General features: G+C 38.9%; 2 protein-coding genes and 2 long non-coding RNA genes across 5 annotated transcripts in view; 3 read left to right on the forward strand and 1 right to left on the reverse strand.

The window, feature by feature from the left end:
- Positions 1–10,382, forward strand: part of KCNE3 (potassium voltage-gated channel subfamily E regulatory subunit 3) — an 11,213-nt gene extending 831 nt beyond the window's left edge. Inside the window, exons 2-3 of the mRNA XM_005612043.4 lie at positions 552–634; positions 8,448–10,382. Of these exons, the coding sequence (XP_005612100.1) occupies positions 8,488–8,787 (300 nt within the window). The 5' untranslated portion in view covers positions 552–634; positions 8,448–8,487 and the 3' untranslated portion in view covers positions 8,788–10,382. The remainder of the gene's footprint in view (positions 1–551; positions 635–8,447) is intronic.
- An 11,849-nt stretch (positions 10,383–22,231) lies between these two features.
- Positions 22,232–51,242, forward strand: LOC138925180 (uncharacterized). The gene is made up of 3 exons (XR_011441050.1): positions 22,232–22,735; positions 30,198–30,358; positions 49,457–51,242. It is a non-coding gene; the product is annotated as an uncharacterized lncRNA (long non-coding RNA).
- A 1,799-nt stretch (positions 51,243–53,041) lies between these two features.
- On the reverse strand, positions 53,042–56,679 carry LOC111774339 (uncharacterized). Its single transcript, XR_011441051.1, has 3 exons — positions 56,425–56,679; positions 54,974–55,440; positions 53,042–54,862 (listed from the first exon to the last, which is right to left on the reverse strand). It is a non-coding gene; the product is annotated as an uncharacterized lncRNA (long non-coding RNA).
- PGM2L1 (phosphoglucomutase 2 like 1) lies at positions 55,817–121,666 on the forward strand. Of its 2 annotated transcripts, XM_001498196.5 has the most exons (14): positions 55,817–56,267; positions 84,652–84,819; positions 87,047–87,153; positions 87,875–87,959; positions 91,221–91,304; positions 102,862–103,055; positions 103,911–104,100; positions 104,418–104,515; positions 105,407–105,587; positions 107,338–107,431; positions 107,750–107,879; positions 108,095–108,284; positions 111,134–111,267; positions 118,927–121,666. In XM_001498196.5, the coding sequence occupies exons 1-14, from the start codon at positions 56,157–56,159 to the stop codon at positions 119,027–119,029; spliced, it is 1,869 nt and encodes a 622-aa protein (XP_001498246.1). In that variant the 5' UTR covers positions 55,817–56,156; the 3' UTR covers positions 119,030–121,666. The 2 variants fall into 2 exon arrangements, with proteins under 2 accessions (XP_001498246.1, XP_005612101.1); XM_005612044.4 differs by lacking the exon at positions 111,134–111,267 and having other exon boundaries at positions 118,927–119,959.
- The last annotated feature ends 4,046 nt before the right edge of the window (positions 121,667–125,712 follow it).

Consider the following 125,712-nt stretch of genomic DNA (forward strand, 5'->3'; position numbering starts at 1 on the left):
GTGAGGACCTATGGAGCATATCTCCTCCCATCCCCCTTCCCTATTCCTCACCAATTTGTAGAGGGGGACCCTGAGGCCCAGGGAGGTGATGGCTTGTCACACGAGGGACCAGACAGAAGTAGAATCCAAGTCTCTCACTCCTAGCCCAGGGTGCTCTCCACTTCACCTACAAAGGTGCATTGTAAATGTGTGAGCTCCCCATTATCTCCTGGCATCCAGCCATGCTATCGGCTCCAAATGGAGAAGTCTCATGCTGGAAGCATGGAGACTGATTTCAGATTTCCTTGACGCCTTGAGATGATAACCAACAACCTTCTTCATCCCTCACTCACTCCACACTTCCCAAAACACGTGTCTATCCCTAAACTGAATGGGTGGATGCTCAAAATACCTACTAAGGGGGAGGCAAAACAAAAAAACCCATCTTACTGATGGGGAAAATGAGGACCAGAGTGGAGAACCGACTTAACCAAGACACACGGTTAGATATGTCAGCAAAATAGAGACAGGTCTCTTGATTCCAACTCTGGCGTGTTCTCCATCAACTACAGGACTACAGAATGGTACCCCTAAATGGCAAGAGACTACAGGGCTGATCAGAGAGGACTGGAAACAAGAAAGGCTCCTGAAGGAGGTAAGTGTGTCTGAGAATCACAAAGAGTAAGAAGAATCTCCTGGCTTCTTCTGAGGGTAGGAGAACCAAGGGTGGGGAGAGGGGACATGGGGATGGCTGTTCTTGGTAATATTGGGTGAGGGGGCTAGGGAAATAGAAAAGGAAACAAGGTGACTAGCCTGCCCGATAATTACCTCATGTTTATATAATTCTTTGCAATTTCTAAAATACCTTCCCATCTGTTGTCTCCCCCAGTTCCCATGTGAGGTGAGCAGGACAGGGGTGATTATCTCACCTCAGAGATGAGTTCCAGACAAAATAAATACAGTGCTCAAGGTCACACAGCCAAGCATACAGCCAAGATCGGAACCATGAAAGGCACACTTGAAAGGCAGAGCACAGGCTGCGCAACTGGGAGTTGGACTGTGTGTGTGCAGTGGGTCGGGGGGTGGCCACACCCTGGGTAGGTACACAGGAAAGAGGATTGCAAAGCCACTGCCGGTGTTTTGGGGCCAAGAATGTTTGCCCTTTGGATTGAATGGGGTTCAGGTGCAGGGAAACTCTGGGCTTCCAAAGGAGGCTTAGAATTCCTCCTCCTCTGACTCACCTCCCCACCTGGCTTGTCTTTGAGCCTCCCCTTCCTCGCACCAAATGGAACCTGTTTTGGCCAGCCCTTGAAGTTGCTTTTTTAAAGTACTGTAAGCTGTTTTCATGAATGTGTATGTGTGTGCTGAAAGGGGGATGGTCTAATAAGAAGAGACATTGATTCATCTATTCTTTTTTTTTATTCTTTTTTTTTTTTTTTTTGGGAAGATTAGCCCTAAGCTAACTGCTGCCAATCCTCCTCTTTTTGCTGAGGCAGATTGACCCTGAGCTAGCATCCGTGCCCATCTTTCTCTACTTTATATGCGGGACGCCTACCGCAGCATGGCTTGCCAAGTGGTGCCATGTCTGCACCCGGGATCCGAACCGGCGAACCCCGGTTTGCCGAGAAGGGGAACGTGCGCACTTAACTGCTGCGCCACCGGGCCGGCCCGATTCATTTATGAGTGCTTGCTATGTGCTCAGGCCCAGGGAATAAAGAAAGGTATGAGGCACACAGCTCCTTGCCCTCACACCTCACAGCGCACAGTTTAGCATTTATGTCTATCAATGTCTATATAGATACACACAATTTCAGTACACCATAGCGCTCTAATAGGGTTTTATGCAAAGCACTTTAGGAACAGACAAGAAGGAGAGACTGATTGGCTAGGGAGTGGAGAGGGGGTGTCTCAAGAGAGGGTGTACAGAGGTGACATTGGAGCTGAGTCTTGAAGGATGAGTAGGAGTTCACCAGGCAGATAAGAAGAGGAAGGGCATTCCTGCCTAAGAAAACAGCATAAACAAAGGCAAGAGGTGTGCAGGTGCAGGAAATGTTTGGAGAATGGCCTATAGCTCAGTGTCATGGGGCACACAGCACTGAGGAGAGCTGTGGTGAGATGGGGCAGAGGCAGGATCACATCCAAAGGAGCTTGAACAATAATCAGAGGAGGTTAGATTGTCCTACAGGCAACAGGGATCTTACAGTGGAAATATCTGTGGACAGGATACCTGTCTCCAGTCCCAGTTCCACTCCTCCTCGCTGTGAGAACTTTAGCAAGTAATTTCCTCTCTGGGGGGCCCTCTGTTGTCCCACTGGTTGAATGAGGGAGTTGCACGAACGACATGATTATTAAGATCCCTCCCAGGTCAGATTCTATTCCTGTATCTCCTTCCTACTATATGATAAGGTCCATTGCTTCAACTCCTCTCTCACTCCACCGGCCCCCAGTCCATGGTGGTGATAAGACCACCAGAGGGACTCGTAGCAAAATTGTGTGGTCCCAGGAGGTGTCTTTGCATCCCCTACCTGCTTTATGTGACTTTTTCTCCGGCTTTCTCTGCTACATTTCCAGGCACATAAGACACTCATTCTCAAAGAGTAGCTGAAACAGAGCAATGGGGAAACCAGAAGAACCACTGGTGGAGTTTCCCTTTTCCCCAGAAAAACCTGAAAGAAAATCTCACTAAGATACGCAGCTCATCCTTCAGATCACAGCTTTACACCTCCACCCCCTAGTTAGAGGTCCGATGAGTTCAAGTCAAGAACATATAGGGAGAACCTGTTAATGTGCAGGGAAAAGTAGCAACAGAATGTGGAGGACGAGAGTGCACCTGGCTTGTTTGGGGGATGAGGAGCAGGTCTGGAGCAGAAAGGGCCGTGGGAGATGAGAATATAAAGGTTATCTCCTCCTCCAAAACTTACCGACTTCCCCCTTTACCAGATCCTCAATTAAGATTGGCGAGAATCTGTTGTGCAGGGAAAAGCAGTAGTAATGGAGTTAGAGGAGATGATGCCCCAGGACATGAGGAGGCTGTGTTTGGTGTGATATGCAGCTCCGATGCCAGGGAATGTTGCCATCTGTAGTGGAAAGAGCACCCGAACAGCATCCCCAAAGACCCGAGTTTTCACCCGAGCTCTGCCATTTACTAGCCATGTCATTCTGGATGAGTCACTTTCCCACCCTGAGCTTCAGTTCCCCCGTCTACAAAGTGAAGGGGTTGGCCTAGAATTTAGATTCTAAATGATCTTCAAAATCTCTTTCAGCTTGGTCAGTCACTGTTCACCTTCCTTCCTAGCTGGTCAACCTCCTGTTTCAAGTCAAGGACTCTCCAGGGCAGAAGCTTTGTCTCTCCCATCCAAAGAGCTTCATAGTCAGTGACCTTCCTGGAGAGGGAAGTCAAGGAGCTCAGAAAGAGGAGCAAAATTCCCAATGTTGCCAACTGCCAATCCCTGGCTTGGGACCCAGAGGCAGGTCATAGAGAACCACCCTGACCCTTTATCAGCTCTCTGCCTCTCCTGACCCAATAGGATGCCCTTGCACCCAGGCCCTCACTGCCACCCCAACCCAGCACCTAAAGATATGTAACTATGGCTTCTTTGCTCCCCACATGAACCACAAACATCCAGGTCTATCCAGAGAAGCCCCAGAAGGAGAATCTGGGGAAGAACAGTTTCATGAATCCTTATTTCCCTCACTGAACTCTGCTTCAGAGCCCCCACCGTCCCCCTACCCCCACTTTCTACACGGAGTCTGTCTCCTCCTCAGGCTAGATCACCCTGGCAGATGAGCTGTTATGAGGAAAAAGGAAGTCAACTGTTTTGGCTCTCAGCTAACCAGATAAACTTATCTAGGCTGGACTATGAGGTACAACTCTGTCCCAGGGCTCGGAAGCATCTTAACCTGTGAGGGAAAAATCTGCAACCTTCTCTATCTTGTGATTTGAGGGGCTCTAAAAAGCCCCCCAAATGCCTCCCCTACCAGCCTCTCCAATCTCCCATAATCTCACAGTACGGCTTTGGGATTCGTACCTTCATGGGATGTTAGAGCTGACTGGGACCTTACAAGATTACATAGTAGAACCTCTTCATTTTACAGATGGAGACAGAAGCTGGAGCCCAGAAAAGGGAAGTCACATGCCCAAAGTCACACAAGTAGCAGCTGAACCAAAACAGCTCCTTGGGTTTCCATTTCCTTCACTGTAACATGAGGGAAGTTAGACTACATGGACTCTGAAGGCCCTGCCAGCTTCTGCTCTACAAAAATAAAACCACTACCACGTCTGTGGAGTGCTTGGTGGCACGCACTGTATAATTTTCTCCTTGATTTTTATAGTGAGCTATGCTATATACAATGTTGATGCTGTAACCACATTTGTACCCTGTCTATCCAAATAGATTGACTGGGAACAGCATTGTTCCTATGTAAAATATCAGCCCCACTGCCAACTGCCATTCTGCTACTTGCATCATTCCCTTGGGTCTCAGGCCCTTTCAGCCTTTTAGAGGCTCCTAATAAGATACCAGTACACTTGGGAAAGGGAATGCGTTAGGCTGCACTATGAGCTGGTCCCTGAGCAGGAGTCCACATGTTAAACTGAGATTTCTCATGAAGTCAGCCAATGGAGACACTGCGGGCCTGGAGTCAGGGATAGCAGTCAGATGTCCCTTGGCCACTGCACAGTTCCTGTAACTGCAACCCTAGGCTAGCCTGACCCAGATGCTGCAGGAAGGGGAAGGGAAGCGGGAGGGGGTCAGGGCCCACAGCAAGGCTATTGCACAACCCTTGGGGCCCAGCCTTGGGTGATCCACCCTGGTTCTGAAGTTTTTCCTGTGTGTCTGGTTCCTTCCTTTCTGCCCCCTCCTCTGCTTTCCAGCACTGGGCCTTCCCAGCTTCTGAAGTCCACACTGAGCCCCTGGATGTGTCCAGAGGCATCCTGAAGAGGCTGAGGGGCTGAGAAGCCTAAGGCACCCACAGGGAGATTCCTGAAGCTGACTTAGAGCCAGCGGAATGGCCTGCTGTTGGGGGGGTCTTCCGGATTGAGTTTGCCCCCCTTCTGCCTGTCAGATAAAACCCTCTTGTAAGGATATCTAAGAAAACTGCCAACAGTGACTGTCCCCAGAAAAAGCCCTGGGCCATTTGAACAGAGAAACTTCATCTTCATTCATGCTTCAAATTTATTATCATTATTATTTTTTACTGTGTAGACATAGTTACCTCTCAAAAATGAAAAATAGATTTTCATTTTAATAAAAAACATGTTTTTCATTAAAATATATTTTAAAAATCCTCTTCACCATAATAAAAGTGCATGGTCAAGTGAGCCTGGAGGGAGGCAGGGCAGGGAGGATAATCTGTTTTTTCTTTTAAATTGTGGTAAAAAAACGGATAAAATAAACTTTACCATCTTAACCATTTTTAAGAATACAGCTCAATAGTGTTAACTATATTCACATTGTTGTGAAACAGATCTCTAGAACTTTTTTTATTTTTTAAATATTGGCACCTGAGCTAACAACTGTTGCCAATCTTTTTTTTGCTTTTTCTCCCCAAATCCCCCCAGTACATAGTGGTATATTTTCATTGTGGGTCCTTCTAGTTGTGGCATGTGGGACACCACCTCAGCATGGCCTGATGAGTGGTGCCACGTCCACGCCCAGGATCCGAACCAGCAAAACCCTGGGCCGCTGAAGCGGAGTGCGCCAACTTAACCACTCGGCCACGGGCCAGCCCCTCTAGAACTTTTTTATCTTTCAAAACTGAAACTCTATACCCATTGAACAACAACTACTGGTGATAATCTTTTTTGGTAGATGATGGAACTGAAGCTCCGACAAGGCAAGAAACTCATTTACCTCAAAGGGGGCTCCTCCAACACTTAAGCTATCTGCCTGTCACCATCTGTCTGTCGTCTATCTGTAAAACTGTCTGAGGCCCCTTCCTCCCTCAATCCTCGCATTAGCCCTTCCCTCCCCAAAATGCCTGTCACATTTCACATCTCTTCCCGCCCCACCTTGTCATCCCCTCAGCCCCAGCTCAGGACTCAGCATCTTGCACCTGAAATATTTCAAGACCCTTGTCACTGGGCTCCTTCCTCAATTCTTGCCCCCTCCAGTCCACACAGCGGCCAGAGTGTTCTTTCCAAGCACAGATCTGATAATTTTACCCCTTTTTAAATGCCGTTCCATGCCTCTTCCCCAACTTCAGGATGAAGTTCCAACTCTGCAGCTTGGCACTCAAGACTCTGCATGATCTGGCTCCTGCCAGTCTCTCTATCCCACATCCTATCTTGTCCTTCCATGCAACTCCTTTATACTACTTTCCATTCTTTTAAATGTTTTATGTGCTTCCTTGTTGTCATGGCTTTGTTATCTCTTTTCTTCCCTTGCCTTCTCTACTTCCTAAAAACCATTCAACGTCCAAATCAAATACCTCATCACTATGAACACTCTCTGAGCCCTGATCAGAATTCATTACTTCTTCCTTTAAGTCCCAGTAGCTCCTGGCTTGTTCTTTGCATTATGTGAGAGCTGGCAATGTACCCCTGAGTGCAGGGACTGGGGCGAGCCTCCCCAAGCTCCCAGCATGAGGTCTGGCCAAGAGTGGGCCTCCGGAAATGATGACTGGCTGAATGATTCATTGAGCCATTAATTTCATTGTGCTGCTGCTGCTTTCCATTGGACATTGGATCGTGAGGAAAGAAGAAGGCACAAATTTCTTGCCTGACAAGTTAGGTATTAGATGAGAACCTCCACCTCCTAGACCAACTCAGTGAGCTCTTGTTCTCTTCCCCTCCTCCATTCAGACAAGGTAGCCCAAGTACTAGATGGCAGGGGGCCCAAAGGCTTTGCATGATGTCGGCTAGTCCTGGGTGACCTCTGTATTATTTCGATTCTTCCCTCTAACTTCTGCATTCATAGAGCCATTCATGAATATTTATCACAGTCATAACTAACCGTCATCTTTTCCAGGGAAGAGACTTTATGGTTAATAGTCATGTTTATCAACTCTGGTTGGTTGACACCTCTACCTAGATAAAGGAGGGCTTTGGAACCAGTCAGTGAACTCTGAGTGCTTGGCCTATGGAGAAGTTCTTGAAGTGGCCATCTTTACTGGAGACCATTGAGGGAAGGAGAACACCCAGCCAGTCTCAGGGTAGACACCTGAGGAAGAGAACACCCAGCAAGTCTCAGGGTAGACCCTAGGGGAAGGAGAACACTCAGCCAGTCTCAAGGTAGTCTGCTAGACTTGGGGGACGCAGCCTTACTGACCAGGAGCATGTAATCTGCTGATACCTTTATCAATAACAGGAGGACAGCCACACATTGCCTCTATGTAAGTGCTGGGGGAAAGGGAAGGCTGTGAAGATAAAGCTTGTGGAGTATGGTTAAGGGGTGGGGAGCACTTAATGAGGCTTCCTGAAGGCAGTGAGTGTGGAGACTTGTTTAAAGGGAATGACCTATGGTTTTTCAGAGACTGGGATACAAGGTTGTCTTTGGCTGTTTTTCAATATTGTAGACTAAGGATTTCTGAGAGGAAGGAAAAGGAACATTTCTTATCACCTATTATATACCAGGTACATAGTGGCTTTGTGTGGCAAGGCAGGAGAGTTGAGGTGCCTGTGTCTTCTCTCTCTGGGGCAGGTAAAACCCCAAACCAGACTGAGTGCTCCTTTCACGCCCCTGTCCTCAGGCCCAACCCTGTTCTTCTCTTCTCCAATGCCTGCAGTGGTTATCAGCCTCTCTCTGCTTCCCCAGCCACCTCCTTTCCAACAGTGTTTCCCCCAAATAGCTAGGAATACCTAGAGTGACTGGGACATAGGATGCTTGAGAGGTCAAGTGACCCAGCCTCTGGCCTCCAGGTAGGGTGAAATCTAAGCCATCCACAAACATCTTCTAAAGGTGTCTGTGGAGTATTAAAAAGAACTGCGCTGAAGGAGAGTTCTGAGGGATGTCTTCTAATGGTGCCACTCAGTCCTGCTGAGAGCTGGCATGGAAGCTGAAGGGGCTCTGAGCCGGCCATCAAAGAGAGGGGCTCTGTCTTGGCTCTACACCTAATATTCTCTGGGATCACAGACAAGCCATTTATTCTCTCTGGATCTCAGTTTCCCTGTGTGTAAAATGGAAGGAGTTAGATTAAATAATCCCTAAGGTCCTTCTAGCCTAAAACTCAGTCATTTATAGAATCCAAAGAAAGGAGAGATCAGCATAGTTTGCGATGGTCAAGGAAGGCTTTATTCCACAAGTACTAAGCACCTACTCAGGGCTGTCAAAAGTGCTCGTATATAGCACTGAGTAAAACAGACATAGTGCCTCCTTCACTGAGTTTGCAATCTAGTGAAGAAGACAGAGAAGTTAACAAGTAGTTAGAATAAACTGCGATGCTGGGACTTTAGCTGGGGTCTGAAGGAATGGGGAGGCCATTCAAGCTACAGGTAACCAAAACCATCCCCTCTCTTTTGTCACCACCAGAGCATTCTTCCATTCTTCCCTCACCTCAATCCCTGTTGCTATGGAGACTACCAATGGGACGGAGACCTGGTATGAGAGCCTGCACACTGTGCTGAAGGCTCTAAATGCCACTCTTCACAGCAACTTGCTCTGTCGGCCGGGGCCAGACAACCTGACCAAGGAGCTGCAGGCCAGGCTACCTGGCCGTGATGACAACTCCTACATGTATATTCTCTTTGTCATGTTCCTATTTGCTGTTACTGTCGGCAGCCTTGTCCTGGGATATACTCGCTCCCGCAAAGTGGACAAGCGCAGCGACCCCTATCACGTGTACATCAAGAACCGTGTGTCTATGATCTGATGCTGGGGGGCCCAGGCAGCTGAAGATCAAGACACCTGAAGATTGTCTTCTGGAGCCTCCAGAACTCATCCATGGACCACATTAGGCCTCAGTATGCCTGTCTGTAAGATTAACAAGAAACAGTGCTAAAGGAGATCATCATTGGGCTGGGAGGACAGGGGCAGACCTGGGTATAAGGATTGTTTTTCGCAAAGGTCGACTTTATAGACAGTGAGAGCCTCATGAATAAATATATACAAGTAGCAAAGGATAATAACCAATGATTGGTCCTGTGGCTGGCGTATGGGTGCTGGGGGCTGGGGCTGGAGGAAGGAGAAGTTGTAGCAGAGGGACATGGAACAGGAAGATGCACTGAGAACACATTTTTTTATGTGTTATCTTTAATGACCATGAAAAGCAGTGATGATTATCCCATATCACAGATGGAAATCTGAGTAATGTTACTTATTTATATTTGTTCATACTTTATGTTTTTCAACCCATTTAACATTTGGGATTTTACCCCATTAGGGAAGCAGGGCGAGTGCTGTTCTGCCCATTTGGGCCAGAGTGGGGCCATGACTGGAACCCAGGAACTATGTTCTCCTTGCCTAGTGCTTTTCAAAACTCTGTGCCACACAGGAGTGGGTCCAGGCCTGAAACTTACACAATTCTGGGGGCCCTCCTTAAGAAAAAGAGTTAAAAAATATCTTACTTGTGCAAATATTACAAAAACATATTACCACATTAATACATTGCTAGGGCCCCTCCTAAGACCCTAAGAAGGGGCCATGCAAGCGCAGGGCCCTGAATGTTAAGCCTCCGTATGTCTACGGTTCAAGTGCCTCTCCAGTCATGTCACAGGGCCCTTCCCAGCCACATCTCCAGTCATGGGGACTTCACTACCTCTAACTCAGCCTCTTCCGATTTGAGTACTGTGAGAAATTTTCTGATACCAAGTTGAAATTTGCTTCTAGAAGATTTTATCACACTTAGAAGATTATCTTAAGAGAAGCAGAGTGTGAAAGGCAGGTACCTGATTCAGTGGAAAGAGGATGAGCCCTGATTCTACCACTAATGTGGTACATGAACTGGCCAGTCACTTCTCTCTCTGATCCTTTTCCCTCTTCAGCACAACAAAATAGCCTTGAAAGTCTCTAAGAGCTCTACCAGTTCTGACATTCAGGGCTTCACATACATTAGGCTGAACCATATAACACTGCTGTGCTTGTAGGACAAAAGCAGATGAACATCAATAGTTTCATATGGTTCAATCTAATACATGCAATATGGCAGGTGAATACTTTACAAGCTACAAATCCCAGTTTGGGACCTCCTACTGTTCTGTTTGATTCCTGTTCACAGGGTCTCCATGGGGTCTCCAGAAGGCCCTGTTGAAACTTACATATCTGTGTATAGCAAAAACTCTGAAAAATATTTTGATAGCAGTTATCTCTGAGGAGGATTATGGGTGATTTTCCCTTTCTACTTTAAAAATTTATGTAATATTTGATTTATTTGACCATAAGTATGTTACTTGTATAATAAGGGGGAAAAAGGGGAAAAGCTACTTCCAATTTGAAAAAATAAAAATGAATGCCTATGTGTTTCCTGAATGGAGGATCACAGACCACATTTGCTCCCGTGAGCGGTTAGTTATGTTGACTCCCTGCAAATCTGTGCTGAGCCCCGTGTCTGCTCAAGCCTTTGCTCATCTTTTCTTGAGGGAGAAGGTGGAGACCTGCTTAAGGAGATGTGACATATGGAAAGACAACAGATTTAGAAGTCGACAGCTGGATGCGACTTTAGAGACCACCCAGCCCAAACTTCCAAATAAAATATGAAATGCAATCAAGTGTAATAACAAATGGTCAGGTGACGGATGGTATCAGGGTTTTGAGAAACAAGATTGAGTAGATCTAGAGGAGTCAGGGAGGTAGAACTTGAACTAGGCTCTGAAAGATAGGACAGATCTCAGCGGGCAGAGTGAAAGAAGGGAACGAGACAAGGAAATCTTGGAGGCAGAAATGTGGAGAGCCGTTGGCTGGGGGACGGAGCAGCAAGCAGGCCCAGTGTGGCTTCTCTGGGACTTCAGTGTCCCTATCCATGTAGGCAGCTCCCTTCATACAGTCCTCATACTCAGAGGGCTTAATAATGAAATAATACAAATTTCTTTTGTTTGCAAGTTGCAGAAACCCAACGTATATCAGCATAAACACAAAAGGGGATTTACTGAGGAAAGTATGGGGTAGTCGCAAGTTCAAAAGAAGAGCTGTAGATACCAGGGCAACTCCAGGGATCTCAGGGCTTGGGGCTACTTATTTGTCTGCTTATTTTAATTCACAAAGTAGGCGCTTGGTATACCTCATTACATACACCTAGGGTTGGACTAAATAAAATTCTAGGATGTTAAGGTGGTATAATTTAAACATCCTAATGTTCTATGACGTAGGTACTCCTCTCAGGCCTCCCCCCAGCTCTACCCGACCCCAGCTGTCTGGGAATTAGTTCTATCCCCCTATGGCCCTCAGCCCACAGGATCTTCTGTCTGTGCTGGTTCTGCCCTCTGGTGGCCAGACCCCACCACATCACCTTGAGCCCTCAAAGCAAAACTTCAACAAGCACTCATTCAACAGATACTTATTGAGGGCCTAATATGTGCCAAGCACTCATTTAGGCACACTTGGAAAACATAAGTAAACAAACAAACAAAAAATCAAACAAATCCTTGCTCTCATACTTAAGAGATTTATTACATGTTAGGCAGTAGTCTAAGCATTTTACACATATTAACTCCTTTAGCTTTTACCACCCTCATAGCCACCGTCATTAGTGGGTATTCCTTACAGTTACTTCAGTAGAGCCCACTTGTTCTTCATCTAGCCCTGCAGCACCCTCGATCCAACTTTGGCACCACGGTACACCCAGCCCAGAGTGGACTGAGCAGTCCCTAGAAATGAATGGGAAAGTGATTTGGAAAAATGATGGCCGAGTATTGAGACTAATCGATTGAAGTTGGGTTCCCTAGAAGCAGAGCCTGAGACAGGCATTTACTGAGGGAGCACTCTTCAGGGAAAACCTGAAAGGGAGAGAGTGAAGTAGATAGCAAAGGGGAAGAGCCAAACAAGGTGTGTCTCAGGTCATGTCTAGCCCTGGCCTGATCCACAGGCAACTGTCACACACAGCTGGGCATAAACCACATGGCAGGATTACACCCCGTTGAGGCAAGGGGACTGGCCATTTATGTCCCCATATCAGTGAGTCATTGGTTGTGAGCCACCCTGGTGAAAAGGGCGGACAAAAGTAGGGTTAGAAGGAGGATCTCACAGGTTGAGATCAATTCTCTGGAGAAGGGTGGCACCTGTGAGCTACTGCAGGCCAGAGCAGTGGAAGAAAGCTAAGCAAGGAAGTTGTCTTGGTTGGAGATCACCAAGAGCCTGGATCCTCAGGAATGTTCTGAAGCTCAATTTTCATCATAGAATTGGCCCCACCTTTTGTGGCTATCCTTTTCTATCCCATGTCAGTCATCATTGGCTGCTGGCTGCTAGCAGCGGCATTTAACCTTCCAGGGGTGCCTCTATCTGGCTGAGGCCAAATCCAGAGAAGGAAGCAGCTCCAAGCTGATGGCAGCCAACACTCCACAGCAGCTGGGGCAGGGGGCCTACCTGGGGCTCCGTCAGCATCCACTACAGCTGTGCTGTTGGGGAAATGGGAGCAGAAGCAGAGCATCACGTCTTGGGAGCTCCTTCTAGTTTAAGAGAGAAAAAACACCCACCAAATAAAGAGCAAAACAAGATAACACCAAATAGAACCAAGTAGGAGACAATATAGTTAAGTACCAGAAAATGTGGGGAACAGATACTAATGTGATCGTCGAGAAGGGAGAGGGAAGTTTTCATGGACGTTTCCTGGAGATTTGAGGAAGGATATGAAGAACTGATAGGATTTGATTAGGAGGGCCAACGTAGTATGATCCAAAGCAGCATCCCAAGTAGGTGGATGGCTCTGCTCTCCTCAGTCATTCAGAGACCTGGAATAATGGCTGCCATCCTCAGCATGTAGCTTCCAAGTTCACTCTAGTCAAAGCACTTCTAGTTAGTGAGGAGAGAGAAAGAACAGAAGTCCAGGGCTAGAGATTTACTCTTAAGCAAGGCAAAAGCGGCATACATCCCTTCTGTTCATATCCATTGGCAAGGGCTTAGTAACATGGCGAAAACTGGCTGCAAGGGGAGCTGGCAAATGAGGTTCCTATCTGGGCAGTCCTGCCCCAGCCAGATCTCTATCACTATGGAAGGAAAGAATGTATTTTGGTGGACAGCTAGTGGTCTTCACCCCACCCTCCTCACTCTTCCTCCACGACTGGTCACGATCAAAATATGTATAGCCCTGGGCCGGCCCCGTGGCCGAGTGGTTAAGTTTGCATGCTCCACTTCTGTGGCCCGGGGTTTCACAGGTTCGGATCCTCGGTGCGGACACCGCTCATCAGGCCACATTGAAGCGGCATCTCAATGCCACAACTAGAACGACCACAACTACAATATACAACTATGTACTGGGGAGCTTTGGAGAGAAGAGGAAGAGGAAGAGGAAGAAGAGGAGGAAGAAGAGGAGGAAGAAGAAGAAGAGGAAGAAGAGGAGGAAGAAGAAGAAGAGGAGGAAGAGGAAGAGGAAGAAGAAGAGGAAGAAGAAGAAGAAGAAGAAGAAGAAGAAGAAGAAGAAGATTGGCAACAGATGTTAGCTTAGGTGCCAGTCATTAAAAAAAAAAAAAGTACAGCCCTGATAAGATCGTGTTTTTTGGGGGTGTGGGGGTGGGAGCCTTGTTGGTCAAACTAATCCTGTCCTTGGGAGTGTGACTTTTGCTCATTTTTTTTCTAGCACTGGTGAGTCTGGTTTCTTCTCTCATTGGAATGGTAATATCCAAGATACTGGTTTAGGCATAGGGGAAATAGACAAAGCAAGGCTTTCAGCCAACCTTGTGTAGCAAAAAGAATCCTGTTTCAGTGCCACTAAGAAACCGAGAACATGATCTGCCTGATGAAATCAGAGAACCTACCTGTGGCAGTGGTTAAACTGTGACAGAGAATGAGCTCCTGGGAGCAGGAGAGCCAGAAATTAGTGAACAGGAAACAAAAAGGGAAGAAAAACTAATATTTGTTGAGCAACCAATCTCTGCCAGGCAGTGTGCTGGGAATTTGCATGTTACCTTATTTTACCCTTTCAAAACCTCTTGAGATAAATTGGGGTGGGGGAGCAATGCTGGGGACGAAGACTGGCCCTGAGCTAACATCTGTTGTCAATCTTCCTCATTTTGCTTGAGGAAGATTCTCGCTCAGCAAACATCTGTGCCAATCCTCATCTACTTTGTATGTTGGACCCTGCCAAAGTATGGCTTGATGAGCAGCATGTAGGTCTGTGCCCGGGATGCAAACCCACGAACCCCAAGCAACTGAAGCAGAGTGCACGACTTAACCACTATACCACTGGGCTGGCCCCTGAGACAATGTTTTTTTTTTTTGAGGAAGATTAGCCCTGAGCTAACATTTGCACCCATCTTCCTCTACTTTATGTGTGGGATGCCTGCCACAGTATGGCTTGACAAGCGGTGCATAGGTCTGCACCCCGAGATCTCAACTGGTGAACCCCAGGCTGCCAAAGTGGGATGTGCGGACTTAACTGCTGTGCCACCAGGCTGGCCCCAATAATTTTTTTTAATCCTATTTTATAGATGAGGAAACAGAAGCTCAGAGGTGAAATACTTGTTTAACCTTCACTCGATTAATATGTGGAGTTGTCTAGATTTTAACACAGACTTGCCTGATTTTCAAAGCCCCTGTTTTCCCTACTGTAGCTGGTTCCTTTGATAGTCCTTAGAATTCCTCTCTGTTCTACTTTAGAGATCGGGTAAAGTAGTCACAATCTCGTCCTTGTCCATGTCCCCTACCCCCAGTCAAGATGCCTCAAAGAGAAGATGAGGCACTGTCACAGTGCTTACAGGAATAATAAACCAATTGGGACAGCTCTCAGGTGAGGGTCCCTGAATGCCTACAGCACTGACTCTCAACACCGGGGACAAGGGTAACAGAGAGGCCAGCCACAGAATCTGCTGGGAGATTAGAAAGATTTAATCTCAAGAAAGAATCTAATGTGAATCACTGGGGCATCTCCCTCAGCTGGAGAGAGGATGGGATTATTTAAATACATCTCAATAGAGCTCTGTGGGACAGCTACAGGCTTACGGCTCTGCTCTTGGTTAATCATTCACTCAACAAATATTTATCAAGTACCTAGATGTCAGGCAACGTGTTTGGTACTAAGAATACAGCAGCAAACAAGACAGGCACAATCCCGGCCTTCATGCGGCAAGGATTACCTCACCCGCTTCCATTTTCCTAGAAATCTCCATTTCTATGAAGCTTTACTTTGAACCTCTCTCTGCCCCTCCTCTGCATAGGTTGAGGCTTCATTCACTCATCTTACTGTCCTGCTTATAATTCTATAATAATTTTTATCACATTGGACTCTCTTTGCATGTCTTTTCCCTCCTAGAAACAATGCAAAGGTGCAGGCAGGGACCATATCTAATGCATCTCTATACCCCCATAAGGCTTGCCACAAAATGGATGCTCAATAAATATTGGCAGAATGAATCGATATTATTATGAGTATTGTGCTACATAATCTCTCACCTGTATACGGTGCTTCCAACCTTTCAAAATATTTGTCTCCATTATCTCATTTGGTTTAGAGAGTTTGGTCCAGTGGATTCAATTAAAAGTGGATGTGAGAGCACTTTGTAAAATATAAATGATGAAAAACTGTTATTGAACTCTCTTGCTAGTGCTGAGGCCAGATAATTTAGGTGACATACTTAAGGTCATGCAGCAGGAGTCTGTGGTAGAATCTATGTCTCCTGACTTCCACTTCTGGACTTTTCCTCCCTACATCAAAAGGAAACTGACAAAAGAGAGATACAAAGTGCTCAGGGAGTCCATGAACATTACTGCAAACTCCCAGGAGTGGACAGAGTGGTGCTCTGCTGAGATCTTTGGGACCAGCGCACCCATTGCCCAGCTGCTGGGAAAGCACACAGCTACATCCCTCGCTGTCTGTTGCCCTGGGCCACAGGGAACTATTTTGCCTCAAGGCTATACCCCCTCCTGGGGGTGGCTCACAACCAATGACAGACTAATGCAGAGATACCGAGGTCTGCTTCCATCACATCAATTTGGGATAACTCTGAGGGGCCATCTCAGCTCCAGAACTCCCTGTGAGATCAGCTGAGGCTGCAGTTGCAGACACATTGTTTGTTAGCTTCTCCATCCACCCACTCCCACTTTCTCACTTCCTTACTGGTGTATCACTCCCCCAAAAAACCTGCACGCTACTCTGCATCTTGGGTCTGTTTCCAGGGGAACCAATCTTTCCCTCAGGAACTGTGTCCTGACACTGAGCCTGTTCCAAAGTAGCTGTCAGTAATGAGAGAGGAATGGGATAATAGAATATAGATGGAGGCAGTTAGTGGTTCTAGCAAAACCAAAAAGAAAACAAGGCAGTGATGGAGACTGGCAGTGTAGAAAACAGCCAGTTACTTGCACTAAATAAGAACCGGCCACTAGAGGGCCCAGTACGACAGGTCTATAGATCTGCTGCTATTTTTTTTTTTTTTTCTTTTTTTTGGGAAAAGAAATGTAGCTTTATTTTGTAAGATTAATCTGCAAAGAGACAGGGGGCACGTGCCCTCAGATCTGTCCCCTCCATCCAGGGCTTGGCGTACAATTTATGGGATGAAGAGCAGTGTGGTCTAAAGGGTGGAGATAGAAGACTGCAGGTGAGGCGAGGTGAGGTGACTGATGATCTGTGCACGCACAGTCAAGCTGCACGCTTCTTCAGAGGATGCATGTTCACAAAACGGAGTCGTACCACGATCTAAGGGTGGAGTTTTCAGCTCCTTGATGTCAAAAAGGTCACTTATCGAGCATTTGTGCAGGCCCAGTTGATGGATTGGTGGTCTCACCTGGCCTGAACTGGACAAGGGGCCTTAGTTCCTGAAAGACAACTCTTAATTACTCTGTTGATAAGATGGGGTCAGTCGAAATGGTCTTGGAGAGCCCACGTTACACTTTCCTCACTCCTTTAAGGTGTTCCAAGAGCACGCCTCAAGAAACTCCTGCCCCCATCTCCACCTCGGAGTCTGTTTCCAGGGAGCCTAACCTAAGCGGCCTGACATAAAATAGTCTCCTTGAGGTGTGTAGCTCCATTCCAAATTATATTCCAAATCTGTCCATTTCTCTCCATCTCTGCTGCTACCGTTCTCATCCAAACCACCATTTGTCTGTCTTGGTCTTCTCTGTCTGCTGTCACTGTTACTGCTCTTCACCCCTCCCTGTCACCCCCCCCATCACATTCCAGGCTCTACACAGCAGCCCCAAGGAGCTCTAACAGTCCTGGATCCTTTGTTTCTTGGCTGTCTATTCCCTCTCTTAGCATGTAAGCTTGAGAAGGTCAGGGACTGTTTTTTTTGTTTGTTTGTTTGTTTTTATTAATGTTATGATAGATTACAACCTTGTGAGATTTCAGTTGTACATTTTTGTTAGTCATGTTGTGGGTACACCACTTCCCCCTTTGTGCCCTCCCCCCACCCCCCCTTTTCCCTGGTAACCACCGATCTGATCTCCTTATCAATATACTAACTTCCACCTATGAGTGGAGTCATATAGAGTTCGTCTTTCTCTGACTGGCTTATTTCGCTTAACATAATACCCTCGAGGTCCATCCACGTTGTTGTGAATGGGCCAATTATGTCCTTTTTTATGGCTGAGTAGTATTCCATTGTGTATATATACCACATCTTCTTTATCCAATCATCAGTTTCTGGGCATGTAGGCTGGTTCCACGTCTTGGCTATTGTAAATAATGCTGCGATGAACATAGGGGTGCAACGGACTCTTGAGATTTCTGATATCAGGTTCTTAGGATAGATACCCAGTAATGGGATGGCTGGGTCATAGGGTATTTCTATTTTTAACTTTTTGAGAAATCTCCATACTGTTTTCCATAGTGACTGTACCAGTTTGCATTCCCACCAACAGTGTATGAGGGTTCCTTTTTCTCCACAACCTCTCCAACATTTGTCGCTCTTGGTTTTGGATGTTTTTGCCAATCTAACGGGTGTAAGGTGATATCTTAGTGTAGTTTTGATTTGCATTTCCCTGATGATTAGCGATGATGAACATCTTTTCATGTGTCTATTGGCCATATTCATATCTTCTTTTGAGAAATGTCTGTTCATGTCCTCTGCCCATTTTTTGATCGGGTTGTTTGTTTTTTTGTTGTTAAGCCGTGTGAGTTCTTTGTATATTATGGAGATTAACCCTTTGTCGTATAAGTGGCTTGTCAATATTTTTTCCCAATTAGTGAGCTGTTTTTTTGTTTCAATCCTGTTTTCCCTTGCCTTGAAGAAGCTCTTTAGTCTGATGAAGAGATCTGCTGCTATTGTAGAGCAAGATTCTAATTTTGCCCTTCACCTAGTAGAGACCCAGCATAATTGCCTGCACTAGGGGAAAGAAATTATTGGCCCAACGCTTTCTTTCTTTACCTAATCCACGGAAATCAGTGTCCTAGCCTTTTCCAATATTGTGTCAAGAAGCCCTCTGGGCCATTACATATAAATGTATTCCCATAAATCAAGGCTTCCTAAGCCTGTGTTTTTTCCACCCACTGCTCTCATTGTTCCCAGGAAGTTCAGAAGATCAGAAATGTGGAATTCCAAACAGTTGGTTGTGACAATTCTCACCTAGAAATGGAGAGAATCAGCAACATAATCTGGGGGCTGGCCCGATGGCATAGCGGTTAAGTTCTCATGCTCCATGGCGGTGGCCCGGAGTTCGCAGGTTCAGATCCCCAGCATGGACCTACACACTGCTCATTAAGCCATGCTGTGGAGGAATCCCATATACAAAATAGAGGTAGATTGGCACAGATGTTAGCTCAGCAACAATCATCCTCAAGCAAAAGGGGAAGATTGGCAACAGATGTTAACTCAGGGCCAATCTTCCTCATAAAAAAAAAAAAAGCAACATAATCTGTCTAGTCCTGTCACTTTCTCCACCCCCTCCACTCCCCCTGTTTGCAGTAAAGATAAGACATATAGGCTTAGATGTGAGATATAGTGGCCAAGGGAGAAAAGGGTTATGGGAGTCTTCGCAGAAGATGAAAAGGTTTGAGAACATTGTGTAATTGAATGAATTAAATCAATTAATTTTTTTCTGCTGGGGACTTCATAAAAAGACTTAAGGAAAGTTCTCCTCTGTACCCTCTTTGGAAGGACAGTTAGTCCTTTGTAGGTGGGGTGGCTTTCTTTATCTGAGGGGGAAAACATTTAGAGGTCTCTGTTTCCAACAAATACATTCTTGAAGGGACAGAGCTGGATTGTTTGAAAGAGGGAAACTCTAAAGACTAAAGAGGAACAGAGTTGGATTCTACAAAGCAGGAGAATGGAGGGGTAGTCGGACCTGCACTTGGTTCTCTCCCATTATCTCTGGCAGTGATGACTACAGGGACACCCAGGGAATGAACACCAAGGTATGGCTTTGGGAGCCATATAGGAATTCTTGGTGGCTAGATTTAGAACGGAAGGAGTAAATGCCTTGAGCAACTGGCCCAGGATACATCCGACTGGAACACACCTGCTTGGACAATGAGCCACAACTACAATGGACTCAAGACAGTTCCCTAGGTTTCCTAGACTGGGTAAGCCCTAGGGTTTCTGCATCCCCACAAAAGTTCTGAAATTGGATGTCCCACCAACCTGGCAGGTGGGGGTGAAGCTAAATTTAACTTGATCTGAATTAGAAAAATAGTAAATAAATCTAATGTTTTTGCCCTTGTTATTGAACAAATCAAATAGTTCCAGTACTTGAAGCTCTGATATCACAATAGCAAATCTAGCCTGGCCAGATTAATGAAAGAATGGTAATAATCTTTCAAGGGGTTATCATGTGTTAGGCAATGCATTATTTCATTTAATTCTCACAACACACCTATGAGGTAGACGGAGACGGAGAAGTCAAGTGGATTGCCCCAGGTGACACGGCTAGTAAATGGCAGAACCAGGTTTGTTGGACTCTATGCCTGTCTAACTTCTATAGCCATTCATTCACTGACATCTAGTCCATCCCTCACTAATTCATTTAGCCAAATATTCACTCAGACAGTGAATGGGATTAATACAGTTATTCTGTTACTTGAACAGTGAGATAAATCTAGCAGTAGTTTGAAAAACAAAAGAATCTTAGAATCACAGACTGTTTGCACTTGCAGCTGGTCCAGTAGAGAAGAGCAAAAGCTTTAGAGCCAAATGGACTAGACTGGAATCCTGGCTCTGCTATTCATTCCCTATGTGACCTTGAGCAAGTTATTTAACCTCTTTCATTCTCAAGTTCCATATGTGTGTGTCACAAATAATAATACACATAAATTCTCAATAGACTGAGGGAAGACTAGAGATAATATCTATCTACCTGTCTATTTATACACATCAGTTACATAATTTGCAGGACCCAGTGCAAAATGAAAATGCAGGCCTCCTTGTTTAAAGAGGATCTCAAGAAGGTGAAAGCAGAGGATTAAGACAAGCATGGGGCCCTTTTAAAAACGGAGCCCAGATGTGCCATCGGTGCATGGCACAGAGTAAGTGTGCAATAAACAGCAGTCTTTTTTTCTCTCTAGGTCATTGATTCTAACCCTCTCCTTTTGCAGATGTGGAAAATGAAATCCAAAGAAACGCGAAAAATGCAAGTTAGTGGCAGAGCCAGGATCACGACCCAGACTCCTCCATTCCCAGTCAATAGACTTTACCTCAGCATTTCCCAAGTGTGCTCTGTATTATGATAATAGATTTTCCATTAAAAAAAGTTTCCACCAACAAGCAAGTTTGCAAAACATTGGATTAAAGTTAAATAGACATCTTTTGCACGGCTCTTCAGAGACTTCTCTATGAATCTCCAAGACAAGGATATAATATTCCCCCAAAGTATTGATGTGGAATCCTTTCTCAGGAGCATATTAAGTATCTTTTAGAACTCTCTCTGAAATGCTGCTCGATACACTGCTGCAGGGCACTGGAAGTTTCCATGGGTTTTGATCTGTGGGGTGTGGTTGTTCTTATTCTAAATTAGAAGCAAACATATTCCTTCCATTAGGCCTTTCTGTCAGCATCTCTGCCCCGGCTGACTTGTGAGCCTGAGGATATAAAAATAATGAAAACCAGGCTCCAGGAAGAGCATACTTGTTTAGAGCCACCCAGTTCCATCCAAAAGGCAGACGCAATCTGCCCCTCTCCCAGGAGTAGGAATATAGAGACAAAACGTACACTATGACCCCCAAATTCTTTCCATTCTGAGTAATTTGCTCACAGCCATCACATTACAAAAGAAACAGCAAAAGTCCCATATAAAGGCACCCAAGGAGCCAGGAAATCATGATTCTCATCTTAGCTCCTCCAATTAGCCACTTGACATAGACTGGTTAATTCATCTACTCATCCCCTAACTTTTATTGAAAACTCTCTTACGTCAAATTAACCTCTTGCTTATTTGAACTATCATACATTTATATTTCATCTGTAACACTCCATCCCCCAGGCTCTTGAGAATCTCTATGGAACATAGTTTGAGAACCAGCAGCCTAGATGATCTCTATAGTTCCTTTCAGTTCTGATAGTCTGTGATCCAAATTTGCATTTAGTTTCGCAAGCTCTTGTCTCCATCTGTTAACAAAGGACCCTAGCTCCTTGAGAAATGCTCTTTTTGATTTCTGGGAGGCCCAGAGAGTGATTCTCACTGCTTTGTGGTTGACATGCAGGTGACACTGACCTTCCTGTGGTCCCCGGTACACAGAACCATCCGATGAATTGTGCAGAGGGAAGAATACCTTTTCCCCCTCATCATGCTATACTTCACAGGAGCTTCCAATAGGTATTATTTATACCCTTTGACTCAAAGTTTTTGTTAAGGCAGCTCCTTTATTTTGCTGATTCCTCCTCATCCCCATTCCTTTCCACATTACTAAGCACGAGCCAATGGTGAGGGTAGGGGGAGGGCTGTAGCAACCCCAGGAAACAAACCTGCGTGATAAACCTCATGTTGAACTGAGACTCACTCTTCTTTGATTCTGAAGATTCTGTTACTGGACCCACATTGCCTATCTCCTCACTTTCCTTAGGATGAGTTCCCTCCCAGGAGAGACCTAACGCCCTCAGGAAAAAGAGACTTTTGTGAGTTGGGCCTACTAGGTTGGAAGCATCTGTTTGGATCCTCCAGGAAGCAGATGCCAAGATGCAGTAAGAAGTGTGAGAGGTTTACTGGGGGAAACACCTGTGAAGTATAAAGGGGAGAGGGAACAGGAGTAGGGGAGAGGGAACAGGAGTAGGTGAGAGGGCCTCAGATTGTGATGCGGTTCTGACATCAATGAGAGGCGGAAGGAAGGAGTGGGCAGGAGATGGCTCAGACTTCACTACAGCTCTGAGAAAGTCTCAGCTGGGCTAATGGGGAGCTGCAGAGCAAAGATTACCCATTAGAGGAGTCTTGCATTGGGCAGGAAAGGCCTGGCTCTAGCACGTCTGCAGTGCTCAGTGATTGACAGGGAGAACGACAGGGAGAGCATGACCATGGTATAAACACTGATTCTGAAGGTGCTGCAGCCAGAGGCGGTCAGCTAACTACACTCCTGCCAGCAGGCTCCCTGTGTGGGAGACCTGAGCAGCATACTTCCTCCCTACACCTGCCATGCTGGACATGCCCACACCTGTGTGAATTCAAAAAGTGAACAGAATTTAAGCTTAAACTGAGGCCTATTTTGCATATTTATTACAAATATCTGTTGAGCCTACAAAAGGTCCTGCACTCGGTGCTACAGTAGCCCTGCCCTCTCCAGCAGACTGACTGAGTCCCGGAAGGTTTCAGGTAGTCAGGTGAGTTTTTATTACCATTATCATCAACAACAGGCATGTTTTAATAGCCTCTATTGTCTATTAATACTGTGTCAAGCTTAGTACAATCTTTAGGGAGTTCAAGGTAGGTTTGCAATAAATGTCCCTCACCCTTCAGAAGCTCAGAGGAGACTACTGAAGACTTTCCTCATGCCAGTCATTGGATGCTCCAAGGAGGAAGGAGTCTCTTACTAGAATTGGCCTTGGAGGTTACCAGAGAGACCTTGAAACTGATCTGGCAGCCAACCGGGTGGCACAAGGGCACGCTCCACCCCCAGAACCCTGCCAGCCAAGATTCATGATTTGCTAAGAGGCAGGCCCGACAGCTGTTGTGGCTCCTGGATCAGAGTCAAAATTTGAGAGGGAGAAAGGAGGGAAGAGGAAAGAACTAGGAAAGAGGGATTTGTCGCTGGAGAGATAAGACAGCAGGCTTTTCAGAAGCATGCCAAAATTCATTCCAACCTAATCACCTGGCAAACGAGAGAGTGTCCGCAGTGGAAAGAACGCTTTGACACGACACCTAAGCTCTGCCTCTAACTTTTGGGCTGACCTTTGTCACTCAATTCCCCTCTGGGCCTGTGCTCCTTGGCTGTAATCTGCAGAGCTAGGCTAGACATTCTAAAGTTCCTCCATTTGAACAGTCTAAGATTCTAACAGCTTCCCGAAAATAATCTCGGAAGAGCCTGCCGAGAGGCATGAAAGAGAGGAGGTGCAGGATGAAAAGAATTTCCAGGAATAATATAATATAACGTTGGAATAATATTTCCAGGAATATAAATTTCCAGGAATAATATAATATACGCAACACAACATAATGTAACATGACACAACATAACAAGCATTATATTAGGCGGGAGAGTGTAGGAATGGGGACCTATAACATCTCTAAAGTGGAGTTAATTTCACGATCAAGATATTCAGGGCATCGAAATGTGACTCTATTCTATCTTTATATAGAGTTGCAGATGATCCAGGAAGGAAAATAGTTCTACCTGTCAGCTGGTTCTAAAAGATCTGAGATTCATATACATTCCATCAACATAGAAAACCCCAAGTAGTTACCAAAGCAAAGAGGATGGAGTTGTCCCTGTCTTTTACTGAAGCCTCTTCCAGTATTCTCTTGTAAAAACAAACCATTTCTACTCCCCTTTAAGTTTGCATTTGCTGTTTCTTTTTACCTAGGTAAGAATTCTGGGAGGGGAAAGCACACCGTGGGATTTTTCCCAGGCCTAATATTTTAGGATTATAAGAACAGGGTTTCACGCTCCCTTCTCATTTATTTCTCCTATTGAGCTAAGTAAACACCAGTGAAAAAACAAAAACAAAAACTGCAGTCAAGGGAATGGCATAATTAGCAGCCAATCAGGTGAAGCCTCTACAACTCAGGCCTTCAGACATGGTACCTTCCAGACTAGCCCCTCCCAGAGAGGATCGGGTTTTCCCTTGGGGTTTCTTCCTGTTTGAATTAAGCACCACTGAGGGCTATGGTCCAGAAACATAAACTCTTAACCTAGCCTCTGGTAGACAAACAGATCTAGGGCGATTACATGACCTGCAGGGAGAGAGGACTCTGGGCTTCCTGGGAGACGGGCTGCAGTGAAGGGAAAAGGGTGGGGCACCCATGAGGACACAAGAGCAGCCACAGGAGGGCTGTGCTGCCTAAATAAATAATGGCACGTTTGGCAGCAGACTAAATTCTTGGACATGCCTGGGGCCTACCAGTAGGGTGTCTACTAACTTACTTTCTCCCTTTAGATCTCAGCCTAAATGTTATTTCCTCTGGGAAGCAGGGTGCCACACATAGTTGTGCAGGGTGCACACTGCACACACCAAGGGTGTGCCAATTGCAGCATAGATATTACAGATTTATATATTTTATGACAACTTTCCAGCAGTTGGTAGTTAAGTATTTTGAAGAAAGAGCATCTTTTTTCTGATTCACAAAACGGTGCCAGATGGCAGTGACCCTGCTGAGAAGGCTTTCCTAACTCAGGTCAAGTTTAGTGCCCTCTTCTCTGCTTCAGAAGGACCCTGTACTCCCCCCACCATCACATTTGCCACACTTTATTCTAATTGCCAGTTTACCGGTCTATATTCACACTGGATTATCAGCTTCATGAGGGCAGACACTGTGTCTTGTTCCACACTCTATCCTGGGCCTGAGAATGGTGCTCGGCCCTAGCACAGGCTCAATGGTATTTGTTGAACAAATGAGCAACATATTCTGAGCCAGTCCAATGCTTTTTCCTAAGTGGACAGAGAGCCTGGCATAATGGAAAGAGTACCAGGCACATCCTGGGTTCAAGACCTTGCTCTACCTCTCACAGACTAGGTGACTTTGGGCAAGTCACTTCACCCCAGTATCCTTGATGCAAAATAGGGGTAACCTTGCCCTGTCCACCACAAATGGTCATTGTAAGGAGCGATTTAAAACTACCACTTGGTAAACTGTAAAAATACTAAACGCGTGGGAAGTGAGGGGCTGTTTCAGGGAACCTGGAACTATGAGGGGCCCAGGACCCAGAGAAGCCTTATATCTTAACAGAGTAAGAAGTCACCTCCAACAGAAAACTAAGGACTTCTAGGTCAGGCAATACTTTTTTGGTTACTAGGGACAGAAACCCAAAAATGTCAAAAGGAAAATTTATTGCTTCATATGACAAGAGGAAAGTTGCAGCTGGGCCTCCAGTACAACTGGAAATAGGCACAATAATGCTACAAGATAGACTGCATTCTTATTCTCCTCAATCTTCTCACTGCCCCCATGCCTAGCCTTCCTCTCTTGTCAGTCTACAGACTACAGACTGGCTTCCTCCACACAGCAAGGGACATGGCTACCAATAGCTTCTGACTCCATCTCACAGCTTTGCCATCTGAGAGGGCCTGAGCCCCTTCTCTTAATTCCAATTTGCAAAATCTCCCTTTGCCCTGGCTTGAGTGACATCCACCTCTGTGCCAAGGTGGAGGGATACTATGATCTCTAGCCCTTACTGGAACCACAGGATTAGAGTTGGGGAATCAGTGTTCAAACAGAAGGGAGGTTACTGTTCCAGGAAAGGATGGGTGCCAGGCAGACAAAACAATAGATGTCCACCAGTCTTCTAAAGATCATTCCAACACTGAGACCTGAAGTGCCGCCATTTGCAATCACTTAGCTGTGGTTTGGGTTCTGCTCCTCGAGGCTCATTTTTTCACCTCCTTCTCTATAACAGAAGGAGAAGAGCAGAAGTATGACAAAAGTAGGGAGAGAGACAGGCAGCTAAGTAGAAATCACAGTCCACTTCCCTCTGCAAACCTTCAATAAATAAGCAGAGAGGCGAGCCACAAATCTAGAAAGGTTGGTTCCCTTTCTAGAACTGGTAGCTAGTGACTTCACCTGCTCAACATCAGATCCTAAGTCCTATGTGCTTTGGCCAGGTCATGGCTCAAGTGACAATGTTACTTGTCATGGAAATGGAATACTATTCCCCTAGTCTGACCACTTTCACTTTCTGTTCCGTAGCATTCCTTTCTTGTCTCCTTTCAAATAGTCTGACCCACACTGCTTACAGACAGAGCAACCAGTCTCAGAAAGGGAAAATTTCTTATCCAACATCACATACTAAAAGGGAGTTTATGGCCAAATCAAGATCAGACTCTATGTCATCCGACACTCCTTTTTCCCATTGTACCATCCTTTGTTTTTCTGCACATTAAAACCTGAAAGATGAGCAACCCCTTAATCTCACCTTCTTCCCAATCTTTTGTTTCTCTGGGTCACCGATTGAGACGCCTTCTCTAGGTCAGTTTTCCTATATTACTGCTTAGTCACCCCTGGGTCCCAGTTGCCTAGCTGTTGTCTTACTCTCAGCTGTCAGGAATGAAATTCCAATACCAGAGACCCCCCCCCCCCCCAATTATGCAGTATTCTCTTCCTACCCCTCAACCTGAACCTACTACTTAAGCAAGCTAGTCTTGATGCATGGCCAAATTTCAGGCATCACCTCAGCTAACTCCCACTTGTCTCTCAGTTATCCATTTAGACCACTTTATTTCAGGAAGTGAAATATATTTTTTTATTTGGTCTCCCCAGTATGGGTCAGGAATACCTCTTATAAGCACTCACAACGTCTATCACCCTGGACAGTAACTGCCTGCTTTCTTTGTCTCTATTCTCCACTCTACTGTAACTTCCACGAGAACAGAGAGTATTCCTGTTTCCCCGGACCGTTATTTGCCCCAGGACCCAGCAAAGAGCCCAGCACATGGCAAATGCTGCATAAATATTTATTGAATGAATGCTTAGAACTCCCTGCCATATTAACAACTATTTATCCAATATTAGTTTCCTTTGCTCTAAGTCATACAGTTACTTGACATTTCTAAGGCCTGGAGTGAATTCTTCCTCCCACTCCCCATAATCTCCCTACAGTCTGCTTAAATCCTATACTTCAATCAAAATGTAGTTCTACTCTCATCTTTACAAAAATTTCCAAAATCACTAGCCTTCAATAACTGTCTGTTAGAAAATTCTAAAGTTCGGTGTCTAAATCAACTGTTCTCAGGCTTTCCTCACAGAAAAACTTACTAGATTAAGTTACATGTTAAACGATTTATTGTTATGCACAATTTGTAATTTCTGGCTAATTGGATATAATTCTACTCCTTTCTCCCCAATTTAAGAAAGCATACTGAAATGTGAATAAAAATGACTTTATTATCCTTATAATCTGCTCTGATTTATTTTACAAAGGTAAATCATTTGCAAAATTTGCTTCATTATTAGCAACAAATTACTTGTGATGCTTCACTGGTCTAAATTCCTCATTTGGCGCTAAGCACAAACTCTTTTATTTTTAAATCTTTTTTAGGATATGCCTATCTTTCTGACTACGTTAAAAACATCAAGAAAAACAAGGATATTGATATATATGCCTATACATGAATAAATATGCATATATATTTAATTTATCTTGTAGTTATATCATAGTGCACTAAGCATAAGAGAAAGGCAAGACACATTTCCAAAACACTCCCTGTTGAGGTTTATGTCAACAATGAGCATGAAGCAGCTTGGAACAGTAGGAAAGAAAACTGGATTTAGAAGCACAGGCTCCAAGGCAATATGCTGGCTCTGGGATTCCGGACCAAGAAGTTACTTACTTATCCCTTGAGCTTCTCTCATACAATAAAAGAAAACATTGGATGAAAACATTATCTTAGGCCAGTGGGTCTCAATGGTTTGCGGGAGCAGCCACTTTTAACCAAAATACACAGGCCTGATCCTTCCTTTCTCTTGCTCATTCACTACCCTGGGATGGGAGGGCAAGAGAAAACGAGACATATTTGGAAAACTACAGCCTTAGACTCTGAGATTATTCAGTGTAGTGACCTCTGACAGCTTTGTGTAGTTGCAGGGAGAAAGCGTCTTTCACCATGTTTCCATGATTATTCTGATTACTAAGAGCCGTTTTTATTAAATTGAAGCCAGTTACTGTTTTCTCAGAGTTCTCATCTCCGGGGGCTGGAGAGGGAAACACAGAGATTCATAGGTGTCCTAAGCTCTCTACAGTCTACTTACAAAACCCACCTTGTGAAATTCCTAACAATATAATTGTTTCCTTCAATGTTTTCCCCGTTATCACAGTCAACTCATAAAAGGCCTTACATTGATAAGAGTTCACATAAAGCCTGGAAGATAGCACAATACATGTTCGCTGCTTGACTAATCTCCAGTTGCACAGAGGGCTGCTGTCTCTGATAATTCACACTAACAGTTTGTTGTGGTTATATTTATATCTAGCACAGTAGGAGACACTAGAAGGTGGTTAATAAGTGCTTCTGAATTTACTAGAATAACCTGTACATCTTGGTTCTTTTTCAAGGTAGTGAGGAAAGCCCTCTAATTTAATCCGACTCTGGCCCTTAGTAGCTCAGAGAGAAGTCTCTTACAAAAAGGGAAGAGGATAAAACCTTGTTAGCAATTTAGCATTGCTGAGTCAGGTGACAGCATTTAATTTGCTCACTAAAGACAGCAACATGATCTCCAGGGCATGGCAAGAACAAAGCTGCTGCTAATAAAGAGCCCTCACATTTGTTTAGTCCTTTATTGGTTACAAAGTGCTTTCATATCGCTCATCTCACTTGAGCTCCCAGCAACCTTGTCAGGCAGATGTTATTCACCTTAATTTCACAGAAGCAGAAGCTAAGGCTTAGATGGCTCATATGACATGCCCAAAGTCACACAGCTAGGAAATGGCAGAGGGGACTAGTACCAAGATATCCCTATGTGTATTAATCAGGGTTTTTTTCAAAACAAGAAAGTTAAAATAGTTTAAGCAGCAAATAAATTTTTGGCTTATACAGCTGGTAAGTTATAGAAGATACTGTGGTTATCTCCCCAATATCTGTTCCCTTTTCTCTTGGCATCTCCCCTAACTGTTGTTCATTATCGACTTTCCCTCTCCATCCCTAGCGTGGAGCCCATCTGCTTTTGGGGGAACTGACACACCCCCACCACCCCCCCAACCCCCTCGATTCAAGGAGGGCTTATGCTCAGGTTTCCATTAATCAGCATAATCCCACCTCCTGGCCACAGTTATTTGTTCAAGGATGGGCATGTGACACTACATGGACCAATGAGAAGATAGGAGAGGTTTGCTGAGAGTTTCAGGGAAAGAATTTCCTGAAAAAGTATCTGGAAGCAACTGTCTCCACCAGATGTGAGGGGAATGGATACAACTGCCTTTTTACAACTATACAGAAAACCAGCCTTAGAATGAAGCTGACACTGTGGATGGCAAACAGGGTCTTTGATAACACTGTCAAACTACTAGATCAACTAATTCAGAAGCACAACTATCTCTGAATCTTGCAGTTTCATACACCATGAGCTGCCTTAGAATACTTCATGGCAAGTAACAGAAAACTCAGATTGGTCTAGACGCTGAAGGGCTTCCTGTTCCTCGCCTGTCTGCCACGGAGTATAACTCAGTTACTTGAGGGAATGGAAGGAAGAGCTGCAGAAACAAGGGCTTTGGGGATCGGAATTCAGGTCTCCAGGTCACCAGGACTTTCCCTTTTCATCTTGCACTTTCATTTTCTTCTCTTGTAGACATGCTTTTTCCACCAGGTGGCAAATAAATGATTACCTGCCACCTCAGTGTATCAGAGAGAGTGCTGACAGGAAATAGAGGCGTTTCACATTGAGTAATTTGAGGAGAGTTTAATAAAGAGATTATATACAAAGATATGGGTGGAAATACCACAAAGGATAATGTAGTGCCCCAGGGCTAGAAACAGCCTGGTGGGAAGATGTTACCTCTCTGAACCCGAAGAGATGAGGGGAGGTAGCAGTTACTGGAATTAGAGACCAAAAGGGCTATGTGGAGAGAGTACCCTGACATGAGTTGTGTCAAGGGATAAGCCAGATTGCATTTCAACCTCAATCTCTTCCTTCCTCCAGTTACCTGCTGATGTTTCCCCATTGGCCAACTAGATTGGCAGCAGACGAGAAGGAAGCCTGTGGATGTACTCCGTACAGGTCAACCTCCTGAGGCAGAGTGGGCTGTAGAAGAATGGAGAGTAGATTTAGAGGGGAGTATGGAAGACATCTGGTACACTAAGGTGAGCAGCCTTTGCAGAATGAGAGCATTTCTTTTTCACATCATCTGAATGTCACTACCTGTAAAAGGATTCTGGCCTTGTTTGGGACAGTGGCTTGCTTCTTGGACCAACTATCTAAACATATAAATAATTCCTTGCTCCCAACAAATACTCTATAGAGTTGATCTTGGAAAAGTATATTGGGGAGAGGTTTATTATAAAACATAAACACCACCATGAACAGGCAGAATATTTAGATCTTACCTGGTTTTCCACTAATCTTTTTAACTTATGAAGTTAAATACAAGGCTATGGCTATCATAAAGCAGCTCAGGTCAACGTAGCAGTTATGATGGGCAGTACATTATTATTTTTATTGTTATTATTATTAGATTATAACATTATATTTATTACTGTTAAAACAAATTATTATCATTATTAAATTACAGCTTAATGATTAGAAGCAGGACCTTTGCTCATAATAGCAAAAACTGAAAACAACCTAAATTTTCCTATGTTCTCACAATGGAATATTAATCAGGAATGAAAATGAAGTGACAAAAAAGTTTTAGTAACATAGAAAATCCCAGAAGATAACATAGATTATTAAAATCTTTTTTAAAAAATAAAACGAGTGAGCTGGGGCTGGCCCCATGGCCGAGTGGTTGAGTTCACACGCTCCGCTGCAGGTGGCCCAGTGTTTTGTTGGTTCGAATCCTGGGCGCGGACATGACACTGCTCATCAAACCACGCTGAGGCGGCGTCCCACATGCCACAACTAGAAGGACCCACAACGAAGAATATACAACTATGTACCGGGGGGCTTTGGGGAGAAAAAGGAAAAAATAAAATCTTTAAAATAAAATAAAATAAAATGAGTAAAACAAATGACGTGTGTGATAAAAAAACCCTCTCCCCAAAAGTAATGATAAAAACAAAATTCAAGAGGGTGGGTGTCTTTGAGGGGGAGGCAAGGAGATGGGATAGGGATGGAGAACATAGGAAGATGTAAGTTATTTATTCTTAGCTTAAGTGGTAGGTTCATAGATGTTCATTTTATTAGTACAGATAAATAAGTGAAAATAAATAAATGAATAAGAGGGCTTTGTACTGGACCAGTGATGACTATATATCATAAACTGAGGATTATATTTAATCTATACTCTCTACTAGGAACAACAACATTCTTCACCAACAATAATGCTCATAACAGCTTTATTTGTAATAGTGAAAAACCGAAAATAACCCAAATAGCACCAACTGAAATTAGTGACTGGTTAACCAAACTACACATCCATACAGTAGACTACTACTCAGCAATAAAAAGTAACAAACCAGTAATAAACACAACAACCTGGATGGATATCAAGGGCATTATGCTTAGTTAAAAGTTAATTTCAAAAGACTATTTACTACTCGACTCCATTTAATAACATTCTTGAAATGACAAAATTATAGACATGGAGAACAAATTAGTGGTTGCCGGAGCATGACAGGGTGAGGTGAAAATATAAAGGAGTAGCTCTAGGGAGTTCCTTTGTGGTTATGGAACAGATCTGTATCTTGAATGTGGTGGTGGTCACACAGATGTACACATGGGATAAAAGTGCATAGAACTATACACACACACACCAAAAAACCATATTATAAAGATACAGTATTCTAAGCATGTTGGTACAGACACATGAATGGACAAAAAGATCATTAGAATGGAAAAGAAAGACAGTTATGGATCCAAATACATATAGAAATTAAGTATTTGATGAGATGACTTTTCAAATCAGTGACAAAAAAGATTGGTTATTTAACAAAAATTGTCCTAAATAGATAAAAGACATATATAAGTAAAAAAAGCAAAATAGTTAATGTGCTAGGAGAAAGTATGGGATAATTTTTCTTAAATAATCAAGGAGAAACTGAGAAAACAAAGTAAAATATTTATATAGATTACATAAAATTTAAAATAACGCACAGTAAATAATACAATAAATAAAGTCGAAAGATAAATGACAAGCTGGAAAAAATGTTTGCAAGACATATGACAGACAAAAAACTGATTTCTTTAACATACAAAGAGTTCTTACATAAGACAGAGACAACCAATATACAAATAGGAAAAGACACAAACAGAAGTAACAAACTAAAAAATGCCTGCAAAATACATAATACGATGTGCAATCTCAAATTTTAAAGATATAAATTAAAATTAAGAACTTTTTAAAAGTTTGATAATTAATTGTTTTGGCCAAGGTTTAAGGAGGAAAAAAAGTCAAATATTTGGCATCTTAGAAGGCCAGAGACCCTAAATCTTACAGGCAATTATCATTTCATTCATACATTTATTCATTCAGCAACTCACAATACTTAGTATCTACATGTGCCAGGCATTCTTGGTGCTGAATATGCAGCAGTGAACAAAATAGATAAAAATCCCTGCCCTGGCGAAGTTCACATTCATTTGGGTAAAGAATTGGGAGGCATGCTGACAGCAAGCTTTGGATGAAGAGAGGAGTAAGATGGGGGAGACAAGGATAAATTTTACCTACTTTACATCTCCATGTTCGAATCTCCTCCCTCTCAATGGTCTGGCAATACCCTACCCATTTACTCCAGAGTTCATTTCTAATGAATCTTACCTCCCTATTTCCCACTCACCCTACATTGTAAAAAATATTTTTTTTAATTATAAAACAGTATATAATGTAGTGTTATTTTTTACTTTTCCTGCAATGTGTACAATTGTGCCTTGGACACAGCAGATGTTTGTTAAATGAATAAGTGAATTTTTGTCAAAGGCAGTATATGGAATATATAAGCAGTAGAGCTGTTACGAGAGCAAGCAGATGGCTTGCAGGGAGGGGCAGAAGAACAGATGACCAGGTTGCTGCTCCAAGATGCACAATATACCTCATATTAACTGTGTAATAAATGTGAATCATCAATACCATGTCAGCAAATATGAAATCACTTTTAATACACCATAATGTAGCAAAAAGAAATAATGAAATACAGTAAATGCAGTCCAACATGCATATCCATTTTTGTTTGACTATTTGAAAACAAAGTATTAATAGGTAAGGCTATAAACAATGAAATTATATTTAATTAATAGTTAAATAAAAATACTATAGAGTCCAAGAATTACTTTTTAGGCTTTTCACTACCCTAACTTTAATTAACTAAAACTCTTTTGAAGTAGAAACTATTCAGTCTTTTTGAAATAAAATATTTTCCCCAGTGCTATTATTATAAAGCTGGAACACAGCATCCTTGTCCTAGCATGTCATAAAATTCGCTTCTTTTGCGTGTACTTGTAATTCAAGCGTGCAGCAAAGAGAGACTGCAGATCATTCAGGAATCAAGACTGAGAACAAGCAGAAAAGAAACATAATAAAAACCAGGGTTCTAATGTTCAAGTGACATGGTGCTGAGAGCCTTAATGAATGCACTCTTCAAAGGGTAGACATCACCAAACTCCCTTTTCACCAACAGGAAGTCAGTGAAATAGAGGAAGTAACATAAAAGGTAGATTTAGAATAGAGACGTGATATAATTCAAGTCAGTGATTCATTAGGAAATAGTTTTTGAGGATCAAATGACTCATACTCAATTTTAAGCAGTAAAATTTTCCAACTCTTATTTTGGGGAACAAGTACAGGGCTCTACCCCTACTTGGAATCAGTAGTACAATAAATAAACATATAAAAAATGTTTTTTTGAAAAATTTTTAAATAAAAAATGAGGGAGTAGTTCTGTATCTGTGATAGGTAGAAACCAGAATCAATTCTGAAACTGTTTGTATGGCAGCTGGAGCCCAAGGGGTGTCTGTGCCCGGGGTGGAAGTGGAGAGAATGAATAGCCAAGAAGGGCACCCAGTGTGAGGAGCAGTCTTTACCAATATGTACCAAATTAGGCCAGTTCCAAATTAGGTCAGGTCCAACTTGGGAACAACAGCCCTCTTCTAAGTTAGTCTCAGCTTGCCAGTTACCAGCACCTCCTCCCGGTTGGAGACGTTGTTCCCCAACATCCCTTGGCTGCTCCATCAGTTGGGGACTAGCTAGCTTCTGCACCTTGGAGAGCACCTGTCAAGGCCAGCTGCTGCTACTCTGCCACCAAGTCCCTTCCCCTGAGAGCATCTCAGCAAGATAGGATCAAGCTGGTTTGTGTTCTTCTACTCAAGACACCCTGATAACAGAGAGTGGGGGCCAGGGGGGATTTTTATTTAGCACCAATTAGATATATTTTCATTATGTTACTTGCCTGCCTGATGCATTGGGTGCATCAGGCACCTGCACTCTGGGGTGGACTAGGGCACAAAATCTGTGGAGAAAGGGGCACACTGTGGCTACACAAAACTTTTCTGCCCCATTGGCCTCTAGGTTTTCCATGTCCTACTTGTGTACGCTGCATTGTAATATCATTCAGCAGTATGCCTGTGTTCCCTACAAAATAACATAAAATGCTCAGCATGGACACACCACATAGCCCCTGGCTCTCATTGTTCCCTGACCTAAATCCATGTTTCTACCCTTGTCTGGTCAGCAGTCAAAACAATCTTTCCTCACCCTGAGCTTTCCAGTTGTCATGGTAACCAAAAGATAGGTACAAAGAAAGACACAGCAAAGCCAGACACAAAATTTGAGCTATCCCCAGGTGACTTGAGGAGACCACTTCATTTCTTTTCCTCTTGAATGCATGTAAGATAAAAACTACAATCTGTGTGGTTAAACTGTTTAACTTGATTAGTTAAAGAAAGGGGAGGCAGAACTGGCCCAACCTGTTTTAAATAGGCTCGCTGCCAACCTTGAAGGCAACTTGCTTTAATTGTCTCAGGTTTTTGAAGACCTCACACAAAAACTTCAAGTGACTCGAAGAGAAATGTAATGAATTCCTCTCGTTTCAGAAAAATAATATCCCATTTCTTGGTGATAAAGAATGCTCTAAGTAAAAGCAGGAAGTCCACAGAGCTCCATCCTTGCTTACTTTGCCTTGATTGAAATCAAACATAGAAACGATTTTTCCGTGTTCCATGAGCACATATCGTAGGGAAAACAGACTGCTCTTGGGACAGACTTTATACCAAATATTTGAAAAAGTATTTCATGAAGCCACTTATTATTTCCTCTAGCGTAAAAGTCCATGCACTCAAAAATAAGAATTAAGCACCTACTAATTTTACATCAGCTCATCTCTCTCTCGAGGTTCCTTTGGGAGATGTATGATGATTTGATGCCCTCCCCAGGAAATTTTGATGCCACAGTGTGTTCAAGAGCTTAGGATAGTGTGGCTTCTCTGTCTCTTGCTCTGTCTTTTGGTGTAACTTTCTCTCTCTCTACTTGTTGTTATTTTTCCTGTCTCTCCTTGTCTTGAGCAGATATTGTTGGAGATTTTGTGTAAATAATGGCCACGAAAGAAAATGCATAATGGCAGAAGTTATGGAAACATTTGATATGGACAAAGACTGATCAATGAATCAAATCTTTATTATAAAATGTAAAGAGAGAAGAATTTCTGTGAAAAAAGTAATTTTAGAAAAAATAAAAATAAGTGAGGAAAAGTGGAAATGGTTTAAAATATAAAATTTATCATGGCATTAAATCAATTTGATAGACTTTACTCCATGAAATATTTTCTTAATGGAAATTCATCAATATTGACCTAATTCTGATGAGATTCTTTATATTCAAAATGTCCTCATGGTTGAAATAGTGGTGTTAAAAAAAGAATTAGAAAATGAAGTCAGAATACTTTATCCTTGTCTGTGAGATATTTACTTGATAGCGTTCTCAAGTTAGAAGAGAGACAAAGGCTGAAGTCATTGGTTTTAGAAACATCACCAATTAACTTATAATTGAAGCCACAGGAAAACAAAAAATCACCCAGGACAAATGTGAAAATTAAGAAAGGGGCTTCAGATAGAACCCAAAAGAATACCTATTTACATAATGGGCTCTTAGAAGAAAACCCACCAAAGAAGATAGAAAAGAAAACCATAAATTGTAGGAAGAGTAGGAGAATGTGGTGTTTCGAATGCACCTTACAGACTTCCAACTATAGGAAAGGTAACTGAGCATGACTCCCACTGCTAGACTCTGAAATCCGCTGTTGTGTTTGCCAGAGAACCACACCAGGCATTGAGCTAGGTGTTGGATAAATGATGCTAATATGCTCATCACCTTTACAGGATACATGTGACAGTTTCTAAAGAGGTTAAGACGATGAACTCTTAATTATACATAATATAGTTTGTAGATGATCCAGATCTCAAGCCACATCTTCTTTCTTCAATTGTCACTGGTGGCAGCACTGCTAATTACCTACCAAATATCCATTCTTTTTTCCTTACCATTAGAAATTGATTTCCCAGGAGTAGCCATATGACATACTTCTGACCAATGAGATGTAAGAGAAAGGCTACTGGGAGGGGCTCATGGAAAGCGATTGCTTTTCCTGATTAAAAAGACAGGTGGACAGACTTGGTTGACATATACCCTTTGCTCTTCACCCTTCACCCTTCTTCTCGCCTACAATCAGATACAATGCAAAGGTAGTGTAGTCATCTTTTTTTAATAGACTTTATTTTTTTAGAGCAATTTTAGGTTCATAGCAAAATTAAGCAGAAGTTACAGACATTTCCCAAATACCCTCTGGCTTCACACATGCACAGCCTCTCCCACTATTAACATTCCCCACCAGAGTAGTAATTTGTTACAATTAACGAGCTTACACTGTGACACATCTTAATCACCCAAAGTCCATAGTTTACGTCATGGTTCACTCTTGGTTTTGTACATGCTATGGGTTTGGACATATGTATAACGACATGTATCCATCATTATCATATAGAATAGTTTCATTGCCCTATAAATTTTCTGTGCTCTGTCTATTCATTTCCCCCTCCCCACTAACTCCTAGCAAACAATGATCACTTTACTATCTCCACAGTTTTGCCTTTTCCAGAATGTCATATGATTGGAATCATACAGTATGTAGTCTTTTCAGATTGGCTTCTTTCACTTAGTAATATGCACTTAAGTTTCCTCCATGTCTTTTTTTTTTTGGCTGCTTCTTCTCCCTAAAGCCTCCAGTACATAGTTGTGTATTCCAGTTGTGAGCATTCTGGTTGTGCTATGTGGGATGCCACCTCAGCATGGCTTGATGAGCTGTGCCATGTCCGCTCCCAGTATCCGAACTGGTGAAACCCCGGGCTGCCCAAGCAGAGCATGGGAACTTAACCACTCAGCCCCAGGCTGGCCCCTCCTCCACGTCTTGATAGCTCATTTCTCTTCAGCACTCAATAATATTCCACTGTCTGGACGTACTACAGTTTATTTATCCATCCACCTACTGAAGGATATCTTGATTGCTTCTAAGGTTCGGCAATTATGAATAAAGCTGCTATAAACATCCATGTGAAGGTTTTTGTGTGGGCATTAGTTTTCACCTTTTGGTAAATATTAAGGAGCAAGATTGCTGGGTCAGATGGTAAGAGTATGTTTAGTTTTGCAAGAAATTGTCAAACTCTTTTCAAAAGTGGCTGTAGCATTTTGCATTCCTACCAGCAATGAATGAGAGTTCTTGTAGCTCTACATCCTTGTCAGCACGTGGTATTGTCAGTGTTCTGGATTTTGGCCATTCTAATATGTGTGTGGTGGTATCTCATCGTTGTTTTAATTTGCATTTTCCTGATGACATGTGATGTGGAGCATCTTTTCATATGTTTACTTGCCATCTGTCTATCTTCTTTGGTTAGGTGTCCGTTAACATCTTTGGTCCATTTTTTAATTGAGTTGTTCATTTTCTTATTGTTGAGTTTTAAGAGTTCTTTGTATATTTTGGATATCCTTTATCAGATATATCTTTCGCAAATATTTTCTTTAAGTCTGTGAGTTGTCTTCTCTTTCTCTTAACGGTGTCTTTAACAGAGCAGAAATTTTATTTTAATGAAGTCCAGGTTACCAATTCTTTCTTTCATGGATTTTACCTTTGGTATTGTATTTAAAAAGTCATCACCAAACCCAAGGTCATTTAGATTTTCTCCTATGTTTTCTTCTAGGAGTTTTATAATTTTGTGTTTTATATTTAGGTCTATGATTCATTTTGAGTTAATTTTTGTGAAGGGTGTAAAGTCTGCATCTAAATTCTTTTTTTTTTTTTTTTTTTGTATACGGATGCCCAGTTGTTCCAGCACCCTTTGTTGAAAAGACTGTCTTTGCTCTATTGTACTGCCTTTGCTCCTTTGTCAAAGACCAGTTTACTATATTTATGTGAGTCTATTTCTGGGCTTTCTATTCTGTTCCATTGCTCTACTTGTCTATTCTTTTGCCAACACCACACTGTCTTGATTACTGTCATTTTATAGTAAGTTTTGAAGTCAGGTAATGTCAGTCCTCCGGCTTTGTTCTTCTCCTTCAATCTGGCTATTCTGGGTCTTTTACCTCTCCATATATACTTTATGATTAGTTTGTCAATATCTATAAAATAACTTTCTGAGATTTTCATTGGGATTGTGTTGAATCTATAGATTAAGTTGGGAAGAACTGACATTTGACAATACTGAGTCCATCCATGACCATGAAATATCTCTCCATTTATTTAATTCTTCTTTGATTTCTTTCATCAGTTGAATAATTTTCCTTATATAGATCTCGTACATATTTTATTCGATTTAGATCTAAGTATTTCATTTTTGGGAGTGCTAACGTAAAGAGTATAGTGATTGTAATTTCAAATTCCACTTATTCATTGCTGGCATATAGGAAAGCAATTAAGTTTTGTATATTAACCTTGTATCCTGCAAACTTGCTATAACTGCTTATTAGTTCCAGGGTTGTTTTCGGTCAATTCCTTTGGATTTTCTTCATAGACAATCATGTCATTTGCAATCAAAGACAGTTTTATTTCTTCCTTATGTATCAGTATACCTTTTAATTCCTTTTCTCATGTTACTGCATTAGCTAGGCTTTCTAGGACAATGCTGAAAAGCAGTGGTAAGAGGAGACAGCCTTGCTTTGGTCCTCATCTTAGTGGGAAAGATTTGAGTTTCTCACCATGAAGTATTGTTAGCTGTAGGTTTTTTGTAGATATTCATTATCAGCTTAAGGAAGTTCCCCTCTATTCCTAGTTTACCAAGAGTTTTTATCATGAATGGGTAGTTGGATTTTGTCAAATGCTTTTTCTGCATCTGTTGATATGATTCTGTGATTTTTGCTCTTTAGTCTGTTGATGTGGTGGGTTACATTAATTGGGTTTTGAATGTTGAATCAGCTGTGCAGGCCTGAGATAAATCCCACTTAGTCATGGTGTATAATTTTTTTTATGTACTTTGTTGGACTTGGTTTGCTAATATTTTGTTGAAGATTTCTGCATCTATGTTCATGAGACATATTGGTCTGTAGTTTTCTTTTCTTGTAATGTCTTTGTCTGGTTTTGGTAATAGGCAATGCTGGCCTAATAGAATGAGTTAGGTAGTATTCCCTCTGCTCCTATCTTCTGGAAGAGACTGTAGAGAATTGGTACAATTTCTTCCTTAAATGTCTGGGAGAATTCACCAGTGAACCCATCTGGACATGGTGCTTTCTCTTTTGGAAGGTTATAAATTACTGATTCAAAAATTTTTTTCTCTGAGTAAGATTCGCCCTGTTGCCAATCTTCCTCTTTTTGTTTGAGGAAGATTCACACTAAGCTAACATCTGTGCCAATCTTCCTCTACTTTGTATGTGGGTTGCTGCCACAACATGGCTGCCAACGAGCGGTGTAGGTCTGTGCCCAGAATCCGAACCCATGACCTTGGGCTGCTGAAGTGGAGCAAAGTGAACTTAAACACTAGGCTATGGGGCAGCCCCCTGATTCTATTTCTTTAATAAATATAGAGCCATCCAGATTGTCTATTTCTTCTTATGTAAGTTTTAACAGATTTTGTCTTTGAAATAATTGGTCCATTTCATCTAGACTATCAAATTTGTGGCCACAGAGTTGTTCATAGTATTCTTTATCATCCTTTTAATGTCCACAGAATCTATAGTGATATCCTCTCTTTCATTTCTGATATTAGTAATTTCTGTCCTCTCTCTTTTTTTTCTTAAGTAGCCTGGCTAGCAGCTTATCAATTTTATTGATCTTTTCACAGAACCAGCTTTTGGATTTGTTGATTTTCTCTACTGTTTTCCTGTTTTCAGTTCCATCAATTCCTGCTCTAATTCTTATTATTTCTTTTGTATACTTACTTTGGATTTAATTTGCTCTTCTTTTTCTAGTTTCCTAAGATGGAAGTTTAGATTATTGATTTTAGATCTTTCTTTTTTCTAAAGTATGCATTCAATGCTACAAATTTCCCTCTAAGAACTGCTTTCACTGCATCCTACAAATTTTGATAATTTGTATTTTAATTTTCACTTAATTAAAAATATTTTTAAATTTATCTTAGATTTCTTCATTGACCCATGTGTTATTTGGAAGTATGTTGTTTAATCTCCAAATATTTTGGGATTTTCCAACTATCTTTCCATTATTGATTTCTTTCTAGGTTAATTCCATTGTAGTCTGAGAGCAGACATTGCTTTAAATATGTTAAGGTGTGTTTTATGGCCCAGAATGTGGTCTATCTTGGTGAATGTTTCATAGGAGCTTGAGAAGAATATGTATTCTGCTGTTGTTGAATGAAGTAGTCTATGGATTTCCATTATGTCCAGTTGATTGATGGCACTATTGAGTTCAACTATGTCCTTACTGATTTTCTGCCTGCTGAAAACGCCAATTTCTCATAGAGGGGTGTTGAAATCTCCAACTATAATAGTGAATTCATCTATTTCTCCTTGCAGTTCTATCAGTTTTTCCCTCACATATTTTGACGGTCTGTTGTTAGGCATATACATGTTAAGGATCATCATGTCTTCTTGAAGAATTAACCCCTTAGATTATGTAATGTCCACCTTTATCTCTGATAACTTTCCTTGCTCTGAATCTATCCTGTCTGAAATTAATATAACTACTCCTGCTTTCTTTTGATTAGTGTTAACATGGTATATCTTTCTCCAGTTATTTACTTTTTAATCTACGTGTGTCTTTATATTTAATGTGGGCTTCTAGAAGACAACATATAGCTGGCTCTTGTTTTTTCATCCACTCTGAAAATATCAGTATTTTAATTGCTGTATTTAGATTATTGACATTAAAAGTCACTGTTATAGCTGGATTAATATCTAACATATTTGTTACTGTTTTCTATTTGTTGCCCTTGTTCTTTGTGCCTGTTTTTGTCTTCCACTCTTTGATTGCCTCTTGTCATTTTAATCGAGCATATGATAAGATTCCATTTTCTCTCCTTTTTTAGCTTCAATTATACTTTTTTTTTTTTTTTTTTTTTTTTTACTTTTTCTAGTGGTTGCCCTAGAGTTTGCAGTATACCTTTACAACTAATCCAAAGCCACTTTCAAATAATCCTATTCTGCTTCACAGGTAGTATGAGTACCTTATAACAAAACAATCCTAATTCCTCCCTCCCTTCCATTGCATCATTGCTATTATTCATTTCACTTAACCATAAGGATATATATACATACATAAGCATACATAATCAAATACAGTGTTGCTATCGTTTTGAACAAACTGTTACCTGTTAGATCACTTAAGAGTAAGAAAATTAAAAGTTTTTATTTTATTTTCACTTATTCCTTCTCCAGTGCTCTTCCTTTCTTTATGTAGACCCAAGTTTCTGACCTGTATCATTTTCTGTCTCTCTAAACAACTTCTTTTAAAATTTCTTGCAAGGGAGGTCTACTGGCAACAATTCCTTTCATTTTTGTTTGTCTGAGAAAGTACTTCTCCTTCACTTTTGAAGGATTAATTTGCAGAGAACAGAATTCTAGGTCAGATTTTTATTTCCCTCTCAACACTTTAAATGTTTCACTCCACTCTCTTCCTGCCTGCATGGTTTTTGAGGAGAAGTTGGATATAATTCTTATCTTTGCTCCTCTATAGGTAAGCTGTTTTTTTAACTCGGTTCTCTCAGAAATTTTTCTTTATCTTATATTTTCAGCAATCTGAACATGACATGCTAGAGGTATAGGTATAGGTTCTTTTTTGGCATTTATCCTGCTTGGTATTCTCTGAGCTTCCTGGATCTGTGGTGTGGTGTCTGACGCTAATTTGCGGAAATTCTCAGTCATTATTGTTTTAAACATTTCTTCTGTTTTTTTCTTTCTTTTCCTCCTGTATTCCCATTATGCATGTGTCACACCTTTTGTAGTTGTTCCACAGTCCTTGGATATTCTGTTATTGTTGTTTTTCAGTCTGTTTTCTCTTTGTTTTTCAGTTTTGGACGTTCCTATTGAGATACCCTCAAGCTCAAAGATACTTTCCTCAGCTGTGTCTAGTCTACTGATAAGCCCATTGAAGGCATTCTCCACTTCTGTTAGTGTTTTTCATCTCTAGAATTTTTCTTTCTTAGAATCTCTCTCTCTTCTTACGTACCCGTCTGTTCTTGCATGCTGTCTACTCTATCCATTACAGCCCTTAGCACATTAATAATAGTTGTTTTAAATTTCCAATCTGATAATTCTAACATCCCTACCATATCTGAGTCTCGCTCTGATGCTTGCTCTGTCTCTTAAACTGTTTTTCGCCGTTTAGTATGCCTTGTAATTTTTTCTTGATAGCTGGACATGATGTACAGGCATACCTTGGAGATATTGTGGCTCGATTCCAGATCACCACAATAAAGTGAATATCACAATAAAGAGAGTCACATGAACTTTTTTCCCCAGTGCATATAAAAATTATGTTTACTCTGGGGCTGGCCTGGTGGTGTAGTGGTTAAATTCATGCCCTCCACATCGGTGGCCCGGGGTTCACAGGTTTAGATCCTGAGCGTGGACCTACACACCACTCATCAAGCCATGCTGAGGTGGCATCCCACACAGAAGAACCAGAAGGACCTAAACTAGGATATACAACTAGGTACTGGGGCTTTAGGGACAAGAAAAAATATGTTTACACTATAGTCTATTAAGTGTGCAATAGCATTATGTCTTAAAAAATAACATGCATACCTTAATTAAAAAATGCTAACCATCTTCTGAACCTTCAGCTCAGATTGTAAGAAACACAACATCTGCAAAGTGCAATAAAGTGAAGAGCAATAAAACAAGGTATGCCTGTACTGGGTAAAAGAACTGCAGTAAATAAGCCTTTAGTAACATGGTGGTAAGTGTTAGGGGGGAGGTAAAGTGTTCCGTAGTCCTATGATTAGGTATCAGTTTTTTAATGAGCCTGTGCCTCTGGAGTGTGAACTTCACAATTACTTCTTGATCGTCCCCCAACTCTTTTGGGGTTGGGGTATTTCCCTTCCCCCAGGTCAGTCAGGCTCTTATAATAGACCAGCAGATTAGGTTCTAGTTAAACAGTTTCTCCTGAGGGCAGACCTTGCTAAGAAGAAGAGATGCTCTGGTGTATTCAAAATCGCTACTTTTCCCCTTGCTCTGCCAGAAGCATGAGGGATTTTTCTCCAATATTCACTGTGAGAACCTGACAAACCTCCTGGAGGTAAAACTGACAAAAGTGTAGGACCCTCCCATATGACTGGGCCTTCCTGGAGTTTTTGATTCTCAGACTTGTCCACACTGAGCCTCCAGCAATTCACCAATTAGACTTTAGGTTTTCCAACCTTTGCACTGGTTCCTGAGAAGGTTTCTGCTCTGGTAAGTTGTGGTTCTTTGTAGGACTGTCTGCATCTCCAATTTGGGGGCAGCAGTTTGTACTGTGACCTCACTTCTCTGATGGATCCAAGAAGAGTTTTTGATTTTTCAGTTTTCTCAGCTTCTTACTTGTTGTTAGGATGCAGTGATGACTCCCAAATTCCTTACATGCCAGACCAGAAACAGAAGTTAGTAGTCATCTTTTGACCATAAGGATGAGAGCCACACATTAAGGATGACAGAGCAGGAAAATAAAAGGAGGCTGGTCACTGATGATGTCTTTGACTTGTTGCCCTTGGATTGCTTTCCTTGGGACTTCTTGTTATTTGAAAAATAAAAATACTCCTCTCTTTGGTTAAGCCACTATAGTTTGGTTTTCATTACATGTAGCTGAACGCCATCACAACTGATACATACTTTTGGCCATGTCACTCCTCACTGATATTCCTAATTAAACGGTGGGCAGAAAAATTAGAGATCATATTATATATGTGGTCATGTGTGACTGAACAACATTTTGGTCAATGATGTACCACATATATAACAGTGGTACCATAAGATTAGTACCATATAGCCTAGGTGTGTAGTATGCTATACCATCTAGGTTTGTGCAAGCACACTCTATGATGTTTAGACCATGATGAAATCGCCTAATGACACATTTCTCAGAATGTACCCCTGTTGTTAAGTGATGTAGACCGTGTATATATATGTGTGTGTGTCTCTGAGTGTGTGTATGCATGTGTTTAATTTGTTCCAACTTGTGATTTATAAAGAATTGTTTTAAACAATAAAATCCACAGAAAATAATGCCATCTAGTCCTCCCTTTACCAAATAATGTGGGGTTTTTCCCGTTGCTTTGAGTCCAGAATGTGTCATTTTCTTCTAATCCTAGAAATTTCCAGGATATATCAGGCTGAGGACATCACATCATCATAAAAATCACAGCTCCTCTTACAGAGGCCAGAGCTGACTCCAAGAGATTCAATTATCCTTTGTCTACAATACTATACTGTCTGCATATTATAACAGAAGATGATCTTAGATTTCCTCAAGAAATGAAACATTGTTAGGAACAGAAAATTGACTACAGGCTACCAGTTCTTTCATGAAATAAGTAGAATACAAAAAAAAAAAAGAATTATAAGAAAACAAGGTACCATACATTTTATAATCATCTAGCATCCACAAGCACAAAGACGTTTTCTAAAATAGAAAGCAACATGAGGCAGCCCTGATGACCGACTGGTTAAAGTTCAGCGCTCTCCACTTCAGCAGCCTGGGTTCAGCTCCCAGTTGTGGAACCACACCACTCATCTGTCAGTAGCCATGCTATGGTGGCGGCTCACATAGAAGAATGAGAAGGACTTACAACTAGAATATATAACTATGTACGAGGGCTCTGTGGAAGAAAAAGATAAATAGAAAGCAACATAATATACTATTTCAAAATGAGCTATCAGGTATGCAGAAAATGAAAATGAACACAAACTGGGTAAGTCAAGGTTTAGAACTGAAATAAATACACGATACTTCATGATTTTTAAAGTTCAGAATGACATATACATATTAAGTGGCTCTAGGTAAAGAATAGTACTACATCACTAAAAGTGGAAGATTATTTTTGAGCTTTCAAATGCAGCAGACATTTAACATTGTTCTTTTTATTTTTTTTTGAGGAAGATTAGCCCTGGGCTAACATCCACCACCAATCCTCTTTTTCACTAAGGAAGATTAGCTCTGAGCTAACATCCGTGCCCATCTTCCTCTACTTTATATGTGGGACGCCTGCCACAGCATGGCTTGATAAGTGGTGCATAGGTCTGTGCCCCAGATCCAAACCAGTGAACCCCAGGCCACCAAAGCAGAGCACACCAATTTAATCACTGTGCCACTGGGCTGTCCCCTTAACATTTCTTTCAACAGAAAAAAAAAAGTTTCTTTACTGGTGTTGTTTGGATATGGCACGATATGAAACTGGCAAATACTTGCATATGAAAGGGAAAATCATTCATGGACAAGAGTACAGGGTGACTTGTTCCCCACTGTCTCCCCAACACATAGAAGAGCGCATGGCACAAGAGTCGATGCATGATATAAAGATGCTGAATAAATAAACGAAAATTAGAATATTTCAGAAAGAATTGAGAAAGATGATGGACAGATGGTAAAGAACTTGTTTAAAGTCAAAGAGGAGAAACCAAATCAATACTGAAGGCATCTGTTTTTTGTGTTTTGTCTGTGTGGTGTCCCCTTTCCCCTTCTTCCCATAATAGAACCCTGCCCTTCCTTTGAGGAACTGTTCCTCCTTCACTATTCATTTTATGTGATTCTTCTGGAGTAAATCAATCCTATTACCCTTCTTCCCATGGCCAAGGGCTGGTGGGACCAGGACCCAAGCTGGGCCAATCATTCCCTGAAATTTACACTTACTGAAGCAGAGAGACAAATCCTCTCTTTTTGGTGTTGCTAGCTGGGATGAGGGTTGCCACAAGCTGTGTGTAACCAATACTGTCTTCTTCAAACATTAAGTAGGAGAGACCGAGTAGGGGACAAAGAGCGAAGCTGAAAGATGGAGACAAGAGTCTTCATGTCAGGATGCAGGGGTGCCTGAAGCTAGCTCCACTCCTGCCTTTCTCCGGTACACAAGCCAATACATTCAATCTTTTTTATTGTGGTAAAATATAAATAACACAACATCTACCATTTTAACCATGTTTAAATGTACAGTTCAGTGGCATTAAGTACATTCTCTCTGTTGTGCAAAAATTGTTTTCTACTTAAGCTATATTAAGGTTATTTTTGTCAATTGCAATAAAAAGATATGAGGTTTTTTCTTTTAATATTGTATTTTAGGAGTTCTATACATATTCTGAATACTAGTTCTTTATGAGATATATATTTTGAGAACATTTTCTCCCAATCTGTAGCTTACCTAATTCTTTTCTTTTCTTTGCTGAGGAAGATTTGGCTTGAGCTAACATCTGTTGCCAATCTTCCTCTTTTTCACTTGAGGAAGATTCGCCCTGAGGTAACATCTGTGCTAATTTTCCTCTATTTTGTATGTGGGTTGCTGTCACAGCATGGCTGCTGATGAGTGGTGTAGGTCCACACCCAGAAACCAAACCCAGGCCACTGAAATGGAGCATGCCAAACTTAACCACTAGGCCACAGGGTTGGCCCTCCCACCCCCAGTTATTTTCTTAAAGCTATCTTTCGATGAGTAGAAGTTTTAATTTGATGACAATTAACTTATCAATTTTATCTTTTTGTGATTAATGCTTCCTCTATCCTAAGAACCTTTTCCTATTCCCAAGTTGCAAAGATATTCTGGTTTGTTTTCTTCTAGAAGCTTTATGGATTTAGCTTTTTGTTTCAGTCTATGATCAATCTAATATTAACTTTTAAATTTGGTGTGAAGTAGGGGTCAAGGTTGATTTTGTTTTTTTGCAGCTGAAGATTCACCATGAGCCAATCTTCCTCAATTTTGTATGTGGGTCACCTCCACAGCATGGCTGATGAGTGGTGCAGGTTCACACCTGGGATCCAAACCTGCAAGCCAGGACCGCCAAAACAGAGCATGCCAAACTTAACCACAACACCACAGGGCCAGCCTCCAAGGTTGATTGCTTTCCCCCCAGATGGATATTCAGTTGTTTCAACATCATATGTTGAAGAAACTTTACTTTCCTTATTGACTTGTTTTGGTGCTTTTGTTGAAAATCTAGTGACTCTAAATCTATTTCTGGGCTCTTTAATTTGTTCTACTTATCTATTTGTCTCTGCTAATGCTGTTTAACACACTGTTTTGGTTGCTGTAGCTTTATAGTAAGTCTCGAAGTCAGGTAGTAAAAGTTCTCCAAATGTATTCTTCTACAAAAGATTTTAAACTAACTCATCAACTTATTAGATATTATTGTTCTATTGTTAGCTAATACTATCTACCTAATAGACATTATTAGATATTATTATTAAATGTATAACTGCAGACCTTAGAACTCAAAAAGAAGAATATGTGTTCTTTGTTGCTGCTGTTATTCACCTCAGCAATATTTCTTCCATGTGAGCATGATAAAAGAGGCTTATGACAGATATTTGTCATTTTGAGCTCTCAGCATCCAAATATCCTTCCTATTTTGCTTCCTTTGCCTGGAGTTCCAAATCCCCTTCCCCTGTCTTAACTCCTATTTATTCTTTAGTTCCAGGCTATGCTATAAAATGAAACCGTTTACATTTGCATTAAAAATAAAATATTTAGGAATATGTTTAAGACTTGTAAGACCTCTACACTGAAAAATACATAACATTGCTGAGAGAAATTAAAGAAACTCTTTCAAAATAAAGAGAAATACCAGTCTCATGGATGGAAAAACTCAATATTATTAAAATGTCAATTATCCCCAAATTGACCTAGAGATATAACACAGTCCTAATTATAAACTCAGCAGGCTTTTTTTTTCATAGAAATGAACAAGCTTATTCTAAAATGTATATGGAAATGCAAAGGACCTAGGAAACTCAAAGAATCTTGAAAAATAAGGACCTAGTTGGAGAACTTAGGCTCCGTGACTTCAAGACTTAGTATGCATAGCTGTTCCTTCCCCTAGGATCGCTTCCATCGCCCTCTCAGTCTGGGTTAAGTGCCTCTCTTCTGTACTCCCATACTATTCTGGACTACTGTCGTCAAAGAACTTATCACAGTATATTTCAATGATGTGTTATTTGTTTGTGCTCCTCACCCTATGTTTCATAAGGGTATGGACCAGGATCTCTTTTTTTTTTTTTACCACTGAATTTGCACCACCTAGAAGGATGCCTACACACTATAGACATGCAAGTATTTGCTACATTAAGTTGAACTTAAATAATTTATGGAAAAGAGTTAATATTTTAAAAGAAAACTCATAAAGGGCCATCTTTTGCCTGAGAACTACTTACACAGGTGGCCAGGACTAGTTTATTGGACTTGGTTTTAAAAGATATTAATGATACCATGACAGAACTAAAAAGATTACCAGCACGCAATTTGATTCATAAGAAATTAGTTCAATTCGTTGCGAATCAAATGTCCTAAACATTTATAGTATATTGCCCAGTAACTGTACTCTCAAGAAGTTAGATGTATGGAATACTGCAGAAGGCAAAGACAGCTTTAAGCACAAAGATGTTCATTGTTACTGTTATTTATTATGGAAAAAAATGAAGACAAGCTAAGAATCTTACTAAATGAGACTCATTAAAAAAAATAACATGGTAGATCAACTTGATGTAATATTTTACAGACACAAATTGATTATCAAACTAAAAGAATATAATGTTTCCCAAAATGGCAGACCAGGTTATTTGTATTAACATTAACATTCCTGGTATAACTAAATAACGAAGCTGAAAAAAAATTTTTTAACCTTCTTTTTTAAATCACAGAGGAAAGGTGACAAGCCAGCAAGAAATTACCAGGCCATGAGTGAAGGGAAAATGTCATCCCAGAGAGGTAACTATGGAAAATGAGGCTTTTGCTCTCAAAGCATTGAACAATCCTGAAAATTCTGAACCTTACTTTTAAAACCCTTGTGGGCAAGAAAGACAGAAAACAAAGCCCAGGGTCTGCAAAAGGTTGAGAGTCTAATAGAAGAAACTTCTCATAATATGTTGAGACTCCACGATATGTTGGGATCTCATGCCCAGAGTGAGGGTGAAGAGAAAGGAATACCATACATGGACTTACTGCCTAAATAGGGTGACAAGAACACGTGAAAAATTCAAGCCTTAAAGTAGTTGAATACCCAGGCATTTGGCAGAGGCAAATGCAAATCTTCTCTAAAGAAAAGTACTTTCATTGCAAGTCTAAATTTATTCCCACAAATATTTGTCAAATATAATGTCCAACACACACACACAAGCACAAGGCTCACAAAGAAACTAGAGTCTATGAGCAAGAACTATCAAAAACAATAGACAAGAGAAACCGATTCACAAAGATTTTGGATATTGAACAACTATGCTGGCTATAGTTAAAGAAGGAAAAGACAAGTTTGAAGATCACTATAGAGAATAGGAAATCATAAAAAGAGCTATGGCAAATTTGCAAAAGAATCTAAAAGAATTCTAGAAATAACAAATATAACAACTGACATTAAAACTCCAAAGATTCTGGTGAACACACGAGGCACTAGGAGGGTGGCATGCCCTCAGAGGGCATGGAAGCTCCATACCACTTCATCCCTCCATACTTTGGCTTATGCATCTCTTCCATTTGGCTGTCCCTGAGTTGGAGGAGAAGGCCATCTGAAGACAGAGGCAGAGGTTGGAATTATGCAGCCACAAGCTAAGGAACACCTAGATCCACCAGAAGCTTCAAGTGGCAAGGAAGGATTCTCCTTTGGAGACTTCAGAGGGAGCATGGCTCTACGGACACCTCAACCGGGACTTCCGGCCTCCAAACTCTGAGATAGTAAATTTCTACTGTTTTAAGCCAAAAACAAACAAACAAAAAACCTAAAGGTCAGATCCCCACTCTGAAGAGATGGCTCTCAGCCTCAGCTGCACATTGGAAACACCTGGGAGAGCTTAAAAGCGAAATAAGCCAAAAAAAAAAACACACCACTGATTATAAAGGATTACCATGTTTATTGTATACCAACGAATTAGATAACCTTGATGAAATGGACAAATTCCTACTAACAGACAAACTACTGAAAGTGACTCAAGAAGAAATAGACAAATGAATAGAACTATAACAAGTGAAGAGATTGAGTTAATAATCAGAAAACTACCCACAAAGCCCAGACCCAGATGGCTTCACCACTGAATTCTACTAAAAATTTAAGGAAGAATTAATGACAATTCTTCACAAACTCTTGCAAAAATTAGAAGAGGAGAGAGCACTTCTCAACTCATTTTATGAGGCCTGTATTACTCTGATCATCACAAGAAAAGAAAACTACAGACCAATACCTATTACGAATATGGACAAATTAATCCTCAAGAAAATACTAGCAAACTAAATGCAGCAACACATAAAAATAATGAAATACATAAAAATTAACTCAAAAGGGATCAACAACCTAAATGTAAGAGGTAGAACTATAAAATTCTTACAAGAAAACAAAGGGTAAATCTCCATGACCTTAGATTTGGCAAAAGATTCTCAGATATGACACCAAAAGTAAGAGCAACAAAAAAAAAAACCCGACTTCCTCAAAACTAAAAACTTTTGTGCTCCAAATGGTATCATCAAGAATGTGAAAAGAGAACCCACAGAATAAGGGGAAATATTTGAAAATCATATCTAATGTGTATCAGGGACTTATATCCACAAATATAAAGAAATCTTACAACTCAATAATAAAAAAAACCCCACAGTTTAAAGAACGGGCAAAGGGTGTGAATAGATAGTTCTCCAAGAATGATATACAAATGGCCAATAAGCACATGAAAAGATGCTCAATATCATTAGTCATTAAGGAAATACCAATCTAAACCACAATGAGATATCACTTCACCCTCACAAAAATGACTAGAATTGAAAAGTGAGATAATAACAAGTGTTGGAAAATCTGTGGAGAAATTGGAACCCTCATACGCTGCTGGTGGGAATATCAGTGGTACAGCCACTTTGGAAACCAGTCTGGCAGTTCCTCAAATGATTAAACATAGAGTTAACACCTAATACAGCAAATCCACTCTTAGGTATATATCTAAGAGGAATGAAAACATATTCCATACAAAACCTGTACATGAATGTTTATAGCAGCATTATTCATAACAGCCAAAAGGCAGAAAAAACCCAAGTGTCCATCAATGGACAAACAGATGAACAAAATGTAGTATACCCACACACATGAATATTATTCAAGTATAAAAAGGAACGAAATATTCATAAACGCTACAACATGGATATGGATGAATCTTGAAAATATTACGCTAAGTGAAAGAAGCTAGTCACCAAAGACCACATATTTTAAGATTCCACTTATATGAAATGTTCAGAACAGGGAAATCTATAGAGATAGAAAGCAGATTACTGGTTTCTTAGGCCTGGGAGTGGGAGATATGGCAACAGGGGACTGATAGCTAAGGCATACAAGATTTCTTTTTGAGGTGATGAAAATGTTTTAAAATTGACTGTGGTGATGTTTGCACATATCTGTGACTATAACAAAAAACCAATGAATTGTATATATTAAATGGGTGAGTTGTTTGGTATGTGAATTATAGCTCAATAAAGCTGTTTAATAAAATGTAATGAGGCACTCACTCTCAGGCACCAATCCTGCACTTCCACAAACCTGAAAGGGAGTGCCTCTAGATAGAAAGGGAGTACCTAGGTTCTTTGCCTCGCTTCACCCTAATCCCAAGTGTGCTCTGCATTCTTTCCCCCTTACACAAAAACAGCCGCTTTTTATTTGTTGTTATATCCCCTTCCCTCAGCAGAGGTTTTATGTAAGAGGGCTAAAAGTAGAAAGTTGCTTGCAAGATACTCAACTTCCTTGCCTGACTTTTTTTTTTTTAATACAGAGTTCACTAGAGTTTATGCAAGCATCTTTGTGAGCAACAAGAAAATACTTCCCTTTTCAGAGTAATCACATAGCAGATTGATAGATTTCCACAAAATTTAGAGTCTTAAAATAGGAGAGCGATGACAGAGAGAGGTCCTGAGCTCTGCCTGGTGGCAGCACTTCAAGGAACTGGCAAGATTTTAGAGGGGATGGCCATGAGGCTTTGGGGTTCACAGCCTCAAACAAGTTTCCTGGCCATAGCTTATGAATAGGATGCAAGGACAAAGCTGTCAGTTTTCCAGAGACCACTACGACTCTGGACAACACAGATGTTAGCAGAAACCTTGGTGAACTACAGCTATCGACTCTTTCTGTTTCCCCAGCACCATATAACGCCTGGGTGGAGAGGGGAGCCCCTGATATTGATGAAAATTTAATTTCTCACTACCCTGGTAGAACGAATCTCTTAATGAGATTTTTTAAAACAATAAAGAAATGGATATTTCTTATACACTTGAGGTTTTTCTTTTACATTTTTATTTAAATTTCATTTGGAAATAATTTCAATGAAGTTGCAAAAATTAAAATAGTGCAAAGAATGTCCATCTTTCATTTACCCAGATTCACCTATTGTTAAAATTAACCCCATATGCTTTATTATTTGTTTTTTTCTAACTATATGTTTGTATTATGTTTATATTATATAAACACACAGTATTTTTCTGAACCATTTGAGGGTAAGTTACATATATCATGATCCTAAAATATATATGTATATGGACCAAGAGAGATACTCTCTTTCATAACCACAGTTAGGGTTGCCAGATTTAGCAAATTAAAATACAGAATACCCTGGGCAAATTCCACCAGAAATTAAAGCTTCTGAGCTTTCCTTGACTAGGAAAACTAATACACTCCCTCTTCTGGACACACTTAGACACTGTTCCTGGATTTGATGAGTTCTGGTCTCCTTGGTTACCCTTCAATTCCTAAGAAATAAGTCAAAGACACTAGGCAAGGTTTCTGGTAATCAGCTTATATCTGTCACGATCTTGCTGATAAAAGTGAGGGCTCGTTGACTCTGGCATTGAATTAAAACTTGTATTTCTGTCTTTTATACTTGCCCTACATAATTCCATCTCTTGAAACTTCTATTATTTAGTAGCGTTTCTCAGAATTCAATTAACTTGAATAAGAATTCCTATAAAAACCACTTCTTATCAAATTAAAATGCATATAAATCAGCACTGGCTCTTGTTAAAATGTAGATTCTGAATCAGTATAATTGGGATGGGGCCTGAAATTTTGTATTTCTTAATAAGCTCCCAGAGGATGCAAATACACTGGTCCTCCTATCATACTTTGAGTAGCAAGTTTATAGTCACCTATGTCACAATCAATAGGTGTTTGTTAAATATGTAGGCACCTTGGCCCTAGCTCGATAACCTGACTCAGAATCTCGGGGGCAGCGTCCAAGAATATACATTTTAAACAAACTCCTAGGGAGATTTGAGAACCAATGGTCTATGGGTTTGAAACGCCCTCTACCTTTTTCTGTATTTATTAATTTTTGTCCCTCAAAGCCCAGTGCTGGTCCCTCCTGCTACTTGTTTTTATTGACCACCTCAGACTGTGAATTCTTTAACAGCTGTCTGCAGCAAGCATTTACTGTTTATCACTGGCTATCTTTGCTCGCACATATCCTGTTCCCAGACAGATTTTACTCTTTGAAACGAACAATTATGTTACATACTTTCTTGTAGCCTCAACTCCTAGCATAATGCTCAGCAGAGTAAAAGTTTAATGTTTGTCATGGACAACAATGGTGATGATAGTGAACGATGAATTTCTCTCCAGGACATATGGTTGTTTCCCAGGCCTTCTGTGATTAACAGAACCTGCTGACTCCACAGAGGAAACACGTAATGCTTAGCTAAATCTCTAACTCCCAACTAGGCGCGTTATTTTTCAGGAATTGGCTCTACGATCATGTTGTACCTTGGGAGTCTGAATTTTATTATGGTAAATGGCACTTTAAAGGAAAGAAAGTAATACTTTGAATTTATTATGTCTTTTATCTGTGAACCTCAAAACACTCTAAAGCCATTTATTAAGTTATTGTAGCCAAGGTGTAAATATTATTATATCCTCCTTACAAAAAAGCTGACTAGGGAAAGAGTTGTAAGATACTTGGTTAAAAATCATAGAGCCATTGCAAGAAGGCCAAACCAAGAAAGTCAGGAGCAAAGAGCGAGAGGTAAGCACTTCTCAGCATCTCCCACACCTCAGGTTGTGTGACTTGAAAGGTGAACGTTCCATAGAAGAGAGGAGGCTAAACGAACAAGAAATTTAAAATTATTCCAGTAATCTTTCTTCTTCCCACGTATCCCTGTCACCACTGCTCTTTGTCTCTCTCTTTTGACGCTTACGCGTCCTCACTTACGTTAGGGTTAAAAGGTGACCCATCTTCCCTCCTTCACAACTTGTTCTCTCTACCTCCTCATCCACTGCAGCAGCACAGCAAGAAGTGCCAGCGGAGGAGATCTGAAAGGAGGCTGGAATGCTGGCTCCATCACTCAGGAATTCCTTCTCTTTGAAAAAGTCGGTTCACTGTGAGGGGCAGTTTCCTCTTTGTGTGTAAAATGGGGATGGATCACGCCCACCTACCTCGCAGGATGGTTGAAGCGATAGAATGCGATTCGTAAACTGTAAAGCACTAAATGGATACCAGTTGTCCCCTCGCTGTATCAGTCCTTGTTTAATTTAATTTAAGTGCAGGGCCACATTGCGTACATAACAGTGACAGGGCGTGCCCGTAAGAAACAGCCTCGAGGGAGATCTTTCTCCTTTGAGGAAAGGGAGAGCGCGGAGGTGCTGGGAGTAGTAGTCTTTACGGCGGTCTCCGCAGACCTGGGGGGAAGAAAAGAACTACAATTCCCGTGAGGCCGTGCGGGGACAGCCCCGCGCACCCTCCCGCCAGGCGCGTTCCCCCAGGCGAAATGGGAGGGCGACCAGCGCGCGCGCCGGGGATCCGCTGAGCGAGCGCTGAGGCGCTGGGCTCGTGGTGGTTGTGGCAACTGATCGAGAAAAGGAGACGCGTGGGAATGTGTGGGGGTTGAAACAAAAGACGTGTGGCAAAAGGCAAATTAAAAAATAAAAACAGCCGTGTTCCAATCCCTCGCCACCCGGGCGGATCCTAACTCGCGCTACTGCAGGAGGTCGGGAGCGCGCTCCCGGGCTCGCGCCTCAGGCGCCGGGGGCTTAAACCAGCTGGGGCGGGGCCGGCGGCGCGGGGGGCGGGGCCTGAGGCGGCGTGTGTGCGGCGGCGGCGGCGGCCAGATCCAGACATCTGGGACTGTTGTTGTTCTTTCGCGGCGAGACCGCTCCAGTCCGCTCGCCCAGAGGGAAACCGGGAGCTGGTCTGGTGGGGAGCGGGTGGCCGCATCCCCCGTCTCTCCTGCTTCCCCAGAGCCGCGGCGGCAGCTGGCGCAAACATCCTGAGGTTGGTCTCCGATGCCCTTCAGTGAGGAGCGGGCGTCGGGACCCTGGTGAGCGCACCTCAGGCCCTCCCCCGCAACTCGGTGTCTTCGTCGCCCCCCGGGCCCGCACACCCCAGTCTGGCTGCCATGTCTGAAAACGCAGAGGGAGACCTGAACTCCAACCTGCTGCATTCCCCCTACCACACCGGGGACCCTCAGCTAGACACGGCCATCGAGCAGTGGCTCCGTTGGGATAAGGTGGGTACCTGGTCTGCCCCGCCTCCGCCCCCTCCTCCCGCAAGCTCCCCTCGCCCCCCAGTCCGCCCTTCCCGTCCCCACCCGAGCTCGGCGGGCTGCAGAGAAGATGGTTCAGGCCGCGGGGCGGGGGCCAGCGGAGCCGGGCGTTGCCACCCACCTCTGCTCGGCTGCCTCCCTGGGACCGTCAGTGGCTTCCTTTTGCAGCGCGTGAAATTGCAACACCCCTCCTTCAAGTGCGTGTCATTTCTCTTTCTCAAAAAAAACAAAAAAAAACCATCATCGCAAGTTACACCCTTCATAGAACTATTTCCTTTCCCCTTTCTTCTCCCTTGGCTTCCTTCTCTGCAAACCTGTGTGTTTTTTGGCACCCTGCTTGGATGTTTCTAACCGCTGTCCGCTTTAGTTTTGGTCTGGTGTGTTTCCCCCTTCCGTCGCTAGGTAATCGCTGGTATTTTATCACTCCCTCCTGTTCTCCTGTATCACCTTTTCTCTTGAGAAAGGTAGAGGTTTTTCTGCCGCTTTCTTTCCCGTGCCGGGAGTTATTTTCTGGAAGTATCTTGTTCAAAAAATCGTGTTTTTCAGGTTTCATATGATGTCCCTGATACAGAATTGGTTTTGCTTTACCCATTCCTCCTCTATTCTCCCCACCCCCTCCAAGTTGTTGCGGTGATTTCATCTTGTGCAGACATATGGGATGGATCTGTGAGAGCCAGAATTAAAATGCAGCTCTCTGACTTGTAAAAGAGGCCCCTGGTGGCTCCAACAGAGGAAGATGAGCCAAGCTTTTGCTTTGTCAAGTGCATTAAATGCATTTGTTGAAGTAGAGAAGGCAACATATTTAAAGTGAAATTAATGATACTGAATTAAAGAATTAGTATGGTAGTAGGTGACATAACGTGCAATTTCCTAAAGGATTAGCTTTCTGAAAAAGCTTTATTTTCACTTTGTTCAGTCATTTATGCATTCAGCAAAAAATATTTTTTGAGTACTGGATAATGTTCCAGGGCCTGTTAGTCCCACGGAATACCAGTGGTGAGGAAGATTGCAAGGGTTCCTCCCCTCAACAAGCCTTAGTTAGCAGATAAGGAAAACCAACAAATAAGCAATTACAAGTTAGTATTACTTGGTCATATGTATCTTGAACATTCTAATTCTTCCTTTGGAGTCTAAACCAGTGCTTCTCAAATCTGCGAGTTCTTACAGATCACCTGGGCATCTTAAAATGCAGATTCTGGTTTAGGAGGCTTGGGGTGGAGCCTGAAATTCTGGCTCAGAATGAGCTCCCAAGTGATACTAATGCTGCTGGTCTGTGGACCACACTTTGAGTAACAAGACTCTAGAGTATTCTGATTGAGTTACTGAACTAGAGAATTATATAGTTACTTGTTGTGAAAGCATACAAAAAAAGTGAAGATTCAAGGATTGCTCTTCTGCTTTTAATCCATTAAGGAGGAGGAAACCTAATAGAAATAGGGGAGCTAAGGCTTAGCATACAGGAAAATGATATATACCACAAACTGACTATTTAAAGGTCTTCAGCAGGGAAAGTTAACTAAATTACAAGTGAATGTTATCCTTGTATGTTTAATATAATTAATCATTTTTGCTTAAAGCCATCAGCTTTCATTGGTATTGTCAGTAAATGAATGGTTGCACTTATGTCTCCCTAAATTGAAAGGAAGATTTATGAAATTCAAAGACACATGTAGAATTGCAACACAGTTTTTACTAGTAACTATTATGTATGCCAAAGCCTTTGGCCCTTCAACAATAGAAGTTTGTTTTTCATTGCCATGGATGAGATCTTTTGTTCTCGTTAGGTGCCAGTTTTGACTATTCTTTTCCAAACGAGTCTCTTGATTGATTTTTTTTAAAAAGATTGGTTGAATGAATTAATATTTATTAATTGTCTATGCTGTGCCTAGATATTGTTGGGATATACTGAAATATAACAAGACTGTAAAATACGTATACACCCAAAAAGGCAATGCTAAGATAGCATTGGTAGTAATTAAATAGTTTAGAGGCAGTTTTTATAAGAGTTCGAAAGAGTGACCTGTGGACTGGAATGGTCACGGAAGACTTTATAAGAAGACAAGATACAAGTAAAAAGAATGAGGAGAGCCTTCATTGAAAGTGGAAGAGAAATTCTTAATTTTTATGTAAAATGTCCTCTATATACAAAGCACTGTCTGAAAACCTGTGGGAAATACAAAGATGAAATAGATATGGATCATATCTTCAAAGAACATAGAAGGGCGAAAATAAAACAAAAGCTCACAGTTGTAATATAAAGAACAAGTAATAAGTGCCCTTAACAGAGGGATAGATTTAAATAATCTTAATAATTATTTAATAAAAATAATAAATACTTAATTGATTCTTCTCTTAATGGGAGAATATACTTTTAGTTGGTAGATAAAGGTGTAGCGACTGCAGATTCATGGTGTAGGTAAGCTAGGCTGTGTCCCAGGGCACTGAAATGTAGAGTGCAGAAATGTGGAATAATAGATCAGACTTACAGCGTTTATTGCGTTACACATTGACAGCATATGTAGTCTTTTAGCGTAGAGAAACTGAGTTTAGTACCTGATTAATACTTATTTAGTGAACAAAGGAACCTATCAAATGGTGCTGATTCTTAATGACTCTGGTGAGGCACATAAGAAGTTATAAATTGATGTGAGGGCAATTTGCTACTTGCCTAGGTCACCAAAATGGCTAGTTTTACCCTTGGTGGAGTGGTATACTTTGAAAAATCTTTGTGAAAAAAGTGTTGCTTGTGCTGAACTTTCAAAATTAGTTAGAATTTAGACTTGCCAACATTGAGAGGAAGACTATTTCAAGCAGAGATAGAAACTTTAATGTGTGTACTTAGAACATTTGTTTCTGCTATAGCTTAGAGAAATTGTTGGAAAGACATGTATAGACCAGGTCATAGAAGGGCTTTAGCTTGTCTTTAGTGGCCTAGAATAAGGTGTGTGTTAAATGTTAACAAGAAAATAGTGCAACAAGACAGGGTGTTTATTGGGGTTGTCCAGGATACCCCATGTAGTTTCTGTGGAGTGGCATTCTCTTGGCAAATTTACCATAGTCCAGGATCTGACCCTCTGGTTCCTTTGCCTTCAGAGGAATTTGTTAGTCTATCTTGTCTCAGGATGGACTCACCCTACTCAAGGTCATAGAAGCTGGTGGCAGAATTCAGGATGCTATTTTATTAATTTAGGTACAGATGTAATATAAGGGGATTTGTCTCTAGTCAGGGCATTTTCTAGATGAACCCTAAGGTGGGGTCAGAGAATCAGAAGATTTTTAGTGATCACAAAATCAAATCACAGGGAGTCAGATATATGGCATAAATGTTTAACAGCATCAGCCTGTAATAAGTAAATGCATCCATCTCCATGATGGGACTATCCTACCACTGGAACCCAGGAAGTCCGTGGATCAAGATGTTCCTCCTCCAGGCCATGCACCAATGACTCTTCTACAGTGCTCTCTCCCTTCTGTGCTCTAGGGCTGACCAAGGTTCCCACTTCCTTTCTAGTTCTTCCTTTCAGTGCTTTTGTGCATTCTATCAAATTACAGGCAAGTCTTGCTGGCCTAGAAGCCAGGTTCTCTTTAACGTGACAACTATGTCCTGTATCTGATCTACTGTAAATGTTAACTTTTTGAAAGCAGTGTTATATTCAAGATATAAAGCACTGGCCAAAATTTGGGTGTGCGAATGTGTGGTTGGGGAGTAAGACGGGACACAGGGCAGAGCTGCTCAGCTAGCTTGTAGCAGCAGCAGCTCTATATTGACCAATAATGTAGAGGCAGGAATTGGCCATGGCGCTTTGACATCTAGTGAGTAGAGCACTCTTGTCTCAGAATGTAGGTCTATGTTGAGAAAGAATAAAGTGTAAAGTTAAAGATAGCTTAAGTTAGGGTTATGAAATGCCATAAAATAGAAATAAAAGACTTCAGTCTAATTCAGTGATTTTCAGACATCTAGCAGTGCAAGTTTTTCAAGCAAAATATAGCCCAGATTAAAAAAAGTGGTGAACAGATTCTCTTTGAAGTCATCATTGTGTGATGGAAAATATACCTATGAAGCACCTGTACCACAGTGGTGTAATCACATTTTATTGTATAGAGATCCAAAGAAGTTGTGGAAATTATCCATTTGTGGTACAGCCTGAACCAGAACTTGGATCTGCTACCTAGTTCAGTCCAATTTTTACAGTACTAGGCTATATTACATTTTTCTAATACTTTACTTAATTTGGTACTTAATCAATGAAGAGAACAGAATACATATGACTTTTGTAATTTTGGGAAATGTTAATACTTATTCCTTGAATTTGTGTAGTGTTTCAAACTTTATAAAATGGTCTAAGTCTCATTTGATATTCACAGAAACCCTGCATGGTAGACAGGCAAGGTGATCGTTATCTCCATTTTTACAAGTAGAGAAACTTGGGCTCAGAAAAGGAAAATGACTTGCTCAAGGACATATGGCTTTTAAGTGGTAGGGTTGGGACTAGAATCTAGGTCATCTGACTTTTACTCTAATTTTATTATCACTGTACTAGACTCTATAACCTGAATATTTAGTAAATGTTAGTAACTTGTAAACCAAGTTTCAGGGACCTCACTGAAACCATATTATTGGCTCTTGTAAAAGCTGGAGTAGGATGTAACATTCTGCAGAATAAATTGTCATGGAATTTTTTTAAAGAGCTGAATATGCTGCTCAACAGCTGCTTTGTTCTCCTTGGCAACAATATTTCTCTAAGAAATTTAGTACATATAAATGAGAGTTCGGATTTATGTCCCTTTTTAGAAATAAAATTCATTTTTTTCTTTTTATTTCCAAATTTCTTAAATTTTTCCCTGTTTCCATCATTTTATTTTCAATTTATTTCAAAGAAATACATGCTTATGATAAAAATATAGTACAGAAAGGGATTATAATGGAAAGCAACGTTCCGTTCTAGGCAGAGTTCCTGATTGCCTCTTCTTATCCTTGATTTGCTCCTTAGAAGCCCCTTTTTTTTTTTTAAAAAAAGATTGGCGCCTGAGCTAACATCTGTTGCCAGTCTTCTTTTTTTTTCCTTCTTCTCCCCAAAGCCCCCCAGTACATAGTTGTATATTCTAGTTGTAGGTGCTTCTGGCTCTGCTATGTGGGACGCCGCCTCAGCATGGCATGATGAGTGTTTGCCATGTTGGCGCCCAGGAGCGAAACTGGCAAACCCCCGGGGCTGCTGAAGCGGAGCACACACTTAACCATTGGGCCATGGGACCAGGCCCTAGAAGCCATTTTTAACTGTTTATTTTTAATTGTTCTTGCGGTTACTATCAAAAGACTAAATAATATGGTAGTACCACTATTCCTTGGTTTATTTTAAAGCTTTAGCTGTTATCTGTCAAATTCATGCTATGAAAAATGAAGCGCACTCGCATTATTTATTCTCCACCCCTCCTAAAGTTCATTATGCTATTAGTTTTAGTTATTCTTTTGAAAGTTTAAATAATGTAATTGCTAACAAAGTCTGAGGACAAGTAGTCCAGCTCACAAACAGAGCTTCCAATTGGCCATTCTATTTAAGGGGAGACTGGCAGGAAACATACCTGTATACACAAAAACAGAGAAAACCCATAGCGGCTTCCCAGAAAAATTTATGGGTATCAATGACTAACCGAGGATCAAGTTAGATAAAGAAAGCAAGCAGCATGAAAAATAAGAAAAACAAAGTCATGGGCCAAGAAAAAAACTGAGGTAAATCAGGGAACATAAGATCTTAAAATTTTTAAATTAAATTTAAGAAGATAATTATCCCATCAAATAAGGAAAGAAGCTATGAAAAAGGAACAGGAAATAAGAATGAGCTCTTGGAAATTAAGAAAATTAGTTACTTAAAAGCTAATTATTTAAAAATTACAGCATCCCTCCCACCACCTGCCAAATGCAATAGAAAATACAAAAGTTAAAGTTGAGGAAACCTACAACAAAAGGAAATAAGAAATATGAAGGGAGTTGACATGGAGGAACTACCCCCGGAGTCAAGTGTAAAGAAATCCCAGATGACAGCAGTACACCAGATCCACATTGGGCTTCAAGAAATGTCTTTTGAAAAACAAAGTAACATCTATGCCATAAATAATGAAAAGCTAGAAGATGTTAATGATATGGTGAAGATGGCATGTTATTTCTGGCAACAACAATGTCAAAAAAAGGAAAGCACTTATCTGTGAATGGAAGAGAGGAAGGGAGGGGAGGATGGAGGGAAGGAAGGAAGGAAGGAAGACCTGAATAAGCAAGTTATGGTCCAAAAGTGAAGCAAATTAAAATAGGGCATGATTTTGAACAATTAATTGGTGGAGCTTAAGTTAAAAATCCTTTTGATCTTAACACCTTCAGAAGACACAAGGTGGGCCAGAAGAGAAGGAGATTTTATCTGAGCCCGCTACGGAGGTCTACAGTGAACTATATTTAGGTCTTAACCAACTGCTTACATTATTTTCAATTTTAAAAATGAACCTGAAGACAAAAGACAAGATCTGAGTTTTTTTATTGTGGTAAAAAACATATAACTAAAATTTACTATCTTAACCATTTTTAAGTGTAAAGTTCCATAGTGTTAAATATATTCAAATTGTTGTAAAACAGATCTCCAGAACTTTTTGATCTTGCAAATCTGAAACATTGTACCCATTAAATAAGTCCCCTTTCCCCGCTCCCCTAAGCCCCTGATAACCACCACTGTATTTTCTGTTTCTATGAATTTCACTACTTTAGATACCTCATATAAGTGGAATCATACAGTGTTTGTCTTTTTGTGACTGGCTTATTTCACTTAGCATAATGTCCTCAAAGTTCAATGTGTTGTATCATGTGACAGGATTTTCTTCTGTAAGTCTGAATAATAGTGTATATACCACGTTTTGTTTATCCCTTCATCCATCAATGGACATTTGGATTGCATCCACTTCTTGGCTGTTTGGAATACTGCTGCTATGAACATGGGTGTGCAAATATCTCTTCCAAACCTTGCTTTCAGTTGTTTTGGCTAAATACCCAGAAGTGGGATTGCTGGAACAAAATGTAGACGTTATCAGCACAATTTGGGTTTTGGCTTATTGTGCTTTGTTTCATGCCACTTTCTGTCTTTCAGAAATTTGTTGAAATCTCATCCACTCCTCAGTACCTGCTGATCCCTTCCCCAGTTCTTTTTGCATAAGTTTAGTCTTTTTTATCCCTTTGTTGTCATTTTAATAAATCCTCAGGAGGAAGAGGAGACAAGTACTTGAGTCTTTCATCTTGAAACTGGAAGCAATCAAGATGTCTTTCAATAGGTGAATGGATAAACTGTGGTATGTTCATACAATGGAATATTATTCGGTGATTTAAAAAAAATGATCTATCAAGCCACAAAATGAAATGAACTATCAAGCCACAAAAATATGAAGAAACCTTAAATGCCTACTGCTTAGTGAAAGTAGCCCTTATGAAAGAGCTGCATACCATATAATTCCAACTGTATGTCCTTCTGAAAAAGGCAGAACTACAGAGACAGTAAAAAGATCAGTGGTTCATGGGAGAGGTGGGAGGTAATGGAGTACAAGGGATTTTTCGGGGAGTGAAGCTGTTCTGTGTGATCCCATAATGGCAGATATATGGCGTTATGTATTTGTCAAAACCCGTAGAAGTGTACAGCCCAAAGAGTCAACCCTAATGTAAACTATGGACTTTAGTTCATAATACTGTATCAATATTGGATCAGTTATGACAAATGTACACACTAATACAAGATGTTCCTTCCGAGAGGGCAGTTTATTGGAACTCCCTGTACTATTGTTCAGTTTTCCGTAAACCTAAAACTGGTTTAAAAAATAAAGTCTATGAATTTATTTTTTAAAAAATGTATATAAGAGAGGGGATCCGTATTTGAAAGTGCTTCCTTTTTTTCCCACCTTAAATTTTCAAAATAGGGTAGACAGGCTACTTCCGCTTTTTCTTTGGAGGTCTTCTTTACCCTATTTTTTCTTTCATAAAGGACTGTTGCTTAGTTCCTTTAAGTTTTCTACAAGGCCATTAGAAAGCCTATATCTTTGATCTAGAATTATTTTTCCCATCCCTTCCTTTCTTCCAATTTAAAGAATCAGAGAGATCCTGGAGAACCTAATGAAAAGGAATTTATCTACATTTGGTTCTTCCAGGTTTTACTTGTAAGATACATTGAAGTAACCAAAGAATGTAAATATTTTATTCCGCCAGCTCAGATTTTCATGGTCCCTCCCTGGATGATCTAAATTAGATTTCTTTCATCTGTCCTGGTGGAGAGAGAGCATGATTTGCTTCTTTAATTGTTTTTACCTATTTCATATGTCCTGTTTTTTAGAAATATTTTTCCCCAAATAAAAGGTTGATTAGTAGTTTAGTGCAGAGTTTACGGAGGGAGTGCTTTTTCATCATTCAATTGCTCTCTGCATTATTGTTGATTAGTACTGAGGCTGGTGCCCTCTGGTGTTGAGAGCTAATGAAGAACATGATTAATGCTGGTAGAAAGAAAGATCCCAATCCTGCAAGGGCTCTTTTACACCAGATAATTTAATGAGCGGTGTATCTTACCAAACAAAACTATGAAAACAGTCATAATTAATGCCAGAAAGAGTGTGCAAATTATAATGGAAATGAAAAATACTATGCTTCTCAGATACAAAGGCGTTTAGGCATTCAGCTAACTAGAACTTACTGTTAGGAAATCTCTTCAATGTAAGTAGTGGTTTTATTTTGTGGTTTCTGCTTCATTTTCTCTCTGAAATATTTCTTTATTTATGCAAGTAAAACTTAGAAAAAACCTAAATGCTTGCCAATAGGGGAAAGGATAAATAAACTGGAACACTGCAGCAGTTGAAAAGAATAGCATAGATCTAAATGCATTGAGGAGTGAAATAAGAAAGTTATACAGCAGTATGTACATTTTGATACCATATAAATAAAATAAAAAGAGATAAAGCAAAATTACATTTCTGTAAGTATGTAGATACAGGTAAAAGTCTGGAAGGATGCATCACAAAAACAGTACTGGCTCCCCCAAAGGAGAGTCTGGGAATGAGGATAATAGTCAAAGGAGTCTGTAGCTTTATCTGTATCATTAGTATTTTTGAAACAAGGAGAATGTATTGATGTAGTTTGTAATGAATAATTAAAAATAAAATTTAAAATATAATCGAAGAACAATTAAGTGGTCAACTGTCTGACACTGGTTTTTAAGTACAACAGGAGTTCAAAGTCAGGGAGACTTTATGTAAGAAGTACAACTTGAACTGGGGCTTGGAGGATAAGTAGGATAGGAATAGATGATGGATATGGGGGCAGAACACTTAAGGTGGGAGAAATAGAATAATAAAATGCAAGGAGAAACTGATCAGGCAAATAAAACTGAACAGGAGGCATGCAAGAACAATGAAGAGGTTTTTGAAAAAAAAATTTTTATTGAGTTTATGATAGTTTACAACCTTTTGAAATTTCAGTTGTACATTATTGTTTGTCAGGCGTGTTGTAGGTACACCACTTCACCCTTTGTGCCCACCCCCCACCCCCCTTTGCCCTGGTAGCCACTAATCTGTTCTCTTTGTCTACATGTTTAACTTCCACGTATGAGTGGAGTCATACAGAGATTGGTCCTTCTCTATCTGGCTTATTTCACTTAACATAATTCCCTCAGGGTCCATCCATGTTGTTGTGAATGGGACGATTTTATTCATTTTTATGGCTGAGTAGTATTCCATTGTGTATATATATACCATATCTTCTTTATCCAGTCATCAGTTGATGGGCACGTAGGTTGCTTCCATGTTTTGGCTGTTGTAAATAATGCTGCAATGAACATAGGGGTACATGGGACTTTTGGAATTGCTGACTTCAAGCTCTTTGGATAAATACCCAGTAGTGGGATGGCTGGGTCATATGGTATTTCTGTTTTTAATTTTTTGAAAAATCTCCATACTGTTTTCCATAGCGGCTGCACCAGTTTGCATTCCCACCAGCAGTGTGTGAGGGTTCCTTTTTCTCCACAACCTCTCCAACACTTGTTACTTTTTGTTTTGGTTATTTTTGCCATTCTAATGGGTGTAAGGTGATATCTTAGTGTAGTTTTGATTTGTATTTCCCAGATGATCAGTGATGATGAACATCTTTTCATGTGCCTACTGGCCATCTGTATATCGTCTTTGGAGAAATGTCTGTTCATGTCTCCTGCCTGTTTTTTGATCGGGTTTGATTTTTTGTTGTTGAGTTGTGTGAGTTCTTTATATGTTATGGAAATTAACCCTTTGTCGGATATATGACTTGCAAATATTTTTTCCCAATTAGTGGGTTGTCTTTTTGTTTCAATACTGTTTTCCCTTACCTTGAAGAAGCTCTTTAGTCTGATGAAGTCCCATTTATTTATTCTTTCTATTGTTTCCCTTGTCTGAGAAGACATGGTGTCTGAAAAGATCCTTTTAATACTGGTGTCATAGAGTGTACTGCCTACGTTTTCCTCTAGAAGCCTCATGGTTTCAGGTCTCACCTTTAGGTCTTTGATCCATTTTGAGTTTATTTTTGTGAATGGTGAAAAAGAATGGTCAATTTTCATTCTTTTACGTGTGGCTTTCCAGTTTTCCCAGCACCATTTGTTGAAAAGACTTTCTCTTCTCCATTCTGTGCGCATAGCTCCTTTGTCGAAGATTAGCTGTCCATAGATGTGTGGTTTTATTTCTGGGCTTTCAATTTTGTTCCATTGATCTGTGCACCTGTTTTTGTACCAGTACCATGCTGTTTCGATTATTGTAGCTTTGTAGTATGTTTTGAAGTTAGGGATTGTGATGCCACCAGCTTTGTTCTTTTTTCTCAGGATTGCTTTGGCAATTCGGGGTCTTTTATTGCCCCATATGAATTTTAGGATTCTTTGTTCTATTTCTGTAAAGAATGTCATTGGGATTCTGGTTGGGATTGCATTGGATCTGTAGATTGCTTTAGGTAGTATGGACACTTTAACTAGGTTTATTCTTCCAATCCGTGTGCATGGAATGTCTTTCCCTCTCTTTATGTCGTCATCAATTTCTTTCAGGAAAGCCTTGTAGTTTTCGTTTTATAGGTATTTCACTTTCGTAGTTAAATTCACCCCAAGGTATTTTATTCTTTTTGTTGCGATTGTGAATGGTATTGCATTCTTGATTTCTTTTTCTGTTAGTTCGTTATTAGAGTATAGAAGTGCTACTGATTTATGTAAGTTGATTTTATACCCAGCAACTTTGCTGTAGTTGTTGATTATTTCTAAAAGTTTTCCAATGGATTCTTTGGGGTTTTCTATATATAAGATCATGTCGTCTGCAAACAGCGAGAGTTTCACTTCTTCCCTCCCTATTTGGATTCCTTTTATTCCTCTCTCTTGCCTAATTGCTCTGGCCAAAACCTCCAGTACTGTGTTAAATAAGAGTGGTGATAGGGGGCATCCTTGTCTCATTCCTGTTCTCAGGGGTATGGCGCTCAGTTTTTGCCCATTGAGTAATAATGTTGGCTGTGGGTTTGTCATATATGGCCTTTATTGTGTTGAGGTAATTTCCTTCTATCCCCATTTTGTTCAGAGTTTTTATCATAAATGGCTGTTGGATCTTGTCAGATGCTTTCTCTGCATCTATTGAGATGATCATGTGGTTTTTATTCCTCAGTTTGTTGATGTGGTATATCACGTTGATTGATTTGCGGATGTTGAACCATCCCTGTGTCCCTGGTATGAATCCCACCTGATCATGATGTGTGATCCTTTTGATGTATTGCTGAATTCGGGTTGCCAAAATTTTGTTGAGAATTTTTGCATCTATGTTCATCAGCGATATTGGCCTGTAGTTCTTTTTCGTGCTGTCCTTGTCAGGCTTTGGTATCAGAGTGATGTTGGCCTTGTAGAATGTATTAGGAAGTGTTCCATCTTCCCTAATTTTTTGGAATAGCTCGAAAAGTATACGTATTAAATCCTCTCTGCAAGTTTGGTAGAATTCCCCAGGAAAGCCATCTGGTCCTGGGCTTTTATTCTTTGGGATGTTTTTGATTGCTGTTTCAATCTCTTTCCTTGTGATTGGTCTGTTCACACTGTCTGCTTCTTCTTGACTTAGCTTTGGGAGATTGTAAGAGTCTAAGAATTTATCCATTTCCTCTAGGTTATCCATTTTGTTGGCATATAGTTTTTCATAGTATTCTCCTATAATCTGTTGTATTTCTGTGGAGTCTGTTGTTATTTCTCCTCTTTCATTTCTGATTTTGTTTATTTGAGCTTTCTCTCTTTTTTTTCTTTGTATGTCTGGCTAAGGGGTTGTCAATTTTATTTATCTTCTCAAAGATCCAGCTCCTTGTTTCATTGATCCTTTCTACTGCCTTTTTTGTTTCAGTAGCATTTATTTCTGCTCTGATTTTTGTTTCTCTTTCTGCTGACTTTGGGCTTTGTTTGTTGTTCTTTCTCTAATTCAGTTAGGTGTAATTTGAGATTGCTTATTTGGGAGTTTTCTTGTTTGTTAAGGTGTGCCTGTATTGAGATGAATTTCCCTCCTAATACAGCTTTTGCTGTATCCCATATGAGTTGGTATGGCATGTTATCGTTTTCATTTGTCTCCACATCATTGGACAGATCATCCAGACAGAAAATCAACAAAGAAACAGTGGAAATAAATGAAAAGCTAAAACAGTTGGACTTAATAGACATATATAGAACACTCCATCCCAAAACAGCAGAATACACATTCTTCTGAAGTGCGCACAGAACATTCTCAAGGGTAGACCATATGTTGGGAAACAAGGCAAGCCTCTATAAAGTTTAAAAATTGAAATAATAACAAGCATCTTGTCCGATCATAATGCTGTAAAGCTAGAAATTAATTACAAGTAAAAAGCTGAGAAAGGGTCAAAGATGTGGAGACTAAACAATATGCTATTGAACAAGCAATGGATCATTGAAGAAATTAATGAAGAGGTTTTTTTTTGAAGAATAGCCTGTGTGTTGGACTGCTCTGGCAGTTAAGAATAGATGAAAGAAAGCTGGTGTTTATTGAGTGATCATACGCCAGGCCTGGTACTAGATGCTTTCATGTAAAAAGTCTCTTTTACTCCTCCCAAGGATTGTTTGACACAGTTATTCCCATTTTTTAACCTATACACAAACTCAGGCTCACTGAAATAGAGAGAGTATTTGAATCCCAAAAGGTTTTGAACTCCTCTGCCCTTTGGGATCTGATCCCACCCTTCCTCACCTTTATATCTGATGTAGACAGAATTGGACTCTGTTGTTGGTTCTTGGATGATTGGTCTGGCTGCAGTGTGTAGTTAGGATGAGAAGGATTGGAGTTGTGGAGGGCAGCCTGGAGACTCTTCTGGTAATGTGGATATCAAAGCTTTACATTAGGATACTCATAGAGCCTTCTAAGAAAATTAAGAGGTAATGAGATTTATTGGTCAGCCCTGGTCAACAAAATGAGACTTATTAACAAATTGATTTCTCTCCCCTCTTTAAAAACACAGAGAATGGTAAACAGTTCCCATTTTGTTAAATCATAACATTTTGCTAAATTTGAATCAGATCTCCTTTTTAAAGAAATTACAAATTCAGTTTAAATTCCCACATCCAGTTCCAGATCCCATTCTCCTCCCTTCTTCCTTTCCCCAAAGGAACCAAGGCATATCTAGGAATGCTAGGGTTTTGTCTAAATTTCCTGTTTGGTTAAAAAATAGTTTTGCTTTTCGTTTAATCGAATAAAGATAACCCTGAAATTTAAACAACTCCTTTAAAAAAAAATCACTTAGTCAAAACTATTTTAATGCCTGAAAACACTCAAATCAAATTCAAAATATTACGTTTATTTTGTATATATATTTTTAGTATATAACTTTTGAAAATGCGGATGTTATTAACTTACCCCGAAATAGTACGCTATAAGATTTTTTAGAAGCTGTAGCTCCTTAACAAAATGAAAGTCAGCAACAAAATAACATATCAAATACAGTCTAATGTGTTCTCTAAGTAAAAATGTCATACTTTACAAGGGTAGTAAGTTCCACTTATGGTTTCTTTAAAATTAGATTCATGCTTATGCAGAAAAAATGACTTAAACATCCTGTCTCCCAGATATCAAGGAACTTTTACATAATTATAGAGAAAAACTTAAAAATAAGAGAGTTGGTATTATACTGCAGTTCAACTCATACCAACATGAATTTATTTTTGTAATTTGCATGTCTTTTTAAAACTGCTTTATAAAGCAACTGAGAAGTCAAGCATCTTTCAAGTATTGTATTTTTAACATTAAATTATATTTTCCAAATGTTTTATAAAGGGAAATGAAAAAACTCTCCAATATAGTTTATCATTAATTCGTACTTTATAAGGTAAAACACTATGCAAATGGATTTATCTGTTTCCTCCAATGTCAGTTTTAGACAGAGCTTTTCTGTTTATGTACTTTTTTTTAAAGTCAGACTTGTTGAGGTGTATTTACATTTACATAATTGACAGTAAGTTTCATTCTTTTAAGTGTTCAGTTTAATGAGTTTTGACAAGTGTAAGTAAGCAGTTACATAACCAACACCACACTTGAGATATAATAGAGCATTTCTATCACTGCAGAAAATTCCCTCATGCCCTTTTGTAGTGAATAGCATCATTCCAGCCCTTGGCAGCCACTGATTTAATTTATGTCCTGTAGTAGTTGTTGTTTTTAATTGAGATATAATTCACATAACGTAAAATTATAAAATTCACCATTTTAAAGTGTATAATTCACTGGATTTTAGTATATTGAAATGTTGTGCAATCATCACCAGTATCCAAAACGCTTTAATCACCCCGAAAAGAATCCCCATACCCATTAGTAGTCACTCCCCATTCCTCCCTACCCACAGCTCCTGACCACCACTAATCTGCTTTCTGTCTCTATGGATTTGCCTGCCTATTCTAGACTTTTCAGATAAATGGAACCATATAATATGTGGCCTTTTGTGTCCTTCTTCTTTCACTTAGTGTGATTTCAAGGTTAATCCATGTTGTGGCATGAATCTATACTTGTTACAGCTTATTAGCTATTTATTTTCTTTAATGAAATGTCTATTTAAATCTTTTGCTCATTTTTTAATTGGGTTGTTCTTTTATCGTTGACTTGTAATAGTTCTTCATTATTCTGACAGTTTGCCTTACAGAAATCATACAGTATGTAGAACTTTGGGGTCTAGCTTCCTTTACTTAACATAATGCTTGTGAGATTTATCCATTTTGTTTTCTGTATTGGTAGTTTATTTCTTTTTATTGCTGACTAGTATTCCATTGTATGGATATAGAACAATTGGTTTATTCATTCACCAGTTGATGGACACCAAGTTTCAACTATTATGAATAAATCTGCCATTAAAACTCATGCACAGATCATTGTGTAAACATGTTTCATTTCTCTTGGGTAGACACATAGGAGAGGATTGACTGTTCAAAATTTAGTGAGAAATTTTGAAATTATTGGGTGTTGAATTTTTGTCAAGTGCTTTTTCTGCATCTGCTGAGATGATCATGTTTTTGTTTTAGTTTTAATTAAGACTTTATTTCTTTAGAGCATTTCTAGGTTCACAGCACAATTGAGGGGAAGATGCAGAGATTTCCTGTGTCCTCCCTACCCCCATTCATGCATAGCCTTCCCCATTATCAACATTCCCCACCAGAGTGGTACTGGTACTGAACCTTCACTGATACACATTAATCACCCAAAGTCCATAGTTTCCATTATGGTTTACTCTTAGTGTTGTACATCCTCTGGGTTTGGACAAGCGTATAATGACATGTATCCACAATTATATTCTCATGCAAAATAGTTTCACTGACCTAAAAATCCTCTGTGCTCCTCCTATTCATCCTTCTCTCCTCTTCCACCCTGGCAACCACTGATCTTTTCAGTCTCCACAGTTTCGTCTTGTCCAGAATGTCATATAGTTGGAATCACAGAGTATGTAGCCTTTTCAGATTGGTTTCTTTCATTTAGTAACGTGCACTTAAGATTCTTCCATATCTTTTCATGGCTTGATAGCTCATTTCCTTTTAAAAGGTGTTAAATAATATTCCATTGTCTGGATGTACCTTAGCATTTTAAAAAATTTTACATTGTGATATGATGGGTTATGTTGATTTTTGAAGGTTGATCCAACTTATATTCCTCAGATAAATACGACTTGGTCGTGATGTATTATTCTTTTTATATATTTTGTTAAGAATTTTTAATAAATCTGTTAGATTTTTGTAGTAGGATTATGCTGGCCTTATAATGAGTTGAAGTGTTCCCTGCTTTATTTTCTGAAAGAGTTTTTGTATGATTGATATTATTTCTTCTTTAAATATTTGATTGAATTTGCCACCCAAACAATGTGGACCTGAAGTTTTCTTCATGAAAAGCTTTTTGAGAACAAATAAAATTTCATTAATAGATATAGGACTTTTTGGATTTCGTTTCAGTTTTGGAAAATTAACTTCATAATCTGTTTAGAGTTAATATTGTACCACATCTTGTGAATTCTTGCAACAGTGTTGGCCCATTTTTATCATCACTACCACCTCCATCCTTTATCATTTGTATCACTTCTATAATACAGTGTTATAATTTTTGCTTTAATCACTCGTATGCATTTTAAAGAAAAAAGTCTTTTTATGTTTATCCAGATATCTACCATATTCACTTCTCTTCTTTCTTTACCAAAATTTCAAATTTCCAAATGCTATTACTTCCCTTCAACCTGAAGAATTTCCTTTAGCGTTTATTGTAATACATGTCCACTCTCAATGAATTCTTAGTTTTCTTTACACATATGTTAGATCTCTTGGTACTGTCTTACAGGTCTCTAAGGCTCTATTAAATTTGTTTTTTAATCTTTTTCTCTCTGTAGTTCAGATTGGATCATTTCTATTATCTGTCTTCTGGTTCATGAACCCTTTCCTCTTTCATCTCCATTCTGCTATTAAGACCGTTCAGTGACTTTTTAATCTCAGGTATTGTATTTTTCAGTTCTCAAATTTCCACTTGGATCTTTTTTATGGTTTCTGTTTCTTTTCTGAGATGTCTCATCTTTTCCTCCATTGAAAGCATATTTTCCTTTAAGTCACTGATAATAGTTGCATTAAAATCCTTGTCTGCTAATTCTAACATCTGAATATCTTGGAGTTGGTCACCACTGTATTATCTTCACTCTTGAAAATGGGTCACATTTTTCTGGTTCTTCATTTGGTAATTATGGATTGCATTATGGACACTGTGAATGTTATATTGTGGAGACCCTGGAATCTGTTATTCCTCAGGAGAATTTTACTTTTTTGTTTGTTCTGGCAGGTAATTAACTTGATTGAATTCAGACTGCAAACTCTGTTTCTTGGGAGGCTGCTCAAATCTCAATATGTTCTTTTATCCGTAGCTGGAATGTGTCCCACACATACATAGAACAGGAGTTAGCCAGAGATTTGGGCCGAGTTTACACACAGAATGTGGGGTTCTCCCTCTCTAACTCTCTCCTTTCTGGACAAAGTCTCCGGTGGCTATGATTGCCCTGAGGTCTGTGCTCTGGTTCTTCAGCAGGCCAAGGACCAAGGGATTTTTGTTGGTGTTTTAGTGCATGGCTTTTCCTACTACCTGCCCTTAAATTAAAAGCCATAAAAATGGGAAACTCACCCCATGCTGGCCCCTTCTCCCAAGTGTTAACCCCCTTTTAGAATCAAGCCTGCATTTATTCATTCTCTAGTACCTTCAGGTCTTTGTGGATTTTGGTTGTATTTCTTTTTCTGTGTGTTTTGTCTAGAGTTTATAGTTGTTATCTGTGGGAATGTCAGGTATGGTTGGCGTTTACTTGGCTGTACAGGAGATGGTACATGATATTCTTTATGCCATTTAAAATTATTTCTTTTTCTTTTTGCTGATATAGAGAAACACACTTGGCTTTTGTATATTAACCTTATATCCAGCAATCCTACTATATTCTAATTAATTCTAGAAAGTATTTACTCTTTTGGATTTTTTTATGTACTCAATAATTTCATCGGCAAATTATGTGTTTTGTTTCTTCTTTTTCAATTTTTGAATCAGGTATGTACCTTTAAATTTTTTGATAGCTATTCCCAAATTGCCCTCCAGAGAGGATGTATCAATTTATTCTTCTATCAGCAATGTATGAAAGTGCCTGCTTTCCCAAATTCTTAACTTCACAGTGTAGTATCAAATATCTTTCTTTGCCAGTGTGAAAGATGAAAACTATATTTTATTTTAGTTTTAATTTCCATTTTTCTTATAAATGAGGCTGAATATATTTTCATATATTTAAAGGACATCTGCGTTTTCTTTTTTATGAACTGTCTTCATATCTTTTGCCCATTTTTCTGTTGAGTCATTGGTCTTTTCTCTTTTTTATTTAATGTTAAAGAGATAAGTCTTTGGTTAATTTATTACAAATATTTATTCTCAGTTTGTCTTTTGGATTTGTTTATGTAATTTTTATCCTGCAGAACATAATTACAATTTTCTTGACAACATGGTACTTGGTAGATATATCATACTTAACCATTTCCAGTTTTGATTGTGTTTTTGATTTTTTTCAGTTTTATTGAGAAATAATTGACGTTAACATATAAGTTTAAGGTGATGGTTTGATTTACATGTATTGTGAAATGATTACGGCAATAGATTTGGTTAACATCTGTCGTCTCATGTAGATAACAATAAAATGTTTCTGATTTTTTAAAACTGTTTTAAATAATGCTGAGAGCATCATTTTGCATATAGTTGTTTTTCCTTTTTGGATTATTTCTGTAGAATATGTAAAGATGACAAATACATGAGATGGAGATATTTAATTTCTGAGAAATGCAGTCAAACCATAATTGTAGCATGATTTCAGAAGAAGATGAAAATTGGGCCTTATCAAAAAAGAAAAAAACATACTATTGTTTCCTTTGTTGGTAGTTTTCAGGCTGATGGGCAAGGTTCTCCTGATTGGTAGTATTTTTACCCTTCTAAAATACATATTAAACATCAGGCCATGAATCTTTGTCTAGTACAAATTAAATTAAGTATAGAATTATGGAATCTCAGTTGACAGGGACCTAGATATCATCTTGTTTAAGCTGCCACTCAGAATAAAAATATGTCTGTACTATCTCTAATAGGTAACTTCAGTATCTGTCCCTGGTATAGGGAAGTCTTGTCTTACTTGGGAATTAGATTCTAAAGACGATAAATAATGAAAAGCTCGTAAAGTAAAAAATTACCCTTGGAAACCCTTAAATTGCCCATGAACTACAGGATGCATGATTTGAAGTATCTAACCTAATACAGTGATATATAGTATATAATGTGCATAGTAATTCACCATTTATAATGGAGCACATTCACAAAATACAATTTTTAGTACTGCTGTGGAAGGTAGAGCTAAGTACATACAGTTGGATATGTGTAAGTTAAGTGTATATACAACTGTACTATGTAGTGCAGTATTGGATAGTAGACCGACTTCGAGTTCTCCTAATGACAGATAAGGTAATGTGGACAATTTTCCTCTAACAGCTAGAAAAGATAGACAAAATATAGATTTAAAAACCTGTTTGAAGGCGTTGAAGGCTCAACAAGTTAGTCAAGAATTTCTAGTTCAAGAGCTGAAAGGAGATAGAAATTCCAGGCCACAATCCTGAAGACAGGAATTCAGATAGCTGAGGTTAGCATTTAGGGCCACTTTTGCCCTGAGTGCATTTGTTGGTCCAGGATAGGCAGCCAAGTGGTTTAGCAGTCTTTTTGTTAGCTGTGCTGGGATAGAGGAACAAAAATTGGAATTTAGGGCCTGCCACAGGTGGGGACCCTGAAAACACTTCCACTTTGGCTTGGGACGCCAAAGGGCTGCCCTGTGACTACTGATGAACTCTTAAGTAAACATGCCTCACACAGCTCTGAGTCATTTGGAGCCTGAAAAGGGTTAAAGTGAACCTGGATTACTGGTGTCTTCAGGTGCCTAGGAAAAGCAAAAACAGTCTTCCCTGGAGGGAGGTACCCTCATCCCAGGTTTCAGATTTTTATGTCTACTAACAGTGTTTCAAATATAATATTCAGTACAGAGTCAAAGATAACCAGACACACAAGGAAACAAGTCAACATGAACAAGACCCTGAAGAAGCAACAGATGATGAAACTGACCTGCAGGGGCTCCTTATACTGCAGTTATCAAACGCAGACTTTAAAATAACTGTGCTTGCCAAGTCCGAGAAGATAGAAGATTAAAAATTGGGCAAAGGCAACCCACCAGTTGGGAAAAAATATTTATAAGTCTTATATCTGACAAAGGGTTAAGCTCTATACTATATAACGAACTCACACAACTCAACAACAAAAAAATCAAACAACCCTATCAAAAAATGGGCAGGGGACATGAACAGACATTTTTCCAAAGAAGATATACGGATGGCCAATAGACACATGAAAAGATGCTCATCATCACTAATCATCAGGGAAATGCAAATCAAAACTACACTAAGATATTACCTTACCCGTTAGAATGGCAAAAATAACCAAAACAAAAAGTGACAAATGCTGGAGAGGTTGTGGAGAAAAAGGAACCCTCATACACTGCTGGTGGGAATGCAAACTAGTGCAGCCGCTATGGAAAAGAGTATGGAGATTCCTCAAAAAATTAAAATTATGAGAGCAGAGACAGTGTCTTTTGTGCCTAGCACATAGTATGTGCTTAATAAATAGATATTTTTAATTAATTCAACAAACATTTGTTGAGAGCCTACTGAGTCCCAGGCTCTGTTCTCAGTATTGAAGATATAGTAATATTTAAAGTAATATTTTTGAGGTTTGCATGAAGTGTATATTTGTGACTTAATTTAGCCTGAAAGAAACGCATGAAATTATTTGTCCATAGGCCTTTATCTTAGAAAATATATCCACTTAGGGGCCGGCTCCGTGGCTGAGTGATTAAGTTCCCACGCTCCGCTGCGGTGGCCCGGGGTTCAGATCCTGGGCACGGACATGGCACTGCTTGTCAGGCCACGTTGAGGCGGCATCCCACATCCCACAACTAGAAGGACCTGCAACTAAGGTATACAACTGTGTACGGGGGGGTTTGGGGAGATAAAGCAGGAAAAAAAAAAAAGATTGGCAACAGTTGTTAGCTCAGGTGCCAATCTTAAAAAAAAAAAAATATATATATATATATATATATATATATATCCACTTAAATAGGAAATTCATTTCAATTGGGAGTTCTTATGTTTGATTGCATAACTTAAATGTATGCTAATATTTTCTTTCTCTAATATTTGCTTTTCCTGAAAGAATATGGCTATTTTGTCACTGTTACTGATGCGTAATCATTGAATATATGCTAAGCATCTTCTGTGTACAAGGTATGGGTTAGGTACTGTGAAGGAGGCAAAGTGTTTAAAAAATAGGCTCTGCTATCAACTGAAGGTACTCCCATTATGGGAGTAATTGATTACTGTTTTTAAGGGAATTCCCACTGTTGTCTGTTAACTTTTTTCGAATACTTGTTTTTGAGTGACATTGCACTTGGGGAATATAGGAAAAATATAGAATACCAAGAATATATAGTTATTTCTCTCAAAATGTTTGCAAAATACGGACTTTGATGAATGTTGGTGTAATCTATGAATGGCAAGAAGAATGCTTGGATAGGCAGGAGAAGGAGGAATGATAGGGGATGGAATTCAGTGTGTAGAAAAAGCATTAGATTGGGAGTCAGAAGGGCCCGGCCTTATTTCACAGTGGGGCACAGACTTTATCTACTGTATTAGTTAGGGTACACTCTGAGCTACTGAGGCAAAGACTATAAAATATAGTGGCTTAAAGCAGAGAGAAGATAATTTCTCTCATAACATTCAGAAGTCAGTAGCAGTCCAGGGCTGGTGGGGTGGCCATGCTATCCTCAATATGTGACTTGCACTATTGATCCAAAATGGCTGCTCCACTATCACATCACTCAGCCATGAGAGGAGAGATGACTCAGGAGAGTGTACGCTTAATCCTTTTCAGGGCAAGATCTGAAAGTGGAACATATCATTTCTGTTTTCATGCCATTGGCGAGAACTTAGTTACATGGTCTCACCTAGCTGTAAGGTAGACTGAGATATAGCCCCTAGCTGGGCTGCCATGAATGTACCCGACTAAAACTCTATGACTAAAGGAGAGAGAAATATTAGGAGACAACTAGCAATTGTGTGCTGTTCCACATCTGGGGTCCTCAGATTACTGAGTTACTGTCAGCTTTTTAAAATACCTTGTGAAACTTAGAAATATGTGTCTGTTTATAATCCAATAAAAATAGTGGTTTTTTTGCTTTTGATTGGAATTAGGAGTGTGTATGTGGTAGCAGTCAAGATATAGTCAGTTTTTAGCAATTGGCAATTATCCTTGATTTTTGAAAAGTTTTTGAAAGCAAATTGATGTATTTTATTGGGTAAAAACAATTCCAAGTTTGAGGTTCATTGGAGAAAAAATTAAATAGAAAGTGATGAGGGTGTTGAGCTCTTGACTAGATTCCAAAGTGAGTCTTGGGTCTAACAATCAAAATGTTAGAGTTTGAAGGGATCTTTTCTTTTCTTTTTTTTAATGCATATAAAGAAACTAGAAACTAGAATGGGATCTTTTCAGATTAAATTCAGATTGTACTGATAAGCCTCAGAGAGAAATGACCTGTCCAAAGGCTCAGAGTTTATTTAATAGAAAAGACTGGGTAAAGAGCTCTAGTCCTCTAAGTGTTAGTCTGTAAAGAAACTGACAACATTGTGGAAAGAGTAAGCCCACCCAGGATACTTCATAAGCCCTGAAAATACAACCGTGGAGAGTGAAGCAATTTCATGCAACCTACCACATTATGAGAAGTTTTGAGGTGTATGTGAGTATCCTCTCTGAATACTAACTGTATTAAACAGTGCAGATTAACTGTGGTAACAAATACTGCAAAATTTCAGTGGCCCACAAATGAAAGTCTATTGCTTACATTACAGTCCAATGCTGATCTGTGAGGGGGGAGGCAGAGGGGGAATTTTGCTCCATGCAATCTCTTATTCTGTCTTGTTGCTACATACTTGTCTAAGTCCCTGGCTGGATGGGCAAAGAGAGGATTATGGGGGCAGAAAAGGGGTTAATGGACCAGGCCTGGAAATGGCACACATCTTTTCTACTCAGATCCATTGACCAGAAGTCTGTCATGTGATCTCATCTAGCTCTAAGGGATGCTGTGTGCCCAGGAGGAAGAGTAGAACATTATTCCTATTTTTTTGCAGGTGAGAATACTAGAGTGAAATTACCTGTTCGAAGTCATAAAGGTAGTAATAGTTTCTACTAACTGGAGTCCTTTCATTTAGTATATTTAGTTGCTCACGTGATCTGTTACTGATAAAACCTGTAAAGCTTGAAAAGATAACCTCAAAAATCTTCACACTCTAATTAGAATCTAAAGTCCAGGAGGAGGTCAAGTAACTTGTTTGGGATTATCTGGCTAAGCAATTGCAGACTCAAGATCAGGGCCAAGCCTTCTAAATTCATAGGTTAGTGGTCTTTCCATTATGCTGCAGTCACTGTGGAGCTAGTTGACCAACAATTGGGTCCTTCATTTGTCAAAAAAAGTACAATGTGTCAGCATATCTGTAGAAAAACAAACATTTGAAGTGTTTTAGTTTGACTACCTTATATGGGAAATATTTTTTATTTAAAACTTAATATTGAGACAAGCATGTAGTATATTACTGAACAGTAAAATTCAACTCAGTGTATGTGCTCTGTTAGAAAAAAGTCCGTAAGTTAAAAGACTATGTCTACATAATCTTAAATTTTGAAATAAAATAATTAACATTTTTAGCTTTCACACTAATCTTCGCATATGCAGTATTATACTTAAATGACAACAGTATATTATATTTGAAAGCTTATTTTCTGTTTTCCTGGGTATGATTTTTATATTCATTAAGTGGTGATTATTCAAATATTATTAAGCCAATTATTAAGCAAATCTCATTTTATATGACAAGTATAGTCATTCAAGTTTTTTATCTAAGCCAACTTAATTTATGCTAGTTTCTTTTATTCTATTATTTATGCTAATTTTTTAAAGAAGGAGATATTAAATTTAGAATTACACAAAGCTCCTTTAAATGGGAAAAAAATATTGGTTTAGCAACAGTGTATTTTGGACTCAATGAGAAAGTATCTGGTTTGGAAAACATGTTCTGCTTCAGGACTCAAGACTTGGCTGCTCAAGCTGGCTGACCCTCAGAAGTAAATGTCAGTTGCATTCAGCCTTCAGATTTTCAGACTGCAGTTTCCTATTTTAACTTCTGTTTAGAAATAAACTTAAATTTTTTTTTCTCTGTAGTTATATAAAACTGGAATTTGTTATATAGACACCAGTTACCATCAGTAATATTTTAAAATGTCATTTACAGTTTTGCAATTTTGGATATATTTGAGTTACTGAAAAGTCAATTTTGTATGTTTGCCTCCTTTTTAGATGTATAACAATATTAGGATTTGGGGTTGTTAATATATATTATGTTCTTTTAGATCTGTTCAAATCTTTTAAACAATGCAATTCATAGTTTAGATTGTTTTAAGTTAGGTTTAGTACTAGAATGTTAATAGAATAGATTCAAGTTGTATAAGAATTATACAAATATTAGATTCATGAAAGTAGTAGGACAAAATTTACAAATGAATTCCTCATTGACAAACTTGATTTGTTTTATGTAATGATTAATTACTTTTTCTACTACTTTTATACACATTTATATTTATTACACATAAATAATACAGAAGCCCCCGAGTTATGAACAGAATAGGTTCAGAAAAACTTGGACGAATCCAAAATGATCCTTCATAAGTGAATGCTAATACTTTCATTTGATGTCAGGCACAGTTGGCTGCTTTGGATCTGGCGTGTAGCTTTCTTCACATCTATGAAAGTTTTTAAGTTAAGTTTATTAGAAGGGGCTCTTCTGTATATTTAAAGTGTTGGGTTTTTTTTTTCTTTTTGTAAATCAATTCTTTCATGTTTTCTTTGAATTTGGGCCTATGGACCTACAGTATGGAAAAAATAAAACTCCACGCAGTATTATGTAAGAAGACACTTTGTTTTCTTCATTTCAGCTGTATAAAGTTGCAGCAATCCATAGGATTAGAACCTAAAGGAAAATTTTTAGTATACAGGTAAAACTTGAAAATAATGCATGGCTTTAATTCTGTATTCTTTAGCTTACTGATTTCATACTAAACAATCAGCTTTATCCCTGATGAAGGATAGAAAATGCTAGTAGTCACTAAAATCTCTTTGAACTTTCTGCAGGATTACTTTTTTGGAGTACTAAAATGATTAGGATTCTAAAATATGCTAGTCAGAGCAAATTTAGTTCAGATTGAATGCATTTACTTTCTCAGTAGTTAATTTTCATTTTATATAGTAGAACAGTAAGTATATTTCCAAAAAGTATGTAAATCAGATAATTTTCGTACTGACTTACATTGTGATTTTAGAGTTGCTTTTTTACAATTGGCATCAGTTGAACAATTTTTTTTTTTTTCTGATTAGGCTTCTTCTACCCTCAAGTTATGAATGAAGCGTAAATAAGAGAGCACATTTAGAAAGCAAACAATATTTTGTATTTGAGAAAGCTCAAATGTATGTTTTATAGAGTCAGATCTTATTAATAGCTTTCTGTGGGTGGGGAGAAAGAGAGCACTTTGTGAGATAAAAACTATTCATGTAGACGCACAGCTAGTGGTTTTTCTCGGCCATCATGGATACCTAACCAGTGTTCACCATAAAACAAGTAATACATACATAAAATATCCAAACAGTACCAAGGCTGTACAATAAAAAGAAGTCACTTTTCTACCTCAGACCTGGCCCCTGATTTCCCCATCAGAGGTAATCCCTATTTTTAGTCTCTTCTATTTGCTTGGAGTATTTCTGGAATGATAAGTATACACATACCTCTTTTATGCAAATTAAAACACTTTATATACTCTTCTACTTTCATTTTCATTTAATATATCTGAGTTCTATGTGGAAGAAGTACTTAAAAAATAGTTTGTAGGGCTGGCCCAGTAGTGTAGTGGTTAAGTTCACGTGCTCCACTTTGGCAGCCCAGGTTCACCCATTCGAATCCCAGTCACAGACCTACACACTGCTTGTCAAGCCATGCTGTGGCAGGCGTCCCACATATAGAGTAGAGGAAGATGGACATGGATGTTAGCTCAGGGCCAATCTTTCTCAGCAAGAAGAGAAGGATTGGTGGCAGATGTTAGCTCAGAGCTAATCGTCCTCAAAATAATAATAATAATAATAATTTGTAGCTCTTTAGAACCTTCATATATTATAGTTTATAAAAATCATAGTTATATGAAGATTTTTTTTTTTAAGATTGGCACCTGAGTTAACATCTGTTGCCAGTCTTCTTTTTTTTTTCTTCTTCTTCTTCTTCTCCCCAAAGCCCCCCAGTACATAGTTGTGTATTCTAGTTGTAGTTCCTTCTATTGTGCTATGTGGGACACTGCCTCAGTGTGGCTTGATGAGCAGTGCCATGTCTGCACCCAGGATCCAAACCAGCGAAACCCTGGGCTGCCAAAGCAGAGCATGCGAACTTAACCACTTGGCCACGCGGCCAGCCCTGTATTTGAAGATTTTTAACAACAAAACACAAACGTAATTTCATCATCTGAGTGGAAACTATGTGATAATCACAGCTACAGAGGTAGCTTTTTGGTTATATTTTTAAAGTTTGTAACATCAACATCTAGTTTAATGTCTAGCTATGAAATAGTGGAGAAATCTGAGTTTAAAGTAGATTTCAAATGCTTGTCACCATAATCGCTTAGCTCTTTTTACCGTAGAAATCTACTTATGTCTGATGCATCGTGATTCTTTATCCATTTTTAGTTTTCTCTAATATACAGGCTCTTTCAGAGCCAGGAATTAGGTTAGTACTGGATGTAATGTTTATAACAGCAAATGGAATTTTTAGGCACTACTCTAATAGCTGTGCAGTTAAAGGAAGTATACTCAGTAAACCAATAGCATTCGTGTCTGGTGAATCATCTTTATATTTATATACAAAAGGAATTGTTTTTGCTGTGTAGGTGAAGTTAGTTTTTATTAGAAACCTTATTAACCTGCCTTACATAATGCTTTTGTTTGTAGTGAGAAGGTGTAGACTTTAGAGCCAGACCAACCTGGATTCAAATCCTGTCTAGACTCCAGTATTAGCTCAGTGTTACTAGACTCTCTCTCTAAATCTTAATTTCTTCATCAATACAATGGTAATAATACTACCAGTAAGATGCTGCAATGACTGTTCTTGTATGAATAAATCTCTTTGTTCGTGTGAAAGTATTGCTGTGGACAGAGAGATGTACGGGCCAAAAGGCATGTGGCAGTTTAAATTTTGAACTTTGCCTTGGCTTATTATTCTGAATATTTATTATTGTACGTGTAGGCTATAGATGTCGAAGATCTAAGCAGATATTATGGACTAAATCCATACTAACCTGAAAGAAGTATGGTTCACCTTATTATCTTAATATTTTACTCTTTCTCCTAAAAAAAATGCTGGAAAATTACATTTAAGTTGTATGCTTATTATGATTGCATTTCTGTTTGAAACTTGCTACTTTTTTGTGAAGCACTATTTTCAGTGATAGACATCCTTGAAATTTATGAAAATGAAGAATGTGCTAATGAAATCCAGAATCCTAAAATATTGTTGTTTGTATGTCTTGCCTCATGTGCCGTGTTTGGACTGAATTTTCATTCTCATTCTTAACTAAGTCCACATTTAACACGTTAGACATTTTTAGGGTCAACTTTTACTATAGATAAATTGAATGTGACTTTAAAGAGCAATAAGGCTTATCTGGTCATTTTGAATTACAGAGGTTTAGGTAGGTAGTTGGTAGGCATGTTTTGATGGCATTCATCCGATAGCTTCTATATTTCTTTTAAAACTTAATATAGACTCTAATTTAATTGATGTTGGTTTTGACTAAGAGGTTTATTTTGGATCCGAAGCTCTTATCAATTTGTTAAAAAAAATTCTTGACTGTGTTACAAAAAATACTACGACAACTAGAGATAATGTAAACCATCCTCAATAGGGCCTGGCCCTTCTGGGGGTTCAGTAAGTGGCAAGTATTGTTTTATAGACATACTGATATTACTAAGTAGCACCGTGGAATTTATAGTGAATGTAGAACCTTGTGTGATGCATAGTACTTATTGGCTCCTCAAGAGGACTTCCTATTTGGACTCTGCTTATGATCCTGATTAAGTTTTAATACTTCTTTCTTATAGAATCCCAAGACAAAAGAGCAAATTGAAAATCTGATACGGAATGGGATGAACAAGGAGCTGCGAGATCGTCTTTGTTGCCGAATGACTTTCGGGACTGCAGGCCTTCGTTCTGCAATGGGGGCAGGATTTTGCTATATTAATGACCTTACAGTAATACAGTCAACACAGGTAAGTTTTATAAAGCATTATGTGTGCAGTTTTTATCACTCTATTTTTTTGCTTTATAAATTAGGTAGTACCTTTCTTAAAAAACAAAAAACCTTAATATCCAGGTACGTATTCTCTTGTATGTAAAAAATGTAGAATAAATTCTGATGTTTGGCCTTGCCCCAGATTTATATTAGAAGTCGTTTATGTATCTTCAAGGTCACAGATTCTGATTGAGTTATTTTGGTTGCCATTGTCAACTTTATGAGAATGTTACTTTGCATTTGAAACCAGGAAATGGATATTGACATTTCCGGTTAATACAAAGAAACAAATTTAGATAGAAAGATGATGATTACCCATTTTGGCATATGGCCATTGGTAAAGGTTAATCAGAGTATTTGGAAAATTTAGTTGAAAATATTTCCCTTTAACATAGTTTTCCGTTTCCATTTGAGAGTTAAGATAATGCGTAATATGATACAATTTGCTTTATTTCTCTTCAGTTTTATACAACTTACTCTAGAAATAAATTACTTCTCTTTCCAGTGAATCATCCTCACTGCTTCAAGAAACTGCACTTTCCTTGAAGGCCAAAATGCATTGAGCATATACTAAAAATAGTTCTAGACTAGAGATATATTCCATAGACTTAACTCTAATTGATACTGCCAAACAGTAAATCATCTTTAGCCTTGTTCTGAGGGAATTCTCTAAAGCCAAGCACTAATACAGGGATAGAGGAGAAAGGATGACAGGATGACTGAATGGGTGGGGTATATGCCACCTTCCCCATCCCCGTCCCCTTTCTGTTCCTCATCCAGAGATGCTTCAGTTCAGTTTTTCCTATATACTGGGTTTCCTCAGAAGCTTTCATTTTAAATGAGGATTCCTTGGCTTTACAAAAAGGGGTGGAGAGGTGTTCGAAAATCAATTTCTATAGAAGTGCACATTTTTACAGGAATTGAGATTGCATTGTGTAAAGTAGAAAAGCTGGATAGAATCTGATTCTTAAACTCTGGCCCTTTTCAGAGTCTAGAGATAGGGGGATAAGATGGATTTTCATACCAGAGGATAATATGAGGTTTTAGGATAGTATCATCAATTAGAAATAAATAAGTTGGTGAAACTGGCCAATTTGGGCTATATTAAGTGATGTGTGAACATACATGTGAACATACATGCATGCACGTGCGCGCACACGTACAATCAGTGATAGGGAGTAGGTTGGGAAGAATAATTATACTTGAGAGAGCTATGGAAGAAGGGTCCAGAAGTCGGTGAGGCTTCATTTGGTGCTGCCACATAGTTATTTAGTGTGCCTGCTGTATAGTAGGTCTTCAATAATCAGTATAACTTAGTTTTAGCTGAATGAGTGGCCTTGGACAAGTCATTAAATGGAGCTTCAATCTTATTCTGCCTTCTGTTTTTTTTTGAAGAGATGTTGAAAGACAGAGACAAAAATAGAAACGGTATCTGCATTTCTTTCTTTTCAGGATTATTGTAAGGATTAAACGTGGCAACATTTGTCAAAGTAGTTTTGAAGGATTGTAACAATATGAAGTGTTATTTTTAGAGATGAAAACATTTATTAAATTAGCAAATCACTCGTAAGATAGTTTTAGCTTATCATTGTGATGTTTTCAATGTTAAATGCTTCATTTAATGTTTTTTCTCACCCTTCAACTGCAAGTTTTCCTAGTTTATGAGATTTTTCTTTCTGTGAGATTTTAAAACTAAGGAATTACGAATGGGATCAGCCATCTTAAGAAATGTTCTAATGAGGGTTTATGTTGCTGATTAAAAATGTTTTTGTCATAAATAGGTCAAATCTCTTGGTTAGCTTCAACCTTATGATTTACCAAGATCTAAAATGGTCAACAGTCTGTTCTCTAGAGCCTTAAGGCAAGAAATAATTTCTTTTGGCTCTTCTAACCATTTTTTTAGCATACTGACTCTCATGTCTCATCTTTTTTCCCCTAATGTTTTATGTATTGTATTAGATTTAACAGGTAATTAATATTTCTGTGGTATTAAATGTGTCTGAAATGCCAGGAAATAGATGTTTGTCATCTCACATTTGAGATTTGAACAGCATTGTTCCCACATTGGTAAACATGGGCGAAAAGGCAGAAGCTGCTTCCCCAGGAGCCAGTAAGCTACACACGACATGTAAAAATAATAGATTTTTAGTCTAGACAAGTCAGGCATTCATCAGGAGCTAATCTTTGGTCTTTTTCTGCTTCAGGGGATGTATAAATACCTGGAGAGATGTTTCTCAGACTTCAAGCAGAGAGGCTGTGTCGTTGGGTACGACACACGCGGCCAGGTAACCAGCAGCTGCAGCAGCCAGAGGTACCGTGTTCATTGCTTCAGAGATTCATTTGGGTTGGAATATCACCTTCAAAAAGGTGGTCTTTTTTTTTGGCCAATAGTAGGATTTCTGAAACAGGAAACTGTCAAATAGAAATGTGATCACATGCTAATAATGTTTATTTTAGAGCTGAAATAGAAATATTTCTAAGATAAGCTTTACAGAAAGGAATAAAATTTTAAAGTATTTCAAGTTAGTGTTTTGAATGACATCATATCTTATGTTGTGATTTTAATATTTTATCGAAGGCAGTGGGTAGGAGAAATTATGTAGCTGGTATTCTCTTATTATAGTCCCGTAGGGTATTTTCACACATAGATAATCATGATATAGTGACTCTTTTTTTCAGGGTGTAATTATGCCTATTGTGTTTATCAAAGTCTCTTATTTCACTTTCCTCTGTTCTTTTTGCCTTTTGCAGGTTTTATTTCTTAGTAAAAAGCTACCAAAAGATGAATGAGGAAAAAGGAAGAAATTAAAATGTCAATTCTGTTCATTGTTAAGCTCCTTTTTAAAAAAATTTTATTTAACATTTTTAAGTTGGAGCATGAAGCTTGAATAAGCAGTAATGATAGGAATTGGTTATATTAAGCTACTATATATTCAGAATAATTGTAATGTGAAATATTCATTTTGTGGTAGGTTGGTTTTTAAAAAGTATAATAAGCTAAGGACTAAGTGAAATCTCCATCTTTTTTTAAGGCTTGCTGAACTCACTGCTGCAGTCTTACTGGCCAAAGATGTTCCTGTGTACCTTTTTTCAAGATATGTTCCTACTCCTTTTGTAGTAAGTGTGTTGTGGTGGTAATCGTATAGTTTGCTCCTCTCAAAAAGATTTCTTAAATCAACCAGGATTCAAATGTTTGTCATGCATGTAGTTCTCTATTAAGTAATATGAGGGACCAAAGGAAAGCAAATTGTGCTCTGAGTTTATTTTCATTCAGTGAGCGTGTGTCGAACACCTGAGAGTTTGATCAAGTTAGCAAGTCCGCAGTCATGGTGGGATGTTTTGATACTCTTCTTTCAGAAACTGATTTACCAGACAGGCAAAAATGATTTAGGATAGATTTGAACACGCTATTAGCGTGCTTGATCTGCTGTGTGTGTGTGTAACAACCCTGTATTCAGTGATGTAGGATAGTCCTTCTTATCAAGCAGGGTCACAACGGAAATCTCAACAAAAACCAGAGAATTGCTTATCAAATCTTAGCCCTGGACCCCAGTGCAATAAGATTTGAAATAAACCCACAAAAGCCCGTATGTTTGGAATTTTTAAAACACATTTATAAATAATTTATGGATTAAGGAAGATACCGTAATGAAGATTAGAAACTACAGGCAGTCCTTGCTGTGCATGATAGAGTAGGACTGTGAAGATAACTATGTAAGCTAAAACCGTGCAAAGCATCTTAATAATCAATGGGAAAAATTATGATTGTCTGGGACTTTTAAAGTTTTGGTTAAAAATGTATAGGGAAAAGAAAAAAGTCGTGAAACTAATATTTATATAAGTATGCTATAATTTAAACCATTAGAAACATTGAGAACTAAAGTGTTTATTTCTTAGTAAAAAATTTATCAAGAGTACAAACAGTGCTTGCTTCTTGTCATATAATCAATACGAGTGAGCATCTTTTCTGTGTCTTGGCACATCGTCACACTCCTTTCTAAGTTTGGATCAGCTTCCAACATATTATCCTTTGTGCTTTCAATGTTGTGGAATTCCTCTTCAATTCTGTGAGAATCCTTTTTTTTGGAAATCTCTGAGAATTCCTTTTTTTGACAGTGTCACTTCCTCTGGAATACCTTCATCCTTTTCATCACAACCACATCCCTCATTTGTGTCCATGAATTTGCCCTCACTAAGCTCATCAGGTTACACATCTCGAGTCACTTGAATGACGGCAGCGTCAACATTCTCAGCTATTATTCTATGACTCCGTTTATGTTTGATTCAAATTTCACTTCCACCATTATCACTTTCTCTTTCTTTGCTACACTTTCGTCTTTGTTGGCCAGTTCCTTCTTTCAATTATCCATTTTTGCAAACTGTCACATGGGTTTATCACTGGGAGAGAAGGAGGCAACACAACTACGTTCTTTGCTGTCTGTTGGAGAACTGAATAACAGATGTACAGTGACCAATCACTGACAGACTTTAACAGAGCAACATGATTGGTCACTGATCGTGATGGATCTCTTATGTACACAGTTATTTTGGACTGAAGAGCTAGCAGCCAGGTTTGTACTTGATTCAGTACAAACTTGGTTCAGCTAATCACAGTTAATATAGCACAGTAACTGAAAGTTGAACGTGTTGGGAGACTAGTATCATTCAACTAAAATATAGTATTGGAAATTCATGTATTTTGGAACTGAGCAAAGTATGGACTGCCTGTATTTAAAACTGAACAACAATGAAAACAAATAGCAAAAATTATGGGATGTAACTAAAGCCATACTTAAAGGGAAGTTTATAGTCTTAATGAATATATTGGGGAAAAAAGATTTTAAAATAATGAGCTCAGCCTTTAACTTAGTATGTTAGAACTAAAACAATAAATCCAAATAAAGTAAAATGAAGGAAATAACAAAGATATGAGGAAAAACCAATTAAATAGAAAATAAAGAAAAGAGAGTATCAACAAAAGCAAAAGTTGGCTCTCTGAAGAGACAAAATAGACAAATCTTTGGCAGTGGTGCTCAAGAAAAAAGGAGAAGACAGAGAAATTAAAAGGGTGCATAATAAATACAGTAGAGATTAAGAAAACCACAATATTCTGAACAACATGATACAAATAAATGTGAAAGCTTAGATGAACTGGCCAATTTCCTAGAATAATTGATACATCAAAACTGATAAGAAATAGAAAACCTGAATAGACCTATAACCGCAAAAGAAAGTGAACTGATGTTTAAAAAATCTTCTCAAATTAAACATGCCAGATCCAGATGATTTTATAGGCAAATTTTATCAAATGTTTGAGGAATAGATAATGTCTCTATAAACTATTCCTATTGGTTTATTGGAAATATAGTGAGTGGCTCAGAGAATTGAAGGAATTGCTAAACAGTTAACTCTTATGAATGACAGAAACCAGGGAGGGTTCAGAAATTTAGGACATTTTTGTAGGATTCTGCCACTAGCTTGTCAGTTCCAGCTACCATCAATCCCGGTGTATTGACATTCCTCTCCTATTGCAGGTAGGTTTGCTCTAGCTGGTAGGGAAGTCCCAGATTCACACCCCTTATCACCATGACTTCAAGTCAAAAAAGCAGTCTTCCTTCACTACCTGCAGGAGAAACGTCTTGGAGAAGGACTGTGACCAGGCTTAGGTTATGAGCCAGTCTCTGAATTAAATCATCAAGGGACTAGATTACTCTGATCAGGCCTGGGTCATGTGTCCATCTCTGCATGGCCAGGAGGAGAGAATTCGGATATGATGGTAGGAGTAGGGGGAACATCCTACACAGACAAGTAATAACTACTGCAGAGAAAAAGGGAAATCCAACCTGGCAATTAACTTTAGGGCAGAAGATGGTGAATTGACATTTGTATGGTATAGAGGCCACAGAGCATATATAAAGATCTTCAAATTGGAAGGCAAGAGACCTATGTTCTACACTTGAATTTTCTCCCTTATGAGTGTATAGTGTTGGATAAACCTCAATGTATGATGTGCTGGATTAGATCATTTCTAAATTTAGTTCCAGCTCTAACATTTTATGATTATATTCACCACTCGTATCTCCAGAGTCTGCCGGAGTGTCTGGCATATAGTAGGTATTTGTTAAATGAACAAAATAATAAGAGATGTTTATAGGACTAAGTTAAATGAGAATTTGGGGGTGGGGGGAGCCATTCAATCTGACAGGTGTTTATTGGTGACCTTTTAGAAATGGGCCCCAACCAGTGAACCTAGAGTTGATTGTTGAGGTTTTAGGCTGTTTATATCTTAATGTCTGGTATTTAATCAGAGATATTCTCATGTTAAATGTATGAGTAGCTAGGAAACAAAATGGAATTACGGTGTTACTGTCTTTTCAGCCATATGCAGTCCAGGAGCTCAGAGCAGTTGCAGGTGTGATGATTACTGCATCTCACAACCGCAAAGAAGACAACGGATATAAGGTAAACCCTGGACTCCTGACCTTTGCTTATTTCATAGTTCTTATTTTATTTAAATAATATGTGCTGAGTATATTTTCTACACTGGGGAGCAGGGCTAGACATATCAGAAAGATAAAAACATTGAGGCCAGCCCTCAAAGAATGGGTATCCCTCATGGCCTCATTACTTCTCAACATGTACTATCACAAAAGTATCTTCATTGGTCTTTTTACTTCTCACATCTTACTGCCTTTGATTTTCCCATCCTATCCCAAATCTATCCTCTCTGCCATTTCAGAAATAAAGTCATATTGTACCAAGAACTTGAAGAATGAATAGGAATTTGCAGGAAGAGAGCCAGAGGAATAGTACCTTGACCTCGTTCTCCTCTCCCTCCAACCTGCTACCGGGGCTCCCCACTGGCCACAGGATCTATTTCCTGTGTCAGCCTCTGTGGCAGAAAGCAGGGTGGAGAAAGGTGAAGAGTGGCTCTGAAGGGGCAAACAGAAGAAACAGCTCAGTATTGAGCCAGTGTTTGGGGCTCCTGGGTGATGAGTCCATGATCTTATATTTGTTTTTCATCTTGTGTGGGAGATCTCCAGGTACACTGAGCTCTGTTTTACTGAGAAAAAGAAGATTTAATACTAATCTAAGATTTTGGCCCTGGCCAGCTAAGTGGATAGTGTTACCATTCAGAGAGGCAGGGAAGAAGCATGATTAATTCAGTTTTGGACATACTAAGTTTGAGATATTTGTGGGTCAACCAGGTAGCAATGTCCTGTAGGCAGTTGCATATATAGATCTGTTGCTCAGGGGAGAAATCTGGGCTGGAGTCATAGATTTTGGGGTCACCATACATATTAAAGCATATAAGAATATTTGGAAGTCCTTTATTTGGACGAGCAGCCCAGAGACAGTGTATAGTAGAAAAACAAGTACAAAAGGGATCAACTTTAAGGGAAGGGAGAAAGAAGTGCTGGAGCTAGGAAAAAGACCAGAAGAGATTGGTGTCATAAAAACCAATGGATAAGAAAGTCGCAAGGATGGAGCAGTCAACTGTCAAAAAGAGCTAAGAACTCAAATCTCTCTCTGAGCATCAGACTCCTATATCTAGCTACCTACTCGATATCCACTGGGACGTCTGAAAGCCATTTCAAAATTAGTGTCTCCAGAACAGAGGTCTTAATCCCCCCGACAGCCTGCCACAGACACACCCAAATGTGTTCCTCCCCATTTCTTCCCCCTCTGTAAATTGAAGCTACCACCCAGCCAAAACCCAAAAATCATTCTTGATTACTCCTTTTCCTTCACTCCTAACATTTAATCTACTAACAGGGTCTACAAATTCTACATCTAAAATATATGTTGAATATATTTACTTCTGCCCATATCTTCTAGCTCCGCCATCCTGAAGCATTATTGTCTTCTGTTTGAACTACAGCATCCTAGCTGGTCTCTTTCCTGTGTCCATTGTTCTCCCCTGCAGTCCATTCTCCAGAAAGCAACCAAATGATCTTTTAAAATATGAACAGGTCATGTTACTTTTCTGCTTCAGATTCTTCAGTGCCTTCTCATTCTTCGAATAAAATCCAAACTCCTTACCTTGGGGCTTACAGGACTCTGTCTCCTGCCTACCTTTTCAACCTTGTTTCATTCATTCCTCTCCTGTGCTCACTATGTTGCAGGCACACTGCCACTCCTCTCTGTTCTTCCAGTTCTTCCAGTGTACCAAGCCCTTTCCCACCTCTGAGCTTTTGTAATTGTTTTTTCCTCTGCTTGGATTGCTGTTTCCCAAATCTTGCAGACTTGCTTATTTTCATCCTTCAGGTTTCTGCCCAGATGTTCCTTCTTTGGAGAGACATTTCTGGCCACCTTATCTGAAGTGGCTTCCCTCAGTGACCTTCTCATCTTGTTTATTTCCTTCACAGAACTTATCACTCTCTCTAATTATCTGCTTTCTTTATCATGAATTAGCTTGTTTGTTTATTGACTGTTTGACCCTCCCCACCCCATTCCCACTATAAGCTTATGGGTGGAGGGACTTAGTCTGTTTTGATATTCATTGCTGTTGAACGTATATTTGTCACATAATAGATGGTCAAAGATTTTTTTTCTTGAAATGTAAGCACAACATAAAAAGTATGAAAGTTAGGGCCGGCCTGGTGGCGCAGCAGTTAAGTTTGCATGTTCCGCTTCTTGGCGGCCCAGGGTTCGCCGATTAGGATCCCAGGTGCAGACATGGCACCACTTGGCAAAAGCCATGCTATGGTAGGCATCCCACATATAAAGTAGAGGAAGATGGGCATGGATGTTAGCTCAGGGCCAGTCTTCCTCAAAAAAAAAAAAAAAAGTTAAACAATGTAAAAAGTTAACAATAAATAATATCTTTCCGGCCAGCCCAGTTGGCCTAGTGGTTAAGTTCATCTCGCTCTGCTTTGGTGGCCTGGGTTCAGTCCCCAGGCATGGACCTACACTACTCGTCTGTCAGTGGCCGTGCTGTGGTGGTGGCCCACATACCAAAAGAGCAAGATTGGAACAGATGTTAGCTCAGGGCAAATCTTCCTCAGCAAAAAAAAGTCTTTCTCCCGTCCTTTTCCTCTAGTGCTCCTCTTCAGAAGCAAATATTGTTTCTGGTTTTAGTTTCCTTCCAGAGATAGTCTATGCATGTGGAATCATATATGTGTTTGTCACCCCCTCATTTTTTTCCCATAAGTGGTAGGGCACCATATACAGTGTTCTGCACCTTGCTTTTTTCACGTAACAGCATGAAACAGTCTTAAAGATCATTCTCTCGACTGATTGATTGATAGGTCTGCCTTACTCACCTTAAAAACCTATATAGATAAATCCTAATTTATTTAACCGATCTTCTGTTGATGAACATTACATTTCTTTCTGATCTTCTGCTACCTATAAACAGTGCCACAGTGAATGTTCTTCTACGTATATCTTTGTTCATATGTGCAAGTAGATTTATAGAGTCAGTATAGAATAGTGGTTAAGACTGTAAGTTGGGTTTGAAACCTACCTTTGCCGCTCAGAAGCTTTGTGACCTCAGACAAGTTATTTAATTTCTGTGTGCTTTAGTTCCCCATCTGCAAACTGGGGATAATAGTAGAACCAATATAGGGTGAGAGTGAGGACTAAGGAAGACACTGCATGTAAAATGTCTAGTGTAGTGTCTGGCTCCAATAAATGCTCAATAAATGTTAATTGTTGTTTTCATTCTTATCACCTATAGCTGAACTGTCCAATATGGTAGCCACTATGGCAGTAAGGACCTATGGCTATTCAACATTTGAAATATGACTAATCTGAATTAAGATGTGCTGTAAGTGTAAAGTACACACCAGATTCAAAGACTTAGTACAAAAGAAGAGTGAAACAATTTGATAATTTTGTATTCAATGCATGTTGGAATGATATTTTGGATATATTGGGTTATATAAAGTGTATTACAGTTAATTTCACCTATTTCTTTTATCTTTTTTTAGTGTGACTACTAGAAAATTTTAAATTACATAAGTGGCTTGCATTGTATTTCTATGGCACTGCTAATCTATAGGATAAATTTCCAGAAGTGAAATTTCTGAGTCAAAGGGAATATGAAAGAAAATTTGTCATTCTCTATTCAAGGTGGTTATACCAATTGATACTCTCACCAGCAATGTATGAGGGTCTTTATCCCACACCTTCCATTATTGTGTTATCAAACATTTTGATCTTTGCCAATCAGATAGGTGGAATGTTATGTTTAATCTGCACCTGTCTTCTAAGTGAGGTTGAGCATCTTTTCATGCACTTACAAGATACTTGTGTTCCGTTTCCTGAAAAGTCTGTTAAAGGTGTTGCCCATTTTTCTCTTGGGTTGTTGATCTATTTCTTACTGATTTGTGGGAACTTTTATGTGTAAAAAGTAGTTCATGCTCCCCCCATACTATCATTTGCCTTTTGACTTTATTTATGATATTTTTCCATGCAGAGTATTATGGAATTTTTCCATTTTGAAAAAAAGTTATTTTGACATTTTTATTGGTATCATATTTCATTTGTAGATTAATTTAGGAAGCTTCAATATTTTTATTTATTTATTTATTTTAAGATGAGCCCTCAGCTAACATCCACTGCCAATCCTCCTCTTTTTGCTGAGGAAGGTTGGCCCTGAACGAACATCTGTGCCCATCTTCCTCTACTTTATATGTGGGACGCCTGCCACAGCATGGCTTGAGAGCAGTGCATAGGTCTTCACTCAGGATCCGAACCAGCAAACCCTGGGCCACCAAAGCGGAGTGTGCGAACTTAACTGCTACAGCACTAGGCTGGCCCCAGGAAGCTTCAATATTTTTATAATATTATTGATGCTTCTTATTCATGAACAGGATGTAGCTTTCTCTTCTTTCAAGACTTCTTTTAGATCCTTAGTAACATTTTAAAGATTCTTTTAAATAGATCTTTCACGTTTCTTTTAAAGTTTGTTCCTGGGTATCTTTTCTTGCATGGATTTTTCTGCTACTATATCAGGTTGGGATACATTCTGCTGCAGGTTTAGAAAACTCATAAAAATGCCTTCAGCTGATAGGAGTTTATTTTTCTCACATAACAAAAACTCCAGAGGTGGGTGGCGGCTAGCATGGTTCTGTAGCTCAGTGTTGTTGGGTGTGGCATCTCTGCAGTTCTTTTGGCCCTTTCTGCCAACGTGGCCATCATATAATAGTTGCTGTACCTCTAGGTAGCACGTCCACATACAAGGCAAGAAGAAGTGGGCAGGGGAAAAGGCCAGGATGTTTTCCTCATGTTTTATAAATTTTTACAGAAAGCTTTCAGGGCCTATGAATAGAATCTTTTCTGTGCCTTGGAATGTGGGGGCCTCCCTTCAGAGCAGTTTTTGCTGTTTTAATCTCTGCGGGAACCTCAGGAGTTTCATTGACTGGGAGCAATTTCTGTGTTAATTTAGACCTCAGATTTGAATTTTTTTTAATAACCCAGAACCCAAGAAGAAACAGACATGCTTCCACATCATCTTTCTATAATGGTGGGCCGAACTTTCTCTAGTCTATATTTCCACTGAGAGGGGGGTCTCATTTCCAATTTCCTGCCTTCCACTGGGCCTTGCAACTCAAGAATCAGATAAACGGACAGTTCCCAAATCCCAGGCAGCCACAGCATCACCATTATTACTCTGGTTTCCAATTCTTTTCTTTTTTTCCACTGCCTAGAGTTTTCCCTTTCCTTCTTGTGAACTAAACTATGCATTTTAGATAATGCTTTTTCTACTTTTTCTAATATTTTGAGGAGTTTATAGAGTGGGAATTTGCAGGTCATCTAGTCTACCATATTGCTTGGCACAGAGCTTAGTACACAGTACGTACACATAGTGCATAGTTAAATGTGTTCTTTCTTTCATTTAGGATACAATAGAAGAGATTCATGTCATACACATGGTAGAAGTCAGTACAGGCATACCTTGGAGATATTGCAGGTTCAGTTCTATATATATGTATTAAGTCCAACTGGTCTAGCTTTTCATTTAATTCCACTGTTTCTTTGTTGACTTTCTGTCTGGATGATCTATCCATTGATGTGAGTGGAGTGTTGAGGTCTCCTACTATTATTGTGTGATTATTATCTCCTTTTAGGTTTGTTAATAGTTGCTTTATATACTTTGGTGCTCCTGTGTTGGGTGCATAGATATTCATAAGTGTTATTTCTTCTTAATGGAGTGTCCCCTTGATCATTATATACTGCCCCTCTTTGTCTCTCTTTTCCTGTCTTATCTTAAAGTCCACTTTGTCTGCTATAAGTATTGCAACACCTGCTTTCTTTTGTTTCCCATTAGCTGGGAATATCATCTTCCATCCCTTCACTCTGAGTCTGTGTTTGTTGTTGGAACTGAGATGTGTTTCCTGGAGGCAGCATATTGTTGGGTCTTGTTCTTTAGTCCATCTTGCCACTCTGTATCTTTTTCTTGGAGAATTCAATTCGTTTACATTTAGGGTGATTATTGATATGAGTGCTTAATGCTGCCATTTTATCACTCATTTTCCGGTTCTCCTGCATTTCCTTTGTTTCTTGTCCTGTGTATTTCAGTCTACCACTTGAGTTATATAGTTTTTTATGTTGTGTTTCTTAGTTTTCTCCTTATTTATTATTTGTTTCTCTGCTCTGCTTTTTTGTTTAGTGGTTATCATGAGGTTTGTATTCAAAATCTTGTAGATAAGATAATCCATTTTCTGGTGGCCTCTTATTTCCTTAGACTAAACTGATTCAGTCCTGTTCCTCTTCCCTTCTTATGTTGTTTTTGTCACATCTTATTCCATCTTGTGTTGTGAGTTTGTGGTTAAAATGACAAGATTATCTTTGTTTTTGGTGTTTTCCTTCCCTTTATCTTTAATGTTATACTTGAGTATTTGCTAACCTGTTCTGATGTATAGCTACAATTTTCTGATTTTTGTCTACCTATTTATCTCCTTACTCCAGGCTTTGTAAGCCCTTTATCCCCCCTTTTTTTTTCAGGTATGAGGGCCATCTTGAAGATTTCTTGAAGGGGGCGTCTTGTGGCTACAAACTCCCTTAGCTTTTGTTTATCTGGGAAGGTTTTTATTTCTCCATCATATCTCAAGGATATTTTCGCTGGATAGAGTGTTCTTGGCTGAAAGTTTTTGTGCTTCAAAGATTTGAATATGTCATTGCAGTCTCTCCTAGCCTGTGAGGTTTCTGCAGAGAAATCTGCTGAAAGCCTGATAGAGGTTCCTTTGTTTAGGTTATTTTCTTTTACCTTGGTGCCCGTAGTATTTTTTCTTTGTCATTTACTTTTGCCAGTTTCACTGCTTTAAGCCTTGCAGTAGGTCTTTTCACATTGACATATATAGGAGATCTGGTAGACTCTTCCACATGGATTTCCATCCCTTTCCCCAGTTTGGGAAGTTCTCTGCTATTATTTCTTTGAACAAACTTTCTGCTCCCTTCTTCTCTTCTCCCTCTTGAAGACTTATAATTCTTATGTTGCATTTCCTAATTGAGTCAGATATTTCTCAGAGACTTTCTTCATTTCTTTTTATTCTTAGTTCTCTCTCCTCCTCTATCTGGAGCATTTCAATATGTCTTATCTTCAGTTATGCTGATTTGCTCCTTGACGTTATCCACTTGAGCATTTAGGGAATTCATATTTTGTTTTATCTCATCCATTGTTTCTTTCATCTCCACTATTTCTGATTGGTTCTTTATACTTTCAATCTCTTTTATGAAGTAGCTCCTAAACTCGTGGAATTGTTTGTCTATATTCTCTTTTAACTTATTGAGTTTTTTGATGATAGCTATCTTGAATTCTCTGTCATTTAAATTATATATTTCTGTGTCTTCAGGATTGGTTTCTGAATCCTTGTCATTTTCTTTCTGTCCTGGAGATTTAATGTAATTTTTGATACCGCTAGAGGATGTGGCTCTGTTCTTGTGCACTGTGGTATTATTTGGTCGTAGTTACCACCTATTGCCACTGGATGGGGTTCAAGAGCTGCGTATTCTGAGCCCTGTGTGTTCTGCCAGCATCCCAGGCCCAGGAGCTGGCGCTGGGGAGGGGAGGGGCACTTTATTCTGCATGCTCTCGGGGCGTTCCTGCTCTGCCCTCACTATCTGGTCTCCTGGGGTGTTGGCTTGATGAAGTCACCCCCATGGTAGCTTTCACCTCAGTAGGGGGCTTCCCCCTAGGCTGTGAGGGACCTTAGGGATCTTTGATGTTCCCATGAATGGGTGCCCCTTCCCCACTTCCTTCCTTCTCGGGGCCTTCGTGTAATCCCTGGATTGCAGTCTTTCGGAGAGGGAGAAACACTTTCTCTTACCCCGTTCCACCTCCTTTAAGGGGGGCTCCAGCCTCTCCACCTTCCAACATATGGCTGCGTGGGTCTCTCAGACATATTTTGTGTGGTGTGGATGTTCTCTGTTGGAATATGAATGTCTTTTTCGTTATATTGTGGAGAGGAGAGTTCAGTGGGAGAGCTCATTCCACCATGTTGCTCATATCACCACAGGTTCAGTTCTAAACCACTACAATAAAGCAAATATCGCAATAAAGCGGATCACATGAATTTTTTGGTTTCCCGTGCATATAAAAGTTATGTTTACACTATACTGTAGTCTGTTAAATGTGCAATGACATGTCTAAAAAAACAACGTACATACCTTAGTTTAAAAGTACTTTATTGCTAAAAAATGCTAACAATCATCTGAACCTTCAGTGGGTTGTAATCTTTTTGCTGGTGGAGGGACTTGCCTCGATGTTGATGGCTGCTGACTGATCAGGGTGGTGGTTGCTGAAGATTGGGGTGGCTGTGGCAGTTTCTTAAAATAAGACAGCAAAGAAGTTTGCTGCACTAATTGACTCTTCCTTTCACAAATGATTTCTCTGTAGCACACGATGGTGTTTAATAGCATTTTACCTACAGTAGCACATCTTTCAAGATTGGAGTCAGTCCTCTCAAACCCTGCCACTGCTTTATCAGCTAAGTTTATGTAATATCCTGAATACTTTTTTATCATTTCAACAATCTTTACAGCATCTTCACCAGGAGTAGGTTCTATCTCAAGAAACCACTTTTTTTTGCTCGTCCATGAGAAACAAATTCCTAAATTTCATCATGAGATTGCAGCAGTTTGGTCACATCTTCAGGCTCTACTCTTAAGTCCAATTCTCCTGCTATTTTCACCACATCTGCAGTTACTTCCTCCACTGAAGTCTCGAACCCCTGAAAATCATCCATGAGGGCTGGAATCAGCTTCTTCCAAACTCCTGTTAATGTTGATATTTTGACCTCTTCACATGAATCATGAATGTTCTTAATGGCATGTAGAATAATGAATCCTTTCCAGATTTTTGATTTGCTTTGCCCAGATCCATCAGACAAATCACTGTCTATGGCAGCTGTAGCCTTACAAAATGTATTTCTTAGGGGCTGGCCCAGTGGCGCAGTGGTTAAGTGCGCACATTCCACTTCGGCAGCCTGAGGTTCGTCAGTTTGGATCCCGGGTGGGGACATGGCACTGCTTGGCAAGCCATGGCTGTGGTAGGCGTCCCACATTAAAGTAGAGGAAGATGGGCATGGATGTTAGCTCAGGGCCAGTCTTCCTCGGCAAAAAGAGGAGGATTGGCAGCAGTTAGCTCAGGTCTAATCTTCCTCAAAAAAAAAAAATATTTCTTAAATAAGACTTGAAAGTTGAAATTACTCCTTGATCCATGGGCTGCTGAATAGATGTTGTATTAACAGGCATGAACAACATTCATCTTGTATATCTCCATCAGAGCTCTTGGGTGACCAGGTCATTCTCAATGAGCAGTAATATTTTGAAAGGAATCTTTTTCTGAGCAGTAGGTCCCAACAATGGGCTTAAAATATTCAGTAAATCATGTTATAGACAGATGTGCTGTCATCCAGGCTTTGTTGTTACGTTTATAGAGCACAGGCAGAGTTGGTATAGCATTGTTCTTAAGGGCTCTAGGATTTTTGGAGTAGTAAATGAACATTGGCTTCAAGTTAAAGTCACCAGCTGCATTAGCCCCTAACGAGAGAATCAGCCTGTTGTTTGAAGCTTTGAAGCCAAGCATTGACTTCTGCTCTCTAGCTATGAAAGTCCTAGATGGCATCTTGTTCTAATAGAAGGCAGTTTCACCTACATTGAAAATCCATTGTTCAGTGTAGCTGCCCTTATTAATTATCTTAGCTAGATCTTCTGGATAACTTGCTGCAGCTTCTACATCAGCATTTGCTGCTTCACTTTGCAGTTTTATGTTATGGAGATGGCTTCTTTCCTTGGACCTCATGAACCAACCCCTGCTACCTTCACACTTTTCTTCTGCAGCTTCCTCACCTCTCTCAGCTTTCATAGAATTTAAGAGAGTTAGGGTCTTACTGTGGATTAGGCTTTGACTTAAGGGAGGGTTGTGGCAAATTTGATGTATCCAGACCACTGAAACTTTCTCCATGTTAGCAATAAGGCTGTTTCACTTTCTTGTCATTTTGGTGTTCACTGGAGTAGCACTTTTAATTTCTTTCAAGGACTTTTCCTTTGCATTCACACTTTGGCTGTTTGGCGCAAGAGGCCTAGGTTTCAGTGGCCTTCGACCTGGCTTCTTCACTAAGCTTAATCATTTGTAGCTTTTGATTTAAAGTAAGAGGCAGGCGACTCTTCCTTTCACTTGCTAACTTAAAGACCGTTGTAGTGTTATTAATTGGCCTAATTTCAATATTATTGTGTCTCAGCGAATAGGGAGGCCCAGGGAGACGGAAAGAGATGGGAGAATGGCCAGTCAATGGAGCAGTCAGAACACACGAAACATCTATCTATCAAGTTCACCGTCTTATGCGTGCACGATTCATGGCACCCCAAAACAATTACAGTAGTAACATCAAAGATCACTGATCACAGATCACCATAATAATATGATAATAATGAAAAAGTTTGAAATATTGTGAGAAATACCAAAACGTGACACAGAGATGTGAAGTGAGCAAATGCTGTTGGAAGAATGGTGCTGATAGGCTTGCTTAGATGGAGGTTTAACTACAAACCTTCAATTTGTAGAAAACGCCAATTTTGCAGAGCGCAGTAAAGCAAACTACAATAAAATGAGGTATGCCTGCTTAGAGAGAGTCTCTAAGCAGAGCCCTTTTGACTTTGAGATCCTGTAAATTACAGTAGTACATTTTCTTGCTTTTTTTGTTAACTGTTCCTAATGTCTTGTTGATCAAGGTACTTGACAAACTGACATCTTAATGAAATATATTTTTATTAAATACTGAAAATTCGTATATTGAAATGTAGAGGGAATAATGAACATATTAACTGTCTTTCCCGATATTTACTTTATTTGATGTGACATAAATTCTACTTTAATTTATAACTGAAAAATGATTTCTTAGAACCACTTTATAATGCTTAAATTTCGTAGTATCAAGTTTTATGGATATTTCATGGTTTCTTAGATTATCTTTGTTATGTATGTTATTGTTATGTATATATATATATACACATAATATGTATATAATATATATAATATATATTAACGTATATAATATATACATATTATAACATATATGTTATATAATATATAATATAATAATGTGTATAATTATAAAAATTATATATAATAGAAAAGATATATAGAATTATATATAAATATAAAATTTATATATAAAATTATATATAAATTATATTAATTATATATAAATATAAAAATATATAATTATAAAAATAAAATTATATAATAATAATATATATTATATAATATAACATATAATAACATAATATATACATATGTAATATATACAGTATACATACTATGTATGTATATGTATTGTTATTAAAGTATACTTCTAAAAGAGAAAATAATACATGATCATTTTATGGAGGAGTCTGTGGAATCATTACCATCAATATCCTTTAGTATTTATTAAGTTAGTCTCACGTTGACATTTTCTACTTGATTAAGTTGGTATTCTTCTTTATAAAGTCACATATCTCTGCTGTAACTAAGAAAACATCTGGCCAACATTTCAAATGTTTATAGCTGTATTTACCTATCATTTAGGTTTATTGGGAGAACGGTGCTCAGATCACATCTCCTCATGATAAAGAAATTCTGAAATGTATAGAAGAATGTGTGGAGCCCTGGCATGGTTCCTGGAATGATAATTTGGTGAATACTAGCCCACTGAAGAGAGATCCTCTGCAGGACATTTGCAGGAGATACATGGAAGATCTGAAAAAGATCTGTTTTTACAGGTATCCAAATGGGAGTATAGGATACTATTACCTTAGAATAAGATTAACAAATAAAGGGAAGAAATAAGAATAAGAAAGTGTTAACTGCTCATTATATTAAATTTATAGCTACATAGTACTATTCGTAGTAGTCAAAAAGTGGAAATAACCCAAATATCCATCAACTGATGAATGGATAAATAAAATGTGGTATATCCATACAATGAAATATTATTCAGCAGTAAAAAGAAATGAAATACTGGTACATACTAGACCATGGATGAACCTTGAAAATATTATGCATGTTAAGTGAAAGAAGCCAGTCACAAAGGACCATGTATTGTATGATTCTGTTTATATGAAATCTCCAGAGCAGGCAAATCTGTAGAGACAGAAACAGACAGAAAGTATGTTAGTGGTTGCCTATGGCCAGGAGGAATGGGAGGGTTGGGGGAAGTGGCTATGGGGTGCAGTTTCTTTTTGGGGTAGTGAGAATGTTCTAAAATTGACTGTGGTTATGGTTGAATAACTCTGTGAATATAGTGAAAACCATTGAACTGTACACTTTAAATGGATGAATTGTATAGTATATTAATAACCTCTCAATAAAACTGTTAAAAATTATAGTTAAATATATGTATTCTCTCTGTATAAGATCAGGAAATTTCCTCTAAAATTTGATTTTTTCCTACCTATTTCTGTATTTCCGTAACTATTCCATAAATAGCTAACACTATTGCTAGAAAGCATCCTGGCTTGCTGAGTATATTTTCCCTATCCTATGAAATTTATTTTAGCTTTTTCTTTAGCTTATTTTAATTATATCACAAGTAATGAGTTTTATGATATTAATTGAATGATGACTTTCCTTTACAGGGAATTAAACTCACAGACCACCTTGAAATTTGTACATTCCTCTTTTCATGGGGTTGGACATGACTATGTGCAGTTGGCCTTTCAAGTGTTTGGTTTTAAGCCTCCAATTCCAGTACCAGAACAAAAAGATCCTGATCCAGACTTTTCTACTGTTAAATGCCCAAATCCTGAAGAAGGAGAATCTGTGCTGGTATTTTTTTTTCTATATTTAAATTATTAGTAGTATATTAAACTTCATTGAATAGATAGAACTGATTGACCATCCTAAGATTACTTACAAAAGCAGAAACCGCTTTAGTTTACGTCTTTTAGATTATATTGGAGCCGTATATTCTGTTTTGTTTGAAATCTCTGTGGTGGATATCCCTACTTCTAGGCTTATTTTAAATTCAGCTAAACTATATTCCTTCTAAAATTCATGTCACTAACATCGTTCCTACATTTAGGAATATTGACATTGAATTTCACATTTTCAATGCAATCCAGCTTTTTGGGTCACTGTTTCAGGAACTCTCTTTGAGACTGGCAGAGAAAGAAAATGCTCGGGTCGTGCTAGCCACAGATCCTGATGCAGACCGACTGGCCGTGGCAGAACTTCAGGAGAAGTAAGTAGAACCTGTTATTTGATTAAAAGCTTAAACTTTGAAAAGCGGTTTTTGATTTTAAGTCTTATGTTGGAAGTAATAAAAAAAATAAGAAAATAAATCTCCTGTAAGTCCCACTATCCAGAGATAACCACCTAGGTTGATATTTTGACATTTCCTTTCTATGTTTTTTCTATTCAAATATTTGATATATTTGTTTTTATAAAATTGTGATAATACTAGATATGGTTTCAGATCTTTTTTTTCTGAGAAAGATTCGCCCTGGGCTGATACCTGTTGCCAGTCTTTCTCTGTTTTGTATGTGGGCCGCCACTACAGCATGGCCACTGACAGGTGGTGTAGACCTGCGCCCAGAAACCAAACTCAGGCCGCCAAAGCAGAGCGCATCAAACTTAACCACTAGGCCACTGGGGCTGACCCTGGTTTTATCTCTTGATTATTTTCCACTTAATATTGTATTGTGAGTATTTTTCTCTATCCTTAAATATTGTTTTAAATATCAGTTTTTTAAATGACATGATATCCCAACAGATTGCTTTATCAATGTAGTCATTTCCTAATCTTAGTACTTTGGGTTGCTATGTGTTTTTGCCATTATAATGTTTTGACAAATGTCCTTACCTAAAAAGGACATCAGATTATAACCTTTTTCTCATTAAGTAGGAGAATAAAAGTAACAATGTAATAATTTTTCAGAAGATGTTGCTACCATTTCTACCCTAAGCTCACCCCTTGTCAGTTAGAAAAGCAATAGTAAATGTTTTCTCAAAAATCTCATCCAGTAGTTTTTGGGTTTTCCTATGTGGAAGACGGTAATTTGTAGGTCTTAAGGTCAAGAAGTTTTCATGAGAAGTTATAAGATCTTGACTTGAATTTTCATTCTCTCTACAGTGGTAATTGGAAAGTTTTCACAGGCAACGAGTTGGCAGCGTTGTTTGGGTGGTGGATGTTTGATTGCTGGAGGAAAAATAAATCAAGAAATGCTGATGTGAAGAACATTTATATGTTAGCCACCACAGTCTCTTCCAAAATTCTGAAGGCGATTGCCCTTAAAGAAGGATTTCATTTTGAAGTAAGAATAGTTAATATCTGTGTGCTACTTTTCTAAACCTATTTCTGTAAATTAAAGCCATCTTCATACCAAAACTGACTTATGGATCTCATTTATAATTCCCCCTTTTTTTCTGATTCTGTTAACACTTGCTTAATCTTTTTGATAGTTTAGACACCTTGAGACAAATTCATCCAGTATGTGAATTTCTGAAACTAAGATAAGATGTTCTCTAAAACTTGCATTAATGCTTGTTATTCCATACAACGTCTGGTTTTCATACTGAGAAATCTGACTCCTCGTGACCTCATCAGTCACATAAACTCCACTCCAGAGAGTTGTCTGGTGTCATCGACCGCTTGTTTAGGCTCTTCAAGTTCAAATCTTAAGAAACCTTAAGTAGTCTTCTAAATTGCCAATTTATCTAATGATTCTACATCCAAAAAAAAAAAATAATGACTCTCTCAGCACAGATCATTAACCTTTGTGAACCTCAGGAAGTTAACCTGACCATTTGTACAGCTGCTGGAACTAATGCCACTTAAGTTGCTTTTCCTCTGCCATCTTTGCCAAATGTCAGTGAAAATGTCATCTCTGGGCATTTTTCTTGAGACACAGTCAAGCTACAGGTCTTAACACTAATTGGCTGAATAAAAGAAAATGGTACCTGTCTTAATGAAGTAGAACTTTCAATCTCAGATTTTCTAAAATACAAATAGCAAAACAGAAGAAATTGAAAATTTATTAAGCCTAAGATTCTGAATTATGGTAATGTTAACATTTTCCTCTTTTATATCTACGGCAAGAAAAATGTATAATGAGCACAAAAGAGAAAAAAGAACATGATTCCGAAGACCATTGTTATAAATTTGCTTCCTTGTTTTTGTTGTTGGGGGTGGAGGGTGGGGGCGGCAGCGGTTTTGAGCTTTTATTTATCTTTTTTTTCCTAGTGAGAAGGTAGAGCAGTGAAGGAGCAATCTTAAATTAGTAATGATGAACTCCACAGTCAGTGTGTATCACACACCTTCTCTTGACTCTAAAACAGTTTGTGTCTTTAAAGTGAACAGTAGCTCATCAGATGACAAGTCCTCAAATCTAATGATCAAAAAAGAACTTAGTAACGTTCTTGATGGTTTTATTTAGGCCATCGTGTTAGGGTAAGGCACGCTTGGTTCAAGCATATGTTGTGATAATGTTGTAAGTGCATCATTAAAAAGCTTTATGGCCTTTGATTATTCAGGAGAACTAAATCACAACCTTTATGGGTATTTTTATATTAGTGCTTATGACACAGTTTAAAGGACAATTTCTGAGAAGCAGGGTAATTGAATCCTGGCTCCATCTCTTATATGCAGCATAATTTGGGGCAAATTGTTGAATCTCTGAGCCTCTTGTTTCAGCAACAGTTGTGAGCATTAAAAAAAGATAATGATGTAAAGAACCTGTTACAGTGCTTGATAAATAATAGAGGATCATAATACGTGTGTATTTATGTTACTTTGTGACAATATGCATCGTCAATTATAAATACTGGATTATATTTGGTATAAATCACCCATTAGTGTGCTCGATAAATAGTAGGTCATCAGTCGTAGCACTGTGTGTATCCATGCACTTTATGACTGTATGTTTGCCACTGTGTAAATCTTTGTGGAACGAAGACCATAACAGAAGATTTCTGAGAGTGTTATGTGCATTTAGTGACAAGCTTTTCTCTAATATGTATTTATGAGAGAGTCACTTAACTAGAGTGGCCTCTTCTGCATTTCAGGAAACATTACCAGGTTTTAAATGGATTGGAAGTAGGATAAAAAACCTCCTGGAGAATGGGAAAGAAGTCCTTTTTTCATTTGAAGAGTCTATTGGTATGTAGTAAATATTAAAATATTTGAAATTTGAATGAGAGCATTTTTTAAATGTAGTAATTTTATGGAGAGGAATTTTTGTCTTCTGGTTTTGCATTTTGAGTTGTAAAAACCACAGAGAACTCAGAAATGTGTAGATGCATTTCTTATCAGAAAAAAAAAAAAAACCCTTAAAGGTCCCCTAATACCTTCGGTATCAGTGGGTTTCATTTATTACTAGGCTTTTAAATTCATTGGTCCCTCTGAAGAAATGTCAAACTATTGAAATTATTATAGCTTTAAGTTTTGCTCGTTTTTAAAGATTTTTTTAATTCTCAGGTTTTCTGTGTGGAACTTCGGTTTTGGATAAAGATGGGGTGAGTGCGGCCGTTGTTGTTGCTGAGATGGCATCTTACCTGGAAACCGTGAATATAACATTGACACAGCAACTGATTAAGATTTATGAAAAGTAAGTTTTACTGTTACGAATTTCACATACTAAATTTTTTATTTTTTTGTCCTACTTTTAGCTTTCTAAATTTGTTTTTGAGAAATAGTCCTTTTTCAAAAGTACTAAAATTGTCTGCCACTTTCTTCATAATACTATAATAGGCTTATCTTTAATATACACTTTTTTAAAGAGTTATCTGAAATCTGATTTTAACACTTTAAACCTTTGTGCAGATATGGTTATCATCTTTCAAAAACTTCGTATTTCTTGTGTTATGATCCACCTACCATCAAAAGTATATTTGAAAGACTTCGCAATTTTGATTCTCCAAAAGAATATCCAAAATTTTGTGGAACATTTGCTATTTTGCATATACGGGACGTTACCACTGGGTATGACAGCAGCCAGCCTAATAAGAAATCAGTAAGTATGCTTTTTTTAAAAAAAGTATTTAACAATTTATAATAATTCACACTATAGTGAAGTAGTGGAAGTTCAAGCCTGTGCGTTTCTTGAAACTAGGATCCATTGTTTTTCTCCAGGGCAGTTGTAAGTCCACTAAGTGTCTCTTTGAGTCTGTCCTTATCACTCCCCAAGTGTGTGCTTCCCCCTAGGGTTGTGGAAATGGGAAGGAGAATGAGAAAGACAGAGAGACAGAAAGAGAAAGGGCAGGAGGGAGGGAGAATGTATAATGATGCTAAATAATATTGAAAATAAAGTCTAAAAGCCTATAATTTCAAAGCTATGCATATTTCTAGTTGTAACTTCCCTTTTCTACCTTATTCCCTATACCTCCAACCAGATAGAACAACTTACAGTTTCTTACATACACACATTTTTTCTATTTCTCTCAAGCTATTTCCTCAGTCTACCTTTTCTTCCTACTACTGCAGGTCCATACTTTAGCCATTATTTAATACTTAAGGTCAATGTCACCTCCTCCACATACCCTCCAGATCCCGTAGTCCGATATCTTCCTCCTGAGGTTTCATTATATATTGTGCCTTCCTCTCGTCATTTATCACTTTCTATCTGATGTTATCACTATGTTGTACATGGCAGATCCATTTCTGATAGCGTTTACGCCTCTCAAAGCTTCTGCCTAGGTGGTGGGTGCTCAACAAATATTCAAATGCCATGGATTGCTGATCATATTTATTCTGTCATGACTATTTGTTATGACTATTACTAGCCTAAGTTTCCACTTACAATTATTCTGTGGTTTTCTCGGGATTCAAGGGGCATAATATATTTTGGGAAATCTGCAGCCTCTCGTGTAGAATACTACCCATATTCCTTTTGTGTATATTCATCCAGTCAACAAATATTGGTTCCCAGTTGTTGGTATTCTGTGTATGTGCGTGTATGTATAGATCTGTTTTTCTGTCTTTGTAAACTACTTGAAGAGAAGAACTAAATTTTTTCTTTCTTTTTATTTCTCTAATGTTGCTGTGCTTAGAGTAGTTCTTGGTGTGATCTCTTTTTCCTCTTAACTCCCTTTAAAGTTTATGATATTAGTTATTCAAAGCGCTTTTCTATCTGTTCTCCATGGATTCTTAGAACAATTTTGTAAGGCAGGTAGTATAGATATTATTAATCCCCTAAGATCACATTGTAAGTGTCAAAGTCTTCCTGAGTTCATTCTTCTCCATATTCAGACTGTCATCCATCTGTGTGTTCAACAGGCATTTATCAAAATCCTTCTGTGCCACAGGCACAAGCACACTGGGGATGCAGCAATGACAAAGGCACTCTTTCTGCACTCGGGAGCCTAGTGGGGAAATGGACAAGTCAACAGTGATTACTTTACAAAATGCTAAGTGCTACCAGGGGGTGCATAGGGTGCCATGGAAGAGGATGGGAAAGACCCTTACTCAGATTTGGGGGGCTTATGGAAGACTTTGTAGAGGACTTTTGTGAGCTGAGTTGTAGAGTATGAGTAGGAGTTATCCAGATGTAGGAGGAACAGAGGCTGTTTCAGGAACAAAAGGAGTAGCAAATGCTAGGTCTGGAGGTGAGAAGGCATGTTTGCCTTCAAAGAACCGCAAGCAGTTCTCCACAACTGTAGTATGGAGTGTGAGGAAGAATGACATGTACAGCGAGTTGGTGGAGGGGGCAAGCTTCCAGGCAGGAAGGTCAGTTAGCATGCTATTTCAGCAATTGAGATGATAGACAATGGGAGCCTGCATTTAATAAAGTAGCAGTCGTGATGGAGAGAGTGGACAAAGTGGAGTTAAATACAGGATAGAATATGCAGGACTTGCCAGTTGATGATCTGTGAGTGAAAAAGAGGGGAGGAAGGTCTCTGTCTTAAGCAGTTAGTGTAGAATAGTACCCCTGACCGAGAGAGGCATCTGAAGGAGAGGACCAGGCTCGGGACGCCTCAGGGAAGGCACCCCTGTCAACCCCTGTGTCCTAGTACAACCCCCACCGTTCCCTCAAGATCCCTTCACAGACTGCTCTGTCGTCTAGGAAGAGTGCCAGTGTCCATTCATCTTCAATGTCAGGAAAGCTTCATTTCTTTTTTTAATGTGTAGGTAAAAAACATAAAAAATTTTTTGTGCCACGTGGATTATTTTGCCTGTCCTCTAGGACATGTGCACATTGCTTTGGAGACTATTGATAAACTGTCTGTGAAAGAGCTTTGAAATTGTAAAGCACTTCGCAAATGTAGAGGCAGTTTGGACCTGGATACAGACAGACATGGTTTCAGCTTCTTGCTCTGCCACTCAGCTGGTTACCTTGCATGGGTCATTTACTCTGAGTCTTGTCCGTAAATTGGCAGTAATACTTGCTTTGTGGGAGTATTGATGAGGCCCAGAGCTCATGTGTGTAAAGTATATAACCTAATGCCTGTACTATTATAAATGTTCAGTAAATGGTATATTTATGAATTATTTTGTGTTTAATCTTTTGTATTTTATAGTTCTTTTTAAAATATTTTTTATTTTTAATTGTGGTGAAAAACACAGAACATAAAATTTCCCATCTTAATCATTTTTAAATGTATGGTTCAGTAGTGTTAACTGTGGTCACATTGTCGTGCAGAGGATCTCCAGAACTTTCTCATCTTGCTAAAATGAAACTCTCTACCCATTAAACACTTCCCTATTCCGCCCCCCCCCCCAGCCCTTGCCAACCACCCTTCTACTTTCTGTTTTTGACTGAATTTGACTACCTTAGATACCTTATATAAGGGGAATGTATTTTACAACTCTTGAAAATGAAAAAGGTACCAAGTGCAATTAAGATGGTGTTACAATTGTGCCTAGGTGCTGCCTGTGAGTAAAAACAGCCAAATGATTACATTTACTTTCCAAAATGGCTGTGTTGCCACTCTTCGGACAAGCGGGACAGAACCAAAGATAAAATATTACGCAGAGATGTGTGCATTACCTGAGCAGAGGTGAGGATTGGCTTTTTAAATATATATATAAAAACTTTATTGAGATAGAATTCACATACCATAGAGTTCATCCATTTAAAGCGTGTAAGTCAGTGGTTTTTAGTATATTCAGGGTTGTGCAGGTATCATTACAATCAATTTTAGAACATTTTCATCACCTCATAAAGAAAACCCATTTCCTTCCCTCCCTCTTAGCCCCAGGCAACCACCAACTTACTATCTGTCCTTGTAGATTTGCTTATTCTGGACATTTCATATAAATGGAATCATACAATGTGATCCTTTGTGACTTACATCTTTTACTTAGCATAATGTTTTCAGGGTTTCTGTGTTGTACCATGAATCAGTACTTTATTCCTTTTTTAAAAAATTTATTTTCATGGCCCAATAATATTCCATTATATTGATATACCCATTTTTTTAATCCAGTTATGAGGTGATGGACATTTGGGTTGTTTCCACATTTTGGCTATTATGAATAATGGTGCTACAGACGTTTGTGTACAAGTCTTTGTGTGGACATATGTTTTCATTTCACTGGGATATATATCTAGGAGTGGAATTTCTGGGTCGTATGGTGGTTCTATGTTTAACCTTTTTAGGAACTGCCAGACTGTTTTTCAAAGCAGCTACATCATTTGGGAATTGAATTTTTAAATTTTAGTGAATTTATATTCCTGAGAATGCTCTCTGAGCTTTACCTAGTATATGATGAGTATAAAGAAATGATCAACAAATAATTTGGTTATTGCCAAATATTCATTTTCTACATCTAATATGATTTGACTTGATCTGCCCAATTTATTTCCTTTTAACATTATGAATTGTGACTAAATTAACTTGACTTTAATAAATATATTCAAAGCCCATTTAAACTTATTAAAAGTAATACCTCCTATGATGTTGTCATTGATCAATATATTTTTGGGAAGGCGATTTTTTGAAATTACCTTCAGAGCCCAAGGTACATTATTTTGTATTTCCCTAAATCTTTGTGTTTAAGAGTAGATTTTATTTCCTTTGGGGGAAGAAAAGACCTCCTGAAGTTGTTTAAACCAAACAAACGAACAAAGTTTAAACCAAATTGGGTAATGCTATATTTGGTTAAAAATGAAGGATTATTATTAAAGTAATAGAAACTGATTTGTTGTGTAGCTTGTAAAGTGACCGTGAAGGCAGTTTAAAAGAGGCTGTCCTAGAAATGTTTTGGGCAACAAGAGCTCATCAGGTGATGACTTTGAAGGGCGTCTTTGTAAGTGTGTATTTATCTTTTAGACATCTCATTCTTTTAGCCGTGCCTCCCTCTGCTACTTGAAATACGTGCTGTATCACCCCGTGATATCTATACTGGCTATTCTTCAAAGTGTTTCAGGAAGCTATTTTATCTTAATACCTGGTATTGATGTTCTAAGCCATTAAATTGCCTGACCCAGGAGAAATCTTTAGATGCCCTATAACTCATCCATGTATTAGGGACCAAGGAACTCCTTTTAATGCAGTTCTACATGAGTTTGTGATAATGGTGTTTTTTTGTATGTGATTGCCCCCCTCTTTGTTTTGTTTTTTTGTTTTTTCGTTTTTTTTTTATTGAGTTAATGATAGGTTACAATCTTGTGAAATTTCAGTTGTACATTAATGTTTGTCAGTCATGTTGTAGGTGCACCACTTCACCCTTTGTGCCCACCCCCCACCCCACCTTTCCCCTGGTATCCACTAAACTGTTCTTGGTCCATAATTTTAAATTCCTCATATGAGTGGAGTCATACACAGATTATCCTTCTCTTGCTGGCTTATTTCACTTAACGTAATTCCCTCAAGGTCCATCCATGTTATTGCAAATGGAATGATTTTGTTCTGTTTTACAGCTGAGTAGTATTCCATTGTATATATGTGCCACATCTTCTTTATCCATTCATCTGTTGCTGGGCACTTAGGTTGCTTCCATGTCTTGGCTATTGTAAATAATGCTGCAGTAAACATTGGGGTCCATAGGGCTTTTGGGATTGCTGACTTCAAGCTCTTTGGATAAATACCCAGTAGTGGGATGGCTGGATCGTATGGTAGTTCTATTTTTAATTTTTTGAGGAATCTCCATACTGTTTTCCATAGTGGCTGCACCAGTTTGCATTCCCACCAGCAGTGTATGAGGGTTCCTTTTTCTCCGCAACCTCTCCAACATTTGTTACTATTAGTTTTAGATATTTTTGTCATGCTAACGGGTGTAAGGTGATATCTTAGTGTAGTTTTGATTTGCATTTCCCTGATGATCAGCGATGATGAGCATCTTTTCATGTGCCTATTGGCCATCCGTATATCTTCTTTGGAGAAATGTCTGTTCATGTCTCCAGCCCATTTTTTGATTGGGTTGTTTGATGTTTTGTTGTTGAGTTGCGAGAGTTCTTTATATATTATGGATATTAAGCCTTTGTCAAATATATGACTTGCAAATATTTTTTCCCAGTTAGTGGGTTGTTTTTTTGTTTCAATCCTGTTTTCATTTGCCTTGAAGAAGCTCTTTAGTCTGATGAAGTCCCATTTGTTTATTCTTTCTATTGTTTCCCTTCTCTGAGAAGGCATGGTGTCTGAAAAGATCCTTTTAATACTGATGTCAAAGAGTGTACTGCCTACGTTTTCTTCCAGAAGCCTTATGGTTTCAGGTCTCACCTTTAGGTCTTTAATCCATTTTGAGTTTATTTTGGTGAATGGTGAAAAAGAATGATCAATTTTCATTCTTTTACATGTGGCTTTCCAGTTTTCCCAGCACCATTTGTTGAAAAGACTCTTTTCTCCATTGTATGCCCTCAGCTCCTTTGTCAAAGATAAGCTGTCCATAGATGTGTGGTTTTATTTCTGGGCTTTCAATTCTGTTCCATTGATCTGCGCACCTGTTTTTGTACCAGTACCATGCTGTTTTGATTACAGTAGCTTTGTAGTATGTTTTGAAGTCAGGGATTGTGATGCCTCCCATTTTGTTCTTTTTTCTCAGGATTGCTTTAGAAATTCAGGGTCTTTTGTTGCCCCATATGAATGTTAGGCTTCTTTGTTCTAATTCTGTAAAGAAAGTCATTGGGATTCTGATTGGGATGGCGTTGAATCTGTAGATTGCTTTAGGTAGAATGGACATTTTAACTATGTTTATTCTTCCAATCCATGTACATGGAATGTCTTTCCATCTCCTTATGTCGTCATCCAATTCTCTCAGAAAGGCCTTGTAATTTTCATTATATAGGTCCTTCACTTCCTTAGTTAAATTTACCCCAAGGCATTTTATTCTTCTTGTTGCGATTGTGAATGGTATTGTGTTCTTGAGTTCTTTTTCTGTTGGTTCATTACTGGAGTATAGAAATGCTACTGATTTATGCAAATTGATTTTATACCCTGCAACTTTGCTGTAGTTGTTGATTACTTCTAACAGTTTTCCAATGGATTCTTTGGGGTTTTCTATATATAAGATCATGTCGTCTGCAAACAGCAAGAGTTTCACTTCTTCCCTCCCTATTTGGATTCCTTTTATTCCTTTTTCTTGCCTGATTGCTCTGGCCAGGACCTCCAGTACTAGGTTAAATAAGAGTGGTGATAGAGGGCATCCTTGTCTCGTTCCTGTTTTCAGGGGGATGGCGTTCAGTTTTTGCCCATTGAGTATGATGTTGGCTATCGGTTTGTCATCTATGGCCTTTATTATGTTGAGGCAGTTTCCTTCTATGCCCATTTTGTCCAGAGTTTTTATCATAAATGGCTGTTGGATCTTGTCAAATGCCTTCTCTGCATCTATTGAGATGATCATGTGGTTTTTATTCCTCAGTTTGTTGATGTGGTGTATCACGTTGATTGATTTGTGGATGTTGAACCATCCCTGTGTCCCTGGTATGAATCCCACCTGATCATGATGTATGATCCTTTTGATGAATTGCTGAATTCAGGTTGCCCAAATTTTGTTTAGAATTTTTGCATCTGTGTTCATCAGTGATATTGGCCTGTAGTTCTCTTTTTTCATGGTGTCCTTGTCGGGTTTTGGTATCAGCGTGATGTTGGCCTCATAGAATGTGTTAGGAAGTGTTCCATCTTCCCTAATTTTTTGGAATAGCTTGAAAAGGATAGGTGTTCAATCCTCTCTGAAAGTTTGGTAGAATTCCCCAGGAAAGCCATCTGGTCCTGGGGTTTTATTCTTTGGGATGTTTTTGATTGCTATTTCAATCTCTTTCCTTGTGATTGGTCCACTCAAATTGTCTGCCTCTTCTTGAGTGAGCTTTGGGAGATTGTAGGAGTCCAAGAATTTATCCATTTCCTCTAGGTTATCCATTCTGTTGGCATATAGTTTTTTGTAGTATTCTCTTATAATCTGTTGTATTTCTGCAGAGTCTGTTGTTATTTCTCCTCGCTCATTTCTGATTTTGTTTATTTGAGCTTTCTCCCTTTTTTTCTTTGTAAGTCTGGCTAGGGGTTTGTCAATTTTATTTATCTTCTCAAAAAACCAGCTCTTTGTTTCATTGATCCTTTCTACTGCCTTTTTCGTTTCAATACTATTTATTTCTGCTGTGATTTTTATTATTTCTCTCCATCTGCTGACTTTGGGCTTCATTTGTTCTTTTTTCTCTAGTTCAGTTAGGTGTGCTTTAAGGTTGCTTATTTGGGATTTTTCTTGTTTGTTAAGATGTGCCTGTATTGTGATGAATTTTCCTCTTAATACAGCTTTTGCTGTATCCCATATGAGTTGGTATGGCATGCTATCATTTTCATTTGTTTCCAGGTATTTTTTGATTTCTTCTTTAATTTCTTCAATGATCCATTGCTTGTTCAGTAGTGTGTTGTTTAGTCTCCACATCTTTGTGCCTTTCTCAGCTTTTTTCTTATAATTAATTTCTAGCCTTATAGCACTATGATCGGAGAAGTGCTTGTTATTATTTCAATTTTTTTAAATTTGTAGAGGCTTTCCTTGTTTCCCAACATATGGTCTATCCTTGAGAATGTTCCATGTGCACTTGAGAAGAATGTGTATTCAGCTCTTTCAGGGTGAAGTGATCTATATATGTCGATTAAGTCCAATTGTTTTAGTTTTTCATTTAGCTCCACTGTTTCCTTGTTGATTTTCTGTCTGGATGATCTGTCCATTGATGTGAGTGGGGTGTTGAGGTCCCCTACTATTATTGTGTTGTTTTTAACATTTTCCTTTATGTCTGTTAATAGCTGCTTTATGAATCTTGGTGCTCCTGTGTTGGGTGCATAGATATTTATAAGTGTTATTTCTTCTTGATGAAGTGTCCCTTTGATCATTACATATTGTCCCTCTGTGTCTCTCTTTACCTGTCTTATTTTGAAATCCACTTGGTCTGATATAAGAATTGCAACACCTGCCTTTTTTTCCTTGCTATTTGCTTGAAGTATTGTCCTCCACCCCTTCACCCTGAATCTGTGTTTGTCCTTGGGGCTGAGGTGTGTTTCCTGGAGGCAACAAATCGTTGGATCATGTTCTTTAATCCATTTTGCCACTCTCTGTCTTTTTATTGGAGAGTTTGATCCGTTCACATTGAGAGTGATTATTGATGCATGTGGACTTAATGCTGTCAGTCTGTCGCTCATTATCTTGTTTTCCTGCGTTTGTTTTCCTGTTTGCTTTAGACTACCCATGTAATACTGCGATTTCTTATGCTGGGTTTCTTAGATTTTTCCTTATTTATGATTTGTGACTCTGTTCTGTACTTTATTTTAGTGTCTACCTTGAAGTTTGTATTTAGAATCTCGTGTATAATATAGTCTATTCTCTGGTGGTCTCCTTCTTACTTGACCAATACTGATTTAGACACTTTGCTCTTCCCCTCCTAAATAATTATTTTCATTTTTTATTCCAACTCGTCTTATTAATTTGTAGTTAGAGTGATAAGATCGTACTTGCTTTGGTAGTTTCCTTACCTTTACCCTAATGCTATAATTGAATAATTGCTATCCTGTTCTGGTTCTATCCATCGGTCTCCCTAGTCTGTGGATTGTGTCCCCTTTCTCCCTTTTTTTCTTTTTTCAGGTATGAGAGTCTTCTTGAGGATTTCTTTTAATGGAGGGCTTTTGGTTACAAATTCCCTTAACTTTTGTTTGTCTGGAAAAGATTTAATTTCTCCCTCATATCTGAAGGAAATTCTTGCTGGATAGAGTATTCTTGGCTGAAGATTTTTATCCTTTAAAGCTTTGCATATGTCACTCCATTCTCTCCTAGCTTGTAGGGTTTCTGTAGAGAAATCCGCTGACAGTCTGATAGAGGCTCCTTTATAGGTTATTCTCTTTTTTTTTTTCTTACTTCCCTGAGTATTTTTTCCTTATCTTTCCTTTTTGCCAATTTTACTACTATGTGCCTTGGGGTAGCTCTTTTTACATTGACAAATCTAGGAGATCTAAAACCCTCCTCTACACACATTTCTCTATCGATCCCTAGATTTGGGAAGTTCTCTTCAATAATTTCGTTAAGCACACTTTCTGCTCCATTTTCCTTTTCCATATTCTTGGGAATTCCTATGATCCTTATGTTCTTACTCCTCATTGAATCCATTATCTCTCGGAGATTTTCCTCGCTTTTTTTTTAATTCTTAGTTCTCTTTCTTCCTCTGTCTGGAGCCATTCAGCCTGTCTATCTTCAATTATGTTACTCTGCTCTTCTATGGTGTCTACATGGGCATTCAGGGAATCCGTATTCTGTTTTATCTGGTCCATTGTGTTTTTCATCTCAAGTAATTCTGTTTGATTCTTCTTTATCATTTCAAATTCTTTTGTGAAGTAACTCCAGAACTCGGCTTGTTTCTCTATCTTTCTCTCTACCTCATTGAGTTTTTTGATTATAGCTGCTCTAAACTCATTATCACTTAGTTTACCTAATTCCAAGTCCTCAGGACTTAATTCTGTGTTTTTATTGTTTTCCTTCTGGTCTGGGGGCTTTTATAAATTGCTGGATGCTAGAGGAGCGGTTTTTTCGCATGGTGGTAGAATTTGGTTGCAGTTACAGCCTGTCGCCACTAGATGGGGGGGTCGAGAGCCACGTGTTATGTGCTCTCCGCCTTGGGGCAAGATGGCTGCGCCCACTGGCTTTGGGGGGGGGGGGCTGTTACACACGCTGCTCTGGGTTCAGATCAGTTCTGTTCTCTGGTCTCCCAAGGCCCTTTGTTTATGGGGTCCGCGCGGACGGATGCTTTCCCCCCGTCAGCGGGTCTCCACTGAACCAGGGCAGGAGTCCTGGATGATCCCCCGGTCGTGCAGCCCCTCCCCCGCTCCTTCCCCACCCACGCCACAGCCATCGCAGACTCTAGGGGAGGGAGCGATGTTCTCTCCTACCCATTCCAGCGCCTCCGAGGCTGTAAGTAGGGTTTATGATCTCCGCCTTCTTGGTATTGTAGGTCTCTAACGAGCTGGCATTATGTTTATTCTCTGAAATTCAGTTCTTCCAATCTTTTGTTGTATTTTGGAGGGGAGAGAATCCCGGGTCAGCTCACCCTGCCATTTTGCTCCACCTGTGTTAGTTCTTTCTCCTGTTTTGTTTTGTTTTAACTGAATGAATTTCTCTTTCGTTTACCAGTTGCTTAGTCATCCCATCAGGTATAGGCCCTCTTAAAAAGTCATAACAATGTAAGCAAATTTTAAGGCTATGAGAATAATTTCTAAACTCTCAATCTTTCTCCTCAGTGACACTGCCTTACTAGAAGAGGAACTGAAGAAACTCATTGAGGCTTTGATTGAGAATTTTCTTGAGCCCAGCAAAAATGGCCTGATCTGGCGTTCTGTTTAGTGCCCACCAGGACATCATTACTTTGCACTGGCGTATGGAACAGGACTACCAAGGACTCCATGCGTTTGAACTCATGTTAGCTTTCTCTCTATTTTATCTGGCCAAGTATCTGTTTGCTTTTATAGTCTTTCTTTTTGGTTGGCTGACTAAACAAACTGTGTAAATTTGAAATGAAGTGGTCTGGAGAGAAATTATTCAAATGTTTTCATAATCTTGAACAAAAGTCATTACATTAAAAGTATTATGGTAACACGTTTAACAGAAACAAAACATTACAAAAGTGAGTGTTCTTATTAAAGTGTGATTAAGCTTAGTTCTGTATTCTTGTAATTGTGTATAGCATGGTTTTAAAAGAAAGCAGATAAATGTTATATAATTGTAGAGTTGGTTAAGGAAATTAATCCATAAAATTGGCAAGAAAATGGCATTGCTCCCAGAATACTGTGGAAAAGTGTCATTGTTACATCACAGGTATTAACTTACAAATTGGAGTATTTGAAATAGAGTATTTAGCATTTCTAGCTTAGAATGGATGTTTCATTATGTGGTTTCAGCACCTGTTTTGGGTGCTCTTGGTGCAGTGTAAATTTATTGTATGTATTTAAAATTCTGACGTTTACTGAACATAAAACAATAGTGGCAACACTCCCAAAGGCTTTGTTCTTAGCAGATTTCTTGGTGCCTTCTCAGGGTATGGGTGAATTGAAACAGTGTTCCTGCATTGAATATAATTGAATCAGTTAGTTTTAAGACAGTTAAGGAAAATCTTCCAAACTGGATAGGTGCTTTCCCTCTGTATCAAATAGGTTTGCTGATTTTAAAATCTTATGAATGTAAATAAAAATCTTAATAATAACAGGCTCAACGTAACTGTAGTTAAGGATCTTCCTGTTAGAATTGTCAGTTCTCACAGCCTTTAAGTAAAGAAAAGAATCTGAACTGAAAAAGGAGCTCTGAATTTATTTGAAAGTTTAACTTTTGAATTACATTTTTATAAGTAGATTTATTCCTTTATCAGATGAAGGAATGCTAATTTTACTAAGAAATAAAACCTCCAGGTTTTGGGTGTTATGAAACACTAAAACTACGTGTTTTAAAACTAAGGTCCAGTTTATCCTGACACCTTTCTGGCTTCTATAGAATTTCTGATCACAAGAGTGCTATTTATCTTTTTTAATATGGAAAAAAGAATTTGGAAGGTCACTTTGGTTGATTCTGCAGTCTTCTAAGAAAAACTTAATAGGGGAGTGCTGTTTAATCTCTTAAAGTGTATCCTGTCCTACGTAGCTCACGGAAAGCTTAAACACATGAAGTATAGCTAAGAGGTAACAGTAACAAGGCCTTGGCGTGTAATTATTCTAAACAAATTGCCTATGGGAGATAACTGGTACTAGAGAATTTACTTCCTAAAATATCATAATAATACACAATTTGAACTGATTAGAATATGTATTAAATCACGGTTTGGTTTGTTGCAACTATCAGCTAACATTTGGTTGAACCTATATAATCCAAATATAATTTTCAAATTATTGTATTGCCACTATTGTTAATTTGTTCCTTGCTTACTCTCTTAGAGCTGGATGTTGTATGGCTGTAGATAATAGCTAGCTAAATGTATTTCTGAATGAGTTTGTTTTCAGAGGCTTTGCACTGAAGAAGAAATGTGTAGAATTTTTTGCTTAATTTGCTTTTAGGAATGTAGATTGTAATTTAGTAAATGGCCTATATTCTACAAAGAGGTGTGAACAATGCTATATATATATATATATATATAAAATATGTATATTTGGTTTTAGTATCTGTGTTTCAGTGACTGACGAACAAAGTGGAGCTAAAATGATATGATAGCCCATTCATAATCACTAAAGCCATGTCACGATTGTCGTTCTATCATAAAGAGAACAGTTCTGAGTGCAGTAATGTAATACAACATTTAAGTCATCTGAATCAAGGTGAAAAGTTAGTAAAGCTTGGATTCTTATCACAAAAATTTAAAAATCCAGCTAAAATTAACAATGTTTAGGAAATTATTTGATTCTAGCCAAGCTCTCGAATCTGGCTGAGCATGATATTTAACGTGAACTTGACAGCATAGATATACACTTGCCTAACAGGATAAATTCAGTAGCCTAACCAGGAGAGACAGAAGTGCTGGCCAGTGGGTCTCAGCCATGGGCTCTATGTTGTTTATCTTTTTCTTTATAAACGATATCATGGAAATGAATGCATTCTCATTGAGGTGTAGATCAAAGCTGGGATTTTCCAGAGCTTTGGGGAAAAAGAAAGAGTGGGGCAAGATCAAAGCATACATTGGAAATAAACAGTAGAAATTAACAAACAATAGAAAGGTCAATAAGGTGGCAAAGGAGATGCTTCTTGTGAAGGGCAAACTTACCATCCTCAAAGTAAGGAATAAACTGGCTATGGGCAAGTTGTTTACTTGTGTTTATTTGTTATTATGTGCAGATAGTGACCCTTCTGTTTACCTTTATTAGCACCACTAAAAACAGGCCAAGTTTTAGGAGGTGAGACAAGTACCCCTCTTACTGATTCAATTCCTGCTAGGATGTTGTGTCTTAGGATTGTATGGGAACTGGGGAGGGGAGGATATAGCAGAAATAAGAAGAAATAAAATATAAGTTGGGAAGTAAGACTGCTGAGAAAAAGCTTGAAGAATTAAGATCATTTAACTCTGGAGGGGGAAAGCTGTAGAGATAGTTTAGTAAGTGTTAACTTATTACTTGAGTCTTTTATTGAGGGACTCAAAGTGAGAAATAGTATGACAAACTGTTCTTCATCTCCAGTGAGGACAGAATAAGAGGGAATAGTGATCTTTTTAAAAAAATAAAATAAAAATTTTAAATGTTTATATACTAAATGGATTTGTAAGGTTCCTTCCAATACTTTTTTTTTTAAACTCAGGTTGGAACAAAGATGATATCATAAAGAGCACTGAAAGTAACATTTGAGTTTCACTTCATATCTAGAAAAACTTAGCTCCCAGGACAGTTTTTGTATATGGTGAGTAGTAGATGCATGAGTGCAGTCTTATTCACTGCAAAAAGCCCTGCTTGATAGTATTTTTAATTTAACTTGGCAAATTGAGACTTGAACATGATTTTGTTCATCTTGAAGAATGTATAAGCATTATAGGATATTTGAGGGGTTTGTTTTAAATATTAGGTATTCTTATTTGGATGTAGTAACTTCTGCAGGATGTAGTTACTTCAGTAACTTCATAGAGGTTATAAGAGATTGGATACTTTGGAATATCTTTATATAGGAAATAGACCACCTGTTTCTTAAGAAGATTGCTTCTAGAGTTGATGCAACAAAGATATTAGCTGGAGTTCAATGGAGAATTTCATTGTTCTATGAACTGCTGCTATTGGTACTTTTTTCAGATGTTTTCCATTGATGTTTGTGATGCTTGAAAAATCCAAATTCCTCTTGGACAAATTTATTTTATGCCTTTTTCTCTCTACCTCCCTCTTCCCTTAGGTGCCCTCCCACATTCTGTTACTGTGAAAAGCTATTGTCCTATTACCTCACTGATAAGAAATCTTAACTGTATTCATTCAGAATGCTTTAAACTTATTCATAAACTATGTTTGTTTATTGACTTTTTGTTATTTTGCTATTGTGAGAATATTTAGGCATTATGAGAAGTAATGTTAAGTCTATTTCATAGCCTTTTTTTTTGGTCTGTCTGGATACTAGTGTGTGTTAATTTATTATAGTCTTTTATAATTCACTTGTTTTCTGAGATTGCTCTAGAAACTGGTGAGGAAAAAGTCATACTAACAAAAATGGATGTCAATTGATTTTATTTCAGGTTTCCTTGTACTTTGAGCATCCAAAGCACAAGATTTGAGGAAATCTTTTTTCACCTTTGTCCCTCATAGCATCTTACCATGAGCCATGAGAAGTCTCAGTGGAAAGAAGAGACTCTCTTTTTGTCTGACTCTTTACATAGCATGACTTTACTTCTAGTTGGAAACAATGTTCGTGTTTGCCATTGGTTACTTTAAAATATTCACCATACTGTTACAGTCGTTATCCCATCTTTCCTCTTTGTTAACTCAAAACTATGTACTTGGAAAAGAGAACATATAAGAATGCATAAAGTGGCCAAGAGGAGGGCAAAGTGACATATCTTAAAGTTTGCTTCTCACATTTTTCCACCAGCATAACCCTGAAGTGGAGGAGCATGAATATGTAAGGGAAGGGGCCTGAGAGCAAAATCAGAAGCAGCCTACTGATCATGAAATTTCATGTTCTGTCTTAAAAATGTAAGTGAATTGTGCATTCTCCATATTAAAACTGCTTTAATATAAAAACGATTCCTTCAATCTTCACGGACTGGTGCTCCCAGGAAGGAGCACTGTGTTTATCACGTGGCCTCTCAGTTTTCTCCCCCCAGTCCCCCTCAGTTGCTGCATCTCCCTAGGGGTGCACACGCTGACTTTAGTGTGAGAAATATAAACAGAGACCATATCTAGGATACTCTTTGCCCTTTAGAAGCTGACCTTTGAAAGTGTTCATGCCAAATTAAACTGACCTGGAACAGTTATGTTACCGCTGAACCTTAGGATATAGTCAGAGGTGGCGGCCAGTGTGTTCATGGCACTCCCTGACTAAGAAGGAGCACCTGGCTGTCGGCTCCCTGAGAGCAGGGGTGATGATTTGTCATTTTTCACCTCTGTACTACCGAGTGTAGTGCCTGTTAGGGAGTGCTTAGTTGGTGACAGTAGGAATTAAGGGATTTTATTTTAAAGAAGCAAATGGTTTAAGACACAATCAGAAACAATTTCTAATTCAGTTTTTAAAACAATTCTCATTCCTGAAATCAGTAATACGCAATGTTAATTGAGCACGCATACCCTTCAATACTCAGTTTCTTTGAAGAGGGCAGAGCATATTCCTATTTAGAAATTGTCTACAATGCCTAGTATTTTACACTCCAAGCAAGATATTGGCCAAGGAGACTCAGCAGGTGTCTATGTGGACTTCACATCACTAGTGTAAGTGCCACGTTGAGCACTCGCACTACCTTCCAGTGAGTCACAACTGATTTGATACTATTTGGTATATTTTTGTCCAGTATTATGATTCATCTGTATCTTACAAGAGCCACTCAAGCAAGAGTCTGCATCTGTATGTGGTGAGGCCTTCTTGTTAAAGGCTAAAATAAATTGTTTGTATACATCATTGAATATGCCAGATAAAATATGTGCAGTTAAGAATGAATTTTTCTGAGTGTGTAACAGTAGTTCAAAATTGTGCCCTTGTTTTAACAGTTTCTGTCGACATCTGCTCATTTTTCCCTACAAAAACACCAGGATGTATCATAAGTACTGCCTGTGAGAATTTGCACTTTAAGTATTTGTGTGTGAATTTCTTGTGGTTTTAGCCAAATGAAGTGTTATCAGTAATAAACAGGTCTCTTCATAGGCATGAGTTTCTGCGTAATTTTTATTATTGTAGATAATGTGTAGTTTATAAAGTTTGCTATGCAAACTGAACATGTTCTTGAAATATATACATGGTGTACCCTGGAATCTTCTTTAAGCCTAAGTGAATATTCTAGCTCATTATTCAGTAAATATTTCTTGATTGATTCATCAGAAGTCCCAGAAGAAAGAGCTAATATTAAAGTTCTTTGTTTTATTTTTCTCTTTCTTTCCTTCACTTGACCTAATTTGCCCATGTTAGCATCTGCTAACATAATAAAAAGTTAAAGGTTTGAAAATCCCTCAAAGTAACAACTGTATCTCTGTGACACAGTAGTGATCATGGAGTGAGTTTCCAGGGTTGTTATAACTCTGTAGTCCTGGTCTCCATTGCCTGGCTTCCTCTGATCAGACTCAAAGGAAAGATGAGTGAGAGTGGCATTCTACAAGGTCATTTTATCACCTTCTACATTGAAGATTCTGAGAACCATGCTAACCCCATCCTTACCCCTAACTCTATTGTATTGTTCATAGCACATAAACAAGTGAACAAATAAATTTAAGTAGTAGTAGTATCTGTCTCCATGAGTGTAGCTTTCTAACCAATTTACCACTGCCTAGAACCTTGCATGGCACATAGTACGTGCCCAGTAAATACTTATTGAGTGAATGGACCCATCTCATATTTTTGCCTGCAGAAGAAAAACACCAAATTCTTGATTCTGCGTTTGCACAGAGTAAGTTGCATGTGATGAGAAGTATGCAGTAGCGATACTACCAGCCTTAGAGATTTATAAACCTGTTTTTCAACATCTCATCCAGGCAACACCTACTTCTTGCTGCCTCCGCATCCTCTCTACCCACATCCTGCTGAAATTTCCAGCTCAGCATTTTCTTCCTGCCTTCTCATAGTGGCCCCATATCCTCCTGGTTTGAAACCTCCAAGTCATCTTTGATTTCTCCTGCCACTGGATATGTGCTGTTTGACAAGTTCTTTAAATTGAACATTCTCTAAAGATAAGGACATAGCCGTTGGCCTGAGACCCACCTTTACCCACCTAAACAGGGACCAGGAAGCTGACTCAACCTAAAATCATAATAGGACTGTTATCATCCCCACAGGAGGAGAGTTGATGTGTATATAAATGGAGATGTCTTGGAGAAGAGATTATAATAAAAATATTTGATTCCCTATCCTTCTTCCCTCTCCTCCCTAAACTAGCACTC

The sequence above is a fragment of the Equus caballus genome, chromosome 7, assembly GCF_041296265.1.
Source record: "Equus caballus isolate H_3958 breed thoroughbred chromosome 7, TB-T2T, whole genome shotgun sequence".
In the NCBI taxonomy this organism is placed as follows: Eukaryota; Metazoa; Chordata; class Mammalia; order Perissodactyla; family Equidae; genus Equus; species Equus caballus.

What these genes read in the sequence shown, in the direction of transcription:
- PGM2L1 (XM_001498196.5), top strand. Translation starts at nt 56,157, where the DNA reads ATGTCTGAAAACGCAGAGGGAGACCTGAACTCCAACCTGCTGCATTCC. An exon ending in CAGTAATACAGTCAACACAG is followed by an intron (nt 84,820 to 87,046) that starts GTAAGTTTTATA and finishes TTTCTGCTTCAG; the next exon opens with GGGATGTATAAATACCTGGA. An exon ending in TGTGCATTACCTGAGCAGAG is followed by an intron (nt 111,268 to 118,926) that starts GTGAGGATTGGC and finishes CTTTCTCCTCAG; the next exon opens with TGACACTGCCTTACTAGAAG.